General features: G+C 44.0%; 1 protein-coding gene and 1 long non-coding RNA gene across 5 annotated transcripts; both read right to left on the bottom strand.

Moving 5' to 3' along the window:
- Positions 1-34,096: 34,096 nt before the first annotated feature.
- Positions 34,097-120,450, bottom strand: nras (NRAS proto-oncogene, GTPase). Of its 4 annotated transcripts, none has more exons than XM_080210198.1 (6): positions 120,393-120,450; positions 81,452-81,586; positions 78,773-78,951; positions 70,108-70,267; positions 46,733-46,856; positions 34,097-39,328 (listed from the first exon to the last, which is right to left on the bottom strand). In XM_080210198.1, exons 2-5 carry the CDS (start codon positions 81,560-81,562, stop codon positions 46,737-46,739), a joined length of 570 nt encoding a protein of 189 aa, XP_080066324.1. In that variant the 5' UTR covers positions 81,563-81,586; positions 120,393-120,450; the 3' UTR covers positions 34,097-39,328; positions 46,733-46,736. The 4 variants fall into 4 exon arrangements, with proteins under 4 accessions (XP_080066324.1, XP_080066322.1, XP_080066321.1 ...); XM_080210196.1 differs by lacking the exon at positions 120,393-120,450 and adding an exon at positions 102,735-102,835; XM_080210195.1 differs by lacking the exon at positions 120,393-120,450 and adding an exon at positions 102,560-102,670.
- A 12,898-nt stretch (positions 120,451-133,348) lies between these two features.
- LOC145357083 (uncharacterized) lies at positions 133,349-140,596 on the bottom strand. Its single transcript, XR_013889246.1, has 3 exons — positions 140,497-140,596; positions 140,052-140,180; positions 133,349-133,887 (listed from the first exon to the last, which is right to left on the bottom strand). It is a non-coding gene; the product is annotated as an uncharacterized LOC145357083 (long non-coding RNA).
- Between the last annotated feature and the right edge of the window lie 3,583 nt (positions 140,597-144,179).

Below are 144,179 nucleotides of genomic sequence, written 5' to 3'. Positions count from 1 at the left end.
CTGGCCTGGGTATGCCTGTGTGTGTGTGTGTGTGTGTGTGTGTGTGTGTGTGTGTGTGTGTGTGTGTGTGTGTGTGTGTGTGTGCACGCGCGTGCTTTGAGAAAAGCAGCTGGATTGTAGGTGTGTGATACAGAAACAAAAGCAGGACAAAAGCCAAAATAGCCATTTTTTGCAGGAATATCTAAAAACTCTCTCTCCAACTGTTGAAGTTAACCAGCTAGCAAAAATAGAAAAAAGAACTGAAATCTCTGTATTAAACCACAGAACACCTGAACTGAACAATCAACTACCCACGTACAGAGAAGTCAACTAAACAGAATCAATTTGTAATAACCTCACGGGTCATCATCTATTCCTCACAAATCATGGACTGATTTGCGTAACTTTTTACATATATTTACTTACGACTAAACTCAGTTCTTACTTCTAATCTGTATGAATGTAGATAATGAGAATTACATTTCTCAGTATCTTTTTAATAATTAATAAACTTACTCTAACTTCATTCAAGATTGACTCTTTTTTTAAATTGCTACTGGGTCTGGAGAAGCTTTTTAAGGGAAAGGGAACCTTGTTAGATTAAACTTTGTTATCAGCAGAGGGTGAGTTGAATAAAGACATGGAATTAGTCATCCCTCCTCACCCAGGTTTGTAACAAATCGAAGGTATCCCGCCCGGAGGGGGACAAATTGAGGAGTCTCACCTGGATTAATAACTTTCAGGAAACGTCACTTGGGCCTGTTGTAACATCATTCACTACCCTGACTTGGAAATATCTCGCTTTTCCATCGCTGTTGCTGGGACAAAATCCTGGAACTCCCTCCCTGTGGGTTTACCTCAGGGACAGCAGCAGGTCAAGAAAGCAGCTCACTACCACCTTCTTGAGGGCAATTAGGGACGGTAAATAAATGCTGGTCTAGCCAGCGATGCCTACAACCCATCATTTTAAAAATGCTGTGCATAAACCCACACCAAATCATGAAAATGATTCTGCAATTATATTACAGATTTATCCGGATTATTGTGTTTGAGTATTTTGATCATCAGGACTTACTTGATGGAAACGATACAGAAATATTTAACTTCATGGAAAAAAGCAAACAGTTTTTATTGCCTGGCAGAACAACCCAAGGTTGTAAGTTAAGAAGGCAGCATGCTAATAGCTCAATGTCAACACCCAAAGACAAATCTGGAAGATAAAAGGACAAATAGTGGGAAGAGAACGATACGTGTCATATACTGACTGTCAGGACACATGGAGCTTTGCTCATGCCACCAGAGCCAGCTATAGACCAAGGTCAAATGGAGAAAATCTCCCCTTTGCTCACAGGATGGTGTCTCTGTTCTTCAGGGTGCCATTGACTAACACTGGAAAGATCATTTCCAGCAACTCCTCAAGCATGAATCCACAGCTGCTCCAGGCTATCTCCAGTGCCTTGTGTGGGTGAAGAACGGGGAGATCTGCGACAAGCAACCAAATGAATGAAAGACAACAATATGACAACCTGACATTCCAGCTGAGGCCTTCACAGCTGCTGGGCTTTGGTCACTTGGATGGCGACACATAAGAGTGCTAGAGAAATCCCACCAGCAATGACTCAACCACATCCTCCAAATTCAATGGGAGAATCAAACACTAATGTCCTTTTTGAAGTCAGTTCCACAAGCATTCAGGCAGAATCAAGCTACAATAGCTGGTCCCTGCCGGGTCCTGTTCTCTCAACTTTCAAATGGCCAACATTCTGGGGATAAAGGGAATGCTACAAAGACAGTCTGAGGCGGTCCATGAAATGTGGCAGCATTTACATTAATGACTGGGAAGGGATGCTACCAATTGCTCAAAATGGCGACAATTTGTCCATCACACTGCTTCACGCTTTGGGTCCAAGTGCCTTAGCAGACTGTGGCAGAAGAGGTGCAAATCCTGCTGTCTAGATCCCTCTACCTCATGGGATGTCCTGCCCCAGGTGCCCAAAGATAGATATGTGGGTCGAGAATGGCTTGCTTAATCGCTTGATGACCCATCAGAAACTCATGACCCAGAGCAGACATCATCCTTGAATCGAAGGACAGCTGATGGCTGCCATATTTATAACCTCAGGCCAAGTGACAAATTAGTATAGAGAAAATGATCATGATTAATAAGATTCCTCAGAAGAACAGTTGGAAACCCGAGTGCAGAAATCCGAATGTTCACTGAGTTTCGGCTTCTAATTATTATACCTGTCATGATGATAAAGAAAAACATCATTACGGACGGAGATGTTGGACTTTAAATAAGACCTGCAGATCTTAAAAAATGGAGCCAGGAATGGCTCAGGATGTAAACTTTGTCACTGGCTGAATTGCTGGGAGGGTGATACTCTGAGAGAAGATGGAACCCCACCCTGTTTTCAGACAAGATACTTATAAAGCATCCACTAACTAACTACCATCCCTGGCAGAAACACTGGGACATAACAGGAAATGATTATCACCTCCTCAAGAGAGATACTGAGTAATACCCAAACAGAATTGTAGATTCTGCCTTCCCAGGGATATACAAAAACTGGGGGCGATTCTCCCAAAAAAAATTCTAAGTGCTGAATTGGTGGGAAAAATGGTGTAATTCACAATTGTTTTCTCAGTGGGAGTTCAGACTCGAATCTCCCACTGTGCACTGCAGAGGTTACAATCGTGAATATCATTAAAAGCTCGGGGGGCGGGGCCTATTCACACCGGAGTCTGACAGTTCTGGAACTCTGCACACGCGCAGTGGCCCCAAACTGTCAGCCTGCCAATCGCTGGCTAGCCCGGGACCCCCGCAGTGCTGCCCCTTGCGACACCCCCATGGTCCCAATGTGGCCAGCAGAAGCTCCCCGGGCCAGCCCCATCTCCCCTCCCTCATCCCAGAGCACTGCAATCTCCAACTCCACCACCCCCCCGCCAGCCTCCCTGGCATACCACCCCCCCCCCACCCCCACTGACTCCCCCTCCCTAGGACACAGACCCTCCCCACAGGATACAGACGCCTTCCTGGGTGGCAGAACCCCCCTCCAGCAAATCACTCTCCCCAACTCGCCCAATCACTGGCCTCGCTCCAGTCTTGACCAATCCCAGTGCAGAGTGGCAGTGGGATGCCCCCACTCCACTGATCAGCCCAATGGGCTCTGCCCCTAAGCCCCACCCCCTTGCCTCTGCTCAATGCCAGGTTGGCAGTGCCAAGGTGCCCCTGAGCATGGTACTTTGCCCCTTGAGCAGTGCCAGGGTCACAGGCTGGCACTGCCAGGGTGCCCATGCCTTGGGGGGGCATAGCCCCCCCACCCCAATCTCTGGCGGGGGCCCGATTGCCCTCCCTTTACTCCAGCCAGGTCTGGGGTAAAAGTGGGGAGCTACTCTAAACCCCACCAGAGTGAAATACTCCTGGCGGGGTGAGAGATGCTATTGGGCCCAGTGAATTCAGACCCGGGCCTGATAATCATATTTAGAATACATGAAAAATAGATTTGAATGACTTACCTGGTCTTCCTGCTGATTTCCAGCTTGATCACGACTGTGCCTGACAGACAAGGGAATTAAGGGTTATGGGGAGAAAGCGGGAAAGTGGAACTGATCCACTTCAGATCAGCCATGATCTTATTGAATGGTGGGGCAGGCTCGAAGGGCTAGATGGCCTACTCCTGCTCCTATTTCTTATGTTCTTATGTGCCTGCTCTCCAGTTGTGGGAGATGGCATGCATTGGGAACGCATACGCAAATCCCGCAAAATGGCCAACACACGATTCTCCCAACCCGATGTGCCAAAAAACTAACACATCCTGATGGGAGAATTGGGTCCTGGGTTAAAAACCAGGTGAAAACTACCTGCGTGCACACGCGCACATGCGTATGTATATGTGTGTCTATGTGTGCACAGATGTTTGTTTGTGTGTGTGTGTGTATAAGGAACCTGTGCTGGGTGTGTGACACAGAAGCATAAAGCCAGTAAGCAGCACCTCAACAGGTATCTCTCTCTCTCTCTGACTGTGGAAGTCAGCCAGGTCAGCAAAGGACCATAGCAAAAAGAGGACTGGGAAGATTTCCTGCCAACCTGCAGAAGCCTCGAATCATAAAACCAACCAAAACGTCAACTCTACTGGAATCTTGCATCAAAATATTCATTCATCAAATCCTCATATGCCGAGGACTGTTCTTTACACTTTTTTCCCCTATATTTACTTACTTTGAACTCAATTCTTTTCTCTAATCTCTATATATATCTATGCATGTGTTTTATCATTTTCTTACTTGCAGTAATTAATAATCTCACTCCATCCTAACTCAGCAAAACATAACTATTGGATCTGGGAAAAAGGTGTCCATGAAAAGGAATCACTTTTATGTTAACATTGGTTGAACAATAAGAGGAGGTTGAATAAAGACGGAGTCAACTCACCCCTCTTCATCCGGCTTTGTAATAACTTGGGGTATCCCACCCAGACAATGGCAAATTGATGGGGTCTCACCCAGATCAATAACTCTGGGGAACCTCACCTTGGTTGGATTGTAACACAGTAAGAAGTCTGACAACACAGGTTAAAATTCAACAGGTTTATTTGTTGCAAAAGCCACTAGCTTTCGGAGCGCTCGCTGCTCCTTCGTCACGTGAGTGGGATTTCAGTTCACAAACAGGGCATATAAAGACACAAACTCAACTTACAACATAATGGTTGGATTGCGAGTCTTTACAGGTAATGAAGTCTTAACGGTACAGACAATGTTAATGGACAGAGGGTTAAGCACAGGTTAAAGAGATGTGTATTGTCTTCAGCCGGGACAGTTAGTGAGATTTTGCAAGCCCAGTCAAGTTGTGGGGGTTACAGACAGTGTGACATGAACCTAAGATTCCAGTTGAGTTCATCCTCATGTGTACAGAACTTGGCTATCAGTCTCTGCTCAGCAACTCTGCACTGTTGTGTATCGTGAAGGCCACCTTGGAGAACACTTACCCAAAGATCAGAAGCCAAATGCCCATGACTGCTGAAGTGTTCCCCAACAGAAAGAGAACACTCTTGCCCGATGATTGTCAAGCGGTGTTCATTCATCCGTTGTCGCAACATCTGCATGGTCTCCCCAATGTATCACGCCTCGGGACATCCTTTCCTGCAGCATTTCATGTAGATGATACTGGCCGAGTTGCAAGCATACCTGATGGATGGTATTCTCACGTGCGATGATGGAGTCTGTGTCGATGATCTAGTACATCTTGCAGAGGTTGCTGTGGCAGGGTTGTATGGTGTCATGGTCACTGTTCTCCGACAGAACTTCCTACAGAAACTCAGCACACATGGAGCAGTTGAACCAGGAGCATTCCTCATCACAATGGATGTCTCTGCACTTTACACCAGCATCCCCCACAATGATGGCATTACTGCTATTGCCTCAGTCCTCAACACCAACAATTGCCAATCTCCAGATGCAATTTTACAACGCATCTGCTCCATCCTGGACCACAATGTCTTCACCTTCAACAACCAGTTATTCATCCACACGGAACAGCCAGGGAGATAAAATTCACACTTCAATATGCCAACATCTTCATGCACAGGTTCGAACAAGACTTCTTCACCACACAGGACCTTCAACCGATGCTATACACTAGATACATCGATGACATTTTCTTCTTTTGGACTCATGGTGAACAATCGCTGAAATAACTATATGATAACATCAACAAGTTCCATTCCACCGTCAGACTCACCATGGACTATTCTCCAAAATCGCTTGCATTCTTGGACACACGCATCTCCATCAAGGATGGTCACCTCAGCACTTCACTTTACCACAAGTTCACGGATAACTTCACGATGCTCCATTTCTCCAGCTTCCACCCTAAACACGTTAAAGAAGCCATCCCCTACGGACAAGCCGTCCATATGAGGAGGATCGCCACAGACACCTCCAGATGCTGAAAGATGCCCTCATAAGAACAGGATATGGCGCTCGATTCATCAATCGACAGTTCGAACGCGCCACAGCGAAAAACCACACCTACCTCCTCAGAAGACAAACGCAGGACATGGCGGACAGAGTACCCTTCGTCGTCCAGTAATTCCCTGCAGCAGAGAAGCTACGACATCTTCTCCAGAGCCTTCAACGTATCATTGATGAAGACATACATCTCGCCAAGGCTATCCCTACACCCCCACTTCTTGCCTTCAAACAACCTCAAACAGACTATTGTCCACAACTACCCAACCTTCAGAACAGTGACCACAACACCACACAACCCTGTCACAGCAACCTCTGCAAGACGTGCCAGATCATCAACATGGATGCCATCATCTCACATGAGAACACCATCCACCAGATACATGGTACATACACCTGCAACTCGGCCAACGTTGTCATGATACCCTGCAGGAAAGGATGTCCCAAGGCATGGTACATTGGGGATACCATGCAGATGCTACAACAACGGATGAATGAACACCGCTCACCAGGCAAGAGTGTTCCCTTCCTGTTGGGGAACACTTCAGCGGTCATGGGCATTTGGCCTCATCTTCAGGTAAGCGTTCTCCAAGGCGGCCTTCACGATAAACAGCGCAGAGTCGCTGGACAGAGACTGATAGCCAAGTTTCACTCACATAAGGATGGCCTCAAGTGGGATCTTGGGTTCATGTCACACTATCTGTAACCACACCCCCTCCTCCAACTTGACTGGGCTTGCAAAATCTCACTAACTGTCCTGACTGAAGACAATAAACATCTCTTTAACCTGCGCTTAACCTTCTCTCCACTCACATTGTCTGTACCTTTAAGACTTGATTACCTGTAGACTCACATTCCAACCATTATTTTGTAAGTTGAGTTTGTGTCTTTATATGCCCTGTTTGTGAACTGAAATCCCACTCACCTGACGAAGGAGCAGTGAGCGCTCCGAAAGCTGGTGGCGTTTGCAACAAATAAACCTGTTGGATTTTAACCTGGGGCTGTGAGACTTCTTACTGTGTTTACCCCAGTCCAATGCCGGCATCTCCACATCATGGATTATAACACACCAGAGTTGTTGCTCTGAGCACGGACTGGTTGGGCTGAATAGACTGTTTCTGTGTCATATAAAAACAGCGCACTTAACTAACCCTTATATCCAAAGACACCCATGAACATGGCTTATTGTTTCAACAGTTATTGATGGTGAGGGGTTCCTTTGGTCAGTTAGTGATGGATTTAGGGAGGGCTGCTGAGAACACTTCACACCATTTAGTACAGGGATGACCTTACAGCTCAGAATGTGGGATTAGCAATAACGACAGTGGCAGTGGAGCGTACACCACCTTAATGAGAAAGCCAGGGTTGGCACGATGAACTCGCAGTCACAACCCTCAGCCCTTGCAGTGCAACACCGCCATCCAGCAGCTAAGTACCCTGGAGGGGCTGCTGCATGGAACAAAAATATGCAAAGTGGAATGAAATCTCCTCCGTCAGCCTCAGTGGAGCGAGGCAGTTAGATGTCATGCTGACTTCATCTGGGATGAAGCACAGGAGGGATGGGTGGACAGAGGGCTGAATGGCAGGTTTTTCGAAGGTGTGTGTGCTCACTTTGCTACGCCTGACCGCAACATTTTTAAAGACAGGAAAGGATAATTAAGCTGTGAAGTTACTGTGAAAATCCCCTAGTCGCCACATTCCGGTGTGGGTCCACTGAGGGAGAGTTTAGCATGGCCAGTGCACCTAACCAGCACATCTTTCAGACTGTGGGAGGAGCAGGAGCATCCGGAGGAAACTCACTCAAATACGGGGAGAACATTCAGACTCCGCACAGACAGTGACCCAAGCCAGGAATTGAATCAAAGTCCCTGGCACTGTAAGGTGGCACTGTTAACCAACAGTGCTACCACGTCCCCATTATCTTCAATCACATCGCTCTCCAAAAGTCTTTAAACCTTTGCAGTCTGTCTGTTCTTCTTTCAGACAACATTAAACCAAAGCTCCTTCTTCCCTCTCAGGTAGCCACAGCAATATTTGGAAGAGGAATGGGAAAGCTTTCCCTGGTGCCATTGATAATATTGATCCCTCATTGAAAAGTGCTACTATCTGGTCATTGCATGGCGTGGGATCTTGCTGTGCACAATTTGACTGTTGTTCTTCCTACAAGTCAAAAGCATTTCATTGGCTGTGAAGTGCTTTAGGATGACATGTGGTCATGACAGGCACTCTATAAATGCAAATTATTTTTGTTTCTTATTCCGTAACCACTTTAATCTTTGGATGGAATCATTTCCTTTACAAAGCTCAACTTCTTTTATGAACCCCCATGAATCTTGGAGTTGTCTACGTTCCGGGAGTGTCCTCTAAAAAGATGAATCTCCAGGTCATAGCACCGAGCAATCCAGGAAAAGAAAATCATAGCAACATTAAAAAGTTGGGCATCCTTTTTAAAGTTTCTTCGAACATTTCTGTTCACGATAAAAGTATTGGACATGGGGAACTGGGCTGTTTGCCTGACAGTCATGAACCATCCAATCATGTCATGGTGTTTCTGCACTTTTGGATTGGTTTGAAGGTTGGGGATGCCATGACGTTGCTCATACTGGGTGACCAGTGGCAGGAGTGCGGGGGCGGGACAGCTGGCAACAGGAGGTAATTTGTTAATGTCTCCAGGAATACATCCAACCAGAGTTGGCAACCTTACTGCTCCTTGACATTGAATCCATATCCACAGTGCCCGGTATAATCAACTCATCTCGTAACTTGCTGATATCAGCTCTCTCTAATTGGCCTGACTTGCTTAACCTTTAATTTGACCTTCTGGTCAAATTCCTGTTGCTCCTAGGAATCCAGCAGCTGTTTCACATGGTGACTGGGCTGGCACCTGCATAACCTCAACAGGTAACAGGTACACCAGAGGAAATCTGAGTCCAAAATTGATTTGCAAAGATCGCAGCCTCACACTGACGACATCCTAACTTCTATAAGGTTTTTTTATTTATCAGTGTCACAAGTAGGTTTACATTAACACTGCAATGAAGTTACTGTGGAAATCTCCAAGTCACCACACTCCAGCACCTCTTTGGGTACACTAAGGGAGAATTTAGCATGGCCAATGCACCTAACCAGCACGCCTTTCTGATTGAGGGGGGAAACCAGAGGAAACCCATGCAGGCATGGAGAGAACGTGCAGACTCCACACAGCTAGTCACCCAAGCTGGGAATCGAACCTGGATCCCTGGTGCTGAATGCTCCGGATTTCCTCTGGATGCTCCGGCTTCTTCCCACACTCCAAAGATCCAAAGATGTGTGGGTTAGGTTGATTGGCTATGCTAAATTGACCCTTAACATCGGAGGGGGACTAGCAGGGTAAACAGTTGGGATTACAGAGATAGGGCCTGGGTGGGATTATTCTCAGGGTAGGCTGGATGGGCCGAACGGCCTCCTTCACTGGAGGGATTCAATGTATTAGTAGGATATATATGAACAGGACATAAATGGGGATACAATGGAGACAATAGGAGTCTCAAGCTAAAGTTGGAAGTCCCTTGTAGAATACAGTTGACCAAGGTGACATATTTTCAGCATGGAGTATCAATGAACTGTTGTCCTAGTTCGGACAGAAATATGGCTGGCAGCCTAAATCCATTAAATTTGAAGGATAAAGCTGGAGAGAACACACTACTGGAGTTGCTTCCATGGGAATGAGGATCCAGGTGGAATTGGGGTGACTACTGTCAGAGCACCATGGGGGTGACACCATACTGTACGAAGATTCACTGGGGTTTCAGAGACATCAGGAAGGGGGCTGAAGGAAAATGAAAACAGGCTTTCTGTGATTGAGTCAGTTTAAAGCTGCAACAGATCGAGAACCGAGTGAGCACGTGTTCACTGATGCTTCACTGAGGGAGAGTCGTAGAGGTTTACAGCATGGAAACAGGCCCTTTGACCCAACTTGTCCATGTCATCCCCTTTTTTTTTAAAACTCCTAAGCTGGTCCCAATTGTTCATATTTAGCCCATATCCCTCTATACCCATCTTGCCCATGCAACTGTCTAAATGCTTTTTAAAAGACAAATTATACTCACCTCACCTACTACCTCTGGCAGCTTGTTCCAGACACTCACCACACTCTGCGTGAAAAAAATGCCCCTCTGAACCCTTTTGTATCTCTCCCCCTCACCTTAAACCTATGCTCTCTAGTTTTAGACTCCCCTTTCTTTGAGAAAATGTATTGACTATCTAGCTGATCTATGCCTCTCATTATTTTATAAACCTCTATAAGAGCACCCCTCAGCCTTCTACACGCCAGAGAAAAAAGTCCCAGTCTATCCATCCTCTCCTAATGATTCAAACCATCAAGTCCCAGTAACACACTAGTAAATCTCTTCTGCACACTTTAGTTTAATAATATCCTTTCTATAATAGGGTGACCAGAACTGTACACAGTATTTCAAGTGTGGCCTTACCGTGTCTTGTACAACTTCAACAAGATGTCCAAACTCTTGTATTCAATGTTCTGATCGACGAAACCAAGCATACTGAATGCCTTCCTCACCATTCTGCTTACCCGTGACACTACTTCCAAGGAGCTATGAATCTGTACCCCTAGACCTTTGTTCTGTAACTCTCTCCAATGCCCTACTGTTAACTGAGTAAGTCCTACCCTGGTTCAATCTACCAAAATGCATCACTTTGCATTTGTCTAAATTAAACTCCATCTGCCATTCTTCAGCTTACTGGCCCAACTGATCAAGATCCTGTTGTAATCTGAAATAACTTTCTTCACTGTCCACTATGCCACTAATCTTGGTGTCACCTGCAAACTTGCTAACCATGCCTCCTATATTCTCATACAAATTATTAATATAAATGACAGTGGACAAGGCACCAATCCCTGAGGCACACTGCTGGTCACAGGCCTCCAGTCTCCAGGTAAGTGTATCAAGGCGTTAAATAAAGGCATAAAGCCACCCAGTACTGCACCGGGTGGTCAGACTGACAAAATATTGGACAGTGTGATCCAGCTGTGGGGCAGAAAGGTGAAGGGGAAGTTGAAGGTCACCATGAGAACCAGAAGAGTGAAGAAATATAAATATGACCCAGCAGTCGTTTGGCCAGGAATCAGACAGTAACTGAATTCCTGGACTTCAATTCCAACCTCGGGTCACTGTCTGCGCAGAGTCAGCATGTTCTCCCCGTGTCTGCGTGGGTTTCCTCCGGGTACTCTGATTTTCTTCCACAGTCTGAAAGGCGTGCTGGTTAGGGTGCACTGGCCATGGTAAATTCTCCCTCAGTGTACCAAACAGATGCCTGAGTGTGGCGACTTTCGCAATGACTTTGTTGCAGTGTTAATGTAAGCCTACTTGTGACACTAATAAATAAATCTTAAATCTGCCTAGTCTTAAATCTTACCTAGTCTGACCTAGTAACTGTCCTCTGAAATAGCCCAGCAAGCCATTACATTCAACGGTGACTCTGGATGGGCAATAAATGCTGGCCCAGCCCACGTCCCACAACTAAATTTCTAAAAATTCCTGATTGTCTTCACTGCACTGATACCAGCCAAAACTTCAGCTATTGAGAATCTCAGTTCCCTCCCTAAACCCCTCTTTCTATTTCTCTCCTCCTTAAAAAGATATCTTAAAGTCTAACCTCTCTGACCAAGCTTTTTGTCTTCATGTCAATTTTCTTTGCTAATGCTCCTGTGACATGCCTCGGGACGTGTTACTACATTAAAAGCGCTACAGGTTTGTTGTTGCAACTTCTAAATCAGGACATTACAAAGTCGGTAACATCAACTTGCGATATGTATAAATGAATGGAATTAAAAATAGAAGATGCTGAAAATACCCAGGTCTTACTAACCCTTCACACGACCTGAAACATTAACTCTCTTTCTCTCCACAGATGCTGCCAGGCCTGCTGAGTGTTTCCAGCATTCTCTGTTTTTATTTGAGATTTCCCAGAATCTGCGGTATTTTGCTTTTGTAAATTGTGGGGGCGTAGAATTATGTGACCTGCGTCTACATGGGGCAACCCATGGCCCCATAAATGCATTTTGACACTTTCTGCTCTGGTTATCCCACTAACAAGGGGACCTCATTTTACCATAAAGAGGAACGCCAGCTCCTTCTAGTGGCTCATCGTAATACTACGAATGACAAGAAAATTAGCTTTATTATTCTACCACCTGCAGAACTATAGTAGTAGATTTTCAGTGACTTCCCTGTCCAGCCCACCACCAAACCCCAGCTACACTTCTGACCCTGATTTTCCTAGAGTTAAGACAGTGCTTCGGATAGGCACTAAGCCACTAATGCAACATAGGGCACCTGATTAAAGTGGGCCAGTGCAAACTTTAGGACAGCAATCAGCCTCTCCCAGTCTATTCAAACATTCAATGAGATCCTGGCTGATATGTCTCCAAACTGTACCTTAGCTTCATGTTCCTAAAAACCCTTAACCAGCCAAACTCGGCACCTCCCTCTGCAACTGAAACATGGACCACTTATCTTTGATGAGAATGTGGCAGACGGTTGGGAGAGATTCACGCAGGAATGCATCACCTCGTGCGGTGAAGCGCTGTCTGAAAAAACAAAAAAGGTAAAAGCCTATACTCTGCTGAACTGTGGTTGCAAATTGTTTAAATTCGATCTGGAAAAACATAAAAGAGGATCCCATAATTATCTTACAGAAATTCAAAGGAATAAGCTCTCCTCTTAAAAACATAACTTCAGACCAATGTAAATACATTCAAGGTCTGAGCAGAAAAATGTGCATTTGGACTGTTACTGACAAATGTGTTAGAAATTGGTTGAAAACGATGTACTTTGAAAACAGCCATGAAACAGAAGGACTCACTTTCCAGTCTGCTTTAGAAATGTGCATTTTACATCAGCAGACCAAGAGATGGAACAGGGAATTCAGGTGAGAAGCAACACGGTTTGGGAGGGAGACAGAAGTATGGGCAGTACAGACAGCGCTCTGCATCATTTGCAGCACCCAGCAGTCTGTATGTGCAACTGATGAACATCTGACACATTGCACGAAGATTTTCAGTGCGAGGGGGCACCCTGCGCCAACTGCAGCGACCAGCACACCCTCCAAACAGTGCACAATGTTTCATCTTTGGAAATCACAGAATCCCTACAGTGCAGAAGGAGGCCATTCAGCCCATCGAGTCTGCACTGACCGCAATCCCAGGCCCTATACCAGTAACCTCACATATTTATCCTGCTAATCCCCCTGACATTAGGGTCAATTTAGCATAGCCAATCAAGATGGTTGGTTCTGCTGCGGAGGGGAGGGGTAAAAAGCGTGCCAGTGCAATAGTAAGGGGAATAGACAGGCGTTTCTGTGGTTGCAAACAAGACTCCAGGATAGTATGTTGTCTCCCTGGTGCTCGGGTCAAGGATGTCTCAGAGTGGCTGCAGGGCATTCTGAAGGGGGAGGGCGAACAGCCAGAGGTAGTAGTATATGTTGATACAAACCATTTAGGTTAAAAAAAGATGAGGTCCTAAAAGCAGAATACAGGGAGCTACAAAGGAAGTTAAGAAATCAGACTTCAAAGGTAGTGATCTCAGGATTACTACCGGTTCCACGTGCTAGTCAGAGTAGAAATGACAGGACATATTGGTTAAATACGTGACTGAAGAGATGGTGTCACGGGAGAGTTTTAATTCCTGGGGCATTGGGACTGGTTTTGGGGGTGGTGGGACCTGTACAAATTAGATAGGTTATACCTGGGCAGGACTGGGACTGATGTCCTGGGGGAGTGATTACTAGAGTTGTTGGGGAGGGTTTAAACTAATATGCCAGGAGGATGGGAATTCACATAAGGAGTGCGAGGAGGGAGCAAGGACAAAAATGTAGGGAGAAGGTTCCAACTATATCAAAAATCAGAAAAGATGTTAAAAAGGAAGGAAAACTCAGGAGATGTTATTAATGGAAGTAAAACAGAAAGAAATCCCACAACACCAGCTTAAAGTCCAACAAGTTTATTTGTAGCAAACGTCCTAGTAAGCTCGTTGGACTTTAAGCTGGTGTTGCGGGGTTTCTTTCTGTTTTACCCCAGTCCAACGCCGGCATCTCCACATCATTAATGGAAGTGTCAGAATTCAAAAAGAAGGTACAAAAATTAGCATAAGAGCACTTTATCTGAATGCTCATAGCATTTGAAACAAGGTAAATGAGTTGATAGCACAAATCATTGCGAATGAATATGATTTGGTGGCCATTACAAAGACATGGTTGCAGGATGGTCATGACTAGGAGTTAAATATCCAACAGTATCAGACTGTTTGGAGGGACCGATAGGAAGGTAAGGGAGGTGGTGTAGCTCTGATATTTAAGGATGACATCAGGGCGTTAGTGAGAAATGAAATAGATTCTATGGAAAACAAAGGTTGAATCCATTTGGGTGGAAATTAGAAATAGTAAGGAGAAAAAGTCACTGGTAGGTGTATTCTATAGGCCACCAAATAATAATATCACGGTGAGGCGAGAAGTAAATAAAGAAATAACTGATGCATGTAAAAATGGTACAGCAATTATCATGGGGGGGTTTTAATCTACATATCAATTGGTCAAACCAGGTCGGTCAAGGCAGCCTTGAGGAGGAGTACATGGAATGTATCCATGATAGCTTCCTTGAATAGTATGTAGTGGAACCTGTGAGGGAACAAGCTATCCTAAATCTGGTTCTGTGTAATGAGACAGGAATAATTAACGATCTTACAGTTAAGGATCGTCTCATAAGAAGTGATCACAGTATGTGTGAATTTAAAATACAGATGGAGTGTGAGAAGGTAAAATCCAATATCAATGTCTTGGGCTTAAACAAAGCAGACTACAAAAGGATGAAGGAGGCAATGGGTAAGGTAAACTGGGAGTAAAAGTTTTATGGTGGGGTAATTGAGGAACAGTGGAGGACTTTCAAATGGGACAATTTTTCACAGTGCTCAGCAAAAATATGTACCAGTGATAAAAAAGGACTGTAGAAAAAGATAATCAGCCATGGATATCTAAGGAAGTAAAGGAGAGTATCAAATTGAAAGAAAATGCATACAAAGTGACAAAGATTAGAGGGAAGCTAGAGGATTGGGAAATCAACAGAAAGCCATGAAAAGAGCAATAAAGAAAAGTAAGATGGATTATGAGAGTAAACTAGCTCAGAGTATAAAAACAGATAGCAAAAATTTCTACATATATGTGAAATGAAACATGGCTAAAGTAAACATTGGTCTTTTAGAGGATGAAAACTGGAACTGGTAATAACTGGAAATGAGAAAATGGCTGAGGCATTGAACAGGTATTTTGCGTCGGTCTTCACAGTGGAAAACACAAATAACATGCCAAAAATTGATGACAGGAAGGCTATGGCAGGTGAGGACCTAGAAACTATTATGATGAAAGAGGTAGTGTTGGGTAAATTAATGGGGCTAAAGGTAAACAAGTCTCCTGGTCCTGATGGAATGCATCCCAGGGTATTAAAAAAGATGGCGGGGGAAATAGCAAATGCACTAGTAGTAATTTACCAAAATTCGCTGGACTCTGGGGTGGTTCCCGCAGGTTGGAAAACAGCAAATGTGATGCCACTGTTTTAAAAAGGAGGTAGACAAAAGATGGATAACCATAGGCCAGTTAGTTTAACTTCTGTAATTGGGAAAATGCTTGAATCTATCAAGGAAGAAATGGAACATCTGGATATAAATTGTCCCATTGGTAAGACACAGCATGGATTCACGAGGGGCAGGTCATGTCTGACTAATCTGGTGGAATTCTTTGAGAACATTACACATGAAGTTGACAATGGGAAACCTGTGGATGTGGTGTGTCTGGATTTCCAAAAGGCATTTAACAAGGCTGCACCAAAGACTGCTGTATAAGATAAAGGTGCACAGTGTTACGGGTAATGTATTAGCATGGATAGAGTATTGATTAACTAACAGAAAGCAAAGAGTGGGAGTAAATGGGTGTTTTTCTCGTTGGTGATCAGTGACTAATGGTATGCCTCAGGGATCAGAGTTGAGACCGCAATTGTTTACGATTTACATAATGATTTGAAATTGGGGACCAAGTGTAGTGTGTCAAAATTCACAGATGACACGAAGATGAGTGCAGAGCAAAGTGCGCGGAGGATGCTGAAAGTCTGCAAAGGGATACAGATAGTCTAAGTGAGTGGGCGAGAGTCTGGCAGATAGAGTACAATGTTGGTAAATGTGAGGTCATCCATTTTGGTTGGAATAACAGCGAAATGGACTATTATTTAAATAGTAAAAAATTGCAGCATGCTGCTGTGCAGAGGGACCTGGGTGTCCTTGTGCAAGAATCACAAGGAGTTGGTTTGCAGGTGCAGCAGATAATTAAGAAGGCAAATGGAACTTTGTCCTTCATTGCTAGAGAAATGGAGTTTAAAAACAGCAAGGCTATGTTACAGCTGTACAAGGTGCTGGTGAGGCCACACCTGGAATACTGTGCACAGTTTTGGTCTCCTTACTTGAGAAAGGATATACTGGCCCTGGAGTGGGTGCAGAGGAAATTCACTAGTTTGATTCCGGAGTTGAGAGGGTTGGCTTATGAGGAGAGACTGTGTAGACTGGGACTTTACGCATTGGAATTCAGAAGCATGAGGGAGATCTTATAGAAACATATAAGGTTATGAAGGGAATAGATAAGATGGAAGCAGGGAAGTTGTCTCCACTGGTGGGTGAAACTAGAAGTAGGGGGCATAGCCTCAAAACATGGGGAAGCAGATTTAGGACTGAGTTGAGGAGGAACTTCTTCACACAAAGGGTTGTGAATCTGTGGAATTCCCTGCCCAGTGAAGCAGTTGAGGCTACCTCATTGAATATTTTTAAGGAAAGGATTGAAAACTTTGAGTAGTAAAGGAATTACGGGTTATGGTGAGCAGGTGGGTAAGTGGAGCTGAGTCCACAAAAAGATCAACCATGATCTTATTGAATGGCAGACCAGGCTTGAGGGGGCAGGTGGCCTACTCCTGCTCCTAGTTCTTAAGTTCTTACCACTGTGCCACCATGCCAGTGGCAAGTGGTGACAAGTGGAATCACTTCACCAAATGCTGCAGATCCAAATGGCAGCAGTGTCTCTTCAATGCAAGCACTACCCTTGCTGGTGGCTCCTCCCAAGGACAGATGTGTAACTAGGGTCAGTGAGTTACAGTATCATCTGACTGAAATGACCAAGGCACCATCAACACAATCATCTGTGCCATATTGCGAAAGTGTGGAATCGGTCTCTCAACGGAGAAATTTTCACTACATTCATAATCTCAATTAATGCCGAGCTAAAATCGGCACAGGAGATAGTGCAACATTCTATCCAGAAGCAAACAGCGAGAAATACACTTGGAGGCAGTGCTAGATCCCAACCAACAGTCCAATCTCCTGGTGGACACTCAGCCGCCACCGAGGGCATGGCCACACTTGACTGTGCACAGGGAAACATCCACTCCCACACTGTGGCTCAAAATCTCAAGCTGCGACTCAGACTCCAGTGCTGCATCTCATTAGGGGTCATTCAATCTGGTCCAGATGTCCTCACTGTGCCTGAGATGACAGGGAACAGTGATATTTTTGACAGTCAGACAATCAGCAAGCTAACTGGTTGGGATGTGATTAGATGTCTTGGTCACACCAACAATGTGTGTGCAAAGAAGGATGCTGATTTCAATGAAGCAAAAGGTCTACCAATGAGCTGCATCGAGTGACAGAAATGGGCATAAATACCCCAGTGAGAGGCCACAGAATGGGATTTGGCAATGGTAATCACAGTGAACAAGGATGGTATGATCAGGATGTATATCGACCTTGTACATTTAAACAAACACTACTCAGGCCACATCACCCCATGGAGACAGGAGAACAGGTCATTTCAGACTTGCCACTAGCAAGGATATTTAGTGTCAGAGGAAAAATGTGGATTTTGGCAAATTCCACTGGCTTCCTCATAATTAATCACATTCATGTCTCCAGTAAGCAGATACTGTTTTCTCCAAACGCCATATAGTGTCTCTGCCAGCAGTGAGGTTTTTCAGTGCTGTATGAAACACCTCTTTGCAGACTGACCGTGTGACATCAGAGTCAATGACATTCTGATCTGGGGTTGTACTGCAGCTGAACTGACGAGCGTCTTCATCGTATCTGAAACAAAGTCAGGGATCTCAATTTGAAGCTTAACCCTGCAGAATGCCCATGCAGGTTCAATGGGTGCAGTATGTGGTGACCTGCTGACAGATGATGGTGTAAAACTTGATCCAGAGAAGACTGCAGCCATGGACAATTCAACATGGACATTCTGGTCGATAAGCACACTTTACAGCACTTCTTGGATGTGACAAACCAGCTCTCCATATTCATTCCTTGCTGTAGCGAAATCACTGGGTCACTCCGTCAACTCCTACATCAGGACACTGAACATTGCTGGCCACACAGTGTTGTTCAATAGACTCAAACAATCATTAATATGGTAAAACTGGTGGAGATGCCAACATCCAAGCTCCTGTCCTTCAGCATGGACTTGGTCAGCACGGTAGCACAGCGGTTAGCACTGCTGCTTCACAGCTCCAGGGACCTGGGTTCGATTCCCACCTCGGGTCACCGTCTGTGTGGAGTTTGCACATTCTCCTCGTGTCTGCGTGGGTTTCCTCCAGGTACTCCGGTTTCCTCCCACAGTCCAAAGATGAGCGGGCTAGGTTGATTGGCCATGCTAAAATTGCCCCTTAGTGTCCTGGGATGCTTAGGTTAGAGGGATTAGTGGGAAAAATGTGTAGGGATATGGGGGTAGGGAATGTGTAGGGATATGGGGGTGGGATTGTGGTCAGTGCAGACTGGATGGGCCGAAGGGCCTGTTTCTGCACTGTAGAGTTCTATGATTGATTCAATGGTCAGCATGCATACAAAATGGCGGACCAAAAGCTTTAGCCTTGAGGGCATTCACCGACAGAAACTTGGTATGCACAAATCAAAAAATAGCACCTTGCCCGGGTTTTTACATGTCAAAAATTCCATGAATTCACCTACTCTTGTCTGACAAATGTGGAAACTGCCCATCAACCCCACAAAACCATCCTGAAGAAGCCTTTTCATAGTGCATCTATATGACTGCAACATATGATGTTAATACTACAATACTGAAACACCAGTGCAATGTATAAAAGCAGCAAGCAACTCTACCTAGCCAATGCCCTCTCCAGAGCCTTCCTATCCACCACAGGCCAGACTGATTGTGAGGCAGACATCGACATCATGGAGATAAATGTATTTTCCTTCTGTTGTATCCAGGGAATTGAAGCAAAATGTCACATACACTCGACTGCATGGTGTCATCATACAAGACTGGCCAGAATTCTCTAGCGAGCTTTCTCTTGACCTCGGCATGATGTTTGCTTTAGAGAAGAATGAACTGTTCTATTGGTCTAATCCTGCAAAGTCAGCGATTTGTCATTCCAACTCCCAGTGGTACTACACCCAGCAAGTCCATCAAGGGCATCCCAGATTGGATACAACTATGGCCAGAGCTAAAGAGTCGCTGTATTGGCCCTCCATGCAATGTGACAAAGACGTCCACACTCTATGTCTTTTAGAATCAGGCCAAAAATTCATGCGCAGAATGCACAAGGCTATGACCAGTTAACAGCGGTCAACAGTAAGTCCCTAAAGCCCAACAGCTATGTGGTGGCCTCCAAGCACCGTCACCTCCTGTCAACCACCACCGGGAGCTGATTACTCAGATCGACCACATTTCCTGGACCTCAGGCCCCACACACCTCCCTCAAACCCAAAGCCGAAGCCATTGGAATCTTGCGTGGTTAGTCCAAGGCCTTCACACCGCATGAACAATGTGCCTTGCATGCCCACCACTAACAGGACAGTCCCACCGGCATCTGCTGGTATCTCTACACATTCCAGATGCTTGAACAGTCCAACATGCAGTCATGGCCAAACTGACCAAAGTCATTCTGTCCTTTTTACCTTTGCTATTCCATCATTTATCCTGAAAGAAGGGGGAGGAGTGCATATAATGGACATACAACAGGTTGTCTACTAGTTGTTCAAGCCAAGTTGGAGTTCTGTTGTTCAAGTGCACACAAACAGATGATGCTCTAACTGCAAGAGACAAATAGGTATTTCATTGTCTGTACAGACTGTTATATGCTTCTGTAAATGCACTGTTCTCTTCAGCACACATTTTGATGTACGTAGTTGTATATGTACACTGTTACATCTCAACGCTAGGGGCTAAACTAAATGGGGAGGATGTAGAGTGGGTTGTCATGTGGAGTGTCACGGGGGTGGAGCTTGGCAAGATTACCTGGGACCTCGGGCAGATTAGTTGTGTGAGAGTTTGCATGTTTAATTAATTAATCTGCTGTTTGTTCAAAGTCCCTTGTGCAGTCGTTGATTTAACGGACCATGCAGAACTACAAAACCACAATTTTTCTACCTCCATGGATCAAATAGCTTGACATCAAGGGAACAGACACCCATGTGCCCTGTGTCCCTACATTGTATGGCAACCTGTAGCATTGGGCTCTCATTATAATAGGTTTGCCTGTATTTGGATGGATAAACCATAAGCCTGCCACGACTATTTTTTGCAATTTTGTACTTTGCATTTTATTTCTGTTCTACATTTTAAAGTCATTTTGTATTTTCTCACTTGATATGCACTAATCTTAACCCAACTCTGATTGTGCCTTGAGTAATTCATCAATAATAATCATTAGTAAATTGTTCTTCTAGATCTTGTTTTCTCTCTGTACTGGCCAGCTTGGCTGTTTTTTAGGCTAAGTCTTTGTTTTGCACTTTCCCAAACTGGAATACTACAGTAAGTTTTTTCATATATTCAGAAGTGCCATTCCACAGCATTCCACATGGTGGTACAGTAGCACAGGGGTTAGCACTGCTGCCTCACAGCGCCAGGGATCCAGATTCAATTTCCAGCTTGGGTCACTGTCTGTGCAGAGTCTGCACATTCTCCCTGTGTCTGCGTGGGTTTCCTCTGGGTGCTCTGGTTTCCTCCCACACTCCAAAGGTGTGCAGGTTAGGTGGATTGGCCATGCTAAATTCTCCACCAGTGTACCTGAACAGGCATCAGAGTGTAGCAGCTAGAGGATTTTCACAGTAACTTCATTGCAGTATTAATGTGACACTAATAAGTAAACATTTTGTGACCCTTGGACTACTGATCAATAATCTTATCTGGTGTGGTAACCTGAAGCATTAGATGAAGATTAACTGGTGGACACAACATCTGATTAATAGTAGATGAAAAGACACCATCAAGAGCTAAGCAAACAACCTGAATATTGCAAGGTCTGCACAACCTTGTGGTTGCTGTGAGAAGAACACTAAGAGTGGTGATCTGTTTTGGGAAAGAATGTGAATGTGGCTTCCGAGACTAGAATGAAGCCAAAAATTCAGTTTAAAGGCACACTGATTCAGACACTTGGGACTGCAGCTGGGTGGAATAGTCAACTACCCAAGACAGGAAGAATGGGCAGAAACAAAATGATTGATGGCAGTGTTTACCCATTGGTTACTCAGCAATTTGGGAATGTATGTACCAAGAGGATGGTAACTTGTATACCAGTGTGGGGAAGCTGCCGTTGAACTGACCAAATTGGCTCTACTGCTTATGTACCAACAAACATCTTTTCTTCAGATATATACAAAGTGATTTTTTTTCTTTCAATAAAGTTATATTTCTATTCTCATAGACTGTACTCCACATATAATCAATTAGAATGGTCATACTATTAATATAATCAATAAAAGTCTATATTCAATAAAACTGTTATTTCAACACAATACTTGTCAGAATCACTCACGCCTGTTACATCCAGAGTACGGCTTCGAACTGAAATGGGAATCTGAAAGGGATTCTTGATCCATTCCAACAGAATATTGTCCAGAGATCCTGATGGAACAGGGCACCAGGCTGAATTTTCTTGGGCAACAGGCCCAGGTTGTACTGGTTTACCAATCTAGCCAAATTGGCCCAATAATTTCAAACAGGGGAAACCACAAAATAGAAAATTCAACTGGGTAAATTTGAAGTGGGTTTGTCAGAGGTTGAGAATGAATGCGAGATGGAATCACATTTTCTGATATAGGGCTCAGGGCTGGTGAAGGATCAAGACCCAAAATGGTTACACCAACCTATTTCTGTTTAAAAGAAAAGCTTGCTTCATCATAGCACCTTTAACGAAGGCAAACATTCCAAAGCACCCCACAACTGTCTGATAAAAATGGGTGCTGAGCCAAAGGAGCTGTTAAGAAGAGTTAGTAAAAGCTTGTTCATAAGTGAGGGCTTTAAGGAAGGTCCAAAATGAGAGGGACCCAATTCCAGAGCGGATGAATCTGGACATTCTCCAATACTCTGTTTGGCCAATTAGGATTTAGGGGTTCGCGAATTACAGGTCAGTAACTTGCCTGTGGTGCCACCACCATTTAAAAGTGCTAGGAAGCGAGCAGTAGTCTTCTTTGTAGCATCATTCAAAAAATCTTTCTTGGGATATGGGCACCAGCATTTATTTTCCAGAAAGAATGTAATTCATCAATTGGCATTTATTATCCATTTCTAATTGCCCTTGAGAAACTGCTGCTAATCCCAAACTTGGAGAATATCAACACCCACCCACGGAGACAAATTACTACTTCTAGCATTGTTATTTCAATAGTTGTTTGAAAACCTCCCTTCATTGAGTTTGAGCAAGTGTTTTGAGTGATGTTGAGCCACATTCAGAGTGACGTGCTCCATGGAAACAGTCCTAATCTCTTCATTTGGTGGAGGTCATTGACGCTTATTTGTAAAGGAGCAAAGCACAAAGTTTGATCCCTCATGTCAAAGGGATTGAATTACGAGCAGACTGGAGGAACTTGGCCTTTTAAACCTTTGAAAGAAAGCAGCTACAATTTCGGACAGCCTGAGAGATAGTAAACAGAATGGAAAAGGCAGGTCTGTAAAATTACATCAGACTAAAGAGACAAGGGCAAGAGATCACGGGAACATGTTCTAATAAAAAGTAAATTTAGGATCGTCAATAAGTTTGACACATTAGCAGCTGGAAAAGCAGAGGAGAAGTCCTGAAATCATTCAAACAGTAAGATGCCAACTGATGAATTACATTGTCTTCCTGGAGTTGAATGATTGTCCTCATGAATACTTAGTGGGGAGGCGGTGGCCTAGTGGTATTATCATGATAGCATTAATCCAGAAAGTTAGCAATTGCTCTGGGGACCTGGGTTCAAATCCTGCTATGGCTGATGGTGGAACTTGAATTCAATAAAAAAAATCTCGAATAAAGAATCTACTGATGACCATGAAACTTGCATCAATTGTCGGAAAAACCCACCTGGCTCACTAATATCCTTTAGAGAAGGAAATCTGCCGTCCTTACCTGATCTGGCCAACATGTGACTCCAGAGCCACAGCAATGCAGTTTACTCTCAACTGTCCCTCTGAAATAGCCTAGCAAAAAAGTTAAAGTTTATTTATGCATCACAAGTAGGCTTACATTCACACTACAATTAAGTTACTGTGAAAATCCCCTAGTCGCCACATTCCGGCGCCTGTTCAAGTACACGGAGGGAGAACTTAGCATGGCCAAAACACCTAACCTGCACATTTTTGAACTGTGGGAAGAAACTGGAGCACCTGGAGGAAACCCACATAGACACAGGGAGAAAGTGCAAATTTCACACAGTGACCCGAGGCCAGATTGAACCCGGGTCCCTGGGGCTCTATGCTCATAATGCAGAAGTGTAAGATTAAAAGGGTTACTTTCCCGCAAAGTATTTATTTTTAACAAAAGTCATAAGTAAGCTCACTTGCCAAGGTTTAGGTTATTTCATAGCAATGTGAATTCACTGATAACTAAAAGCATACTTTAGGTTCCAAATCATGTTACCTTGCATGAAATCATCCTATGACTAAGGGAAAATGTTGACCAGTATGACCATTAGCTAAGATGTGCCTTCTAGGGACCAATTCATAGAATTGAACAATTACACCAATAGGTTATCTTTCCTCCAGATGGGGGAACTTTATAAGAATGGCCTCCTTGCAAAGAAACACCTATTTACGAAGCAGTTTATCATACAGCCTCAAAATTTATTACATAGTAGAGGACAACACAGATTTAGATGTGTTTTACTAGCTGAGCAAATTTCACTTGGGGTTAAGGTGCTCTTACTTTAATCTTTGATGGATATGCTTCTTAAAATAAATTTGAACTTAAATAATCAAAAGTCCTTGTGGTTCCAGTTCTACTCTGGCCTTCTCCTGCAACTCCTTTTTCCGTTACCAATGTGCATATTGGTGGAGCTTCATGTTCTTGTCTGGACCTAGAATTTTGCTTCCAATTTCCACCCCTCACTTCACATGGTTCATCTTCCCTTCCCTTCCTTGGCCTGTCTTCATTTCTGGCTACAGACTGACCACCATTCATTATAAATGCACCAACTCCCATAGCCACTCTGACCCTGGCTCCTCCCAGCTGCTTCCTGTAAGGACTCTAACCTATTCTCCCAGTTTTTCCATCTCTGAAGCATCTGTTCTGATGATGTCACCTTTAAAAATAGCGCTTCTGACATCTACTTTTTTCATGAACTAAGGTTTCCCCTCACCTCTGATTGATAGCGCACTCAATTAAGTTTGACCCATTTCTCTTCCCTTCCCCAGAAGCATGATAGGATCCCTCTTGGCCTCACTTTCTAGCCCACTAACTTCCACTGCCTTATTCTCTGCATTTCCAGTATGTGAAACTCATCTTCACCTCAAACTCCCCTCCCCCCCACCCCCAGCATTCCACATTCTGCAGGGATTGGTCTCTCCATGATACCCTGATCCACTCCTGCATCACATCAACCCACTGCACCTTCTCCTGCAATCTCAGAGGGTACAACAGCTGCCTCTTTGCCTCCTCACCATTCAAGGCCCCAAACACTCCTATCAAATAAGGCAGTGCTCTTTTCAATTTGTCTATTGTATTCGCTGCTCCCAAAGCAGTCTCCTTTATAGTGGAGAGACTGAACACAGACAGGGTGGCTGCTTTACTGAACACCTTTGCTGAGTCTGCAAGCATGGCCATTTTAAACACAGCATCTTGCTCTCATGCCCGCAGATCCATCCTTAACCTGTTGCAATGTAGTCATGATGTGCAGATGCCGGCGTTGGACTGGGGTAAACACAGTAAGAAATCTGACAACACCAGGTTTAAGTCCAAGCGATTTATTTGATAGCAAACTCACAAGCTTTCAGGGTTTCTCCCTTCATCAGGTGAATGGAGAATTCTGGCCTCAGACAGAGCATATAACAGCACAGACAGTTTACAGATTACTGATTAGTACGCGAGTCTTTATAACTAACCTGCTATTCAAGTCTAAAGAGGCTGACAACATGAGTGGAAAGAGCATTAAGCACAGGTTAAAGAGATGTGTATTGTCTCCAGACAGTACAGTAAGTGAGGTTTTGCAAACCCAGGCAAGTCATGGGGCTTACAGATAGTGCGACATGAACCCAAGATCCCGATCGAGACCGTCCTCATGTGTGCGGAACTTGGCTGTCAGTTTCTGCTCAGCGACTCTGCACTGTCGTGTATCGTGAAGGCCGCCTTGGAGAACACTTACCCGAAGGTCAGAGACCAAATGCCCGTGACCGCTGAAGTGTTCGCCAACAGGAAGGGAACAGTTTTGCCTGGTGATTGTCGAGCGATGTTCATTCATCCGTTATCATAGCATCTGCATGGTCTCCCCAATGTACCACGCTTCAGGACATCCTTTCCTGCAGTGTATTAGGTAGACAACGTTGGCCGAGTTGCAAGAGTATGTACCGTGTACCTGGTGGATGGTGTTCTCACGTGTGATGATGTCATCCATGTCAATGATCCGGCATGTCTTGCAGAGGTTGCTGTGACAGGGTTGTGTGGTGTTGTGGTCACTGTTCTCCTGAAGGCTGGGTAGTTTGCTGCGGACAATGGTCTGTTTGAGGTTGTGGGGTTGTCTGAAGGCAAGAAGTGGGGGTGTGGGGATGGCTCTGGCGAGATGTTCGTCTTCATGAATGATATGTTGAAGACTCCGGAGAAGACGTCGTAGCTTCTCCGCTCCGGGGAAGTTCTGGACGACGAAGGGTACTCTGTCCACCATATCCCATGTTTGTCTTCTGAGGAGGTCGGTGCGGTTTTTCGCTGTGGCGCATCGGAAATGTCGATCGATGAGTCAAGCACCATATCCTGTTCTTAAGAGGGCATCTTTCAGTGTCTGGAGGTGTCTGTCACAATCCTCCTCATCTGAGCAGATCCTGTGTATACGGAGGGCTTGTCTGTAGGGGATGGCTTCTTTAACGTATTTAGGGTGGAAGCTGGAGAAGTGGAGCATTGTAAGGTTATCTGTGGGCTTGTGGTACAGTGAGGTGCCGAGGCAACAGTCCTTGATGGAGATGAGTGTGTCCAAGAATGCAAATGATTCTGGAGAATAGTCCATGGTGAGTCTGATGGTGGGGAGGAACTTGTTGATATCATCATATAGTTGTTTCAGTGATTGTTCACCATGAGTCCAAAGGGAGAAAATGCCATCGATGTATCTAGTGTATAGCATTGGTTGAAGGTCCTGTACGGTGAAGAAATCTTGTTTGAGCCTGTGCGTGAAGATGTTGGCATATTGAGGTGCGAATTTGGTCCCCATGGCTGTTCTGTGTGTCTGGATGAAAAACTGGTTGTTGAAGGTGAAGACATTGTGGTCCAGGATAAAGCAGATGAGTTGTAAAATTGCATCTGGAAACTGGCAGTTGTCGGCGTTGAGTACTGAGGCAGTCACAGCAATGCCATCGTCATGGAGCATGTTGGTGTAGAGCACCAAGACAAGCCCTCCGTATACACAGGATCTGCTCAGATGAGGAGGATCGTGACAGACACCTCCAGACACTGGAAGATGCCCTCATAAGAACAGGATATGGCGCTTGACTCATCGATCGACAATTCCGATGCGCCACAGCGAAAAACCGTACCGACCTCCTCAGAAGACAAACACGGGACACGGTGGACAGAGTGCCCTTCGTCGTCCAGTACTTCCCCGGAGCGGAGAAGCTACAACATCTTCTCCGGAGTCTTCAACATATCATTGATGGAGATGAACATCTCGCCAGAGCCATCCCCACACCCCCCACGTTTTGCCTTCAGACAACCGCACCACCTCAAACAGACCATTGTTCGCAGCAAACTACCCAGCCTTCAGGAGAACAGTGACCACAACACCACACAACCCTGCCACAGCACCTCTGCAAGACATGCCGGATCACTCACATGGATGACATCATCACACGTAAGAATACCATCCACCAGGTACACGGTACATACTCTTGCAACTAATATGCTTCAGGAAAGGATGTCTCGAAGCATGGTACATTAGGGAGACCATGCAGACGGTATGACAACGGACGAATGAACATCGCTCAACAATCACCAGGCAAGACTGTTCCCTTCCTGTTGGCAAACACTTCAGTAGTCATGGGCATTCAGCCTCTGACCTTCGGGTAAGTGTTCTCCAAGGCGGCCTTCACGACACACGACAGCGCAGTTGCTGAGCAGAGGCCGATAGCCAAGTTCCACACACACGAGGATGGTCTCAACAAGGATGAGGAGAGGCTGAATAAACTGGGCTTGTACTCGTTAGAGTTTAGAAGAATGAGAGGAGATCTCATTGAGACGTATAAGATGATGAATGGGATGGATAGGATAGAGGTGGAAAGACTCTTCCCGCTCAAAAAAGACAATAGGACTAGGGGGCACAGCCTCAAGATAAAAGGGGGGCGGTTTAGAACGGAGTTGAGGAGGAACTTCTTCACTCAAAGGGTGGTGAATCTCTGGAATTCTCTGCCTGTTGAAGTGGTGGAGGCTGCCTCGCTAAATATTTTTAAGACGCGGGTTGATGGGTTTTTGATAGGAGAGGGGATTAAGGGTTATGGGGAGAGGGCGGGAAAGTGGAACTGAGCAGCGACAGATCAGCCATGATCTTATTGAATGGCGGGGCAGGCTCGAAGGGCTGGATGGCCTACTCCTGCTCCTATTTCTTATGTTCTTATGTTCTTATCTATAACCCCCATGACTTGCCTGGGTTTGCAAAACCTCACTTACTGTACTGTCTGGAGACAATACACATCTCTTTAACCTGTGCTTAATACTCTTTCCACTCACGTTGTTGGCCTCTTTAAGACTTGAATAGCAGGTTAGTTGTAAAGACTCGCATTCTAATCAGTAATCTGTAAACTGTCTGTGCTGTTATATGCTCTGTCTGAGGCCAGAACTTTCCAGTCACCTGATGAAGGGAGAAACCCCGAAAGCTTGCGAGTTTACTATCAAATAAATCGGTTGGACTTAACCTGGTGTTGTCAGATTTCTTACTGTTGCAATGTTCCAGTGAAGCCCAATGCCAGCTGGAGGAGGAGCATCTCACTTTCCAATTAGGCACATTACAGTCCTCAGGATTCAATTTTGAGTTCAACAATCTTAGACTGTGACTTTTCCCCTCAATTTTAACCCCTTTTCGAAAAAAAACTCATACATGTTTGGCCTCAATTCAAATAACTCCCCTTCCACAGCAAGTCATCTGTCTTTTGGTCTTAAAGTTATTATATTTTGTTGCAATCTCTTACAGCTAGTTTAATGTCTAACATGTGTCTCCCTCTTTCTAGTTCTGACAGAGCCAAACTGACTCAAAACATTAATTTTGCTTTCTCTCCTCACAGATTCTGCCAGACCAGTTTTCCCAGCATCCTGTGTTCCTGAATTAAAACTTTAAAAACTTGGATTCTCTAGTAGAAATAAGATTCAGCTGTTTCTCTTTTCCTTAATCTAATGTCTTTATAATATTTATATTGTCTGTTTTCTGTACCAATAAAACCCAACTCCATACTCCCATTGCTGGGGAAGTACATAACAGCGTTCACCCCGATCCCTTATATCTGGAGAAATTTGCAATTTGGCTGTAACTTGAAAAATTAAAAACTACCAGGAGATAACTGTGACTGACTCTTCCTTTGAGACAGTTCTGCAGATCCTGTTAAGTTTCTTTGGATTCTAGCTTTCTGAACCTGAAGTTGAAAGGGGTTAATCAGGAGGTGTACATGATCAAGAGTAGCCCTAAAAAGGGGCGACGATTGTAAGACACTATAAATAAAGCAAACTGCTGTATATTGGATGTTCAGTTTCTTGAACATTGCTGCAGTGGAACCCCTCAAATACATAAGGAATTGCAAACCTCGTTTCAGCCTTTTAAATGGCAGAGGAACCATTCACCACAATATAATCTGTTCTTTAGGGCGGCACACTGCTTAGCACTACTGTTTCACAGCGTGAGGGAGCCAGATTCAGTTCCGGCCTTGGATCACTGTCTGTGTGGAGTTTGCACATTCTGCCCACATCTGCATGGGTGCTCCAGTTTCCATAGAATCCCTACAGAAGGAGGCTATTGGCCCAATGAGTCTGTACCGACCACAATCTCACCCAGGCCCTATTCCCATAACCCTACACATTTTACTCTGCTAATCCCCTGACATTAAGGTCAATTTAGCATGGCCAATCCACCTACCTCACATACCTTTAGATGGTAGGAGGAAACCGGAGTACCCAGAAGAAGTCCATGCAGACACAAAGTGTGAACTCCACACAGTGACCCAAGGCCAGAATTGAACCTGAGACCTGTGAGGCAGGTTTCCTCCCACACTCCAAAGATTAGGGTTAGGTTGAATGGTCATGCTAGGGTGCAGATGGGGGCACAGATTGGTTGGTAGGACGGCTGAGGAACAGTGGAGGACCTTTAAGGAGATCTTTCTCGGTACTCAGCAGAAATATATTCCAATGGTAAAGAAGGACTGTAGGAGAAGGGATAACCAGCCGTGGTTATCGAAGGAAATAAAGGAGAGTATTAAAAGCTGATGCGTTCAGAGTGGCTAAAAATAGTAGGCAATTAGAAGATTGGGAAAGATTTAAAAATCAAAGAATGACTAAGAAGGTGATAAAGAAAGATACAGTATGAAGCTAAACTAGCACTAAATATAAAAAAAGACAATAAAAGGTTTTACAAATATATAAAGAGGAGGAGGCCGGCTAGAGTGAATGTTGGACCCTTGGAGGATGAGAGTGGGGATTTAGCGGTGGGCGATGAGGAAATGGCTGAGGCTTCAAATAAGTTTTTGCCTATGTCTTCACGGAGGAGCACACGAATAGTTTGCCGGATATTAAAGGTAGAAGGATGGTAGGAGATGAGGGCATAAATGCGATTACTATCACTAGAGAGGTAGTGCTCGATAGACTAATGGGACTGAAGGTGGACAAGTCCCCAGGACCGGATGGAATGCATCCCAGGGTTTTGAAAGACATGGCAGAGGTGATAGTGGATGCCTTGGTAATTATTTATCAAAATTTGCTGGGCTCCGGGGAAGTGCCGGAAGATTGGAAAATGGCTAATGTTACGCCGCTGTTTAAAAAAGGTAGCAGACAAAAGGCAGGGAATTATAGGCTGGTTAGTTTAATGCCTGTAGTTGGAAAAATGCTAGAATCCGTCATCAAAGAAGAAATAGCAAGGTGCCTAGAAAAGAATGGTTTGATCGAGCAGACGCAGCACGGATTCGTTAAGGGGAAGTCGTGTTTGACGAATTTATTGGATTTCTATGAGGATGTGACTAGTGCGGTAGACAGAGGGGAACCAGTGGATGTGGTGTTTTTAGATTTCCAAAAGGCATTTGATAATGTGCCTCACAAAAGGTTGCTACAGAAGGTTAGGGTGCATGGAGTTGGGGGTAAGGTGTTAGCATGGATAGAGGATTGGCTGTCTAACAGGAAGCAGAGAGTTGGTATCAATGGGTGCTATTCTGGTTGGCAGTTGGTGACTAGTGGAGTGCCGCAGGGATTGGTGCTGGGGCCTCAACTGTTTACCATTTATATAGATGACCTGGAGGAGGAGGCTGAGTGTAGAGTGACGAAATTTGCTGATGACAGAAAATGAGCGGAAAAGCAAATTGCGTGGAGGGTGTGGAAAGTCTGGAGAGAGATCTGGATAGGCTGAGCAAGTGGGCGAGGACCTGGCAGATGGAGTATAATGTTAGCAAGTGTGAGGTTATCCACTTTGGCAGAAATAATAGTAGGAAAGATTATTATTTCAAAGGCGAAAAGCTGCAGCATGCTACGGTGCAGAGGGACCTGGGGGTCCTTGAGCACGAGTCACAAAAACCCAGTCTGCAGGTGATCAAGAAGGCAAATGGAATGTTGGCCTTTATAGCGAAGGGGATAGAATATAAAAGCAGGGAGGTCTTGCTGCAACTGTACAGAGTACTAGTGAGGCTGTAGCTGGAGTACCGTGTGCAGTTTTGGTCGCCGCACTTGCGGAAGGATATATTGGCCTTGGAGGGAGTGCAGAGGAGGTTCACTAAGCTGATACCGGAGATGAGGGGGTTGGCCTATGAAGAGAGACTAAATAGATTGGGTCTGTACTCGTTGGAGTTTAGAAGAGTGAGGGGGGGATCTTAGAGATGTATAAGGGGATGGATAGGGTAGAGGTAGAGAGATTCTTCCCGCTTAGAAAGGATAGCAGGACTAGAGGACACAGCTTCAAGATAAGGGGGGGGGGGGGCTGCAGTTTAGACCAGAGTTGAGGAGGGACTTCTTCACTCAAAGGGTGGTGAATCTCTGGAATTCTCTGCCCGTTGAAGTGGTGGAGGCTACCTCGCTAAATATATTTAAGTCACGGGTACATAGGTTTCTGATAGGGGAATTAAGGTTTACGGGGAGAAAGCAGGAAAGTGGAACTGATCCACTTCGGATCAGCCATGATCTTATTGAATGGCGGGGCAGGCTCGAAGGGCTATATGGCCTACTCCTGCTCCTATTCCTTACGTTCTTATGCTAAATTGATCCTTAGTATCAGGTGGATCAGCAGGGTAAATGCATGGGGTTGTGGGGATCGGGCCTGGGTGCGATTGTTGTCAGTGCAGGCTTGATGGGCCAGATGGCCTCCTTCTGCACTGTAGGGATTCTATGATTTGTGTTCCCCCCAGTCTCCTGTTGCACAGTGTCTTGACTAGCATCTACCATTCTCCTTACAGTCCTTTACCCCACTGGATGACTGAGGATGCAAAGATTAAACAGTAAAAGGAGGCTTATAAAAACTACCAGGCTTATAACAAAGAACAAAGCAGAACAAAAAACAGAAAAATACAAGCAGAGCACGAGAATAAAAGGGAAAGCAAAAGTATTTTACAAACATAATAAAAAAGTAGTGAAAGGCCCACAGCAGGTAATAAAGATCTTCCAATGAATGCAAAAGGCACGGCTGAGTATTTTGCATGATTTGATGAAACAGCGCCTGCCAATGTAATATTAGAGATACTGGGAAAATAGGAAGCATAAAACAGGTACTTAAAAGGTAGTAGGTAGAACTAAGGATACAACATTTGTTGAGGAAAGTAAAAGTGCAGACAGCAGAGAGTCTGCCATGATCTTTAATTGTCTTTTATACTAGAGCAGTGCAAGATGAGCACATGTTGTAACCCCATTCAGGAAAGGGGAGCAGGATAAAACTAGCAATCAGAATTACAATATTGTAGCATTTCAAAATTTCAAAGGTTAGAAATACATGTACAAAGGGTATCTTGCAATGTTTCTTGTTTTCACGTTGCATGCTTTTGTGTTCTGTTTGTAAACACTTGCAAACAGACAGTGATGAATCTGATCTGCAGCAGTACCAAGGTAAAGAAGGGCTATGGAAAACAGGGTCTTGTTTATGCTGTGACATTGGTTTTATTCAAAATGGCTGCTTATTTGGCAAATCAGCAGCTACGAAGGTCTCAAGTCTCTAGAATGAAAAAGTACCTTACTGGCCCTTCTTGTGTACACTTGATTTAGTTGGGCAAATTAACTGAAGTGAACACTACTGTCCACAATAATCTTAGATAGACACAAACGGTGTTAATTTTGGAAGAGGAATTTCTGAACCTAAAATTAGTTTTAAAAACAGAAAACGATTATCTTATTTGCTCCAAAATGTGGAGGTTATAATGAATTTTCAAAAACATGCTGGAAATAAAATTGACAGTCTTTCATTTCTACAGTGCCTTTTGTGACGACACAATGTCTCAAAATGCTTTATGAGCAATGAAGCACTTTTGGAGTGTAGTCACTGATGCTAGTGTAGGGAACACAGTTGTCAGTTCCCACAATAGCAACATAACAACAACCAGATTACCTGATTTTGTGCTGTTGATTGAGTGATGAATATTGGTTAGGATATTGGCCCCAATTATTCACTGACTCTTCAAAGTATTGCCAGGATCTATTATGCCAGCTGAGAGAGCAGACAACTCTGCTTGGGGGTGGCACGGTAGCACAGTGGTTAGCACTGCTGCTTCACAGCTCCAGGGTCCTGCGTTCGATTCCCGGATCTGGTTACTGTCTGTGTGGAGTTTGCACATTATCCTTGTGTCTGCATGTGTTTCGTCCGGGTACTCCGGTTTCCTCCCACAGTCCAAAGATATGCGGGTTAGGTTGATTGGTCATGCTAAGAAATTGCCCCTTAGTATCCAGGGATGCGTAGGTTAGTGGGATTAATGGGTATAACATGTAGGGATATGGGGGTAGGGCCTGGGTGGGATTGTGTTCGGTGCAGACTCGATGGGCCGAAGGGCCTCTTTCTGCACTGTAGGGTTCTATGATCTATGAACATCCTAGATGAACGTCTCATCTGAATGGCAGCACTTCCAACATTGCATCACACCCTCGGTACTGCACTAGAGTGTCAGCTTTGACTTTTGTGGTCCAATCCTGGAGTGGGGCTTGTAACTTGACTTAGGCTAAAGTGTACCAACAGAACCATGGCTGACTTGACAACTCAAGCTGTGATCAACCATCTGTCTGTTCGCCGTCAGATTTCTCGCTTGGCAAAGTTAGTAGTTCTAGAAGAGAAGCATCTTGTAAACAGTTACAGAACTAGAAATGATCCAGTAAGTTGAAAACAAATTAGAAGAGAAGTTGATAGGAGTTTACAAAATATATTGGCTTTTCAAAACTGGATTTCTTTGTGCCATAATTGAAATAAATCAACATACGGTGGCAAAAATCTAGACAACCATCATCTATAGAATAAGTTCTCTTTTATTGTCTCACTGCATTGAATACACAAAATGGCTCATGGTGAATGTTCCTGCATGCAGGAAAAACATGACCGTGGAAATCAAAGGTCACCAGTGCTTTGTATATTTTCTTTTCCTTTTGTCCCAGAGCTCGGTCAGAGAAATTCCTTTCATTTACAGAAAGTTCCCCAGTTTAAAAGACAATCTTATTTACAAAAAAAACTCAATGTCTTCATGGGGAGAAAGCAGTTGTATCATGCAAAAATATACTTTCAGCTAGCCATTTTCACAATCATAAATGCAAACCAGCACTTGAGTTAACAAGACACACTTCGGAGTTACCAAAAAAGAAATCGCAGTATGTACATAGTTAAGGGAACACTCAAATATTTCCTTTCATTACTCAGAATATTGCCAAATTTTAAAACCATGATGTGTGAAACAAAAAAAACGGAAATATTTCAATTTGGCCCGGTTTATTAGAAACTCCAACTTACAATTCCTAAATTTTCTTATATGGGACAAAGAGAAGAGAATGTCACTCTAGTGAGCAACCTGTGCAGTTATTATAAAGGTACAACAATGAAGTAATTTTGACTTCAATATAATGAGTGTAAAATCTGGATTATCAGCAATATGCTAGTTTAATGCAATCCAGATTTTAATGGCTTACTTGCAGTGGACACTAAAAAAAACGGTTAATTTTGCTTTGAATCTTTTCTAACATTACCATTGGAACTGAACCAAATTGTCAACTTTATCCAGCCCAAGAGATCACATATTCATTGCTATTGTAGATTAACACAGGTTGGTATTAACGATAATTAGTGCAACATTCACTGTATTACAAGAGTCTTATTATCCTATATTCTATATATCCAAATATGAATACAATACTCTTTTAGTATTGGTTTGTTAATACAAGAAAATAGTACGCTAACTGCTGCATATATCAGAACATAACTTTGGTTTGCTTGCAAGTTTCACTCAAGTTTGAAAGTGTGTTAAGATTCAGACACACTTTCAGGATTATGTTATACACTCCACAATTCTACATAATTCAAAGCTGGATTTTGTTAAAAAAGCTACAATTTGTGCAATTTGAGTGTTCCCAAATAAACAATGCCTTTCTGCGAAAACCACAGAAACATTTTATGTTACAGTGTGTTTTTGTCATTCAATTTGTTACGCTAACTTTTACCTGAATCTCTTCAATACGCCCAGCATGCTCATTTGGTGCAATGCATCACAGAAATGTAATTCCCACAAAGAAAATCCCATGATAAACTGAGCCTACTGGACATGCTCAGCAGATCTGAAAAAAAGTTCCATTTCATTATGTACAAATCTGAGGGAGACAGCACCTTTTTTTGAAGGTGAGAGCAGTTGAATGGGGTGATGGAAGGAGAGGGGTGGTTTAGAACAACAGATCCCATTCTACCCAAGAACTTAATACAGTAACATAAGAAAATAATGGCATCAAATTGTCTAATAGAAATATTGCTTGTTTATCAAAAACATATTAAAATCTTCGGCCCCAAAAATTTGAGATGTCTACAAAAAGGAATTGAGAGAATAGCACAGCTCTGGCAGTATTGAACAATGATTGCAAATACAATATCAAAACAGGGTAGAACATTCAACTTTTCATTTCTACTAATTAACCATAGTTTTAGTACATAACATTTGTTATGTGAACTTGTGAATACAAAGACAGATTTGTCAAGAAATGCAACTATGCAATGGGTAGAAAACACTGTTTGCATCTGCAAAGAATATTCAGTACTGAAAGTATTAGTAACTCTTAAAAACCGAGATGTAAAAAAAATGCTGTCTCTCAGAATCTTAATACGATTGTAATCAATGGTTATAAATGAATCAGTCTGAATCCACAGCGAATGCTTTGATAAATGCAAAACAAAAGCCCTGCCACTGTACATATGTTAATACTCTAATTACATCAGAACATGTTAGCAACCTCAACAGGTTGATTTGGACCACTGAAAACTGGAAATGCATGTTAACATTAAATAGAATCATTCTCAACTGCATTTATTACCAATACGTTTACACAGTGAAAAGTTCAAAATGACTTTCAAGTAAACTTATGGAATTTAAAAGTAAAGGTAACAATTTACTAGTGTCCTGTTGGAGAGGGTTATATCACATATAGCACTTTATAGACGCTATTTGTGGGATTTTATGCAAGATATAATTTTTGAAGCTGGTTGGAGGAGGTTCAGAGCAGACATACCAGGTTCCTTCAGTACTTCGGTACCTCAGTTCTGTTAGAATCTCCCAGTGACACGGGGTGGGAATAATTACACTCCTGCCATGCAGTAACAGTACAGAGAAGCAAAACTAGTATGGAACTTCTGACCCATTAGCTTGCAACCTGTTTAATTAGCCTATTAACAATGATTTGACACTGGCCACACATCTTGTTAATTCCAATTCCAGAGCTCCCTTAATCTGTAAAGCATAACTGGCTGCGCTCTTCAACTAGGCTACTATAACTGGACTTTCAGAAAGAAGGAAAAAATGCCCCAGTTTGCTAACAAGAAATCACAGCTATAAACATCACATGGAACAGTCCACTGAATTCCTAAACATTTGGGAAGAGGGCACAGGCTGTGGCCAGGGCTTAATTTTTTGGGGGTGGGGGTGGTGGTCAGATTAAAATGAAAAATACAGCTAGAAAATCAAACATTCTCTTCTTAAGCCTATGTTAAGGCTTAGTATCATGTGGAGAAGTTATATTAGAACAAAAAAATTGAATTCCTAGGTCAAGATGTGATCATGCAATCACACCTCAGCAAAGCAAAATCTAAGTAAGTCTGTTTGAGGTGAAAGGCTAACAGTGGTTATCAATATGTGCAAAGATGAATATCAGGTTTAAGTTGCCAATATTTATCAAAATCACCAAAATATGCCACAGCAGTCATGATCTGATAGGCAGAACAGGCGCAAGGTGTAGAATAGTTAACTTCTGTTCCTTTGCTGCAAGTTACAGGACAAGTAATTTCAAAACTGTGAAAATAAGGTTAAATTTTGATTTCTGGAGCTTCCTAATGTTGAACAGCATAACCCCTCCGTAGAACCTGCTGTTTCCAAAAACTACCTGCTATATTGAGTTGTGCTGACATGAGCTGGTAACACAGACACTAAAAAAAAGGACAGGCTATAAACAAAACATCACAATATGGCAAAATTTTCCTTTTAGAAATGAAAGGTCAATCATTTTAGGTTTGGGAAGTGTATTATAGGCTACAATGCATTGAAGGGTAGGTGCATGGTATAACAGAAAAGTAAGTCCAAGGATATTAGAAACTTCTTATTGGCACGTCTTATGCTCGTCTTTGCACATTATATTAGTCTGGTGTTTGCTCTTCACTGCTGGGATGCTCAATGTGATCCAACTTCATGCAGCAGTATAGGCTGCTTTGGAGTTGGTCAGATATTTTTTATATTGGTGCATCTAATTTGAAACATTTTCCCCAAACTGCCTCATATCATATCTATATACACATTTTAAAAATGTTATTCCTTTCTCAATTACAAAGCCAATCTGCAGAGCAGACAGGGCAAGCCCTTAATTCATCTCCTTGCTTCCTCCAAAAACCAATTTAAATTGCATCCAATTCATGGTGTCCACAAAAGAGACATACTAGATACAAGCTGACAAGAACAGGCATTACACCTGATTCTGCATATGATCAAAGTCAAAAGGATGTATTACAATAGTTTATTTAAAGATACAAACTCCATTAGCTGCTAAACCAGATTTTCAAGCAAATGGTATTTCCAACCAAACATTATTTTAAATGTTCTGGCTGCAGAGCAGAGTTTAAAACATGTGTTAGATCTGAAATATGGTTAATTGGCTACTTTTAACTATGAAATGAAATCCAAGGCTCAAATTTTGTTTTAAATTTGCTATAAAGCTTCTGCATAGGGGTAGTGCTTGGCTAGTGCTTCCAGTTTATGAACAATGAACATTAAGTCATATCACCAGAGCAGTATTCTTATATGCCCAAAAAGGTTCCCCATGTTTGCAGGGGTAATTATGCTTGGCAATATAAGGAATAGCTATAATGTTAACCAAAACAACCATTCCTAGATCAGGTAAGGCACAAGGGAAAATAAAGCACACAGGTCCCTCTCCTTCCTTGCCTATTAATATTCTTAAGCGATCTTGGCCTTAAGCCCTGTAGTGAAAATGGGTTAAAACTATACTGAACTTAACTGAGCTAAGGGCTGATCAAAGACAATGCAATTAGGGGCCAGCCACAAAAATACTCTGTAACGGTGGTCAGATTTTTAAAAAACTCAATATCCTAAAACTTAAGAACCAAGCCATAGATTCAGGTACTGCAAAGCTTCCCATTTATTCTGAATGAATCCCAGTCCACTGTGATTTTTCCAACAGGTGATACTTGCTCTCTGACAACTGGAAGGCTTACAAAGACAGAAATTCTGTATAAACTTTAAGTCAGGATCACAGACACCTAACCGTTTAGCAAGGGAGATAACATACATTAAGAACGTGCCCTACATATTCTGCATGGTGCAAACACTTTCCAGCATAGTAGATGTGGTCATCTATCCATTGACCTGCTGTAATAGGTAACTGTGGCTACATTTCAACAAAATTGCACTTGTTGGTTTCACAGCTGCACTCTTTTACTAATTTGGTATCCCTTCTTTAATGCTTGGTGTGAACGTCCAAATAAACTGTCCCTATAAATGCCATGCAGATCTCTATATGCCTACAATACTCTTATCTTTCAGGTCAAGTAAAAGAATACAAAAAAAATTTTTGATTACACATTTGAAATCTGTTTGGCAGAAGTAGACAGTTCAAGTTAGCCCAAAGATTCAAAGCAACAAGAATTTCTGTTGTTGCAGTAAATAGGCACTTCATTTTTTTTTTAAATCATCTCAGCAGACTAGTATGTATTACTATCCGATCATTACCCCAAACATAATTTGGTTAGTGTACTATAAAAATGAAATCCAGTAAATTTAGTGTAATGTACAGAAATATGAGCAAGTAAGTGCATCTGTACCTAGTAAACCTATTCTACATCTCAACACATTTTTATAAAAAAAAGGGGCAGGTATGGTCTGCAATTTCACACTGAAGGACATTTTATCTTTTTCTTTTTCCCATCTTTGCTCAGATTTTGTTTGCGTACTTTTCACAGAGTGCTACGTAGAAGGCATCCAATATATCCTGCAGGAAAATAACAAATCATGCATTTTAAACAGTGATCCAAACATTTCAATAAGCCATTTGCAACTTAACAGCAAAATTGAAAAAAATGTTATGAGACAGATTGAAAGTAATACTTAGTCATTTATAGCACAAAAGGGGGGCATCCGGCCCACTGAGTCCATGCTACCTCCTTGTGGAGCAATCCAATCAGTCCCACTCTTCTGCTCTGGCACTGTAGCCCTACAAATTTATTTCCTTCCAAGTACCCATCCAATTTCTTTCTGAAATCATTGATTGTTTCCACATCCACCACCTCCAGTTCCAGATCATTACCACTCAGTGCAAAAAAAGTTCTTACTCACATTCCCCCTACATCTCTTGCCCAAAGTCTTAATTGTGTCCTAGTCCTTGTACAATCAGGTAATGATGGGCAGGATGTGACAAGTGGTGTGCCACAGGGTTCAGTGCTGGGACCTCAACTTTTTACAATTTATATAGATGACTTGGATGAAGGGACTGAAAGTATTGTTGCTAAATTTGCTGATGACAGTAAGGTAGATAGGAATGCAAATCGTGAAGAGGCTGTAAGGAAGCTACAAAGGGACACAACAAGTTGACTGGGCAAAACTCTAGCAAATGGGGCGTAATGTCAGATGTGGGCAAATGTGAAATTGTCCATTTTGACAGGAGGAATAAAAAGAATATTATCTAAATGGTGAGAGATGGGAAAGCTCTCAGATGCACAGGGATCTGGTGTCCTAGTGCATGAATCACAAGAGGCTGGTGCACAGGTACAGCAAGTAATTAGGAAAGGTGATAGAATGTCATTAATTGAGAGGGGAATTGTTCAGCATCATTCGCGACTCCTCAAATACTGAAGGAGCCTATGTTCAAATGCAACAAATGGACAATATAACAGCTTGGGTAGACAAGTGGCAAATAACATTTGCGCCACATAAATACCAGGCAATGATCATCACCAATAAGAGACACTAACCATCGGCCCTTGATATTCAATGCTGTAACCATCACTGAATCCCCCGCTGTCAACATCCTTGGGGTTACCATTGATCAGAAACTCAACTGGACTCACCCCATAAACACAATGGCTACAAGAGCAGATCAGAGGTTAGGAATACTGTGGCAAGTAACTCACCACCTGACTCCCCAAAGCCTATCCACCATCTACAAGGCACATGTCAGGAGTGTGGTAGAATACTTCCCATTTGCCTAGGTGGGTGCAGCTCCAACAAAAGAATTTAAACACCATCGAGGACAAATCAGCCCGCTTGACTGGCACCACATCTACAAACATTCAATCCCTCCACCACCGAAGCCCAGTAACAGCAGTGTGTACCATCTACAAGATGCACTGCAGCAATTCACCAAAGATCCTTAGATGGCACCTTCCAAACCACTTCCACCTAGGACAAGGGCAGCAGATAAATGGGAAGAACACTACCTCCAAGTTCCCCTCCAAGCCTCTCATTATCCTGACTTGGAAATATATCGCCATTCCTTCAGTCAGTGGGTCAAAATCCTGGAATTCCTTCCTTAACAGCATTGTGGGTCAACCCACAGAACATGAACTGCAGCGATTCAATGTGACACAATGCAGATGTTATGACAACTGATGAATGAACACTGCTTGACAATCACCAGACAAGAGTGTTCTCTCCCTGTTGAGGAACACTTCAGCAGTAACAGGTATTCAGCCTCTGGCCTTCACATAAACATTCTCCAAAGTAGCCTTCACGACACACAACAACGCAGAGTTGCTGAGCAGAAACCGATAGCCAAGTTCCGCACATGAGGACAGCCTCAACCGGGATCTTGGGTTCATGTCACAGTATCTGTAACCCCCATGACTTGGCTGGGCTTGCAAAATATCACTAACTATCCTGGCTGGAGACTAAACACATCTCTTTAACCTGTGCTTAACCCTTTCTCCACTCACACTGTCTGTACCTTTAAGACTTGGTTACCTGTAAAGACTCGCATTCCAAGCATTATTTTGTAAATTGAGTTTGTGTCTTTATATGCCCGTTTATGAACAGAACTCCCACTCAGGAGGGGGTTGAGTGTAGGGTAACAATGTTTGCTGACAACACGAAGATGAGCAGAAAAGCGAATTGCATGGAGGACGCGGAAAGTCTGCAGAGAGATTTGGATAGGCTGAGTGAGTGGGCGAGGACCTGGCAGATGGAGTATAATGTCGGCAAATGTGAGGTTATCCACTTTGGTAAATAGTAGGATAGAATATTATTTAATTGGTGAGAAGTTGCAGCATGCTACTGTGCAGAGGGACCTGTGGGTCCTTGTGCACGAATCGCAAAAACTCAGTCTGCAGGTGCAGCAGGTGATCAAGAAGGCAAATGGAGTGTTGGCCTTTATCGCGAGGGGGATAGAATATAAAAGCAGGGAGGTCTTGCGGCAACTGTACAAGGCACTGGTGAGGCCGCAACTGGAGTACTGTGTGCAATTTTGGTCCCCTTATGTGCGAAAGGATATATTGGCTTTAGAGGGAGTACAGAGAAGGTTCACCAGGCTGGTACCGGAGATGAGGGAGTTAGCTTATGAGGAGAGATTGAGTAGCTTGGGCCTGTACTTGCTGGAGTTTAGAAGGCTGAGGGGGGATCTGATAGAGACATATAAGATAATGAAAGGGCTAGATAGGGTAGAGGTAGAGAGATTCTTTCCACTTAGTAAAGAAACCAGAACTAAAGGGCACAGCCTCAAAATATGGGGAGGGCAGTTTAGAACAAAGTTGAGGAGGAACTTCTCTCAAAAGGGTGGTGAATCTCTGGAATTCTCTGCCCATTGAAGTGGTGGAGGCTACCTCGTTGAAATATTCAAGTCACGGATAGATAGATTTCTGATCGATAAGGGAATTAAGAGTTATGGGGAGCAGGCCGGTAAGTGGAACTGATCTTATTGAATGGCGGGGCAGGCTCGAAGGGCTAGATGGCCTACTCCTGCTCCTATTTCTTATGTTCATCCACCACTTGTCTACCCATTCATAGCCTACACATGTCCTGTTACAGGCAATTCGTATTATCCTTACTGTTGACTACTCTAAGTTTGGTACCTTAAGCAAATTATGAAATTTTACTCCATACTCTAAGGTTCAAAACATAACAAAAAAAAATTGGTCCTAGTACTGAAGAACACCCCTCCAACGTAAAAAAAACAACCATTTACTTGCTGCTTTCTGCCCTTAAGCCAATTTTTTAAATCCAATTGTACATTGGTCCAACTTTTCCTCAAGCCTCAATTCTGTTAACTAGCCTTTTAGGTTGTATCTTGTCAAACATTTAAAAAAATTCATAGTCACAGCATTCCTTTTAAAAACCTGTCACTTCATAAAAAATTAGATTATTCAAGTACAATCTGCCTTTTACAAATCAGAGTTGGCTCCACTTAATTAATTCAAACCTTTCCTTTACCTTGGCACCAGGGAGATAACAAACATGAGGGACTCACGGTGACGGTCACAGAAACGCTGTCTGTCCTCCTGACTGTGGAATTTCCTATAAAAATGCATTTCTATGCTTTACTGTCCCCTCCTTATCCATTGACACCATGGTCTGGGATGCACTCCATTCGAGTATTGCCAACCCCTGCCGTCACCAATATCGAGTACTTGTTTCAGAGTGATTCATCCAAAAATTCCTATACTACTTGCCTCTTCCTATTTTCCAAATTGTCACCCACCTACATACTGATCTCCCACTGCCTGCAGGGTGACCCCCACCTGGAATGTACAATCCAAGAAACACTCACCCTCCCAGTTGCTCTGCAGTGGTTCCAGCTACCTGCAATTTCGGAAAACCTGAGCTCAAACTAGAGCCCTAAAGACACTTACCATACCAAGATATGAGAAGTGTCCTGAAGCTGCTATGTCTTGCTTACACATTGTTCACACTCTGCACCTTCTTCCAGGTTATAGTAACAAAAACAAATTAGGGTACAAGTCTTTCCATTTCTTCAATGATTCACAACAAGCCCACAACACTTTGCTCTACCATATACAAACATACAAAATAAAAACAGGAGGCGGCCATTTGGCCCTTTGAGCCTGTTCCTCTATTTGATAAGATCATGGCTGTTCTGTTTGTGTTTCAAGTTCTACATCCCCATCTACCCGCAATAACCTTTGATTCCCTTGCCTACAAGAATCTATACCTCCTTCTTAAAAATATTCAATGATCCACCACCTTTTACTTAGCAGGTTTACTTTGATTTCCTTTCTTCTTCATGAGGAGGTACCTGACTTGGATCCAGTACCTCTCAAAAATAATGTGACTGAAATCAGCCCAACCCAGCCACGATGGAGGGTGAGGAAACTGAACATATGCCTCAAACAACTGCAGTTAGTAAAAACCCCATCAAAAGTTTAAATGAGCCTCCACTCACTGCTTGCTTTTAAAATGGGTCAAACAGCTTTGAATTCAACCTCAATTTACCATGTTTTTTTCATACAATCCACCTAGTGTGATATTTACCAGATTTAATGCTGTTATAGTGCACTAAAAATCATTAACTGTGCAATGATCATCAATACTGAATCGTCGAAATGTGATTCATCAATTTAAAAAGGGAGACAGAACAAGGTGGGGAAACTACAGACCAATTTGCTTAACATCTGCGATAGGGAAGGTAAGGAAATTTACATTCTCAAGATGAAATATATGTTTCACAAGGATTAGTGTTAGGAACACCATTGTTCACAATTTACATAATAAGTGCGTGCGTGCACACATGCACGGTGGTGGTGGTCAGACGTGTGGGTAATATCCCATGCGAGGACCAGTCTCGCTGAAGTTAGGACTTTTTCTAGCCTTTTCATAGTATCTATTTGCATAATATTGACAGAACTATCTGAAATTAATTTGTATCGCTTTGCCAGATGGTTCCCAGCACAGTGCAATTGTCCAAGGGAAGCTGGCACTTTATTACCACACTGGCTACATTATGCCCACTGGCATAACCAACTGTAAAGTTATGGCCAGTGTATTTGGATTTCCAAAAGCCATTCAACATAGTATCACATAAAAGGTTACTACACAAAATGATCATGGTAATTTTGGGAAGATGTATGAGCATGGATAAGGGATCAGCTAAAGAACAAGAGACAAAGTTTGCATCCGTTATTTTCAGGATGACAAACTAACTAATGGGAATGTCACAGGGATCGGTTCTAGGGCCTCAACTGTTTCTGATCTCTATTAATGTTTTGGATGAAGGGACTGAACATATTGGCACCAAATTTGCTGTGAAACAAAGATAGGTAGGGAAGTAAATTGAGGGGAGGAATTAAAGAGTCTGCAAAGGGAAATAGATAGATTAAATGAGTGAACTAAAATTTGGCATATGGAGTATAATGTAAGAAAATGTGACGTCCACTTTTTGAGGAAGAATAGAAAATCAGATTATTTAAGTAGTGAGAGTGTGCGTGCTGCAGGACAGAGAAATCTTGGGTTTCCTTGTATTTGAATCACCAGAGTCAGGATGCAGGTACAGCGAGTAAGGAAGGCAAATTGAATGTTGGCCTTTACTGCATATATAGACAAAAGTAGTGAAGTCTTGCAACAACTGTACAGGCAGAGGTGAGATCACACCTATAGTAGTATGCACAGTTTTGGTTATCTTGCTGGCAGTTCAGAAAAGGTTCGCAAGACAATGCTTCATCCCAGGAATCGGTTTAATGAGGAAAGACTGGGTAAGTTGGCCCTATACTCATGGCAGTTTTGAAGAATGAGATGATATTACTGAAACATTTGATCCTGAGGGGGCTTGACAGGGTAAAGGGACAGAAGTGAAATAGTCATATTGTCTCCGGACTAGTAATCCAGAGAACCAGAGCAATGCTCTGAACCAAGATTCAAATTCCACCATGGCATATGGTGAAATCTGAATTCAACAAAAATCTGGGAGAAAATTCTAATGATGACCATAAAAACCTACCTGGTTCACTAATATTTTTCAGGGAAGGGAATCTGTCATTCATACCTGGTCTAGCCTGTATGTGATTCCAGAGCCACAGCAATGTGGTTGACTTGTAAATACCCTTCGGGATGGGCAATAAATGCTGGCCAGCAATGCGCACATCCCATGAATGAATTTTAAAAAATGTTTCTTATTGTTGGGGAATCTAGAATTGGGGCAAAGCTTCAAAATTTACTACCTAATGTCTACTATTTAAGACAGAGATGAGACTTTCTCTGAGGGTCACTAGTGTTCGAAATTCTCCTCCTCAGTGAGTAGAGACTGGGTGACTGAATAAATTCAAGTTACACAGATTTTTGATGAACAAGGGAGTTAAGGTTATGGATAGGCGGGCAGGAAAGTGGTGCTCAGGCAGCAATAAGAACAGCCATGCAATGGGGGGGAACGGCTCCTATTTCTTATGTAATTCTGAAAGAAAGAAAAGCAAAGCACTGGGGTTATTTCTAGAGGGAGAACAGAACACTAGAGAAGTTATGCTAATGTTATGAAACAGTGGTTAGACTAACAGATTACACCAGAATGATGCCAGAACTGACATGTTATACCCCCTCAGGAAATGCTGTGCAGGCTGGGGCTCCTTTTTCTAGAAAAGAGGAGAGTGGGGGACGAACTGATAGAGGCCTTTCATTGAGGGGAGAGGGGTTGGAATATAGGAACGTTATAGAAGATTAGAACTCAACTCCATAAATAAGATAGTTACCAATAAATCCAACATTGCATTCAGGAGAAACTTGCCTATTAAGAGAGTAATTAGAACATGGAACCCGCTAACACAAAAAGTACTGAGACAACATCACAGGTGTAGTTAAGGTAAAGTTAGATGAAGGATATGTTGCTGGGGTTAGATGAAGAAGCATTGAAGGAAGTTAACATGGAGCATAAACATCAGCATGGTTCTGCACGGCGAATGAACTCTTTATGTTCTGTAAGTCCTATGTAACAGGAATGTAATGCAACAATGCCTTTTGTTATCTCTCAGCCCTCCTTTTCCTTGGTTCTACACTCATTTTAAAAAAGATTCCTCTAACATATTCCCAGAAAGGTTGCCATTCTGAAATATTAACAATTGTCTTTCTTTGCAAATGCTGTCTGACCTGAAAAATGGTTTACCTGGTGTGTTACAAAAGCAGTCAGCCAAACTGCTTTAGAAATGCACGCAAGGTGAAATTCAAGCCAGTGCTTTAATTGCAGGAGTTTCGAGATCAATCTGTGCTGTCAGCTTACTATTTTCCATACATACCTCCAATGTAATAGTAATGTAGCTTATTTAGCAATTAATCAAATATGGAGCATCTCTTGATGGGGCTGTAGAAAAGGCCAGCCAACACGGATAATACTTTGCTGTTCTGGATGAAGGAAAAAAGCGTTTTTAGAACAAAATTCTTAAGCTAAAGAGAGATGAGTATTACTTACCTAATTACATAATTATGCATTTTAACCCCAAGCAACCTTGGTTTCTATCATCTTGACTGTTGAGTTTTATCATTCTGTACTGCCGAATCTCTCGTACCAGTGTGTAAAATGCATCCTCAACTCCCTATATTGGAAAAGAAAAAATTCCTTACAGTATTTTTTAAAAGGTAAATAAAAGGAAAAGCATGTAAATATATTTCCCAAACATCAACATTGTTAGTCAGATTTATTAGCATAATTTTTTTGATTCCAATCAATAGAAATATTTGTATATTAGTTATAACACAGCAGTGGCTTTTTAATCAATGGGTTGCATCATGTTTCCTCAACTCTTGGGACAATATGCAGGATGAGAAGTAAAAGTTTGAAAAGGTTTAATTTAAATTATAACCCAGTTTACCATTTTAGTTCCCTAATGCTTCATTTGGATAATTTCTTATGGACCTGACAAATGCCGATAAAATTTTCATTCCAGCCAAGCATTTTTTCTAAAGAACATTTGTCAAGGCTCTACTGATGCTCCAGGTCATAAAATTATCACTTAAAGTGCCCACATTTTAAGCAGGTAATTCTTTACAGTTAAACAGCACTAACACATTATAGTCAATTACCAAGCCAATCACAAATGTGCTGGGCTCTTCGGCCATTCATAGGTGCTGTGAGTAGTTCACACCTCGTGAGGGTACAATAACATATTCAAGTTAATTATTCTTAACAATATCAGGTTTAAAAAGTAAACACATCTAAAGTTCAAAATAGCTGGCAGATAACCTCTGCTGCATTACAGCCACCAGAATCTATCAAAATCCATTTTAACTGGACTGAAAACTTCTTGAAAAGCTTTGAAACACTATTTTGAAATTTCAGATTAATCATAAGAGACTGAACGTTAGTTACAGTTGGAGGGGATCATTGGCATCAACATGCCTGAGTTTGGAGGCAGACAGAGAAGGAGAATTTTAAAAAAGTCCACCTAATCATTATCCAATTACCCTTGCTGGCAGAGTGAACAATACATAAACTTCTGAGAACGAGATCTGGCAGTTCAGCTGAACAGCCAGCACATTGTCATTGTTGGTTGTTCATCAATTTGAGTTTGACATCTTATCACGGTTGCAAGTTTGTGCCATTGGTCTTCATTTGACTAAACAGGCTGCAAATCTTTGGGTACCAGGGGCAATGCTCGCCATAAGATAGTGGAATAAAGAGAGTGCAGAAGTTGCTTTCCTTTTTTTCCTCTTCTGGCACTCTGCCTCATCTTTTGGACTCAAAAGCATGACACAGCTTAATAAGACAAGCTGTTGCCGTTTTGAATAATTGGTAGCAAGACCCTCCCAGTCTTTAATTTCAGTGCTTCATGGAGATATTCAGATTGTCTTGTAGCATTTTCTTTCCCTCCCAGAACACTGCCCTTTGAATATTGGGAAAACATGACTGGGTAGGGGAGACACTTTTCAGCCATCCAGACACAATGTCCATTCCATTATAGCTAATTCTGCAGCAGCCCTGCCTGCATACTTATACAGCTGGCTTCGTGACAGACACTAGTGTTCATTCAATGGTCCTCCCACTGAATTTGGAAGCATTGCAGATAGAATTTCCCTAGTGCTTTTTATCATGTAGCCAATACATAGTCCAAGTCCCAATATAATACCCAGTACGGGAGTGTGCTCTGTGTACAGCCTTTTACTGACTTGCAGAAGTCTTTATTGGTAAACAGTCACTGCTTTCATTTATAGAAGATTGAGATGGCACTGCTGATCCAGTATTGCATCGTTGGATGACCTTCTGAGGGGAGGAGCAAAGCATGGAAGTGATCAACATATTCCAAAGCAACTGCTTCAACATATATGGGTGGTGGAATATTTGACGTACAGGTCTGGGTTATGAGTTTTCTTTTGGCAACACTGAAGAATAGCCAAGTCTCCTGAATGCAGAATTAAAAAGATCAAGAGCACTTACAAATCTGTTACACTATGGGTAACAGATCTACAAACTGCAGATTATGTAATGCCTATGATGGTCAGTCTAGTTTTTGCATAGAGGTGGGAGAAATTAGAGGTTTCCATCTAGATAGTGTAGATTAGTCACACCAGAGGACAGCTGATCTTAGGAATGATGAAAACCAATTATTGAGTTGATTATAAAAAGTATGGTGGCTATCACACAGCCTTGCTCAATACTGGACTAGATTTTGAATGGGATTCTTTTCAGGTCTTCGATTCAAGTTGCAGGTAAAGCAACATAAAGCACTTGCAGGGTTGTGATGAGGTTTCTTGGACATCCAGGTCTCTGGAGGACAACCCACAGAGCCTTGCTATTTACTGAGTCAAATGCTTTAGTCGGGTCGATAAATGCAATGAAGGGCTCATGGCGTTGTCTGGCAATAAAGATCATGTCAAAGGTTCCTCTGGAAGGTCAAAAGTCACATGGGCAATAATTAACACAAATGTATTTTTTTAAAAAGTAAAGGCTTTTACAAGTACATAAAAAGAGTGGCGACAGTGAGAGTCAGCCCTTTAGAGTGTGAGACTGAGGAACTAACAATAGGAAAGAAAACGGCAGGGACTTTCAACAAGTATTTTGTATCTGTCTTCCCTACGAGGGAGCGAGTTATCTTAGATCTGGTACTGTGTAATGAGGCAGGTAGAATTAGGGATCTTCTTGTGAGGGATCCACTTGGGATGAGTGATCATAGTATGGTTGAATTTCTGATGCAGATGGAGGATGAGAAAGTAAGGTCCCAAAGCTGCGTCCTCTGTTTGAACAAAGGGGAGGAGGATAAGATGAGGGAAGAATTGGCAAATGTAGATTGGGGGCGCAGAGTGGTTGGTAGGACAGCTGAGGAACAGTGAAGGATTTTTAAGGAGATCTTTTTCGGTACTCAGCAGAAATATATTCCGATGGTAAAGGAGAACTGTAAGAAAAGGGATAACCAGCCATGGTTATCAAAGGAAATAAAGGAGAGTATTAAATTATAAGCTGATGCGTTCAGAGCAGCTAAAACTAGTGGGCAATTAGAAGATTGGGAAAGATTTAAAAAACAACAAAGAATGACTAAGAAAGCGATAAAGAAAGGAAAGATAGAGTATGAAGCTAAACTAGTTCTAAATATAAAAAATGATAGTAAAAGTTTTTACAAATATATAAAGAGGAGACTGGCTAGAGTGAATGTTGGACCCTCGGTGGACGAGAGGGGGGATTTAGCAGTGGGTAACAAGGAAATGCTGAGGCTTTAAGTAAGTTTTTTGTGTCAGTCTTCATGGAGGAGGACACAAATAGCTTGCCGAATATTAAAGATTGAAGGATGGCAGGAGATGAGGTCCTTAATGCAATTACTGTCACTAGAGAGGTAGTGCTTGATAGACTAATGGGACTGAAGGTAGACAAGTCCCTGGTACCAGATGGAATGCGTCCCAGGGTTCTGAAAGAAATGGCAGAGGTGATAGCAGACGCCTTAGTAATTATTTATCAAAATTCACTGGACTCTGGGGAAGTGCCGGAAAATTGGAAAACGGCTAATGTTACGCCACTGTTTAAAAAAGGTAGCAGACAAAAGGCAGGGAATTATAGGCCGGTTAGCTTAACGTCTGTAGTCGGAAAAATGCTAGAATCTGTCATCAAAGAGGAAATAGCAAGACACCTAGAAAAGAACGGTTTGATCAAGCAGAGGCAGCACAGATTCATGAAGGGGAAGTCATGTTTAACAAATTTATTGGATTTCTATGAGGATATGACTGGTGCAGTTAACAGAGGGGAACCGGTGAATGTGGTGTTTTTAGATTTCCAGAAGGCGTTCGATAAGGTGCCTCACAAAAGGTTGCTGCAGAAGGTTAGGGTGCACTGAGTTGGGGTAAGGTGTTAGCATGGATTGAGGATTGGTTATTTAACAGGAAGCAGAGAGTTGGAATTAATGGGTGCTTTTCTGGTTGGCAGTGACTAGTGGAGTGCCGCAGGGATCGGCGCTGAGGCCTCAACTGTTTACCATTTACATAGACGATCTGGAGGAGGGGGCTTGAGTGTAGAGTAACAAAATTTGCTGATGACACGAAGATGAGTGGAAAAGCAAATTGCGTGGAAGGCGCGGAAAGTCTGCAGAGGGGTCTGGATAGGCTGAGTGAGTGGGCGAGGACCTGGCAGATGGAGTATAATGTTAGCAAACGTGAGGTTATCCACTTTGGAAGAAATAATAGTAGGAGGAATTATTATTTAAAGGGTGAAAAGCTGCAGCATGTTACCGTGCAGAGACCTTGTGCACGAATCGCAAAAACTCAGTCTGCAGGTGCAGCAGGTGATCAAGTAGGCGAATGGAATGTTGGCCTTTATAGCGAGGGGGATAGAATATAAAAGCAGGGAGGTCTTGCTGCAATTGTACAAGGCAACTGGTGAGGCCGCAGCTGGAATACTGTGTGCAGTTTTGGTCCCCGTATTTGCAAAAGGATATATTGGCCTTGGAGGGAGTACAGAGAAGGTTCACCAGGCTGATACCAAAGATGAGGGGGTTAGCTTATGAAGAGAGATTGAATAGACTGGGTCTGTATTCGTTAGAGTTTAGAAGGCTGAGGGAGGATCTTATAGAGACGTACAAGATAATGAAGGGGCTAGATAGGGTAGAGGTAGAGAGATTCTTTCCGCTTAGAAAGGATAGCAGAACTAGAGGGCACAGCCTCAAAATAAGGGGAGGACAGTTTAGAACGGAGTTGAGGAGGAACTTCTTCACTCAAAGGGTGGTGAATCTCTGGAATTCTCTGCCCATTGAAGTGGTGGAGGCTACCTCGTTGAATATATTTAAGTCACAGGTAGATAGATTTCTGATAGACAGGGGAATTAAGGGTTATGGGGAGAAAGCGGGAACGTGGAACTGATTCACTTCAGATCAGCCATGATCTTATTGAATTGCGGGACAGGCTCGAAAGGCTAGATGGCCTACTCCTGCTCCTATTTCTTATGTTACGTTATGTTCTTATGTTCTCAGTAGGAGACTCAAAGCATCCCAAAGATAGTAAAAAAAATCAAGAGACAAAAGTGAGGAATTTAAAGCAATCACTATTTTGAGATAATATGTAACAGGACAATCAAGGACTTAACAGCTGGCACCCTAAGGTCTTAAAATGATGGCTGCAGAGATGTGGATGCATCGGTTGTAATCTTTGTAAAATTCCCTAGATTCTGAAAAGGTCCCAGCAGATTGGAAAGTCACAAATATAACACCTCTATTCAAGAGGTGAGACGCAAAGCAGTGGCCACTTAACATTTACAATTGGAAAAATACCTAATCCATTATTAAAGAGGCAACAGCAAGATATTAACAAAATCATAATACTATCAGGCACAGTCAACATTGTTTTATGAAAGGGAAATGCTGTTTGACAAGTTTATTAGATTCTTTGAGGATGTATCAAGTAGGGTGCATAAAGGGGAACCAGCAGATATAGTGGCAGGCTCGAAGGGCTAGATGGCCGACTCCTGCTCCTATTTCTTATGTTCTTATGTGTGCTCAGATGATGTATAAAAGGCATTGAATGACGTGTCACACAAAAGCTTATATTGTTAGTTACTAGGGGATAGCACTAACTCTAAGCTAAGACATTGAAAAATCCAACTGAGAAATACACAGCACAGGGAGAAGTCAGCACCTTCCACAAGGTGACAGAAAATTGACACAGAGGAAAAAAAAATTTCTGCCAAAAATGAAGGAAATTCTAGCCTGCTGGAGTTCACATACTACCAGGCAAGTATCAGTTTGCTCTGTTTACTCATAATAAAGAAATTCCAGGCATGTACAGACTGATCCAGTCTACAGAATAATCAAGACAACACAAGCGGGTTTGTGTTGTATTAAATTTGCTGGTCAGAAATATCTGGTAAAGAATCTATAGATTGAGAAACAGGTTTTTATTTAGTAGTGGAAAATCTGTTAAGAGGGGAGAAAGTGGTTTTGTGATTTTCAATCTAGATTTTAATTGAGTGGCCTGGGGGAGGCAAAGAATTTCATTTGAGAGTCTTGCAAAGGAGTGTATGTTACATCCAGCAAGGGGGCAAGTGCAAGGAGGAGTACGTCTAGGGAATCATTGATAACATCAAACTTTAATGAGGAAGCATTACAAAGTTGAGAAAGAATGATCTTTTACAGAACTAATTTGGCCTTACGGTTATTTCTGCAGTGTCATACTTGGGATGTATGGGAGATGCTTGTGAGGGTCAGTATCCTTGATCCTTACCTAGTTACACAATCACATCAAAAGATGTGGGTAGGCGAGATCGGTGTCACACAACTCTCCAACTCTCATTTACAACTCCAAATAGTTTTTTTGTGCATACTGGCGGTTATGCCGCAGGATCCCAGTTATGAAAAACTAAATGAGGGACCTCATCAGGTTCTTTGGTGCGGTATCAGAATGTAACCCTTTATAATGTGCATGAAGACTGGGATGGCAGAAGATCCTAAAAAGATAGGACAATAGCTCAGAAGGCAGAGACCAGCAAGCTGTGTGACAAATCCAAAGGCTCAATCACGACACTTGGTAAGGCAATGTGGACAGACACCTGTGAAGAGCTTGGTAACTTACACAGTGCAAGCCCCATAATTAGTCATGGAAAGTCATAATCAAAGACTAGGAGATACAGAAAAGGTTAGGGCCCCTGCAACCAATTCTGTTGTAAAAAGTGACAGAGGACGAGAAGCCCTCATCCAATGAAGTAAACAACAAATCTATGAAAAAGGTGACTGAAACTCACAACAGATGTCCAGCTTCTCGGCCCATTATAATCAAAGGAAGAGATAGCTTCTTGAGAATAGGAACACAATATAAGAATGTTATATTAGGCAGGAAAGCTTGATCACTGCATACAGGTAATGAATAGGTACTACACTGACTTATTAGAACTTGCAATAGTAAGATGGTTAGAATCTGGTCAGATAGAAAAGAATCATGTGCTTTACTTCTCAGGAGGCGAGAAGCATAGAAATAGAGCAGGAATCCTAGAAAACATTAAGATACAAGAGATCAGTTTTAGGTCACTGGCCAATCTCAGAAAGAGTGATTAAGGTTGAAAAAAGCCTTTTGATCTTGCTATCATAGAAGTTTATGTCTGACACAAGAGCACAGTGAGCAGGAAATAGAGGTGTTTTATGGTGACATCCTGAAGTGTCACAATCACGTTAAATCGATTGATGTGGTAATCGTAGCTGCCAACTTAAATATTAAAATTAGTGAAGGAATATTAGCAACATATCTTGGTCAACATAGCCTCAGATCAAGAAATGAATGAGGAGAGACACTGACACAATTCTGTCAAAAAAAAATGATTGAATCGTGGCAAACACTTTTAAGCAACCAAAAAGATGACTGTGCACTTGAAGGTGAAGGTGAAGGTGAAGGTATAGAAATCAAATAAACATACTGGTGAAAAAAGTTTAGAAACGCTATAAAGAATATTCATACGTATCCAGATATAAATTCACAAATTGTTGTAACTGAAAACACCAAAAAAGAAAAAGATGTTCAACCGATCAGTTCTTGGCATGACAGATGAGAATACCAGAGAGGCAAGAAACAGACAGCAAATTGAACAAAATAAAAATATATAACATGCCACAAAGGAACTACTGCCAAAACAGAAAAGAGAGAGAGAGACACACACAAGGAACAGAAGTTCTATGAATGTGGGGTTTCCTGTCCTGCCATTTAAGAGTTGTCTTGGAATACATGCCTATTAACTGTGCCTACCTCGCAGCCATTTCATATGCCAATGAGCATGAATTGGCTATAGGGTGGAATTTTCTCCTCTCATTTGGGAAAAAAAATCCTGTCTCAGAGAGCTGCTCAATCCGATTGGGAGGTATGCGTGTGCATGTGCGTTTACGCGCAGGGACAGAGGTGGCCTCAGAGGTAAAATGGATCTTCTGATGGAAGCATCCCCTTCACACTCAAGCCCTACATTCAATTATTTTCAGATTTTCTCCTGCCTGGAAAATTCTCCAGCCAGCCTAAAAATTGAGGTTCAATGGGAAACAACCCTAAAAAGTCAATAATTGGCTACTATAGGGCTCAACTGGTGGGCAGCCTGTTTGAGACCTCCCCTTCCCAGCATAAATTTGCTGAGAGTTGGGAGCGGGTGGCAATCCAGTGGCAAGCCCATCCATGCTATTTCATGCATACCACCCACCTACAAAACCACTGGCGGGAGAGTGTAAAATTCAGGCCAAGATGTGGATGACACATGAATACTAGCAACGATGATAAAAAAAAGGGGAAAAAAAGGAAACACACCCAAGTATGATGAAATTGAAAAGGATAGAAAAGATGTATGTCATCAGGTTAGAAAGAACTGGTATAACGAGATGTGTTTGAAGTAATGTAACTGGAAAGAAATCACAAATTGAGAGTTATGCGTCAGAAGGTGAAATTTTTGATAACTAGAAGGAAAGGAACTGAAAGGTGTACATCGAAGACAAAGCTGACAAAATATTATTCGAGATAGAGGTTTACAGCAAGGAAACAGGCCCTACGGCCCAACTTGTCCATGCCGCCTTTCTTTTAAAAGTCCAATTAAGCTAATCCTAATTGCCAGGGTTTGGCCCATATCCCTCTATACCCATCTTACCCATGAAACTATCTAAATGCTTTTTACAAGACAAAATTGTACCCATCTCTACTACTACCTCTGGCAGCTTGTTCCAGACACTCACCATCCTTTCTGTGAAAAAATTGCCCCTCTGGGCAACTGTTTGATAGTCTGCAGAACCAAAAAGATGGCCAGAAGATATATGTGAATTATACGATGATCCAAATCGAGGGAGTCCTCAAAATATAGAGAGACATAGAGGCAAAACATTACAATATCAGAGGTAAAGACTGCTTTGAAATTGATGAGCACAGCTCATAAAGCTTTAGGCATAGATGAAATAACAACAGAAGTCTAAAAGCCCTTGGAGAAACAGAATTAGAAAGGATAACATAAATCTGTGAAGAAATATATGCCAAAGAATACATTCCAAGTGACTTGAGAGATTCATTATTTGTCAAATAACCTAAGAAGCTAAAAGCAATAAGTACAATCATTTTAGAACTACAAACTTAATGAGGCCAGCTCATTAAAAAGATCCTGAAAACATTAACAAAGAAATAACACATTTGAAGCAGAAATTGGTGAAATACAATCTGGGTTTAGACCTGGAGGGACAAGGGAAAATTTAATGCAAGGACAATCTTTGATAACTATCTAGAATCGTAGAATCGTCACGGTGCAGATGGAGGCCATTTAGCCCATCGAGCCTGTATGGACAACAACTCCATCCAGGCGTTATCCCTGTAGCCTCACGTATTTACCCTGTTAATCCCCTTGACACTAAGAGGCAACTTAGCATGGCCAATCAACTTAATCGGCACATCTTTGGAGTGTGGGAGAAAACCGGAGCATCACACAGACACGGGGAGGACATGCAAACTCCACACAAAGACATTAACTTAAGGCTGGAATTCAGCCCGGGTTGAGACGCAGCAGTGATAACCACTGCACCATCGTGCAGCCCACCTAGATTTAAAATAAACAAGAACATTTACAAATACTTCATGGTCTATGGAAAAGTGTTCATCATTGTTCATCACCAAAGATTAATAGACATGTTGCTGAAGTGTGACACTGAAAGTACAGCAATGAGATTTAGCCAGGGTCTACAGTAGGTTCAAATAGAACACATCAGGAGAGAGACAATTAGACCATAAGAGACAGGAGAACAGTTAGGCCACTTGGCCCAACGAGTCTGCTCCGCCATTCAATTATGACTGATATTTTCTCATCCCCATTCTACTACCTTTTTCCCATAACCCCTGGACCCCTTATTAATCAAGAACCTATCTATCTCTGTCTTAAAGACACTCAATGACCTGGGCTCCACAGCCTTCTGCGACAAAGAGTTCCACAGATTCACCACTATCTGGCTGAAGAAATTCCTCTTCAACTCTGTTTTAAAGGATCATCCCTTTAGCCTGAGGCTGTGCCCTCTGGTTCTAGATTTTCCTACTATTGGAAATATCGTCTCCATGCCCACTCTATCCAGGCATCTCAGTATCCTGCAAGTTTCAATAAAATCCCTCCCGTCATCCTTCAACAATTTCTTCATTCCAGGAACCATTCTTGTGAACCTCCTCTGGACCCTTTCCAAGATTAGCATATCCTTCCTTAGATTTGGGACCCAAAACTGCTCACAATACTCCAAGTACTCCAATACTCTTAAGGATAATATCAGGGCAGTAGTAAGGGAAGATACGGGCTCCAAAGAGCAAAGCGTGGAATCGTTGTGGGTGGAGATAAGGAATAGTAAGGGGAGGAAGACACTGGTGGGTGTAGTCTATAGGCCCCCAAATAATAACTTTGAGGTGGGGCAGGCGATAAACAAGCAAATAATTGATGCGTGCAGAAATGGTACGGCGATAATTATGGGGGATTTTAATCTGCATATTGATTGATGACCCAAGTCGGACGTGGTGGGCTTGAGGAAGAGTTCTTGGAATGCTGTCGGGATAGCTTCCTTGAACAGTATGTGACAGAACCTACGAGGGAGCGAGCTATCTTAGAACTGGTGTTGTGTAATGAGGCAGGTAGAATTAGGGATCTTCTTGTGAGGGATCCACTTGGGACGAGTGATCATAGTATGGTTGAATTTCTGATGCAGATGGAGGATGAGAAAGTAGGGTCCCGAACCTGTGTCCTCTGTCTAAACAGAGGAGTGTATGATAGGATGACAGCAGAATTGGCAAATGTAGATTGGGGGCGCAGATTGGTTAGTAGGACGGCTGAGGAACAGTGGAGGATTTTTAAGGAGATCTTTTTCGGTACTCAGCAGAAATGTGTTCCAATGGTAAAGAAGGACTGTAGGAGAAGGGATAACCAGCCGTGGTTATCTAAGGAAATAAAAGAGAGTATTAAATTAAAAGCTGAAGCGTTCAGAGTGGCTAAAAATAGTGGGTGATTAGAAGATTGGGAAAGAATTAAAAATCAACAAAGAATGACTAAGAAGGTGATAAAGAAAGGAAAGATAGAGTACGAAGCTAAACTAGCACTAAATATAAAAAATGACAGTAAAAGATTTTACAAATATATAAGGAGGAGGAGGCTGGCTAGAGTGAACGTTGGACCCTTGGAGGATGAGAGTGGGGATTTAGCGGTGGGCGATGAGGAAATGGCTGAGGCTTTAAATAAGTTTTTTGCCGCGGTCTTCACGGAGGAGGACACGAATAGTTTGTTGGATATTAAAGGTAGAAGGATAGTAGGAGTTGAGGGCCTGAATGCGATTACTATCACTAGAGAGGTAGTGCTTGAAAGACTAATGGGACTGAAGGTGGACAAGTCCCCAGGACCGGATGGAATGCATCCCAGGGTTCTGAAAGAAATGGCAGAGGTGATAGTGGATGCCTTAGTAATTATTTATCAGAATTCGCTGGACTCCGGGGAAGTGCCGAAGATTGGAAAACGGTTAATGTTACGCCGCTGTTTAGAAAGTGCTAAAATCCGTCATCAAAGAAGAAATAGCAAGGCACCTAGAAAATAGTTTGATCGAGCAGACGCAGCACGGATTCGTTAAGGGGAAGTCGTGTTTGACCAATTTATTGGGTTTCTATGAGGATGTGACTAGTGCGGTAGACAGAGGGAAACCGGTGGATGTGGTGTTTTTAGATTTCCAAAAGGCATTTGATAAGGTACCTCACAATAGGTTGCTACAGAAGGATAGGGTGCACCGAGTTAGGGGTAAGGTGTTAGCGTGGATACAGGATTGGCTGTCTAATGGGAAGCAGAGAGTTGGTATCAATGGGTGCTATTCTGGTGGGCGGTTGGTGACTAGTGGAGTGCCGCAGGGATCGGTGCTGGGGCCTCAACTATTTACCATTTATATAGATGATCTGGAGGAGGGGCTGAGTGTAGAGTGACGAAATTTGCTGATGACACGAAAATGAGTGGAAATGCAAATTGTGTGGAGGGTGTGGAAAGTCTGGAGAGAGATCTGGGTAGGCTGAGCGAGTGGGCGAGCACCTGGCCAATGGAGTACAATGTTAGCAAGTATGAGGTTATCCACTTTGGCAGAAATAATAGTAGGAGAGATTATCATTTAAAAGGCGAAAAACTGCAGCATGCTACAGTGCAGAGGGACCTGGGGGCCCTTGTGCACGAGTCGCAAAAACCCAGTCTGCAGGTGCAGCAGGTGATCAAGAAGGTGAATGGAATGTTGGCCTTTATAGCGAAGGGGATAGAATATAATAGTAGGGAGGTCTTGCTGCAACTGTAGAGGGTGCTGGTGAGGCCGCAGCTGGAGTACTGTGTGCAGTTTTGGTCGCCGCACTTGCGGAAGGATATATTGGCCTTGGAGGGAGTGCAGAGGAGGTTCACTAGGCTGATACCGGAGATGAGGGGGTTGGCCTATGAAGAGAGACTAAATAGACTGGGTCTGTACTCGTTGAAGTTTAGAAGGATGAGGGAGGGATCTTATAGAGACGTATAAGATAATGAAGGGGATGGATAGGGTTGAGGAGGGACTTCTTCACTCAAAGGGTGGTCAGTGCCTGGAATTCTCTGCCCGTTGAAGTGGTGGAGGCTACCTCGCTAAATATATTTAAGTCACGGATAGATAGGTTTTTGAGACAGGGGAATTAAGGGTTATGGGGAGAAAGCGGGAAAGTGCAACTGATCCACTTCAGATCAGCCATGATCTTATTGAATGGTGGGGCAGGCTCGAAGGGCTAGATGGCCTACTCCTGCTCCTATTTCTTATGTTCTTAAATGGGGTCAGACCAAAGGCTTATCCAGCCTCAGAAGCACATCCCTGTTGTTGTAGTCTAGCCCTCTCGACATGAATGCTAACACTGCATTTGCCTTAACTGCTGACTGGATCTACACATAAACCTTCAGAGAATCTGGAACAAGGACTCCCAAGTTCCTTTGTGCTTCTGATTTCCTGAGCATTTCCCCATTTAGAAAATAGTCTATGCCTCCATTCCTCCTTCCAAAGTGCATAACCTCACACTTCTCCACATTGTATTCCATCTGCCATTTCTTTGCCCACTCTCCTAACCTGTCGAAGTCCTTCTGCAGCCCCCTGCTTCCTCAATACTACCTGTCCCTCTACATATCTTTGTATCATCTGCAAACTTAGCACCAGTTCCTTCTTCCAAATCATTAATGTATATTGTGAAAAGTTGTGGCCCCCGCGCCAACCCGAGGCATACCACTAGTCCCCTGCTGCCACCCTGAAAAAGACCTCTTTAGCCCCACTCTCTTCCTTCTGCCAGTCAGCCCTTCCTCTATCCATGCCAGGATTTTACCCTTAACACCATGGGCTTATTTAACAATCTCTATGCAGCACCTTGAGAAAAGCCTTCTGGAAATCTAAATAATTCAAGTCCATTGGTTCTCCTTTACTTAACTTCTAATTTGAAACACATCTAATTAGTGTGTTTCAAATGAAATGAGGAGTACTACAAAGCTGTGCACTTTCACACACAATTATTCATTCAATCTGTACTCAGAACAAGTATTCAGACTATTAGATGTACTTCCAAGGATAAGTAGAGGCAAGAGCATAAACGTTTGGTACCCTAATGGCACATCACTCCTTGTGGAATCTGAAGAGGTTCTATAAAACATTGATCACGTGAAATTTAGGAGTTTAGAACATGGATTGTAAACACTGTTGGGGAGAAAATCTTAGATTAGGGAAAATTTCAAATAATTAGGGATTTAAGTCACTAATAAAATGCTAGCAATAAGTGAAATTACCTCAGATCAGACTAACAGTTTAACAAAGAAACTGCCTGCTTAAAGGCACGTGAGAATGAGATTTGAACAAGTATTTCTAATTTAGACATGTATTTTGGTATTTTATAAAGTAATCGTGCACTTTAGCCAAGAGCAGGCTGCTGTAAGGGATGACGGGATGAAGCCTTAGCAAACAGGACCACTTTCTGAGGAATGAATGAAACTTCAGAATGCGCAAATTCTTATCAGTGAAAGTTGCTAGCAGTTCTCAGGGCCACTTATGAGCAAAGTACAAAGAAAATTACAGCACAGCAACTGGCCCTTCGGCCCTCCAAGCCTGCACCGACCATGCTGCCCAACTGAACTAAAAGCACCTACCCTTCCAGGGACCAAATCACTCTATTACCATCCTATTCATGTATTTGTCAAGATGCCTTTTAAAACTCACTATTGCATCTGCTTCCACTACCTACCCCGGCAGCGAGTTCTGGGCACCCACCACCCTCTGTGTAAAAAAACTTGCCGCGTACATCTCCTTTAAGTCTTGCCCCTCGCACCTTAAATCTATGCCTCCTAGTAATTGACTCTTCCACCCTGGGAAAAAGCTTTGACTATCCACTCTCCATGTCCTTCATAATCTTGCAGACTTCTATCAGAAGATCCCCTCAACCTCCGTCGTTCCAGTGAGAACAAACCAAGTTTCTCCAATCTCTCCTCATAGCTAATGCCCTCCATACCAGGCAACATTCTGGTAAATCTTTTCTGTACCCTCTCCAAAGCCTCCACATCCTTCTGGTAGAGTGGCAACCAGAATTGAACACTATATTCCAAGTGTGGCCTAACTAAGGTTCTATAAAGCTGTAACATGACTTGCCAATTTTTAAACTCAATGCCCTGGCCAATGAAGGCAAGCATGCCCTACGGCTTCTTGACTACCTTCTCCACCTGCGTTGCCACTTTCAGTTACCTGTGTACCTGTACACCCAGATCCCTCTGCCTATCAATACTGTCAAGGGTTCTGCCATTTACTGTATATTTCCTATATTTATTAAACCTTCCAAAATGCATTACCTCACATTTGTACGAATTAAACTCCATCTACCATCTCTCCGCCCAAGCCTCCAACTGATCTATGTCCTGCAGTATCCTGTGATGGTCCTCATCACTATCTGCAAATCCACAAACCTTTACATCATCCACAAACTTACTAATCAAACCAGTTACATTTTCTTCCAAATCATTTATATATATTACAAACAGCAAAGGTCACAGCACCGATCCTGAGGAACGCCACTTGTCATAGCCCTCCATTCAGAAACACACCCTTACGCTGCTACCTTCTGTCTTCTATGACCAAGCAAGTTCTGTATCACCTTGCCAGCTCATCTCTGATCCCTTGCAACTTCATCTTCTGCACCAGTCTGCCATGAAGGACCATGTCAAAGGCCTTACTGAAGTCCACGTAGACAACATTCACTGCAGTACCCTGATCAATCATCTTCGTCACTTCCTTGAAAAAACTCGATCAAGTTAGTGAGGTATGACCTCCCCTTTACAAAACCATGTTGCCTCTCACTAATACGTCCACTTATTTCCAAGTGGGAGTAAATCCTGTCTCAAAGAATCCTCTCCACTAATTTCCCTATCACTGATGTAAAGTTCACTGGCCTGTAATGACCTAGATTATTCTTGATACCCTTCTTAAACAACGAAACAACAATGGCTATTCTCCAATCCTCTGGGACCTCCCCTGTATCCAGTGATGATATAAAGATTTCTCTCAAGGCCCCAGCAGTTTCCTCTCTTGCCTCTCTCAGTATTTTGGGGTATATCCCATCAGGCCCTGGGAATTTGTCTACCTCAAATGTTTCTCAAAAACCCGAATACCACCTCCTTTTTGATCTCAACATGACTCAAACTATCTATACACCCTTTCCCAGATTCATCATCCATCAAGTCCTTCTCTTTGGCGAATACTGACGCAAAGTACTCACTTAATACCTCACCCATTTCCTCTGGCTCCATGCCTAGATTCCCTCCCCTTTCCTTGAGTGGGCCAACCCTCTTGCTCTTTATATATGTATAAAAAGCCTTGGAATTTTCCTTAATCCTGCTGGCCAATGATTTTTCATGACCCCTTTTATCCCTATGAATAGAGTTTGTCACATTATCCAGATAAGACAGGTCCCGTCCCAGACATGAGAATATACGTCTGTCTTGTTGGGCCAGTGACACAACAGGAGTTGGTGGGAACCTTAACTTTGACTTTTGTAGCTTAGCATCAGAAGTTACTAGGCAACAGAGGAAAAAGCATCAGCAATAGATGATGGAAGCATCCGGATTCTACGGACTAATGAAATCCCATGATATCAGAGGGTAGAATGCAATTGGCTAAAGAATGTGACAAATGTTATTAATGATTGATTTATATTGAAGATGATTTGATCACAACTAGTGAAAGGCAGGAGAATTTGATATGAAAAATGTATAATTGATCAATCTGTACATTGTAACCTCAGAGTTATATTGGAAAGCTCAAAGCCTTCTCTGTACAGAGGTATTGGACTGACCAATGTTATCTCCCCTTTCGATCACTGATTAATAAAAATGTCTTTAAACTGACTTTCGTGAGTCTTTGTATTGGCAATACCTAGCCTCCAGAGAACACTGCAACAAACACCAAATTGACAAAACAATGGTTGTCTAAAGGAATACATTAGAAGAAACTAAACTGAAGATTGAATTTGACGGTGTCACACCAGAACAAGTAAATAAGTTTGTCTATTTAGGATAACTGATAACAGAAGATGGCAAATGTAACATAGAAGTCAGGAGGAAACAGCTGGCACCTTGTAACAAGGTAAAAACTCATAATCCACTTTACTGTAAGCCTCAGAAACCTGGGCAAATGAAGATCTGTGCAAGAAAATAGAGGCTTTTGAAATGTAGATGCTAAGGCATTTGCTAGAAATGCCTTATACAAACCATAAGATAAATGAAGAGATACTTGAAATTTCAACAGCAAAAACTATTTCTTAAAAAAAAAGCACTGACAAAAGAAACTGACAGTATTCTGACCACCTGATCAGAGCTGAAAACTACGGCGATCTTTTCCAAAGGGTAGAGAGCAGCAGAACAACTGGTTAACCTAGGCGTAGTCAAATGATAAATGTCAGAGTAGTTGCTGACAAGCCACACTGCATGCGAGGATGGTACAAGATGAAAAAGCATGGCATGTCATCACAGCAGATCTCCTGGCAGCAGTAGCTATTTGTTTAATGAAAACTGAGCAATACAAATGCAATCTTCCAAATTGTACACACTGGATTGAGGAACACTTGCATTTTACACAATTTGCATTGTGGCACTGGCATTCAGAACTATATTTTTTGCCACTCTGAATGCAAAAAAGGAGAGCTAGGTTAAGATTTCAGCCAGAAAAAAACATTCTCTAACGTAAGTGTTGGTGGTGATTTAACCTGAGGATCACTATACCTCAGGCGAGGGGCAAGGTTGAGAAGACAGGCCTTCGTGAATAATCTCAGCCAGTATGGGCACTGAACCCATGCTCCACATCACAAACCAGATGTCCAGCTAACTTGAGCAGACCGATCCCCAACTCATGCACCAGCAGCTGAACACTGCCAATGTACACTATAAGAAACGTGCATGTTCAGATGCTGAGTAAGGACACGGTTTGGTTCAGAGATCATAATCAATCAAATAAGCTCAGTCGCATCCATCATCTTTGCTCAAGCATGAAAGAGAAACCAAAATGCATACTCTGGACATAAAATGCATCTGCTTGCTTCTGTAAGGAACCTGAAGAAGTGTGAAAAATGTCCAACCCAAATTTTGGAATTAGGAATTACATGTTGATATAAAGAACAATACAGCACAGGAACAGGCCCCATGGCCCACCAAGCCTGCACTGATTGCTAATCCTTATTTAGTCCCATTACTTATTGCCCATACCTGGTTTCTATCCATCTGTTCGCCTCCTGTTCATGAGTCTATCAAGATGTGCCTTGAAAGTTGCTAATGTGCCTGCTTCCACCACCTCCACTGACAGTGCATTCCAGGCACCTATCGCTATCTGTGTGAAAAACTTTTCCTGTAGTCTCCCCTAAGCTTAGCCCCTCCCACTTTGAACCGGCACCCTCATGTAGTTGACCTTTTCACCCTGGGAAAAAGCCTCTTTCTATGCCTCTCAATTTTGCCACAATATTCAGTACCGTTCACAACTCCTCATACTGCAGCAGTCCGTGCTTGCATGCAGGTATAATATTCAGGCTGGGGCTGTTACACAAATGTCAAGCAATGATAATTTCTAGTGAGAGAATCCAACTATCCCCCCATGGCATTCAACAACATTACCATTTCTGAATCTCCTGCCAAAAAAATCCTGAGGGTTACCAGAAACCTAACTGGACCAGCCATACAAATACTGTGCTTAGATGAGGCCAGAGGCTGAAAATTCTGCAGTGAGTAATTCTAACTCCCCAATGCCTGTCAACTATTTACAATGTGGAGATGCCGGCGTTGGACCGGCGTAAACACAGTAAGTCGTCTCACAACACCAGGTTAAAGTCCAACAGGTTTATTTGGTAGCAAGCTTCACTAGCTTTCGGAGCGCTGCTCCTTCATCAGCTGAGTGGGGAATTCTGATCACAAACAGGGCATATAAAGGCACGCATTCAGTTTACAGAATACTGATTAGAATGCAGGTCTTTACAGCTAATCAAGTCTTAAAGGTGCAGACAATGTGAGTGGAGATAGCATTAAGCATAGGTTAAAGAGATGTGTATTGTCTCCAGACAGGACAGTAAGTAAGCATTCAGCCTCTGATCTTCAGGTAAGCGTTCTCCAAGGCACCCTTCATGACACATGACAGTGCAGAGTCGCTGAGCAGAGACTGATAGCCAAGTTCCGCACACGAGGGCGGCCTCAACCGGGATCTTGGGTTCATATCACACTATTTGTAACCCCCATGACTGTAACCCCCATGACTTGCAACATCTCACCTATTGTCCTGTCCGGAGACAATACACATCTCTTTAACCTATGCATAATGCTATCTCCATTCACATTGCCTGCACCTTTAAGACTTGATTACTGTAAAGACTCGCATTCTAATCAGTATTCTGTAAACTGAGTGTATGCCTTTATATGCCCCTTTTGTGATCAGAACTCCACACTCACCTGACAAAGGCGCAGTGCTCCAAAAATTAGTGGCATTTGCTACCAAATAAATTTGTTGGACTTTAACCTGGTGTTGTGAGACTTCTAAACTACTTACAAGGCAGAAGTCAGGAATCATTTGCCTGGAAGAGTACAACTCTAATACTCAAAAACTTCAAAACCATCCGGGAATAATCAACCCACTTGATCGACACTCCTTCTACCAGATTAAATGTTCTCCCTGACCATCAGTGGAGTGTGCACCATTTTCAAGACACATTGAAGTAGTTCATGAAGCCTTCTTTGACAGTAAAACTGCAAAAGCTATCATCTAGAAGGATAAGGATGGCACTTACACGGGAGCAGCACAACCTAAACATTCTTCTGCAAACTGCACACGAACCAGACTTGAACGATAATTGCTGTTCCCTGACTGGCACTGGGTTGAAATCCTGGAAAACTCTTCTCAACAGGACTATTGGTGTACTCACAACATGACCTGGAGCATTTTAATAAGACAGCTCACACTACCTTCACTGGGGCAATTAGGAATGGACAATAAATTCTGGCCTTGTCAGCAATGAAGTAAAATCAAAATCTATTCCTGCATAATCACAACTAGATTCCTTAAAGATTAATGTTTGGAAAATTTCTCTGCCTCAGCTATGTGGAAATCTTGAGTGGTATTATCCTCAGGGACAGCCTGACCTTTCGATCATCTCTCAACTCATCTGCCTTCTAGATGTCAAGAGTAGCTTTATCGCAACATGCAGTTTATTCTTCTACCCAAGAGCAGCTTTGGAATGCTCTATCACAATCAAAAAGCCACATAAACACAAATTCTTGTTATATATGGAATTCAAAAGTAGGTGGAGAGCAGGTTCTCCTTATCCAACAATTAAAAAGCTACCATATCACATGTGTACGGGAGTTTTGGTTGAAACCATGATTCAAGGACAGTGACAGCTTAGATCAGTGTCTCGGATTCACTGTTATGGATGTGCCAGCAGGTCCAGAGCCACCAGCATTTCAAAAGGTTTTTCACAGGATGTGAATCCCAACAGTTAGCAGTTTTAGACACTCCAAAAAGAAATACATCATCCTGCTAATAGGAAATACTTTGGGGTGGATGATGGTACCAATCAGGGAAGACATACATATGCCTGCCAAGGTGGCAGACAGCCAAGTAGTATCTTCAAAAGAGAAACAATGATATAGTTGGCAACCATTTTATGGAAGCAGGAGGCAGTATCTATCTAGCAACCTGAAGCATAGAATCCAGCTAGCAGCCTAGAAGCAAGCTTGCAGAGTATCTTTAGGGAGGCAGTTAAAATCCATATCTCTGCTGAACCAAGGGGAGATGTTCCCCAGAATAATTACTCAACAGTATACAGTGTGGCAACAATATACTGGCCTTTACTCATAGATTTGTTGGATTGGATGCCATTTGGGAGGAGAGGTTCTTGTAAACATACTATAGATCAGAAGGGAATTCTTACATAAAACTGTGTGGGTATGTTTAGTAGTCTTGTACATAACTGTTTTGGATTGTTATAGTCATCTTTGTGTATTGTGCTTTCTTTTTATTGTAAGAAATAGTCTTTAGCAAGTGCTTTACAACAGCTGGGCTGGTTACTGTTCTCACTGGGTAATGCATGTGGCCCCTTTTGGTTTCAACCAAAACTCCCATACATATGTGATGCAGTAGCTTTTTAATTGTTGGTAAGAAGAACTTGCCCTCCACCTGCTTTTGAATTCCATATACAAGAAGAATTACAGCATTCCTGAAAACTAAACTATACACCACCATGAAGCAGTGTTTCCAAGTTGAGATACCCTCGCAGTTATTAGCCTGGTTCATGACATTCATATTTGTCAATCAGGTCAAGGAGAAAGAGGGCTTTCTGTCAACAATTCCCCACCCCCCTCCTTCCCCCCAACAATTCTCTACATATCACCATGAGTGAAATCTGGGCTGGTGGTCAAATAGCATGCCAATGAACAAAAGTAGTGTGGAGAAATCCTCATAAAAAATTAATACAGGTCTTACATTAGTGGTTTTTTTCAATCTACTGGGTCATTTCTGGAATCTAGGGACATCAAGAATTAAAATTAATACACTGCCATCAATACTGCCACCTCTTTTAAGACCGAAGAATGCAGACCACCAGGTCCAGCAGACCCATCAGCCTCTAGTCCCTTTAATTTTTGAGTTATTTTAAATGATATGCTTTGTATGTCTTCTACAGTGATGACAGATACAAATAATGGTTCAAAGCAATCAGGATTTAATCTATTCAGCCCAATTCATTCCAGCTGTCAAACATAACCTTGATGTTGACATCTGCACAGTTTACAAAACAGCCATTAGGGGCTTGACAGGCTGAATAGTCTCCTTCCATGTTATGAATCATAGAATGCCCACAGTGTAGAAGAAAACCATTCAGCCCATTGAGTCTGAACCAACAACATAAGAACATAAGAAATAGGAGCAGGAGTAGGCCATCTAGCCCTTCGAGCCTGCCCCGCCATTCAATAAGATCATGGCTGATCTGTCGCTGCTCAGTTCCACTTTCCCGCCCTCTCCCCATAACCCTTAATCCCCTCTCTTATCAAAAATCCATCAACCCGCGTCTTAAAAATACTTAGCGAGGCAGCCTCCACCACTTCAACGGGCAGAGAATTCCAGAGATTCACCACCCTTTGAGTGAAGAAGTTCCTCCTCAACTCCGTTCTAAACCGCCCCCCTTTTATCTTGAGGCTGTGCCCCCTAGTCCTACTGTCTTTTTTGAGCGGGAAGAGTCTCTCCACCTCTATCCTATCCATCCCATTCATCATCTTATATGTCTCAATGAGATCTCCCCTCATTCTTCTAAACTCCAACGAGTACAAACCTAGTTTATTCAGCCTCTCCTCATAGCTCAAACCCGGTATCAGCCTAGTAAACCTCCTCTGTACTCCCTCCAAGGCCAAAATATCTTTGCGCAGGTGCGGCGCCCAAAACTGCACACAGTACTCCAGCTGCGGCCTCACCAATGTCCTATACAGCTGCAGCAAGACCTCCCTACTTTTATATTCAATCCCCCTCGCTATGAAGGCCAGCATCCCATTCGCCTTCCTGACCACCTGCTGCACCTGCAAGCTGGGTTTTTGCGACTCATGCACAAGGACCCCGAGGTCCCTCTGCACCGCCGCCTGCTGCAGTTTTTCGCCCCGTAAGTAATAGTCCTTCCTACCATTCTTCCTACCAAAGTGGACCACCTCACACTTGCCAACATTAAATTCCATTTGCCATTTCCTGGCCCATTCGCCCAGCCTATCTAGATCCTTCTGCAGACTCTCCACACCCTCCGCACAATTTGCCGTTCCCCCAATCTTGGTGTCATCAGCAAATTTCGACACCCTACACTCGGTTCCCTCCTCCAGATCATCTATATAAATGGTAAAAAGCTGAGGCCCCAGCACCGACCCCTGGGGCACTCCACTAGTCACCATCCACCAATCCGAATAGCACCCGTTGACCCCCACTCTCTGCCTCCTATTTGACAACCAATCCTCTATCCACGCTAACACCCTACCCCCAACTCCATGTCCCTCGGCCTTCTGCAATAACCTCTTGTGAGGTACTTTGTCAAACGCCTTCTGAAAATCTAGAAAGACCACATCCACCGGCTCTCCTCTATCCACCGCCCTAGACACATCCTCATAGAACTCCAGTAAATTTGTCAGACACGACTTCCCTTTAATGAAACCGTGCTGCGTCTGCTCTATCAAGCAATTCCCTTCAAGATGCCTCGCAATTTCCTCCTTAATGACAGATTCTAACATTTTACCTACCACAGACGTTAAACTAACCAGCCTATAATTCTGCCTTTTGCCTGGCACCCTTCTTAAACAACGGCGTAACATTAGCCGTTTTCCAATCATCTGGCACTTCCCCGGAATCCAGCGACGTCTGGAAAATAACCACCAAGGCATCCACTATCACCTCCGCTATTTCTTTCAGAACCCTCGGATGCATTCCATCCGGTCCTGGGGACTTGTCCACAATCAGCCCCTCCAGTCTGTCGAGCACCGCCTCTCTAGTAACAACAATCCTACCTAGGCCCTATCCTGGTAACCCCACATATTTACCCCGCTAATCCCTCTAACCTAAGCATCCTGGGACACTAAGGGGCAATTTAGCACCTAATCGGCACATCTTGGGACTATGGAAGGGAACCGGAGCACCCGGAGGAAATCGACGTAGATGAGGGAAGAATGTGCAAACTTCACAAATATGGACCCAAGCCGGGAATCAAACTCAGGTCCCTGGAGCAGTGATGTTAACCAATGTGCCACCACGCTATTCAATTCTATCATTTCAATTCTTGGTGAAGAATCAAATGCTGCAAACCAACATTTTTGTATCAGAGTTCTTCTAACACTTCCACATATCTTACCTGTCGTGTTTTTGCTGAGGTTTCTATGAAAGGTATTCCATAACTCCTAGCTAGCTCCTGTGCTTGCTTTGTGTCCACTGTCCGGGCAGGCAAATCACATTTGTTCCCCACCAACACCATGGGGACATCTTCAGAATCCTTTACTCGTTTAATTTGTTCTCTGAAAGAGAAGCATTTTCATGTTGTGAAACCACACACAGGAATTTAAAAGGCACAAGAAACAATTCTCATCCATGGCTAAATAATAAAACACAACTGGTCCATCACAATAGATGCTGAATTCTGCTCTGTTGAATTTGACTGTTTATTGTTCAAATGCTGGACAACATGAACTAGCACAAAACCCATTAGATTGCACAACTCAGTACAAATAATTTAGTGATGTGTTTCACTCAGTTGCATCATTGACTCAGTTCTGCCCATCTCCAGTACATTGTTAAACATTAAACTAGGAATGGTTCTCACAGGATAAATTATTTCTACAGCACAGAGTGCAATCATACCCAGACATGCTAATGCATACCATGCTGTGAACAAGTTCCATTTAAATGCCTGATCCAACACTTTACCACATTCCATGTTCCCAGGAAGTACAACACACACATGCACAAATAATGATTGAAGCAGGTTGATGACAGAAAAATGCACGTGCAGTCACTACATAATCACAGCAGCCAAACTGTGTTTATTTTTTCCTTCCCAAAAAGCATGCCCTTCTTTATGCAATCATTTAAACAAGTTATTATTACTTTCCACAGCAGGCCTGTAGTTCTTGTTGAAGTGGTTGTTGCAGCACAATCATATATAAAAAAATAAAGCAAGGGATAGATTAGGAAACATGACAAAAGCTTGGTCAAAGAGATGGGGAGAAACTACACAGCAGGGAGCTATACTTCAGTGCACTGGATGGATAGGCCATAACAGCTGAAGGTTCTACAATAAAACACTAGCAAATATCAAGCAGCAGAATGTAGGCAAGGGAAAGGCAGTGAAGGATGCAGTAGTGAAACTCACCAATTACAAAGGTGACTTTGCCCAGACCACGGCCAATACTCTGGGCAGAAACATAGAATCCTACAGTGCAGGAGGCAGCCATTTGGCCCATTGAGTCTGCATTGACCACAATCCCATCTAGTCCCTATCCCTATAACCCCATGCACTTATCCCTACACTAAGGGGCAATTTAGTATGGCTAATCCACCTAACCTGCACATCTTTGGACTGTGGGAGGAAACTGGAGCACCCGGAGGAAACTCATGCAGACACAGAGAGAATGTGCAAACTCCACAGACAGTGAATCCAGATCTCTGACACTGTGAAACAGCAGTGCTAACCTGTATGCCACCATGCTGCCAGATCTGGAAACTAGATTTAAGTCTTTCTAGTGTGATGGGAGAGATGAACTCAAAGCTGGTGACAATGAGAACTGAGTACTTGAAAAAGAAAGGGCAGACATAAGGAAACAGTTAGAGATGGTTTAAAAGTGATTTTATAAATTAGAGAGTGATAAAAATAGTCTTAATGGTTAAGGGAAGAAAGCCTGTAAAGAGGGAGCCTGTAACAGTATATAGTGTATTATGCCAAGTAGAGTAGTTGAGGATTTGAGTTGGGGAAAGATCAAGAATGCAGGAAGTAGGGCTCTTGAAACTAGTGCTGGACTAGGTGAAAGTGGTTATAAAAATAAAGGGCCAAGTTTAAGGATATCAGGGGTGGTAGTGAGGAAGGAGGAGTAGCTCTTTTCCCCTGTGGACTAAGTTGTAATAACGCTGAGGCGCAATTCCACAGATATATCCTAATCCTTTCAATGACATGCATACAAGTCTGGCAGAGTCAGCACCACACCACATGTTTCACTAGGTTCAACTGACCACATTGTGAAATCACAAGGTTTTGCCTTTCTCAGAACAACTGATTTATCTAATAAAACCAAAATAGTGCGGATGCCAGAAATCTGAAATAAAAATAAAAATGCTGGATAAACTCAGCAGGTTAGACAGCATCTGTGGAGAGAGAAACAGAATTAACATCGAGTCCACAGGCTCTTCCACAGGACTGAAGAGGGACAGAAATGTAATAAATTATATACATGGAGAGGGGGTTGGAGGAGATGAGGCAGAATAGAAGATCTTGGATAGGCCGGAGCTAAGGAGAGGCCGACAAAATCATCACAGACACAAGATAAATGCCCTCCGTGTCTTTTGTCACTGTAAGATGGTGATTCCTATACAGGATGCTACTGTACACCCTCCACTACCGTCTCCTTGCCCGTCGCCCAATACACTTGGGCAGGTCCTGTTGTGGTCCAGTGGCGGAAGTTCCCAGTAGAGGTCCCGCTACGGAGGGATCCTTCCCCACTATCTTGGGGATCTGGGGTGGATGGTGGTGCATGCAGCAGTTCCGTACAATCGAAGGTTACACCAGTTCACAGGTTGCCAAAAGACATGCCATTTTTGCAACCTTTTAGAATCCATGAGCCATGTCTACGTTGAACGTCATAGGCTGCATGTTCTTTTCAGTTACCTAAAAAACCTTCTGTTGATGTTTTGTTTACACTTTGGTCCACTCTCCTGATCTAAGGACACCTGGTGTGGAAGGGGGCAGGAAAGACGGAGGACCACCTTGTGAACCTTCCACTGAGCCTGGCTAAATTTGTAATAGTAAGGAGTCTCACAACACCAGGTTAAAGTCCAACATGTTTATCTGATAGTAAACCCACATTGTGTGCCTTTATATGCTGTGAGGCCAGAACTCTCCACTCACCCGACGAAGGGGCAAACCCCAAAAGCTTGTGGGTTTACTATCAAATAAACTTGTTGGACTTTGACCTAGGATTGAGGGACTTCTTACTGTGTTTTCCCCAGTCCAACGCCAGCATCTCCACATCATAAATTTGCCATAAACAAGTCCAGGCCAACAGGGTCGTCCAACCCAACTGTCTGCCCCTATACAGCAGCTACATTCTCCGGGGATACCCAGCTGCAAGACAGCATGCAGTGTCGGAGGCTGTCGGCTGTTGAGGCCTGCCCGTGCCCACTGGGCACCGCAGGGATTGGGGTGCATTATTAACCCCTTTAATCACATTTTAGTTTGATATTTTAAGTTTCATTTCTAATTTCTCTTTTGTTTCGGGTACTTCCCTTCTTTTTTGGGGACCATCCCTTTTGATTTGATCCCCAGTTAATTTAGTCTCATTTAATTGATTAAAAAAATTAACAATATTTACCGAGTTATCCCTCATTTAATTGCTTTGCCAAAAAGATTAACAGAATGTCTATTTGTCCCTCAGTTGATTTGATTTAGTTTAATTGTTTCACCAAAAAAGATTGACACAAATTAAAGGGGTGCCCCTCTTGTCCTCAATGTTCACCCCACCAGCCCCTGTATTCCAAGGATCCTCCGCCATTTCCACTAACATTATGCCACCACTAAACATATTCTCTGCACTCCACCGCTACCCTCCCCAACCACACCCGCCATGACACCCCCAACCTCAACCCTTCACCCCTTCTCAACATCCCATGCAATCACAGAAGGTGCTATATCTGCCCTTTTGCCCCCTCCCTCCTCGTTGCCTAAGAGCACAGACACTCCTTTCAGGTGAAGCAGCATTTCACTTTGCACCTCCTTCAATTTGGTTTATTGTATTTGTTGTTTGCTCTGCAGCTTCCTCTACACTGGGGAGATTAAACACAGACTAGGTAACTGCTTTGTGAAGTGGTTTCACTCTGTTCGTAGGCATGACCCTGACCTTCTGGTCACTTGCATTTCCACTCAGCATTTTGTGCTCGTGTCCAGCTTTGACCTGCTGCGACATTCCAGCGACGCCCAAGGCAAACTGGGAGAACAACACTTCATCTTCCAATTTGGCACATGATGGACTTCTAAGCTCAACATTACATTCAACAACTTTAAACTATGAACCAGCACACACGTACGCACACACTGCCCTTTGCTGTCAGTTTTGCTTTCACTGAGTACTAACCCATTAAGACATTCTGCTAACTTACCTTTATGCCACTGTTAGCACTTCTTCAGTCCTTAATGTCTCCATAAATACCCCCATGCCTCATGTACATGACAATTTATCCTTAGTTCCTGTCATGGGTTTGCCTGGTAACATCAGGACCCAGAATTAACATAGGGACTGATAGGATGTAATCTATCCAGCAACAGAGGAGATTTTGCCTGGTGACAACGGTAGCCACCATTCAAAGGGACAACGAGATGCATCATTTTCCCAGTAACGAGATTAGCAGGCATCTAGATAAGACCAGATGTAAATAGCTCTATCATCAGGAAGCAGTTAACCCATGTGACTGAGAGATCAGTGGAGGCATACAGATGCTAATTTTCAAGATTCAAGGAACGAGAGAGATACAGACTAACTATTACACATAGAAAGAACCAAAACGAGAACCAGCGCATAACTGCCAATTCTTGCAGAAGCAGACAGATCAGTTTAATATCTAACAGGAAGGCCAGTTTAACAGTAAGCCCAGTTTAACAGCAAGCCAGCTTACAGCAGAGGCCAAAGTCTTAGAGCCAAGCTAGTGCAGAAATCTTCACAAAGGCAGCTTCAATATTTTCGCTGGACCAGGCAAAGATGCTTCCAGAATTGGGTCATCTTGGCATTGTGTGGTAACTAAAGCTGGATTTGACTTATAGATTTATTTGAGGTGGATATTGCTTGGAGAATGAGGAGTTCAGGTATCGTAGACATAATTTGGATAAAACGGTAATTTCTAAATAGAAGTGTGTGTATGTTTATTACTTCCGGTGTATACTTGTCTTACAGTCAAAAAGTAAAAAGATGCATACATGAGGTCCAGGCACCTAAAAACAGATGTAGCATTTGAAGAACATAAGGCAAGTAAAAAAGCGCTCAAACCGAGAGTTAGGAGGACAAAAAGGTCACAAAATGTCCTTAGCAGACAGAATTAAGGAGAATCCCAAGGCATTTTATTCATATATTAGGAACAAGAGGGTAGCTAGCGAAAGAGTTGGTCCACTAAAGGATAAAAGAGGGAAATTCTGTGTAGAACCAAAGGAAGTGGGTGAGATCCTTAATGAGTACTTTCATTGGTATTCATAAAAGAGAAGGGACACGTTGATATGGTGTCTCGGAGGGATGTGCAAACTCTTTAGAACAGGTCATCATTACGAGGAAGGAAGCGTTAGGTGAATTAAAAAGCATTATGATAGACAAATCCCCAGGGCCAGATGGCATCTATCCCAGATTACTGAGGGAGATAAGAGATGAAACTGCTGGGCCTTTAACAGAAATCTTTGTTTCTTCGTTGGCCACTGGTGGCAGAAGATTGAAGGATAGCCAATGTTTTCTCATTATTTAAGAAGGATAGTAAGGATAACTGACTAATTATAGGCCAGTGAACTTGACATCAGTGATAGTGAAATTGTTGGACAAGATTCTTCAGAATAGGATCTATTCACATTTGCAATTGAATGGTCTTGTTAGTGACGGACAACAGATGGTAATGTTGAGGGGGGTCATGACTCACTAATTTAATGGAGTTTTTTGAGGTGGTGATAAAAATAATTGATGAGGGAAGGGCTGTGGATGTTGTCTACATAGACTTTAGTAAAGAATTTGGCAAGGTCACTCATGGCAGGCTGGAGCAAAAGACTGAATCTCATAGGATCAAGGGTGAACTAGCTAGATGGATTCAGAACTGGCTTAGCCATAGAAAACTAAGGAATAGGTATTTTTCTGAATGGAGGTTTGCAAGGATCAGTGCTAGGACCTCTGCTTTGGTAATAGATATAAGTGACTTGGAAGAAAACATAGCTGGTCTGATTAGCAAGTTTGTGGATGATACTAAGATTGGCAGAGTTGTGGATAACAATGAAGATTGTCAAAGAATACAGCAGGATATAGATGGGCTGGAAAATTGGGTAGAGGAATTTAATCCGGACAAATGCAAGATGATGCATTTTTGGCAGACCCAATTCAGGTTGGAGCTATAAAATAAATGACAGAACCATCAGGAGCATAGACACACAGATCTGAGAGTACAGGTCCACAGATCTTTAAAAGTGACTACACAGATGGGAAAAAATGGTGAAGGGAAAAAATGGTGAAGAAAAAATATGGCTTGCTTGCCTTCTTGGACAGAACATCAAGTATAAAAGTTGGTAAATTATGCTACAGTTGTACAAAACTTTGGTTAGGCCACATTTGGAATACTGTGTCCAATTCTGGACACCACACTACCAGATGGACATGGAGGCTTTAGAGAGAGTACAGAAAAGGTTTACCAGGTCTTGTCTGGTATGGAGAGTATTAGCTATGAGGAGAGATTGAATAAAATGGGATTGCTCACCCTGGAATGACAGGAGGCTGAGGGGCAATCTGATAGAAGTTTTAAAAATTATGAAAGGTATCGATAGAGTGAACAGTTGAAAGCTTTTTCCCAAGGCAGAAATGACAATTACAATGGGGCATTCAAGATAAGGGGGGGGGAGGTTCAGTGGAGATGTGTGGGGGAAGTTTTTGTACAGAGGGTGGTGGGGGCCTGGAACGCACTGCCAAGTGAGGTGAATGAGTCAGTTATGTCAGCCAAATTTAAGACTTATCTTGATATGACATATGAACAAATGGGGAATAGAGGGGTATAAACAGTTGGTCTAGATAGGTAAACATGATCACCGCAGGCTTGGAGGGCCGAAGGCCTGTTCCTGTGCTGTACTGTTCTTTGTTCTATAGCATTACAGTCCTGCTGTGTATTTGTCTTTTCTTTAATTTAATAAATAGTCTAGAGAAATTGTTACACTATGACTGGACTTGCTTTTTTCCCTCATAGGTGATTTCACATGATTCCTCATATCGTTCCAGAACAAAACTATATACTACTACAACCGGACTCTCACGTTGAGGTGCCCTTGCAGATATCAGCATGGTTCATAACATTCCAATCTATCTATTCTTGACCACCTATTCTGTAGCTTCACCTCCACTTATCTCTCCAACTATATAACACATTACACTTTGACCCCTCTTCAGTTCTGTAGAACAGTCATATGGACCTGAAATGTAAACACTGTTTCTCTCTCCAAAGATACTTTGGGGCCTGCTGACTTTATCCAGCATTTTCTGTTTTTATTTAAGTGAATTATCTAAGTCGATTGTTAATGATAGGAGTGGAATGAAGACTATCCTTGTCCTCTCATCTAAAGGAGGTGGGGCACGGTCTGGCAATGGAAAAGGTACTAGATCAAAAAACACCAGAGCACTTATTTTTATTCAGATTTAGCTTTTGATTTCTTGTATCAAAGAAATCTTTTGCTCCATACACAGAAACTTGATCAGAGAAAATGCTACTCGCGGTCTTGAGCCAATGATTACTCTTTATACAGTAAGTGCTTACACTCTCTAAAATCAAATATTCGTATTGTATTTAATCAACCCTGCATTTATCCTTCATCAACCGACCTAATTTTGTCTTGAATGCTGCCTCAACCACTAACCTTGGAAGTGGGTTCCATTGCCTCACAATGCCCTTTTGTTCTTGGTTCTAAATCAACGACCTTTAGTCCAAACCTCCTGAGCTAGTCTGTTTCCATTTATCTTTAACGTACTAATGAAAAAGCCTCCTTTCCTTCTTCCTACCTCCCCCCACTCCCATCCACGTCTTTCCTAATTGTACCTTGTCATAATCCACAACAGACTTCCTCTATAGCTAAGCTTATTACACACCTAGTACGCTGAGGCCTCAAGATATCATTCAGGGTTGTCATTACATTTTGGCTTTTGTATGCCATACCTGATAAAAAGATTAGGATTTTTTTTCTAAATAGCATTATAATCCTAAGGTACTATTTTTAATGTCCCGTGAACCTAAATCCTCAAACCCTTCTACTCTTCAACACTGAACTTACTTTGATTCAGAACAAAATTTCTATTGTTTCTCTTTAAGTTGCATCTCTGGATTTATAATAATAAATTCAACTGCCACTTTTTTGTTCATTCCTTGGCAGCATCCAATGTGTCAATGTATACGTTGTTCTTCTAAAGTGTTAACCATAGATCACAATTTTACCATGTACATCCCAGGCCTATACCTGAATATAGACAGCTAATAGAAAGGCCCCAGAATTGAGCCTTTTGTGTTTTCACTAACTATTTTGACCCAGTAAAACACTGCTCTTGACCCTTATTCTCTGCTTTCTCCTAACTAAACTTTGTTTTTGTTTCCCCTTAATTCACCCCCTCTCAATTCCCCCTAATAATGTCCCTTGAGGTATCTCAAAGGTTTTCTTAAAGTCCATGTACACTGCCTTCCACTGCAATTGCACATCTACCACATCTACCATTTCTACACATCCACATTCAATAGAATTTTGAAATACCAGTTATATAGACATGGAAATTACCTTGCTCTTTACAATGTTAGGATGTATCAAATTAAGCTCTGGGACCTCAATCTTCTTTAACATCATAAATGTTTATTCCTCCCAATACATTATTACTCACTTTACTCCTTAAAATCAAAGATTCATGAGGCAGGTTTTCCGTGGCATTGGAATTTGGTAGATCTTTGAGTTAAGTAGCAATTTAAAACTGAAGTAAATTCACATGTCCCTGGCTAGCAATATCTTATAAAAGAACAAAAATGGAGGAGAAATGAACAAGTGACTCTGCACCCACCTGTACAAGTGAACATCTGCAAATGATTTATTATTGTTTATGGCAAATACACAGAGGAAACCTTCTCCTGTCCTCATGTACTGATCCCTCATTGCACTATATTCTTCTTGACCTGCTGTGTCCAGAATGTCTAATAAACACGTTTCGCCATCAATCACCACCTGCTTCCTATAGGAGTCCTGAGAGGAGAAAAATAACATAATTTACTTTAAAATAATTTCATTAATTTTAATAGTCACGTACAATGAAAGTTTAACTGTATAATTTGAGAACACTGCTTTAGGTTCCAAAGTTGTATTTTTGAAGTTGTGTGATGAAATAATTAGCAAAGATAACTGAACATGAAAGCACACTGAAAGGACAGGATGATATACAGAGAAGACAAACAGAATACAAAAATAAACCCAATGGCTTTTACTGAGGAGTCCATCAGCAAAAGAATAGTGGGTAACTTTCCCTGCAGTATTTTGTAGAAACCTTTGAACACAGAACCCTACAGTGCAGAAACAGGCCCCTCAGCCCATCAAGTCTGCACCAACCACAATCCCACCCAGGCCCTATCCCCATATCCCTACACATTTACCCTCTAACCTACACATCCCAGGACACTAAGGGGCAATTTTAGCATGGCCAATCAACCTAACCCACACATCTTTGGACTATGGGAGGAAACCAGAGGACCTGGAGAAAACTCACACAGACACGAGGAGAATGTGCAAACTCCACACAGACAGTGACCCAAGCCAGGAATCGAACCCAGGTCCCCAGAACTGTGAAGTAGCAGTGCTAACCATTGTGCTACCGTGCCGCCCACGAACTTGGACTAAATGTTGTAGTGGCTGGAATCCTCTTTTTGTGATATTTCATGGAAATATTATTTATTCAAATCAGTCCATGGAAACATTGTGGTCTCTCTTTTGAAATTATTTCTTATATATCCAACAAGGATATACGTAGTACTAGACAATGAACTGTTAGGGTCCTGGATGAGAACCTCTGGATTATGTTAGGACACCAGACAACACCCACAATTTTTCTGTTTCAGCATAAACATCAAGGATAATATGCCCTGATTCAAGACTGACAAATTAGGAACTTTTATAGAAAAATATACTTTATTTAATAACACAGTTTAACTATAACTCTAACAAATGAAACAACTATTAGCAGTTGAACAATAGTAAAAAAAAGAAAAGAAACAACTAATTTCTAACTTATCATTGTTTCAAGTTCCAAATAAGCAACATTTTTCTTATAGGCTTAAAAACCACTTTAAATACAGTTAGCAACCATAAATATACTTGCTCTGAGTGTAAACTGCCTTGAAGCTTTCAGAGAGATTTTGTGGAGAGACAGCAACTTGTCTTCAAAACAAACCTTAGCCAGAACTGAAAGCTGTTATTCTCTGCCAAATACCTAGCTCATCCCATTAACCACACTATCGCATGACCCTGTCTATCAAGCTAATCATAAGTCCCAGGGGAAATCTACCATTTATAAACATAAATACATTAGCATTCTAAGTAAACACTACATGGCTAAAAAGATTATCCTGCTCTCCCAACATCAGAGCTACATTCCCTCTAGACATACCAACTGCCTGTAGAATAAAAGCTGAATTTTAAAATATTCTTAAATATAAAATATATCAATAGCTCGCTATCATCACATCTGGCTCAAGCAATGACCAGAAGCCAAAAGAACATTTAAGGGTCAACAATCTCAAGGCTGGTTGTAAAATCAGTCGAATTAAAAATAATATTGAATACAAATAGCCAAATTAAAGAGTTAGCCAAATAGCTCAAATGAATTGTAAAGAAAAAGTGACCTTTAAACAGCGGACTTGTATTTAATGATAATAACAGAAAATGCTGTGAATACTTGGGCAGGCAGCATTTATGGAGACAAGTTAATGTTTCAAGTCAATGACATTTCACCGGAACTGGAAAAAGCTAGACATGCGACATGTTTTAAGCTACTTGTGGGACCTTGCTGAGTGAGCATCAGCTGACATTTTGCCCACGTACAATGGTGACTTATAGCATATAGTGCTGTTGAAGTCTAATTCATTAATTTTGGGAAAAACAGAATTCAATCGGCGCACAGAAAACCTCCCAAAACATCAATGGGACAATGGCAAGGTAATTGGTTTTAGTGATGCATTGGAATATAAATATTGGCCAGGTCATCCAGGGAGAATTCTACACTCCTCTTCAAATTAGTGCCATGGGGTCTTTTAAAACCATTCAAGAGATAAAACTTGGTGTCTCACCCGAGAGACAACCCCATCAAAAGTACCTCAGTAGCATAGAAGCAACAGCCGAGATTTTTGTGCTGAGGTTTCTGGAGTTGGATTTACCTCACAACCTTCTAACAGAGATAAGATTACTACCAAGGAGCTAAGACTGAACTTAAAAGGGACAATAAGATCTTAGACTTGAGATTGAATGCAAAAGCAAGGTGGTAATAATGGATTTGAACAGTGTTTACAGTTGGGGTAGGGGATGTTTTTGTTATCAGTAATAGAAAAAATACTTGTGTTTTAAAAATGAGCAAATTGCTTTTGAAAGAATTGAAAAACTAGGATTTTTTGACTAAAGCAAATAATACAGCATAATTACAAATGGCCCGAGTTACTTTAAGCATACCTGACATTCTCGCAGGATTGATCCCACTTACCTCAATTGTTGGATCATATTCATCCACAAAGTGGTTCTGAATCAACTGGATAGTTAAGGCACTCTTTCCTACACCACCAGCTCCTACCACTACCAGTTTGTATTCCGTCATTTCCTGTTTCCCTCAGTGGTCAATCTGAAAGTTGTAAAAGAAAAGAGTTGTATTAGACCGAGTTATCAGTAATAAGTTTCAGTAATAAGTTTCAGTAAACTAAGGGTGGATTTTTCAAATTTTTCTACAAGGTCCATTGGAACTATGACAAACTCAGAGCAGAGCAACTGTATTTGTTGTTTCTCCAACTGAGAGTATGTCTACAGAATAACTTGAGCTATGCGCTAGTATTAAGTTTTTTGTGTTGACTGCCCTGTTACCACGTGCATTGCTGCTGAGAAATTTGAGGTGGTGAATTAAAACTGAAATCACACAACTATAATGATTTAAGTAGTATTTTTCCTGCAACACAATGATCAAGTTAAATGCAACTGCATTTTTTTATGAGGTCAGCCAATTGCAATTTCTGCAACATGAAGCAGATTGTATCATTTTTAAAATATTAGACCAGGAAACATTTCGCTGGGCCAATTATGCCCTTAGACCTGACTTGGTTTAATTCAATCCATCCATCAGTATAATTTTCCATGCATCGTCAAACAGTTACAATGAAAATCAAAAGAAACATTTGAAACAAATTCCTTAAAAAGTTTTTTTTTAAGAAGTGCCCAGATTTTAATGTCATTATCACATCTTAATACATACTCTCAAAATTAGTACAGAAAATTAATACCAGGTAGCTTAAGAATAAAAATGTATAAGAAACAAGATTAGACCATGTGACCTCTCGAGAATGCTCTACCATTCAAAAAAATCATGGCTGATCTTCTATCTTTAGGCCTGCTCCCCCTATAACTTGATTCCTGAGCATCACAACTCTCTAGGGTAGAGAATTCCAAAGATTCGCAATACTCTCCAAGTGAAGAAATTTCACATCTCAGTCCTAAATGATCAACCCCTTATCCTAAGTCTGGATCTGTTTCATTTTCTCCAGTCATGGGAGACAACCTCTTACTGTTTACCCTGTCATGCACTTAAAAATCAATGAGGTCACCTCTCATTCTAAACTTCATAAGACTTTTTGAAAAATATGCTTTACTCATAAAATATCTGAAGGAACAGTACAAACATTTATAGTCATACTCATATAGCACAGAAACAAGCCCTTCAGCCCACCATCAAATACCAATCTAAACTAATCCCATTTACTAGCACTTGGTCCACAGTCTATTATGCCTTGGCGATTTTAGGGCTCACCCAGATGCTTCTTAAACATTGCCTGCCTCACCATCCTCTTAAGACAGCGTGTTCTATATTTCCACAACCTTCTGGGTGAAAACTGTTTCCCTCAGATACCCTCTAAACCAGTTACTCCTCACCTTAAGCCTTTGCCCTCCGGCCTTTGACACCTCTGTCATGAGGGAAAGATTTTTACAATCTCCCTCATAATTTTGTATACCTCTATCAGATCCCCTCTCAGCTGCCTCTGCTCCAAGGAAAACAAATCCAGCCTATTCAGTCTCTCATCATAACTTTTCATCCTATGCAATATCCTGGTGAATCTCCTCTGCACATTCTCCAATGCATTCATGTCCTTCCGATATGTGGTGACCAAAGCAACACACATTAATCCATGTTGGACTAGCCACTGTCTTATCAAGATGTACCAACATCTCCCTGCTCCTGTTTCTATGCCCCAAGTAATGAAGGCAAGCATCCCTATGCCTTCTTTACCACCCTATCTACCTGTGCTGGCACCTTCAGGGACCTGTGGACTTATACATCAAGTTCCTTTTGCTCCTCAATACTTCCTTGGAACCTACCAATTGCAAAATGCATTAACTTATGTGCAAAGTTGACTGAAGTCCTCACAAAACTGAAAACAGCCAAGGGGTGTGGGGAGTTGGTGAAGTGAGAAGAGGAAGGTGGCAAATAACCAATGAATACTGTTCCCTGCAACTGGCCCACACAAATTAGACACGAGCTAGTTTGCAAATGATAGATTCATAAGGAACTTCAAACGTTGATTTGAAAAGCATTCCAACAGAAAATATATTTACCCCATTTCTGCCATAAAGCCTACCTAACATACTAAAACATTGTTAGCCCTAATCACAATTCAGTCTGGATCAGTGATAGTAAGAGCAAAAAGGAAAACTCACATAAGAGAGGAATAATATAAGAGAATGTGAGAAGTAAGAAAGGACTTGCATTTCTATATTTAATTACAACCTCAGGACATCCCAAAAAGCTTCACAACCAATGAGGTATTTAAGTGTACTCACTGTTATAGTATTGTAGGGAAACTTGGTAGCCAATTTCTACATAGTAAAATCTCACAAACAGCAATGAGACATGTCCACCTTACAGTTTGTTTTTAAAAATTTGATGCTGGTTGTAGGACAGACATAGGCCAGAACAACAGGAGAATTCTTCATCGAATGGTCTGTGATGTTGAAGGATCTGACGAGGTCTCAGTTTAACATCTTGCCCAAAAAACAAAAGACCCTTCCAGGAAGTGAATTAAAGGTACAAATGAAAGAAATATCTGCTCCCAACTAATAATCGTCAGCAAGTAGAGCACATACAAGCTGTTACCCATAACTCACTCTTAGATTTTCTCCCCATGCCTGTAGTGACAAGTCTGGTTTGATCTCTACAAACTTCCCAAAAGAGTACAGGTATGATCAAGAACTTTGTGTGCGCGTGTGTATACAAGCCCTCAGACAGATACAAACTCAGTCCCCTACAATGCCAACTAATTTAATTCCACTCATCATTATGGCAACTCAAGTTAGTTAATCTACTGCTAACATATCCTTCCTAAAGCACATAATTCCTTCAAGAAGTGCATTCTAAAGAAACCTGCAACTACAATGTACATATCATTTCAAAATAGCCACATCAGAAAGTCTGTAATATTCAAGTGCTTTGTGGTGCTTCAATACAACAAAAGATCACAGACATCTCAAAATGGTCATTACTGAAGAATTTACTTAGCTTCTTGCATGGAACAATCAAGTCACCCCAGGAACTAACCTTCCAAGTGCTGTCTACAAAGCAAGTATAACCCTTCTTGGATACGGTGGTCCTAAATGCACACAATACTTCACGCGTGGCCTTACCAAAGTCCTATATAACTGTAGCAAGATTTCCTTATTCTTACACTCTAATCCCTTTGTAATAAAGGCCAACATGCCATTTGCTTTCCTAATTGTTTGCTGCACCTGCATGCTAACTTATCCATGTATAAGTACATCCAGTTTCTCTGAATATTGACACTTAAATTTCAAATTAATGCTATATTTACCACAACACCTGCACTCTTGCCTCTCACCAACTCCACAGACTAGAAAATGGCCTTTGACATGTTAAAAATTATTTTTGAATAAAAAGCAAAAAAGTTGTTCTACACAAACAACAAGGGAGCTTCTCTGAATACTGCCTTTGACAATACATATTGAATAGAAAAACTGACAGCAGAAAGTTCAACTGTGCTTTTCATTTAGAGCTATATGCATTTTACATTAGAGGCTATCTGGGGTGCTATATGTGTTTATATTTGCACTTAGCACAAAAAAACAAAAACAAGGATTTTTTAACCTGATCTACTGTTTAAAAAAATAGAAGTCAAAGTTTAATTTATTTAGCAGAAGACAGCAACTAAATTAAGTAGTGTGGTTACCAGACCAAAACTAATAGCAGTGGTTTCTGGGGAGTTATTTATTTCTTTTTTTTTTGTGGGACATGAGCATTGTTGCTGAGGCCAGCATTTATTCCCCATCTCCAATTGCACTTGAACTAAGTGGCTTGCCATTTGAAAGGGCAGTTAAGAGTCAATAACTTTGCTTTGGATCTGCAGTCACACATAGGCCAAGTCAAAAACAGCAGATTTCCTTCCCTATTGGGCAGTGAACTAGACAGGTTTTTATAACAATTGACAAGTTTCATGGTCATCATTACAGAGAATAGCTTAATATTCCAGGTTTATAAATTGAATTTCAATTCCACCAGCTGCCATGGTGGGATCTGAGTCTGTTTACCCCAGAGCATTAGTCTGGGCCCATGGGCTGTTAATGTCATGACATAATGTTGTGTTTGGGGATGGGGAGAAATATTCCAGGTATAATTATTTTGAAAATAATGCCTGCAGACAAAACTTGCACTGGAACTTCTTAATGCCACTGCAGAAAATCTTGAACTCTTGTGGCCCTTGTAGTGTTTCACAGCTTGACCACAATTCACAGTAGCATGAAAGACGATTCAAGAACACTGATTATCTATCCATTTTGATTTTCTGAGGTCACCTAAACCTCTCAACTGAATTACTGCCTTATAATTTACAGGGTGGCACAGTGATTAGCACTGCTGCCTCACAATGCCAGGGACCCAGGTTTGATTCCTGGCTTGGATCACCGACTGTGCAGAACCTGCCTGTTCTCCCCGTGTTTGCATGGGTTCCCTCCAGGTGTTGCAGTTTCCTCCCACAGTCCAAAAGATATGCTGATTAGGTGTACTGGTCATGCTAAATTCTCCCTCAGTATACCTGAGCAGGTGCTGGAGCGCGGCAACTAGACTTTCACAGTAACTTCACTGCAGTGTTAATGTAAGTCTACTTGACACACTAATAAATAAAAGGTTAAAAAACATTACTTTTCAACATTTCAATTATCTTCCAAATGCCCAGAGCAGCCAGAAAACTATTCACTATTGAGATGAACACGTATGGATAGCACTATCTAAAACAACCAAAATACAGGAGATCCTTTAACATTCAAAGCCCATAACCAAGTTCTTCAGGTTACAGGAATTGTACAACATGTGGTTTTCTGCAAAGATCAGGCAGAATATTCAGCTGTGTTGATTGGTGGATTTTTAAAAGGGAACATGTAATGTGCTATCAAAAATGCAAATGTGTGTTCATTTTGAACAGGCAAAGAACCACCAGCCCAGATCATATCCTCCATCATATCCTTATCAACATGCTAAAGGAAATGCTAACACAAAAGATGGTTGGTTGTATGTCTCCTTCTATACAGACATCACAAGAAGTGTGACTCACTCAGAAAAGATAACTGATCCTGTAGCACTCAACTCCAATGAAATTCTCCTGAATATAATCTTCCCAGTTCTCTAAATTGACCTTTCATTCAAGTATGTTTTTTATTAATTGCTAAAAAATTACTTCATAAATAACATCAATAAACAAACCAGCACTCAATCTTTTATTTTAAAAAAAGAAACAGGGATATACCATTTCCTAGAACACTACTACTGTTCAGGACAGTAAATGGCCATTAAATAAACACTTCTCCTAATTCCAATTCTAATCTCTGTCAAATGAAGTCTACTGAACTATGGCAGAAACAGGCATAATCTTTAAGCTATGTAACCCATAATCAAAAGCTTCCCAGTAACACATTTCTTCTGTCTATATCAACTTCCATGTTAACAAAAAGCACCGATGAAGACCAGAAGAGCAAATGAGGAACGTGCGAACAGGAACCCAACCCTTCAACTCCACTTGTGGTAGACCACAAGAGCTGATGCAAAGCATGAACTCCACTCTTCCCTGATTGTATGCATGGAAACTAGGCTATGCAATTTAAGGTGCCACATTTCTGACCATTAACAACTGAAAGCACATCATTACTCCTGCTTCTCCCTGCACTCCCCACTCCAAGTAAAAGATGAAAAACTATGTAATATGTACCTTATTGTATGGCTTAAAGCGTCTTAAAATATAGCAAAGCTTCGCAATAAAATGCATCTAACAAATGCGTATTTATATTGTCTTTTTATATATTTTTGAATCATCCTTTGCGGAATAATCTCTCTTTGCTATCATCTCAAAATTCCTGAGATCTTGTTTCACCACCGACCCCAGACACCAATTCCTGTTGAGACAAAGTGGCAGTGAAGAGAAATATCAGTGATATCAAATAAAATGACACTCAGTCACAAATGGAGATTAGAACAGATGACAGCATTTTTCCTATCTTATTTTGCTCTCCTCCTGTCCTGACTTAGATTAAAGCTCCACAACTTTTGGTCACTTTCTTATAATCATCCATCCAGCTGTTTTTCATATGTGAGCACCAGAGTTTTGGTAAGCTATTCACCTATAGAACATCATACCTGCATCTGAACCTGCCCTTACCACACACTCATCAGCAAGGATTCATAGAAAGTGGTCAGGCATTGAAGCAGTGGTAGATGATCTCCTACTAAGGATCTAAATGCAGTGGCTTGACTTCCACTCAACACAAAATTCCTCAGAATACTGTCCAGGTCCAACCATCTTCAGCTGCTTCATCAATGATAAGTGCAGAAGTCAGGATATTCACTGATGGCCACACAATGTTCAGTTTTATTTGCGACTCCTCAGATACTGAAGCAGTCCCATGTCCAAATGTAGCAAGACCTGGACACTATCCAGTCTTGGACTAACAAGTGAAAATAACTTCCATGTCACACAAGTGCCAGGCAATGACCATCCCCAAAAGGAGAAAATCTAACCAACGCCCCTTGACATTCAATGGCATTACCGCTGCTGAATTCCCGCACAAGTAACTTTTTTGGGGTTACCATGAACCAGAAACTGAAGTGGACTAGCCACATAAATATTGTGGCTACCAGAGCCAGTCAAAGGCTGGGAATCCTGCAGTGAGTCATTGAACCCCTGATCCCAAAGACTGCCCACCATCTACAAGGCACAAAGCAGCCATTTGAGCAAAGACCTAGCACAGGCACAACGTCTGAACGTATAAAACGATGTCTCGTGCTTACCAAGCAAGTTAAAAGGTAAGAGAGACATTTGAACTACAAGTCAGGAGTGCAATGGAATACTCCCCACTTGCCTGGATGAGTGCAGCTCCAACGACACTCAAGGAGCTTGACACCAGAGGAAAAATCAGTCCCCTTGATTGCTACTATTTGCACAAACATTCAATCCTGCTATTACTAATATAGTGGCAACATTGTGTACCATCTATAAGATGCACAGCAGGAACTCACCAAGGTTCCTTGGGCAGCACCTTTAAAACCCACAACCATTGCCATCTAGAAGGACAAGAGAAGCAGATACCTGGGAACACAACCACAAGGATCCTTCCAAGTCACTCATCATCCTGACTTAGAAATGTAATTGCCTTTCCTTTACCGTCGCTGGGCTAAAATCCTGGAAAACTCTCCCTAACAGCACTCAGGGTATACCTACACTTCAGAGATTACAGCAGTTCAAGAAATTAGCTCACCACCACCTTTTCAAGGGCATCTAGAGGTGGACTAAATGCTGATCTAGTCAGCAATGCCCACATTCCATAAATGATTTTTTTAAAATGAGCTAACTGGGCACAGTTGTGTCTGCAGTCTCTGTCTTGATCCATTACACTCTGCCTTTTATAACTAAAGCAATACAGAACTGTACTTTTTTGTTAGCTTATTTAACCCAAAGTTAACAGAATTTCTTTGACATAAAATTTTAAAAACTGGACTGTCAGGCTCCAACTCTTTTCCAGCAGAGTTACACCCCAAGTGGTCTTAACAAATGGCTTGCAGGGCATCAGTGATATGCCCTCAAGAGCCCCTCCCTAAATCAATTAGGGAAATCAGTGACCCATCACAGAAAGAAAATCATAAATGGACAACATCCCTTTAAAATACTTTATCACATTACAACTACAGTCCCCCATGTGGCCAGTTCCCACTCCCAGCAATTTCAAAGGTGTCACTATCCTGAAGCATCAGTTCATTTTATCCCTGTAAATTTCCTGACAAATTCTCCTGCAAGTTCTGTGATTGCAAAATAACAGCATAATGTATAGCGGGAACTTCTCAGAAGGGTACTTACAATCCTACAATGCAAGTACGTAATCCTCTCTTTTATAGACCATATTCTATGTATACCATGGAACATAAGAACATAAGAAATAGGAGCATAAGAACATAAGAACATAAGAAATAGGAGCAGGAGTAGGCCATCTAGCCCTTCGAGCCTGCCCCGCCATTCAATAAGATCATGGCTGATCTGTCGTGGCTCAGTTCCACTTTCCCGCCCTCTCCCCATAACCCTTAATCCCTTCTCTTATCAAAAACCCATCAACCCGCTTCTTAAAAATATTTAGCGAGGCAGCCTCCACCACTTCAACGGGCAGAGAATTCCAGAGATTCACCACCCTTTGAGTGAAGAAGTTCCTCCTCAACTCCGTTCTAAACCGCCTCCCCTTTATCTTGAGGCTGTGCCCCCTAGTCCTACTGTCTTTTTTGAGCGGGAAGAGTCTCTCCACCTCTATCCTATCCATCCCATTCATCATCTTATACGTCTCAATGAGATCTCCCCTCATTCTTCTAAACTCTAACGAGTACAAGCCTAGTTTATTCAGCCTCTCCTCATAGCTCAATCCCCTCAACTCCGGTATCAGCCAGGAGTAGGCCATCCAGCCCTTCGAGCCTGCCCCGCCATTCAATAAGATCATGGCTGATCTGTCGCTGCTCAGTTCCACTTTCCGGCCCTCTCCCCATAACCCTGACAAAATAGAGATGAGGAGGGATAAAGACCCCCGTCATTCAGATAAATTGGCCAAATTAATCATCTTGCAGGTCAGCCAAAGTATTTAGTGTGGGCATGTAAGTTACTCCTCAATATCCTTGCAAAGGTCATCTATGGATTACTGTTTCAAGAATGACTGAGAAGCAGCCAAAGAATTGGTGAAGCTCCCCCTCAATTCAGTCCAATGACCGAATGTAAAGTACAACTCAGAGAAAACACCTTGACATTTGCAAATACAAGAAATAGTCTAAAACAGCTGGTATGAATTAAAAGAAAAAAGTTTCACAAATTCAAATTTTCTGAAATAACAGCTTAGGTGAAGTAATGCAGCAGAAATGTCAGACTCTCATTTACTGACTACAGCTCAGCCTTCAATACTATTACAAAACTCACCTCCAAACTCCATGGCTTAAGGCTCGGCTCTTTCCTCTGCAACCGGATCTTAGACTTCCTAACCCACAGACCATAATCAGTAAGGACAGGCAACAACACTCCCTCCATGATCATCCTCAACACTAGTGCCCCATAAGACTGTGCCCTCAGCCTTTGCTGCCAGACTTCTGAATGTTACATTCTGCACCTTCCCCTTTCCTTCTCTATGCACAACATGCTTTGTCTGTATAGCATGCAAGAAACAATACCTTTCACTGTACACGTGACAATAAATCAAATCAGAATTGGTTCCATTATACTTTCAAATGACACTTGTTAAAGTACCTCATTCAGGTGCATTCTATAAAAATAGACTACAAGAGGGAAAATCTACTTGAGCTCACCTTCGCCTATCTATCTGCCACAGAAGCATCTTGCCCGTGACAGTATTTGTAGGACTCACCATTGCACTCAGTCTCCAGGGAGATGGTCCTATTTTTACACTGACCTCACCATCCATCATGTTGTGTAGCACCACATCCGTGCGAAATGGATCAAATAGCTCAAAACTGGATATTCATTGGCTACAACACAGGACTAGTAATTCCAAACTCTGCAAGTAGTTTGCAACTGACAGAGTTAACACAACCAATGGATCACATCAAGCCTCTGCTGTCCTGCCACATCCAGTCTTGAATGGCAGCAATTATACAACTAACTGGAAGCAGCTCCACAAATGTCTCCATGCTCAATAATGGGGGAAGTCTAGTTCATCACTGCAAAAGACAAGGCTGTATCATTTACAACAATTTTCAGTCAGGAGTATCAAATGGATGATCCACCTCAGTCTCCTCTTGCAGTACCCAGCATCAGTAATGCCAGTTTTCAGCCAATTCACCACATGATGTCACAAGATATAGCAAAAGTTGCCCTGAGAACATCTGGCAACAGTACTAAAGACTTGTGCTCTAGAATTAGCCATGCCTCTAGCAGAGTTGTTCCAGTACGGCTACAACATTGCCATTTAACTGAGAATGTGGAAAATTACCCAGGTCCTTCCTATCCAGCAAAAGTAAGACACCTCTAATTCAGCCAATTATCAACTCATTAGGCTATTCTTGATCATCAACAAAGTAATGGAAGGTGTCACTGACAGTATTTACACAGCAAGTTTGCTCACCAATGCTCAGTGTGGGTTCTGCTATGCCACTTAGCTCCTGACCTCATTACAGCCTTGGTCCAAACATGGATTGGACTATATTTGTAAAAAGGCTAGTGATGAGATGAGAAAACACACCTTGATATAAAGTATGCTAATAAGCAGCCTTGGCAAAACTGAAGTCAATGGGAATCGGAGAAAAACACTGGTTGAAGTCATATCTATCAGCCTTCTGATGGATTGTATCAAACAACATGCCCTAGCTGCTGATCAAAGGGCAAAGTATGGACTGTATCCAACAAGTTTGTGCTTGCAAAACTCAAAACATAAGTGTTCAACATTAGATATGATTCTGCAATTGGACAACATCTCGCTAAATAATCCTCAGGTGTGCTAAGAATTATGCTGACAACGAATTTAAGATCATCAGTCAGACTCAGAGGGCCCTGTTCTTTGCTAACAGAAAGAACATGTACACGTACTGTACCTAATTCAGCTAAACAAAATAAGTGACAGTAATTTACTGGTTCATTCCTCAGGGAAAGGTCTTGTCCACTCGGAGTCAAGCTGCCTGGTTTAAATTTCGAACAATGCTTGGCAGTTATCTGTCATTCACCATCAACTGGTGCATTCGCCATGAGAGTCCATTGCCAACCAATCTGCATTCTCTTTTCATACAGTATAAATTGTCATTTCCCCCTTATATTGGTAATCTAGTGAAGCGTCCTGATGAATGCAAGATAAAAAGCTTCAATGTCTCTTTTGTCAGAAATACTCAAATTCTGTACTACAAACAACTATTTGTATACCTAAAAGATATATTTTAATTCTGCTAGATTTGATTGGATTAATAAACACAGATAACTTGCTCTGGTTGTCAAAACTAAAAGCGGGATGACAATTTGAAATCATCAGTAAAAACGAGAGAGGACACATTTTTCCATCAAATTACTGAGAGCACGGAATATTTTTCCAGGGAGTAGCTGAGGCCAATGCATCACTTGAAGGATGGGTGAACAAATATTTGAAGTAAGGAAGTTACAGGACCACAGAGCGAGATGAAAGCGGCCATTTGAGCAAAGACCTAGCACAGGCACAACGTCTGAATGTATAAAATGATGTCTCGTGCTTACCAAGCAAGTTAAAAGGTAAGAGACATTTGAACTACAAAACAAGCCACAATCTCCATAACAGCTACTGTAATTTATAAAGGATAGAATGGAATCAGAATTTCTTGACAAAGGAAACTCATTTTTTTCTAAATACCATGATTGTCATGCCACTTTGCCACAGGCATAATAGTTTGCTCTGTATTAGAGTTTGAAACTGTCAGAAACCAATTACTTTGAACAGGTGACAACTTTACAACAGGAATTTGACTTGCTTTAGTTCTAGATTTCTCAGTGGCAGCCAGGTATATTTAACACGGTACGTACCTGCTTAATGGCTACCCGAGCACTATGTTTATAAGAAATATTCACAAACCTCAAGAATGGATATATATGCATCACATACCAGACAGATTGTGCTGATGCGTGGGAATTATGAAAGCATGGAGCTAAAGAAAAACTGAATGAGACCACCCAAAATCATCAGCTAGGACTTTGAATAACAAACTTAAGATAGCTTCAGTAACACTGCTAAATGAGAATGTAAAAGGAGACAGCTATGTGGCCAGCAGTCTCAGTATATGAATTATTTACAGTAATGTCACTATTTCAAACCATTTGTCATAGAGAAATTTCATCTCCAAGCAGTGTCCTGATTTTTTGGGGCATAAGGAAATACTCAAATTTTAATAATGCCCCTTTTCTGACCCTGATTAATATTAGTTGTTAAAGACCACAGCAGATTCATAAACCTATGTTGAGGTGCAACACTGAATATTTTAAAACTAGAACTATTACTATCCTTTGTTTAGTGGGTCTCAGAAAAACAATACTATACCAGAGGCCAATTCCGAAGGACGTAACTGACTTCAATCCCAGTATTTATTCAATTCAATGACTTCTCTAACATCTTGACATGGTACAACCCAACCTGTCATGAACTGAGCCCCATAAAATGCATCAAGAAATAATTAAATGCCAGATAACTACTAGGATCCACTACATGCTGGACTCCCATTCTCAGTTGCACACTGTGGAAGGATGCCAAAAGGCCAGAGGATTCCCTGCATGGAGGGAGTGAAAAAAAAGTCAGCATTTATACAAGACTTTCATTTATGCAGTGCTTTTCACAGACACTTTGCATCTCAAAACACTTCTTGTCAATGAAATGCTCCTAAAAAGTTAATCACTGTTGTAATTGATCACTCATCACCACTCAGCAATTTGAGGCCAGAAAGTCTTGTCCGTAAGGACCTTGATTAAGAAGGGATAATGCTCTGATGCAGCGTCAGAAATGGAAACAGTCAGTTGACGATGATGGGTTTGCTATTTTCCTTTGAGGTATACAAGAATTACTATTTTAAAGAAAATGTCAAGATTAAGCTTGCATGTAGCACAAAATTGCCAAATGCAACACCTGTTCACAAAGATAATTTTAGACAAGTGCTTCTGGCTGAGTGAAGCAAAAATCACCGGAGATCAGCTCGATTTCCACTCTGTAACTCCAGCTGGGAACGGGCACGTCTGGATATTGTTGAGACAGGAACGGGTGTGACTATATCACTTCTATCAACCAATGGAGACTAAGAACCCCATCAAACCTCACATTAGTGACCGGAAAGGGGCTATAGGTGAATGTCACTGCCCTTGGCATCAAGGTAACACGGGATGGAGTTGGCATGAAGGAGGCCTAGTAAAACTGAAGTCAATGGAAATGCCTGGGGAGGTGGCGGAGGGAAGACTCTCCAATAGTTGAATTAAACCTTGCAAAAAGGAAGATGGTTGTGATCAACACACCCTCTAATTTCTTTAGAGTATGTGAGTAACCCTTTGAATTTTTTTTGCACAGATGCACACTTCAGTAATTTAAAGAGGTTGACTTGTGTGTGGCCTTCTCAGATTGCTGTGCACTTAGAGGGACATGGATTGTGGTCAATGGAGGCCAACCATCTCATTCCTCACAGTAATCATAGAAAAATCACAGAACCCTACAGTGCAGAAACAGGCCCTTCGGCCCATCGAGTCTGCACTGACCACAATCCCACCCAGGCCCTTTCTCCATATCCCTACACATTTACCTGCTAATCCCTCTAACCTACACATCCCAGGACACTAAGGGGCAATTTTAGTTAATTAAATTAAAATTAATTAATTAAATTAAATTAATTAAATTAAAATTAAATTTAAATTAAAACAAAATCGACCCATGTTGGACGTGGGGGGCTCGAGGAAGAGTTCTTGGAATGCTGCCAGGATAGTTTCCTCGAACAGTGTGTGTTGGAGCCGACGAGGGAGCGAGCTATCTTGGATCTGGTGCTATGTAATGAGGCGGGTAGAATTAGGGACCTTGTGGTGAAGGATCCTCTTGGCAAGTGTGAGGTGGTCCACTTTGGTAGGAAGAATGGTAGGAAGGACTATTACTTACGGGGCGAAAAACTGCAGCAGGCGACGGTGCAGAGGGACCTCGGGGTCCTTGTGCATGAGTCGCAAAAACCCAGCTTGCAGGTGCAGCAGGTGGTCAGGAAGGCGAATGGGATGCTGGCCTTCATAGCGAGGGGGATTGAATATAAAAGTAGGGAGGTCTTGCTGCAGCTGTATAGGGCATTGGTGAGGCCGCAGCTGGAGTACTGTGTGCAGTTTTGGGCGCCGCACCTGCGCAAAGATATTTTGGCCTTGGAGGGAGTGCAGAGGAGGTTTACTAGGCTGATACCAGAGTTGAGGGGGTTGAGCTATGAGGAGAGGCTGAATAAACTGGGCTTGTACTCGTTAGAGTTTAGAAGAATGAGGGGAGATCTCATTGAGACGTATAAGATGATGAATGGGATGGATAGGATAGAGGTGGAAAGACTCTTCCCGCTCAAAAAAGACAGTAGGACTAGGGCGCACAGCCTCAAGATAAAAGGGGGGCGGTTTAGAACGGAGTTGAGGAGGAACTTCTTCACTCAAAGGGTGGTGAATCTCTGGAATTCTCTGCCCGTTGAAGTGGTGGAGGCTGCCTCGCTAAATATTTTTAAGACGCGGGTTGATGGTTTTTTGATAGGAGAGGGGATTAAGGGTTATGGGGAGAGGGCGGGAAAGTGGAACTGAGCAGCGACAGATCAGCCATGATCTTATTGAATGGCGGGGCAGGCTCGAGGGGCTGGATGGCCTACTCCTGCTCCTATTTCTTATGTTCTTAGCATGGCCAATCAACCTAACCTGCATATCTTTGGACTGTGGGAGGAAACTGGAGCACCGGGAGGAAACCCGAGCACCGGGAGGAAACCCACGCAGACACGAGGAGAATGTGCAAACTCCACACAGACAGTGACCAGAGCCAGGAATCAAACCCAGGTCCCTGGAGCTGTGAAGCAGCAGTGCTAACCACTGTGCTAGCATGCCGCCCCCAAATGCCCAAAGCTAAACCATCTTCATCTGCTTGACCAATTTTCAGGCAATTTCTGTGCTGGCATATACATCATCTATTGTGTATGGAGAATATTTGTGCAAGGAACTGGATATACCTCTTCACTTTACTTTTGTAGATCTCACTAAAGTATCGGATACATTAGCAGGACAAGCTCATTGGTCTTGTCTGTTCTTTCCATGATAACAAATGCTACTATACAACTATACAACATCACTGCTGACAGTTTCAGGATGAAGAACAGAATCAAACAGGGCTGTAACATCTCCATACTGATCATACTTAACAACAACCTTGCTGGAAATCAGTAGTAAATTCTAGTAAAATTGGTCAACGATCTGATGATGCAAAACTTGCTCCATGTATAGGGAAAACAGCCACCACCTTTGGTCAACTTTTGAAAAGTGCATGGAATGACACGGAGCTGATTCACAACAACAATGGGAGTGTTATCATGTCCACTATAGGCCTGCCAGCGTGGAAAATGCACCGTACATCTGAATACATGCAATCTGCAAATAGACGGAGTATTTTAAGCAGGACCCTAGTGAATGATGCTAAGGATCAAGATGCCCCTATAGCTGTTGCAATTGCCTGTGTCATCTTTGGTTTTGTATTAATATAATGATTGTGTTATGCATGCCTTGTCTGATGGAGAGAAGGTGTGGCAGTAGGTGGAACCTTTCGTGCTTTAAAATGTTTAACTAGAATTCCATCCAACTATCAAGAAAGTTCAGCGACTTTCATCTTCGCTTCTTGCAACATACATCTCATGCAAGGGCAAAATGATAAATGCAAAAGTTCAAGGCAGTGAGGATATCAAAGAACCTTCACAAGAATCAATTAGGTGTTAGCAATAAATGCCGGTCTTACTAATAAGCTTTCCATCAAAATATAAAAAAGAATATATCTTTGAAGGCTCACACTCCACCTCCCAGGTTATCCCGCTCCCTGGACATTTGTCCTAATCATGATCACATTTCCTAATATAACACAATTCGTATATTTGCGTATTTCTCACCTCAGGCTTCAAAGCCCAACTAAACTATGATTGTAGAATGGAATGTGTATCTCTCAAATCTGCACTCCACACTCCAAGTCTCAACTCATTCCTTCACACCTTTCACAACCTCTCCCTTTTACCCTACCAGAGACTGCATTCTCCAAATCTTCTTCAAATGTCAACAAGCCATCACTACCCCATTCATTCATTTCCTATACTCAAACACACCGTACTATACAACTAACCAAGCACCTACACCCTATTCACCAACTGCATACATAGCTAGCTCCAACTGATCCTCACATCCAAAACCCTCCAGCTCCCTGTCACTTCTAAGTCCATCACCCTCACTGAGAACAACCTCCACCTTCGCTTTCCTCCCCTCCCTATTTTCCCTTTGCCTTACATCCCAATTCATCCCTTCATTCCTCCCTATACATATCCCAGTCCACCCTCAAGCAACCTTACCCCCTCACCACTTTTCTCCACCCCTCTGTACTCCATCCCCCCCACCCCAGTCACTTCCATCCCTTCTCTCCTCCCTACACGTCCCAGTCCACCCTCAAGCCACATTGCTCCCTCACCACTTCTTCCACCCTGCCAAACTCCAGCCTTACATCCCATCCCCACAAAACCTCCCCAACTCACTCACTACCCTACCAACACTCCCACTCCTTCTACATTTGTCGCCTTCTCTCGCCGCACCTCACTGCCACCTCTCCCGCTCACTCACTGGGCTCTCCACCTCAGCTCAGTCAGCGGGTCCCACCTCTCCAGATCAGTCACTGCCCCCTCACCCCCTATTCACTCACCGGACTCTCCCAACCCTGCTCACTCACCGGACTCCCCGTCCCTCCTGCTCACTCACCGGATCCCCCACCTCTCCTGCTAACTCACTGGGATCACCGTCCCACTCACCAGGTACTCTCTCTCTCACACTCACTCAACCGACACTGTCTCTTGCTCACTCACTCACTCTCTCTTGCACCGGGCTCTTGCTCCCCACTGCTCTCGCACCGGGCCCTCTCTCTCTCTCTCTCTCTCTCTCCCCTGCTTACACTCCCTTGCACCGGCTCTAGCTCTCCTCCGCTCTCATGCTGGGCTCCTGCTTATCCCGTCAAGCTGTTGCTCTCCCCCAACCCCACTCCAGCGCTAGGCTCCCGCGCTCAACCCCGCTCCTGTGCCGGTCTCTCATGCTCCTACACCGGACTCCCGCTCATCCCCACCAGACTCTCGTTCTACCCCGCATCGCACCGGGCTTCAGGACTCAGCCACACCGGGCTCCAGCTCTTCCCCGCTCTTGTGCCAGGCTCTCAATCTCCCCGCTGCTCCCGTGCCGGGTTCCCGCTCATCCCTGCCAGGCTCTCGTCTCCCCCCGGTCTCGGGCTGCGCCCTCCTCCTGCGCTCTCCCTCACAAGCCCACCGGACGCACGCGCTCTCGCTCACACGCAAGCCGGGCTCACGCCTGCCCGCCGGGCTCTCTCTCTCCCTCACTCGCTCGCCGGGCTCTCTCTCTCCCTCGCTCACTCGCCCGCCCGCCGGGCTCTCTCTCTCCCTCGCTCACTCGCCCGCCCGCCGGGCTCTCTCTCTCCCTCGCTCACTCGCCCGCCCGCCGGGCTCTCTCTCTCCCTCGCTCACTCGCCCGCCCGCCGGGCTCGCTCTCTCCCTCGCTCACTCGCCCGCCCGCCGGGCTCTCTCTCACCCTCGCTCACTCGCCCGCCCGCCGGGCTCTCTCTCTCCCTCGCTCACTCGCCCGCCCGCCGGGCTCTCTCTCTCCCTCGCTCACTCGCCCGCCCGCCGGGCTCTCTCTCTCCCTCGCTCACTCGCCCGCCCGCCGGGCTCTCCCGCTCCCTCGCCCGCCCGCCGGGCTCTCCCGCTCCCTCGCTCACTCGCCCGCCCGCCGGGCTCTCCCGCTCCCTCTCCCTCGCTCACTCGCCCGCCCGCCGGGCTCTCCCGCTCCCTCTCCCCCGCCCGCCGGGCGCTCCCTCCCCCTCGCCCCCTCCCGCCGGGCGCTCCCTCCCCCTCGCCCCCTCCCGCCGGGCGCTCCCTCCCCCTCGCCCCCTCCCGCCGGGCGCTCCCTCCCTCCCCCTCGCCCCCTCCCGCCGGGCGCTCCCTCCCTCCCCCTCGCCCTCCCGCCGGGCGCTCCCTCCCTCCCCCTCGCCCTCCCGCCGGGCGCTCCCTCCCTCCCCCTCGCCCTCCCGCCGGGCGCTCCCTCCCTCCCCCTCGCCCTCCCGCCGGGCGCTCCCTCCCTCCCCCTCGCCCTCCCGCCGGGCGCTCCCTCCCTCCCCCTCGCCCTCCCGCCGGGCGCTCCCTCCCTCCCCCTCGCCCTCCCGCCGGGCGCTCCCTCCCTCCCCCTCGCCCTCCCGCCGGGCGCTCCCTCCCTCCCCCTCGCCCTCCCGCCGGGCGCTCCCTCCCTCCCCCTCGCCCTCCCGCCGGGCGCTCCCTCCCTCCCCCTCGCCCTCCCGCCGGGCGCTCCCTCCCTCCCCCTCGCCCTCCCGCCGGGCGCTCCCTCCCTCCCCCTCGCCCTCCCGCCGGGCGCTCCCTCCCTCCCCCTCGCCCTCCCGCCGGGCGCTCCCTCCCTCCCCCTCGCCCTCCCGCCGGGCGCTCCCTCCCTCCCCCTCGCCCTCCCGCCGGGCGCTCCCTCCCTCCCCCTCGCCCTCCCGCCGGGCGCTCCCTCCCTCCCCCTCGCCCTCCCGCCGGGCGCTCCCTCCCTCCCCCTCGCCCTCCCGCCGGGCGCTCCCTCCCTCCCCCTCGCCCTCCCGCCGGGCGCTCCCTCCCTCCCCCTCGCCCTCCCGCCGGGCGCTCCCTCCCTCCCCCTCGCCCTCCCGCCGGGCGCTCCCTCCCTCCCCCTCGCCCTCCCGCCGGGCGCTCCCTCCCTCCCCCTCGCCCTCCCGCCGGGCGCTCCCTCCCTCCCCCTCGCCCTCCCGCCGGGCGCTCCCTCCCTCCCCCTCGCCCTCCCGCCGGGCGCTCCCTCCCTCCCCCTCGCCCTCCCGCCGGGCGCTCCCTCCCTCCCCCTCGCCCTCCCGCCGGGCGCTCCCTCCCTCCCCCTCGCCCTCCCGCCGGGCGCTCCCTCCCTCCCCCTCGCCCTCCCGCCGGGCGCTCCCTCCCTCCCCCTCGCCCTCCCGCCGGGCGCTCCCTCCCTCCCCCTCGCCCTCCCGCCGGGCGCTCCCTCCCTCCCCCTCGCCCTCCCGCCGGGCGCTCCCTCCCTCCCCCTCGCCCTCCCGCCGGGCGCTCCCTCCCTCCCCCTCGCCCTCCCGCCGGGCGCTCCCTCCCTCCCCCTCGCCCTCCCGCCGGGCGCTCCCTCCCTCCCCCTCGCCCTCCCGCCGGGCGCTCCCTCCCTCCCCCTCGCCCTCCCGCCGGGCGCTCCCTCCCTCCCCCTCGCCCGCCCGCCGGGCGCTCCCTCTCTCTCACGCTCGCTCGCCGGGCGCTCACTCACTCACCGGGCACTCTCTCTCTCACTCACCGGCCACACTCTCTCTCTCTCTCACTCACCGGGCACTCTCTCTCTCACTCACCGGGCACACTCTCCCTCTCTCTCCCTCACCGGGCACTCTCTCCCTCTCTCTCCCTCACCGGGCACTCTCTCCCTCTCTCTCCCTCACCGGGCACTCTCTCCCTCTCTCTCCCTCACCGGGCACTCTCTCCCTCACCGGGCACTCTCTCCCTCTCTCTCCCTCACCGGGCACTCTCTCCCTCACCGGGCACTCTCTCCCTCACCGGGCACTCTCTCCCTCACCGGGCACTCTCTCCCTCTCTCCCTCACTCACCGGGCACTCTCTCCCTCACTCACCGGGCACTCTCTCCCTCACTCACCGGGCACTCTCTCCCTCACTCACCGGGCACTCTCTCCCTCACTCACCGGGCACTCTCTCCCTCACTCACTCACCGGGCACTCTCTCCCTCACCAGGCACTCTCTCCCTCTCTCCCTCACTCACCGGGCACTCTCTCCCTCACTCACCGGGCACTCTCTCCCTCACTCACCGGGCACTCTCTCCCTCACTCACCGGGCACTCTCTCCCTCACTCACCGGGCACTCTCTCCCTCACTCACCGGGCACTCTCTCCCTCACTCACCGGGCACTCTCTCCCTCACTCACCGGGCACTCTCTCCCTCACTCACCGGGCACTCTCTCCCTCACTCACCGGGCACTCTCTCCCTCTCTCACTCACTCACCGGGCACTCTCTCCCTCTCTCACTCACTCACCGGGCACACTCTCCCTCTCTCACTCACTCACCGGGCACTCTCTCCCTCTCTCACTCACCGGGCACTCTCTCCCTCTCTCACTCACTCACCGGGCACTCTCTCCCTCTCTCACTCACTCACCGGGCACTCTCTCCCTCTCTCACTCACTCACCGGGCACTCTCTCCCTCTCTCACTCACTCACCGGGCACTCTCTCCCTCTCTCACTCACTCACCGGGCACTCTCTCCCTCTCTCACTCACTCACCGGGCACTCTCTCCCTCTCTCACTCACTCACCGGGCACTCTCTCCCTCTCTCACTCACTCACCGGGCACTCTCTCCCTCTCTCACCGGGCACTCTCTCCCTCTCTCACCGGGCACTCTCTCCCTCTCTCACTCACTCACCGGGCACTCTCTCCCTCTCTCACTCACTCACCGGGCACTCTCTCCCTCACCAGGCACTCTCTCCCTCTCTCCCTCACCGGGCACTCTCTCCCTCTCTCACTCACCGGGCACTCTCTCCCTCTCTCACTCACCGGGCACTCTCTCCCTCACCGGGCACTCTCTCCCTCACCGGGCACTCTCTCCCTCTCTCACTCACTCACCGGGCACTCTCTCCCTCACCGGGCACTCTCTCCCTCTCTCCCTCACCGGGCACTCTCTCCCTCTCTCCCTCACCGGGCACTCTCTCCCTCACCGGGCACTCTCTCCCTCACTCTCTCACTCACCGGGCACTCTCTCCCTCCCTCACTCACTCACCGGGCACTCTCTCCCTCACCGGGCACTCTCTCCCTCTCTCACTCACCGGGCACTCTCTCCCTCTCTCACTCACCGGGCACTCTCTCCCTCACCGGGCACTCTCTCCCTCTCTCACTCACCGGGCACTCTCTCCCTCTCTCCCTCACCGGGCACTCTCTCCCTCACCGGGCACTCTCTCCCTCACCGGGCACTCTCTCCCTCTCTCACTCACCGGGCACTCTCTCCCTCACCGGGCACTCTCTCCCTCACCGGGCACTCTCTCCCTCTCTCACTCACCGGGCACTCTCTCCCTCACCGGGCACTCTCTCCCTCTCTCACTCACCGGGCACTCTCTCTCTCTCTCACTCACCGGGCTCTCTCCCTCTCACCGGGCTCTCTCTCTCTCTCACTCTCACCGGGCTCTCTCTCTCACTCACCGGGCACTCTCTCTCTCTCTCTCTCACTCTCTCTCACCGGGCACTCTCTCTCTCTCACTCACTCTCTCACTCACCGGGCTCTCTCACTCACTCACTCACCGGGCTCTCGCTCTCCGGCCCCGCTCCGGGCTCGGGCGGTGGGCTGGGGCGCTGCGCATGCGCGCTCCCCGCTGCACTAACGGCTCCCGCTCGCGCCTCCGCCCCGGGGACAGCCCTCGCCGTCAGGGCCCCACCACACCGGGGCATGGCACCACCCCTGTTACCCGATCCTTACCACCCAGCCGGGGTCTACTGTGCCGCTTTTAATGTTAATACAGCCGCCGCCCTCGAGGCCGAAAGTATTATTTTTGTTTCAGGCGGAGCAGGTACCTCATTCTGTGGGTCCTTGCAGTGCGCATGTGCGATGGCCGCAGTCCTTCTGGGACCTGTAGTCTTTGGGCTGGAGGCCTGCATGGTGACGTCACCCTGCTCATGGAGTTATAAATAGCCCATATAAAAGCAGGGAGTGACTGAGCAAGGAAGTGTCAGTGTTCAATAGCAGCAGTAGTAGCAACAGGCCTAGTTCCATAACATGGGAGATAGTGCAAATTTCATACAGCAGATCAATAACAATAACACTCCACATCATAGAAATTAATCATTTAGGATGATACAATGGTTAGTACTGCTGCCTCACAGCACCAGGAAGCTAGGTTCAATTCCAGCATTGAGTCACTGTGTGGATGTGTGAAATATGCACTTTCTCCCTGTATCTGCATGGGTTTCCTCCAGGTGCTGTGCTTTCTCCCCACATCAAAGATGTGCGGTTAAGTTAATTAGCCTTGCTGAATTGCCCCTTGGTTTCTGGGTAAATATGTGGGGTTACAGGAATTAGAGCCTGGATGGGTTTGTTCCTGATGGGCCAAATGGCCTTCTTAATAGCACGTAGGTGGTACAATGGTTAGCACTGCCGCCTCTACAGTGCCAGGGACCTATGTTGAATTCCAGCCTTGGGTGACTATCTGTATGGTGTTTGGACTCGCTGTGTCTGAGTGAGTTTTCTCCCACAGTCTCCCCATTTGTGTGTGGTTTCCTCCCACAGTCTGAAAGACATGCTGGTTAGGTGCATTGGCTGTGCTAAATTCTCTCTCAGTGTACCTGAATTGATGCCGGAGTGTGGCAACTAGGGAGTTTTCACAGCAACTTCAGTGTTAATGTGAGCCTACTTACGACACTAATAAACTTTAAACTAATTTACCCCTTAGTTTCAGGATAAATATGTGGGGTTAAAGGAATAGGGTTGTATTGTTGATGCAGGATCAATGGGCTGAATGGCCTCATTCTGCACTGTAGAGATTCTATGATCTTAGCTGATCATGTGTGTTTGGAATTAATTGGCACTGGGGGCGTAAAGCATCTGAAACCACAGATGTGCCTCCAACAAATAAAATGACACTGTCCTGAAGTGACTGATGTTAAATGATACACATTAATCTCAGGATACAAATAATTTGTTCTCACCCTCTTGAATTTCGTTCCCAAATTTCTGAAGTGGTCTTCTATTTTGTGCCTTAGAACTTTCTCCCAGGCATTCATTTTTCTCACCCAAAGCCTTTAATTGAATTTTCAGCCACAGGAATCTATTATTGTGTGTTCTATATATAAATGATACAAATGTCGCCTTTTAATTGCTCCCTGTGTGGTGGGCAGGGTGGGGAGAATTCACCAATTACTGGATGTAAAGGTGTGTTTTGTGATTAATTCATAGTAATTATGTAAGTTTCTCTTTACAGTCTATTTTGTTTTACCCACCTACTGGGTCACAGCCAAAGTTGCTATGTCCCTTCTGCAGGATAAGTCGATAGAAGCAACTTGCAGAATAAATGGCTGAATGCCTTGCAGTCAGTTTGAATTCAGCCAGCTGTGTAGTTTGGTTAGGTTTAAAGTAAAATCTGCTTTGACATTTGCTATGGGTGACACATGGTCTCGAATAGAAAAATAAAACTTCTCCATGTCAGGTTGGCTGACATTGAGCATAGATTGCAACCTGCATTTCATGTAGCATGATGGGGCAATCCCCCAGATTACTCCCAGCTACTGAGATAGCCCCACCTTACATGGAGACTCTGTAAAACCACACCACAGTCTGAGGATTCAAGGTATACCATTTAGGACAGAGGTGTGGAGACATTTCTCCACCCAAAGAGTAGTGAACCTGTGGAATTCAAGAGGGGGCTGGATATAGCACATGGGGCGAATGGGATCAAAAGTTATGGGGAAAAAGTAGGATTAGGCTATTGAGTTGGATGATCAGCCATTATCGTAATGAATAGCGGAGCAGGCTCAAAAGGATAGCGGAGCAGGCTCAAAAGGTCAAATGGCCTCTTCCTGCTCCTATATTTTAATGTTTCTACATGTAATCAGAATTATGGTGTCTGGTTATTTTAATACTATATGCCTTCAGTGGTCCCAAGTTTTTGAATATTGTGGGAAAGAGACATGTTGCCAAAGCTTTTTTTATCTTTCACCCATTCGGACAAATGCAAGAGCACCAAATTTCAAATGATCACAGCGATTTATACAATTTATATTATAGCTGACTCTAATGGGCTGAGGCATTACCATGGACAATACAGCGGGGAATCTTGTTTATATCTGTGCCAAGGAGCAGAGACAGCTTATCGTTATTTTTCTCTCTTTTGCTTCTTCATTATCCCCCATTACCACTCTTGTTAACTCTGCACCACCGACTATTTTGCCATTTGAATCATAGAATTCCTACAATACAGAAGGAAGCTGTTCAGTCCATCGAGTCTGCACTGTCAACAATCTCACCCTATCCCCGTAACCCCACATATTTCCTTAAAAGAGGACCCTGCTAATTCCCCCGAAACTAGGGTCAATTTAGTATGGCCAATCAACCTAACCCGCACAACTTTGACTATGGGAGGAAACCAGAGTACCTGGAGAAAACCCACGCAGACACAGGGAGAATGTGCAAACTCCACACAGGTCGTGGCCCAAGCCCGGAATTGAATCCGAGTCCCTAGTGCTGGGAGGCAGCAATGCTAACCACTGTGCCACCATGCTGCCCCATAATCTTTTGCCGCCCTCACCAATTTCACCTGATTGAAACCTGCTATGTTTCTAATTGTTGTTACGACCATAGGTGTGGTCCCCCACAAGTTGTTGATCCAGGTGAGACCTCTCAATTCGCTACTGTCTGGGTAGGAGACCCCAAATTGTTACAAACCCGAATGAGAAGGGATGACTAATTCTGTCTACGTTTGTATTCAACCCACCATCTGCTGGTAGCAACAAGGGTTTAATCTAACCAGGTTTCCTTCCCTCCAATACCTTTTTACATAAATAGTTATGTTTTAAAAGGAGCCAATTTAACCAGAATTTCTTGAGTTAAGATAGATGAAATGTATTAACTACTAAGGATAGATGATAAAACACTTCATAGAATCCCTACAGTACAGAAGGAGGCCATTCAGCCCATTGAGTCCGTGCTGACCAGATCCCACTCAGGCCCTATTCCCATAACACTACACATTTACCCCGCTAATCCCCCTGACACTAGGGTCAATTTAGCATGGCCAATCAACCTAACCCACACATCTTTGCATCTACATTCATATGGATTACAAGTAAGAATTGAGTTCAATAGTAAATAAATGTAAATAAACGTACATTGAGTTGCATGGAGTAGGTGGTGAAGCATTGCGTCCATTACACATTGATTCCACTATAGTTGAGTCCACTATGGATGCTGGCAAATCTGCTGAGTTTTTCTAGCACCCTCTATTCTTGTTTCATACTCTAGCACCCACGATATTTTGTTGAGTTCTGTTGGTGAGTAGTCGATGCTTTGATTCAGATATTTTATGGTTTGGTAGAGAGATTTCAGTTCTTTATTTTTCCAGCTGCGATCCTTTATTTGGCTTCCAAAGTCAGGGAGAGAGTTTTAGATATTCCTGCAAAAGATGGTTATTTTTGCAGGGGTCCTGCTTTGGTTACTGTATCACAATCCTTCAGTGTGGAAAACTTTTCTCAAAGCACAAACACATGGGGATTTTCACAGTAACTTCACTGCAGTGTTAATGTAAGCCCACTTGTGACACTAATAAATGAAGTTTAAAACTATACTGATTGACAGACTGGCAGAGCACGCATAAGAGGTAGGTAGCAGCCAGCTCTCTTTTAATCCCTTCTTTGTATATTGCAAGAAGAAACCGGAATATGTGAATCCATTTGGGCAATTACACCCAGGGTCTTTGAGATGAGACAGTTGTTATGTAATCAGTCTCTGGCTGCTTTTGGAAGTACCTTGTCTGGAAACACAGGGAGGGATTTCATTGTCCCTTGGAGAAACACCCTGCAGCCATTCCTGTCAGTGCCTGACTGTACATTTTTTGCTATTTTTGGGGTTTGAGTCCATTTTAAAGTATAAAATTGGGTCATTTTAAAATCCACCATTTCTGTGTATAATTCCATTTTTTCTTCCTCCATCACCATAACATCATTCTCAATTCTGATGAAACATTATCGACGTGTAAAGTTAAGTCTGTTTCTCCCTCCACAGGTGCTGCCCGATATGCTGTGTTTTTACAACATTTTCAGTTTTTAATTCAGATTTCCAGTGTCTGGAGTAGTTTGTTTTCGCCTTTGAAAGAGCACTTGTGCTTCTAGTCCTGTTCTTTTGTCTGTAATTCTGTGATTTCCACGTCCTCAAGTATCTGCCCAACTCCTACTTAATATCTTTCTCTACATTCTTCACTCTCCTTTCCTTCTCTATGTAAGGTATGCTTTGTCTGTGTAGCGCGCGAGAAACAGTACTTTTCACTGTAGGTCAATAACATGACCACAATACATCAAATCAAATCAATATTATTTATGGAACCAGTTTACATCACTTTTACAGGCAGAGTGTTGCAAACCCCAACAACTCTGAGTGAAAAATGAATCTCCTCAGCTCCTTTCTAGCCCTTTTACCAATCCTCTCAAATCTATGACATCATGTTGCTAACTCATTCATGAAGTTGTTCTTCTGTCATCTGCAATAAATATGGAATTGAAAGCTAGTCTCAATAATGGTGATCATAAAACTATCATCAAATGTCATAAGAATGCACTGCTTCATTAATGTCATTTAGGGAAGAAAATCTGCTGTCCTTACCTAGTCTGACCACATGTAATGCCAGACCCACAGCAATGCATTGAATGTTTAACTGCCCTCTTAAACAGTCCTATCAAATTTCTTATGATAGTCACAGGGGATCGTCAATAGATCTCACTGTGGGCCTGTAGCCCAGTCCATCACCCAAACCAGCTCTGTCTACCCTTCCCACTGCCTCGGAAAAGCAACCAGCATAATCAAGGACCCCATGCGCTCCAGATATTCTCTCTTCCACCTTCTTCCATTGGGAAAAAGATACTACAGTCTAAAAACACATACCAACCAATTCAGGTACAGCTTCTTCTCTGCTGCCATCAGACTTTTGAATGGTCCTATCATATATTAAGCTGATCTTTCTCTTCACTCTATCTGTAACTGCAACACTACATTCTGCACCCTCTCTTTTCTTTCTCCCCTATGTACTCTATGACCAGTATGTTTTGCCTGTATAGCTCACAATAAACAATACTTTTCACTGTATCCTAATACGTGTGACAATAATAAATCAAATCAAATCAAATTAAGCGAGTGGAGATTTGCTCAGCGGGGGTTTAAAAACAGCTGATTGACTCAGGCTGGCAGTCAAAGGACTCTGAGTCTTCACCTGTACACTGTACCTGCGACAGTTCCTGATAAAGGCATGGCCTTCACTAATGGTGATTTCCAGAACTTCATCTCTAATAGTTGGAATGGTCCCAGATGGGTCCCAGGATGATTATGGAGAAACCAGTACCAGCATCTTACAAGGCCAAAGTTCAGGGCAAAACCTTAAAAAAACACTTAAACCATCTCAGGTGTCCTTGCCCAAGTTGTCCACAGCACTGGCCATGGAGATAGCCACTGCCAGTGCCAGTCCTCAGCTTGAAGCTGCCTCTGGCTTGAAGCGGAACCTGAAGTGGAACTTAATTCAGTAACTTTACGATGGTCCCGCCGACAAATGTTCGGTTTACACCGTTGACCCAGCCCTGCCTTCAACAGACCTCCACCTGAGGGCCAAGTACTGAAAATGACATCCACTTAGCAGAGCAACTGGAAGAAACATGGGCCTATCTGGGGGGAGGGATGTTATGACCACGAAGATGATAGGGGATCAGCAATAGATTTGCCCATGGGCTTTGCGTAGTATGACCTGCCTAACTGAGTGAGCGGAGGCTCGACCAACGCAAAGCAGCCAGCAGGGGTTTTAAGCCCGTAACATTACCTAGACCAGAATTGTAGGTCCTGAACTGAAGACTACCTGACTGGAAGCCACAGGAGTGGCCTTTTCCATTGGTGCACAATAAAGGATGTTGGTGATGGAAACAGGAATGTGGCTGAATTCCTCCAGCAACCCAATACAAGGCAGCTAGCTGTAAATCTGACTCCTTCTTCAGATGTTGCCACATTCACTCCCGACATGGAGAAATTTGCTCAGTTGCAAACTATCATGCTTCACATTCATCACCACTGGGCTTCTCGGAATACAAGGTGCTGATTTCTGATACCATGTCTGACCACTTCCTCCTCTCAACCATAACCTACATTTTTCTGCCTTCCCTCATTCCTGCATACTGCTCCATTCCCCAACTCCTTTCCTAAGTTCCTTTCTGTGTTCCAGCATCCTCATCTCTGACCAACTGTTCAACACAACAGCAACATTGGGATAAAGCCACTAAACTGCCTGCTCGCCTCATTCAAGAACAGCTTGGTTAGCACAGTGGTTAGCACTGCTGCCTCACAGTGCCAGGGACCCAGGGCAGCCTGGTGGCACAGTGGTTAGCACTGTTGCCTCGCAGTGCCAGTGACCTGGGTTTGATTCCAGCCTTGGGTCACTGTCTATGTGGATGTTGCATGTTCTTCCTGTTTCTGCGTGGGTTTGCTGTGGCTGCTCTGGTTTCCTCCCACACTCCAAAGATGTGTATGGATTGGCCATGCTAAATTGCCTCACAGTGTTGAGAAATTTTAGGTTAGTGGGATCAGTTGTGGTAAATGCGTTGGGTTACGGGGATGGGGAGGTGGGCCTGAAGACGCTGTTTCAGAGAGTTGGTGCAGACTTGATGGCTGAATGGCCTTCTTCTTCACTTTAGAGATTCCATGATTCTATGATCCACAGCTTTATTCCCAACAAATCAATCAATCATTGACATCTCTTGTTGACGAGGGTGGGTGAAAATGTGACTGCATCTGGCACACAAATGACCTGGGGATCATTTGCCTTATTTACTCAACCAAGCAAACTATCAGCCTGCCTTGATCCCCAAGCTAAATGCAAGGACTCTTCCATTCTCTTTCTCTGGATGACTAGTAGTCCTATTCCTACCCCCTCCCTCCACCCTCCAGTCACACTGTTCTTTCTCCTCTTCCCCACAATTCTGATGTCCCTCCCAGTCACCTTAAATGCTGTCCTCCTCCTCCCCCCACCACAAACTTCCACTTTTTTGCCCATTAACATTGCAATTTACCAAAAATATTCACAATTACCTATTGCTGTATATGCTGATTGGGATTGGAAAGTTCTGGCTGATGTCTTTGTGCTGAGACTACAAGCCGAGACCCTGCCTTCTCATTCAGATGGGTTATTTTGAAGAAGGATGGTTGCTCACAGATAACCTGGCCAACATTCATCCCTCAAGCAACATCTAAAACAAATTATGTGGTCACTATCTCATTGCTTCTTGTGGGACCTTGCTGTTTGCAAATTGGCTGCCACATCTCCTCCATTACAATATTGACCACAAAGTGCTTAAATGGAAAGATACTTTGGGATGCCCTGGGGTTATGAGCGGCACGACAGAAATGTAAAGTATTTCTTTTCCTTCATCACAATATGCTTCTTCTGCTCCACAAAGGACAGCTGGAATATTAGGTCTATTTCAATACAGAATCTGAATGTAATTTAACCACAAGTGCGAGCTGTGTGATGTGTGGTAAGGTTAGTCCAAATGAGGAAGGGGAACTGGACCAAGCAGCTGAGACAAGTTTTTTTTCATTTACAGGTTGTGGGCATCGCTGGCTAGGCCAGCATTTATTGCCCATCCTTAGTTGGCCTTCAGAAGGTGGTGTTTAGAGGGGTAGTTCCAATGAACTCACACAGGAAGCAAGCCACAATACGGTTTATTAATGAACTGTACTCCTTGTACTCCAGCCCTCCACTAGTTATAGGGGTGGATTCCTGTGCAGGTCACCCCACACCCTGGGTCACCTGACCCATACTCTTACAGGAGCTACACCCCGCATACACAATTGAGGTGAGTTGCCTTCTTGAACTGCTGCTGTCCCTGAGGTGCAGCTAGATCCACAGTGATGTTAGAGAGAGAACAATATTTCCCTCAGAATGCGAGTGTTGTGACCTTTAACATTCGGTCTTGGTTTGCCCTCTGTTCTGGTTAGTCTAATAACTGATCTGTATCAAGGTGCAAACTTCCTCAAAACAATGTCCACATCATTTAAAACCCATTGTCATGAGCGTTAAAGAGTAATATTACTGTGATGTGTAGGTCACCTCACCCTTATTAATATATCCTGGGGGCTAATCTTACTTTGAAAATTTAGCAGTAGTAGGTCAGTTGTCTGTAATACACACAACTCAATTTTTCTTTATTTGAAAGGAATTTTGGCCATTTTGTATAATTGGTGGCTAATGAATTTATCAAAAATTAAAATGATTCCCCTTATCTCTGAAATATTGAAACATAGAAGATAGGAGCAGGAGGAGGCCTCTTGGCCCTTCGAGCCTGCTCCACCATTCATTATGATCATGGTTGATCGTCCAACTCAATAACCTAATCCTGCTTTCTCCCCATAACCTTTGACTCCATTCACCCCAAGCACTATATCTAGCTGTCTCTTGAGATGGGCTATTCTCATTACAGCCCTATACTGAGTTGCCATTTGTTGACCAGAAAGACCTTCCCCAGGTATCTGACAGCCCTGGAACACTCTGTGAACATGATTCAGGAACAGGGAAAATGTAATTTAGCACAAGAAGGCCTTCCCTCTTTAATAAATAAACCGCACCTACCATGATTCATAAGGCATCATTCAACCTAATGCTATAATTCACACCATAATTATGGTATTCTACATTTTGCAAATCTATCTTCCTGTGGTTATAGGGTAGAGATGGTGGTGTAATGGTAACATCATTGAACTTGTAATTCAGAGGCCCATGTTATGGGGACATGGGTTCGTATCCTTGGCAACTGGCAGAATTTAAATTCAATTGCTAATCTGGAATTGTAAAGTTAGTCTCAGAATTGTTGACCATGGAACCATTTTCAATTATTGTAAAACCCCAATGGTTCACTTCAGGGAAGAAATCTGCTATATTTATCTGGTCTAGCCTACATGTGACTCCAGAGGTCAAAGCAATGTTAATTCTTAACTACCCCTCTGAAATCATGTGGCAAGGCTCTTGTTTCAAGGGCAATTAAAGATGAGCAACAGATGTTGGTCTTGCCAGCGATGCTCATATCCTGTGAAAGAATCAATAAAAAAAACTCATGGAATTTTTAAAAACTGTATTTTAAGTTGACATTGCAAAATGGATTCAAGCTACCAGCCAAATTTATAAATCAGAATGTGTTTATTACTCAAGACAACAAAAAAAATCTATAGTTATGGCTCTCTGCGGTCACATTGAGGTGGTAATTGTTAGCTCTCTTCTACTCTGTTTCATTTATCCATATTGGAAGTGTTTTCTTCTTTGACTCAACATCTCAGGTATAAAGTTTACATTTAAACCCTCACATTTAGGGATCGTCCAACACTGGAGTTCTGCATGGAACCAACCCTAACACAAGCAGACACCTTTAGCAAAAGTGACAAGAAATGCTCGAATCATTTGAAGTGTCCTATAGGAACATTTAGATAGAGAAATCTAGACCAGGGACAATGAATGAGGCTTCCAGAGGAGAACCTCAAACCATAGCAATTTGACTGATCTTTTTAAAGACATTGCCAGATTATTGGATGAATGAACCCAGTAGATATTGGCCAGAATTCTCTGGCTATTCACAACCCACCGCTGCTGCCAGCGAGAAAGGGGAATTTGGCACTCAGCCAAATCTCATTCACTGCAATGGGACCGGAGAATCCCAGCCACAGCCAGGGTGGGAGAATCTGGCCCAATCCGGGCTTTTGGAAAATGTTTGATAAGGGACTTCTCTACAAGATAGAATCTTGCAGAATTAGTGGTAATCTGAGAACTGCTGGATATTGGTAGGAACAAAATTATTACCAATGGGTTTGGATCTGCTGGAAGATGGGTTCCCAGTGGTGCTTTGCCCTGAGTAGCAGACTTTCACATTGTGTGCACATTGTAAATAGTAGTGAAGAAACTAATGGGTCATTTGATAGATTCAAAAGTCTTTCATAAAGGTGTTATATTCATAGAATCCTGACAGCACAGAAGGAGGTCATTCGACCCATTGACTCTGCACCAACCATAATCGTACCCAGGCCCTATTCCCATAACCCGACATATTTACTCTGCTAATGCCCCTGACACTAGGGGCAATTTAGCATGGCCAATCAACCTAACCCACACATCTTTGGACTGTGAAAGGAAAGCAAAGCACTCAAAGGAAACCCACGCAGACAAGGGGAGAACAGAATCACAGAATCCTATGGTGCAGAAGAGTCCCTTCGTCCCATCAAGTCTGCACCTATTCTTGAAAGGCCCTGATCTACCCACCTGATCCCACGTGCCAGTATTTGGCCCATAACCTTGAATGTTATGGCGTGCCAAGTACTCATCCACGTACTTTCTAAAGGATGTGAGGCATCCCGCCTCCACCACCCTCCCAGGCAGTGCGTTCCAGACTGTCACCACCCTCTGAGTAAAAAGGATTTTCCTCAAATGTCCCCTAAACTTCCCATCCCTCACTTTTAACCCGTGTCCCCTTGTAACTGACCCTTTAACTAAGGGGAACAGCTGCTCCCTATCCAGCCTGTCCATGCCCCTCATAATCTTGAACATCTCAATCAGGTCATCCCTCAGTCTTCTCTACTCCAGAGAAAACAACCCACGCCTATCCAACCTCTCTTTATAGCTTAAATTTTCCATCTCAGGCAACATCCTGGTGCATCTCCTCTTCATCCCCTCAAGTGCGTTCATGTCCTTCCTATAACGTGGTGACCAGAACTGCACATAGTACCCCAACTATGGCCTCACCAAAGTTCTATACAACTCCATCATGACCTCTCTCTGCTTCTGTTGTCTGTACCCTGATTGATAAAGCACCAAATGCTCTTTTCACCACCCTATTAAACTGCCTTCCCGCCTTCAGAAACCCATGGACAAAGATGTGCAGATTAGGTGGATTGGTTATCCTAGATTGGCCCTTAGTGCTTCAACATGTGTAGGTTAGGTTGATTAGCCATGGTAAGTGCCCAGAGTTATGGGGATAGGGGAAATGGAGAGTTGGGCCTAGCTAAGATGCTCTGTTGGAGAGTTGGTGCAGGTTTGATGGGCTGAATGGCCTCATTCTGCTCTGTAGGGATCCTGTGAATCTATGAAAAACGTGTGCAAATTCCACACAGACAGTGGCCCGAGGCTGGAATTGAACCCGGATCGCTGGCACTGTGAGGCAGCAGTGTTAACCACGGTGCCAGTGTTATGCTGCACTATTGGCCAGAATTTTATTGGCACGCCTGCCACAGGAATCGGAGGAGGTGAGGGATGGACCATAGAAAGGTCCGTTTGGAGGATTTTAGGGTTTTGGGACAAGTGAGGCTGTAAAATTCCGCCCATCGTGTATATGCAGAAATGTTTGTTTCTGTCCATTTTGAGTAACATACATACATACCAGCCAATGTTGGAAGGAGAGGTTTTACTGTTTTGTGCATTGGCTATTGAATTGAAGCTTGTTTTCATAGATATCCACATTTTACGCGCCTTTTGACTGGAATTCTTAAACACAACAATAGTCGTTGGCACCAGCTCAGTGGTACTGAGTAGATTTTGTATATAGATTGATTGATAAGAAGTCACTGCAAGCAGAAATCACAAGAACAAAGTCCACCCTGGATATGCAGACAGTGACGTTGATATGGTTTTACTCTGGGCCTACCAAATGGAAAGAGACATGCACTATAATCAGATAAACCAGTGAGGTGCCAGTCAAATGATTAACTGGACAGCCGGAGAGGGATTGATAGTAAAATATAACCTTGCTAAACAAATAAAGTTAGACAGAGAGGCAGATTCAGATGGTTGATGGTACTAAATCAAACCCATTGGCAAACAAAGACACGGAGACTGGGCTAGATTGTGCATAGTCATGCTTAATAAATATAGCAGCTCACTTCAGAGGATAGCCAGACAGATCTATTTGCAGAGGGTAGGGCAGAAAGAACCCTATTGGATAATACCTTCTGGAGGGGTCCTCGAGGCTCACAGAAAATGGCAAAACCATGAACGCTGGAAACTTGAAATTAAATGAGAATGTTCTAGAACTGCACAGGAAATGTAGTTCAGCACCCATAAAGTCAAAATCACTCAACTGGCACATTGCCTGTGAGCTCTCTGCATAGATTGGGTTGAGATATCTTGCAGCAATAACTCTTAAAATGGGCATCGCTGGCTGGCCAGCATTTATTGCCCGTCCCTCGTTGCCCAAGGGAAGTTGAGACCCACGTTGCTGTAGCTCTGGAGTCACATGTAGGCCAGCCCGGGTAAGGACAGCAGATTTCCTCCCCTAATGGACATTAGTGAACCAGATGGGTTTTGCGACAATCAACAGTGGTTTCATTGTCATCAGTAGATTCTTAATTCAGGGTTTTTTTTTATTGAATTCAAATTCCACCATCTGCCATGATGGGATTTGAACCCAGGTCCCCAGGCCATAAATATTAAGATATTTCACTGAGTCACAGAATCTCTACAGTGCAGAAGGAGGCAATTTGGCCCATTGAAGCTGCAGCAATAACAATCCCACCCTTGACACTTGGGTTGCAGAGGAAGTTAAGAGGGGATTGCATAGAAATGTTTGAAAACACGAAGACAAAACAAATAAAGAGAAGTTATCTTCAGTACATGAAATATTGATAACCAGAGGCCACAACTTTAAGGTGATTTACAAAAGGACCTGTAGTGACATGAGGATAGAAGCAAAATACTGCGGATGCTGGAAATTTGAAACGAAAACACAACATTCCAGAAAACACACAGCAGGTTTGGCAGCATCAGTGGAGGGAGAAACAGATGCTGGAATTTTACTGCCAAGCCCGTCCCAGAATCGGGGTGGGCGAGACTCAGAGGACAGCATTCTCCCTTGGCCTTGGCCGGGATCTTACAAGCCTCAGGCCGGCGAGGCAGTAAAATTCCGGCAAGAGTTAATGTTTTGAGTCCAATTTGACACTTCCTTGAAACTGACATGAGGATAAATGTTTTATGAAATGAGTGACAATTTGGGATACAATGTCTGACAGGGTTGGTGGAAACAGATTCGAATGGAAATTGTATAAATGCTTAAAAGCAAAACACTGCAGGTTATGGGGAAACAGTTAGAGAGTGGAACTATGGATTTCCTTTCAAAAGAGCTGGCAGAGATTGGATGGGCTGAATGGACTGTTGTTCTTTTGGGCCTTTCAAGATCAAACAAATAGTCAAAGGAAGTGATTAACATTGCAACTGCTCTTTATTGCTGGAGCAGTTGAATTAATAAGAAACCATGGATTCTGCAATCCCTTAATGCACTGGCTTGTGGAGTACAACAAGGCAGACAAAACATAAAACACATAACATATTCCTCCCCTCTTATTGGAAATATCATTTTACAGGACATTTTATGAATTAGGGAAAGAGGGTAGACTGCTTAAAAAATAATACACGGGGTTCACCTCAGGAGGTCTTCTCTCCCAATGTGGGTTACACAGCAGCCAGCCAGCCAGCCAGGAACACACCTGGCCATCGAGGCTGAAGGACTGGCCAACCGAGTGAGAGGTCAGCAGTCAGGAGGTGCGAGGGCCAGGCAGGCGCCAGCATGGTTTGTAGGGAACAGTGGAGTGACTCAATCAGGAGCTGGGGCTAAGAGTGAGGAGGGCTGGGCAACTAGACCAACAAGGGTAAGGACACAGGCCAGACCCGATAGCCAACAGCAGTCAGTGAGCCGCTAGAACACCGGCGAGCTTAGATCATTGAGGAGGGCAGTGGCAGGGGGTGACTCGATCCCCACGTCAGAGCTGAGGAGCTCTGGGTCAAAGCCGTACCATAGCCAAGCAGCCTGAGCCAATAGTGAGGCAAGATCTTCTAGGTGAGCAGGGGTAACCTGACCTCCAGGGTTGAGGCAGGCCAACAAGCCTGGTCTTTCTGAAAATTCCTATTCGGTTAAATCAAGACAGACCAATCAATATGAAGCAACACTAATGCCCGAATTTTACCGTCCCGCCTGGCACGGGAATTGGAGCAGGTGAGGGGCAGACAATGGAAACGTCCGTTGATATCAGGTGAGATTTTGTAGTTTCAGGATGAGCGAGGCTACAAAATCCTGCCCTATGAATCTGGCAGTAAAGATCACAGGAAGTCGAAGGCAATGCTAGGATGAAGCTAGGCAAAAGACAGTTTGGCACTTTATATTGTGAAATATTGAGCAATGCCCAAAACTGCTCTACATCCTCAAAATTGACATGCACCAATAGGTTTGGTGACTTGTCTGATGACTTCAACCTGCCTATTTCTGGATGCAACACATCGCCTGAAAAAATGTGAAGAGGAAGTGGACTCTGAAATATAGAATGGAATGACAAGATACTGCTCAAGCTCATTCATCTGCAGCTGCAGTGAGGAAGAAACCCTCAGAGATGAGGAGCTTGTCTTCTGAAGAGAGATTGGGCAGTTTAGGCCTACATTTCTGAGAAATTAGAAGAATGAAAGGTGATCTAATTGAGGTGTACAAGATGATAAAAGGGATTGACAAAGTAGTCATGGAGAGGATGATTCCTCTTGTGGGGCAAACTAGAATAAGAGGTCATAGTTTTAGGATAAGGAACGGCAGATGTAAAACAGAGATGAGGAGAAATTGCTTCTCTCAGAGGGTGGTGAGTCTGTGGAATTCACTATCCCAGAGTGCAGTGGGTGTCAGGACTTTGAGAAAATATAGGAAAGAGGTGGACAGATTTTTAATTAGTAATGGGTTGAAGGGTTAAGGTGAATGGGCAGGGAAGAGGAGTGGAGATGGGATGAGATACAGAGAAACTGTCTGCAATGTTTAAACAATCAGTGTGGCTATTTCACTTTGTTGGTATAAACCTGAAGGATATTATTACAGGATTATTGCTGCATGTCATGTTTCATAAACTGTCACTGTCACAGTGGGGACAATGTAAGTTTACAGTTTGATTGACAGCTCCAAATGATGTGGCATGAGTTGGCATGAATGGGGGCATGGAGAATGCGTGGGGGGGGTGAGTGGGAGGGCTGTTTTTTGCTCTAGTCACTTTTTGATATCTTCAACAAAGTATCGGGGAATCTATGCAGACATTGTGCTTAACCCGCCTCTGTACCCAGCAACCTCCAAACTCTTTGTAGAGTTGTCCACTGTCGACTGACTAACTGAGAACATGATAACACAGCTACTAAAAAGGTCACATGGCAGGAGTGCGGGAGTTATTCCTGGGAGTGCGGGCAGAGTGTAAGTGTTGAAGAAGTTACTGAGCTAGTGAATACACTGCTCTTTGTTGAAAATCTGTGCTGTCAGTGATTCAGGAATCCAACACATTTACATAGTGTCATACATTGGCAATGCGGCAGAAGAACTTCGCTGCATCGACCCAATTGTCTTTGATTAAAAATAGTAGATAGTTGGGAAAAGTTTCAGAAGGAGTGGCATATAAACTGCATTGACGGAAAAGTTGAAAAATATACAGGTTTATACTTTATGAAACATAGCCATCCAGGGGCAGTCAAAATATTTGAGTTGTTTGTTTTCCAGATGGAAAAAAAGGAAACTGAAGTAATCCTTAAAAAGTTTGAGAAAATCTATCTTCTGGTGAAAAAACAAATCCTTGATAGATACAAGTTCAATTCAACAAACCAAAGAGCAGATGAATCAATCTGGTCTTATATATTCTCCCTGAAACCATTGGCAAAGAGAAATACATTTGGAACTCTTATTGAGGAGCGAATCAGGGACCGAATAGTTTGTGGAATTCATAACAGTTTAGCTCACAAGCAGCTACTGTGTGAGAAAGATCTAATGTTACAAGCAGCCATTAATATCTATATATTCAACACAATCAGAGAAAAGCAGAAATTTTAGGCAGGAAACAGTAGTATTGGCAGTAAGTGGTGCACCCTGCTTCAACTGCAGTTACAAGCATCCTCCAAATAGTTTCTTTTGTATATGATAAAAGATGCAACAAATGTGGTAAATGGAATTACGCTTCTCAGAGGGCCTCACGGTGGCACAGTGGTTAGCACTGCTGCCTCTCAGTGTCATGGTCCCAGGTTCGATTCCCAGCTTGGTCACTGTCCGTGCGGAGTCTGCATGTTCTCCATTTGTCTGCATGGGTTTCCTCCGGGTGCCGCAGCTTCCTCCCACAGTCTGAAAGACGTGCTGGTTAGGTGCATTGGCCATGCTAAATTCTCCCTCAGTGTACCCAAACAGGCACAGAAGTTTAGCGACTAGGGATTTTCACAGTAACTTCATTACAGTGTTAATGCCTACTTGTGACGCTAATAAATAAATAAGTGCTGTGGATTGAAACCACAGCAGCCCTCCTCTGTATCAGCAACATGGCAGCTGGTCCGTCCTCCAGGGGTTGGAGTGTCAGTAAAGTGAATGTATTGGAGCTCAACCAATGCACCAAAGCCACAGAGCCTCCAACAATGTTATAGCATGAGAGTGTCGACACCGTCACAGTAAAGGGTGAGATCTTCACCACCCTCAACATCATTTGCAGTAACACAACAATGAAAGTCTTCCCTCCACTGGAGGGAAGTGAAACATATTATCCAGCTGAATAGACCCATATTCAGTACCAGACCCAGCACGTGGGCAGACCTGATGGCTTGTGGTGGATGAACCATCCACACCGAAGGTGTAGCTACCCTCCACTGCACACAGGACAATTTTAAGTTTTATATGGTTGACCAGAATGTATAGCCATGACTAGATCTTTGGGACAGCATTATATTGGGGTTCATTCAATGTGGTCCAGGAGCACATGTTCTACAACAATAGGCTCCAGAGATAACGGCATACAAAGACCTTTTGTACTGCGACATTACTGGTAAGCTACCTGTTGTTTACCACAAGAGACTAGAAGATTCAATCCATCAACAGTCCGAGAAGGGTACCATATCGGTGAAGCAGAAAGTAATTAATGAGTTGCATTGGATGACAACACAAGGTATCATCATTCCTACAGACATAGAATGGGTTTCAGCAATAGTGGCTGCCATAAAGAAAGATAGCACAGTCAGGATTACATTGACCCAATCCACTTAAACAAGGTAATGCTCAGACCTCATCACCTTATGCAGAGAGTGGAACAGGAGATAGTTGATATGCCCAATGCCATGATGTTCAACATTCTCAATACTAAATGTTCACTCTGACATATCCTGTTAGATGAGGAATCCTCAGAACTGACCGCATTCATGTCTCCGGTAGGCATTTTCTCAAGTGGCAGCCAGCGTAATGTCACTCGGGTGGAACCAGGACTCACGGTCACTTCCAGTTCTGCCTATCAAGCATGCATGTCAAGCATTAAATTCTACCCAAAGTGTGCAGCCTAGTTACCAACAAGTTTAGTACAGAAAGCAGGCCCACAAGGATTAACACTTACCTTGTACCAGTAGCCAGACAGAATAACTTTGCTGGGGCCCACTGGGGGTTAATGAGAAGTGTTGTGTCAGCCTTAGCCTTGAGTTAGTCTGGAACAGGAATCAGTTACAACACATGTGGAATCAGTGAGCTTCTTGCTCGTGCTGACTCGTTTCTGTAATTGGAGTCCTTGTTGCTAAATTCCAGCACGCTATGGAATGGGGTGAGGGAAGTTTGTGTTTTTCCACAGGCAGTCTTGCATCAGATTCCCAACATCTGTATTTCTTGCAATCTTTTTGGCCTTCAAACTTGACTATTCCAACGCTTTTATGGTCAGATTCAACCAGCACCTTCTGCTAAATTCAACTAATCCAAAATTCTGCTGCCCATATCCTATATTCAAGCCCCAGTCAACTATCATACCTGTGTTCAATGAAGTATTTTGGCTCCCAGTCCACCAAGGAACTGACTGTAGTTCTCATCCTTTTGTTGAAATTGTTCCATTTCTCACCTAATATCCTCCTGCCATCACAGCTCTCCAAGACCACACCTCCTCCGTCCCCACCATCTCCCCCAACCCTTTCCTCACCTCAACAGTATAAATCTTCCTATTGAATTCAGCTCTGACAAAGAATCATTCTGACTCGAAACATTGGCTCTATCTATCTTCACAGATGGGAGGTGATGGCCTGGTGGTATTACCACTAGACTATTAATTCAGAAACTCAATGACTATTCTGGGGACCCAGATTCAAATCCCGCCATTCACCAGATGGTGGAATTTGAATTCAATAAAAGAATCTGGAATGAACAACCTGGGGGCAGCACGGTGGCACAGTGGTTAGCACTGCTGCCTTCCAGCCCCAGGGATCCGGGTTCCATTCCCAGCTTGGGTGACTGTCTGTGTCAAGTTTGCATGTTTTCCCCATGGGATTCTTCTGGGTGCTCCAGTTTCCTCCCATAGTCTGAAAGACGTGCTGGTTAGGTGCATTGGCCATGCTAAATTCTCCCTCAGTGTACCAGGATGGGTGCCAGAGTGTGGTGATTAAGGGATTTTCATAGTCACTTCATTGCAGTGTTAACACTTGTCGCTAATAAATAAACTTTAAACTTTGCTAATGACCATGAAACCATTGTTGATTGTCGAAAAACCCATCTGGTTCACTAGTGTCCTTCAAGAGAGGAAATTTGCCATCCTTACTTGGTCTGGCCTACATGTGACTCCAGGGCCACAGCAATGTGGTTGACGCTCAACTGGCCAGCCAGTGGTGTCCATGTCCCACGAGTGAACAATAAAAAAGATGCTGTCAGACCTGCTGAGAGTTTCCAAGATGTTTCGTTTCTAACGATTACGGGTGCTGTACATCAGTGAATCTTTCACCAACATGTCCCGGGTTCTCACTCTCTGACAAGGCTAAAAGGCAAGAGATGGCAGAACCAGGGTGGGACAGGATGGGGGAGGGACAGGCATGTACCAAGACTGAAGTTCCAATATATGCTTTGTTGCTTTGATAAGCTGAACTGAAAACACTGGTGATTTAATCAATAATCACTCTTCAGTATCATAATGGCCGGAGGTTAATGAAAATTAAAACCTATTTATTTTAAAATTCTGAGAACTTGCCCAGTTTCCTCTTTCGCTGAATGGATGGATCTGTGCGGAACACTAGGGTTAAGGCAGCAGTTGAAGGCCTTGCCTTTTAGACGCTTGGTTAATACCCAGTGTTGCGAGCAGAGATATTTTTAAAAAAGGCCAAGGGAGAGTTAACTTGGAGAGTTCGATTTAGAGAGAATGAAAACTGAGAGAATGAGAGAGCTGGGCTGGGCTAGGAGACGGAAGTTAACACTGACACCGGGTGGAATTTTTTTACTGGGGCAGGGCTGGAAAATGAGGCGAGTCATCCAAAATTCCATCGACTGTGACAGAACTGGAAAATCCTGCCAATGGAAGGAGCCATAAAATTCCATCCACGGTCTTAATGGAAATTTGGAGATCTTGAGGAAACAATGAGGTGAATTCCAATGGGATGGTGGAGGGGCTTCCGAATTGCTCCTAATAACTTTGGAGGGGGTTAGTCTAGGAAAGAAATAGTAAATGCCAATATTTTTCCCAGGATTTCTGCCTCAGTGGTGATGTGGAAATGGGAAAATGAATGCCCAACATCCTCCCCTCTCAGACTCACCAAGCTAGTCTGCTTCCATCGCAGTGATCCCTCTCCACATTGCAACCCCCCTCAGCAACTGGTAGCAGACCCCCACCTGGAATTAAACTCACTGCTCAGGATTGAACCCTCTGTACAGTATCACAAGAAATAGAAGCAGGAGTGGGCCACCAGGCCCTTCAAGCCTGCCCCACCATTCAATATGTTCACAGCCTCAACTCCTTTCCTGTGCCATTTCCCCATACCCTTCTATTCCTTGATCTATCAGATATTAATCTTCCTACAATCTGAATACTTCTAATGATCCAACCGCCACCAGCCTTTGGGGCAGAGAATTCCAGAGATTCACCACCCTCTTTGAGAAGAAATTTCTACACATCTCAATATTAAATGATCGACCATTTATCTTAAGAGTTTGAGAGTCTGCCAGTAGTGAAAACTTCTCACCATCCATCCTGTCAAACCTCCTCAGGATCTTATGTTTGAATAAAGTCACCCCTGCACTCTTCTAAACTCCAAGCAATACAGACCTGGGCTATTTACTCTCTCTTGGTGGAACAACATCTCAACCCAGGAATTAGCCCGATGAATCTCCTTTGGACTGCCTCCAATGTTACTATATTCTTTTTTCGGTAAGGGTACTAAACAGTACACAGTATTCCAGGTGAGGCCTCACCAACACCCTGCACAATTGCAACAAAAGCTCCATTTTTTTTTTAACTCCAACCCCTTTGCAATAAAGGACAAAATGCTGTTTCCTTCTTAACTACTTGTTGGACTTGCCCGCTAGCTTTTTATGATTCATGCACTAGAACACTAGATTTCTCCACGCTTCACTCACCTGCAGCCTCTCTCCATTTAGATAATAATCTGCCTTTTGATTCCTCCTACAGAAGTTCATGACCTCACACTTCCCCACATTAAACTCCATTTGCCGGATTTTTGCCCAGTCACCCAATCCATCTATAACCCTGTTGCAGAATCACAATATTCTCATCACAACCTGCCCTTCCATCTATCTTTGTATCATCGGCAAATTTGGAAACCTTACATTCTGTTCCTTTCTCCAGGTTATTAATGTAAATGAATAATGAACAATTATGGGCCAAGGACTGATCCCTGCAGTACTGCGCTAGTTACATATTTCTACTCTGAAAATGACCCATTCATTCCAACTCTCAGTTTTCTATGTGACAGCCAGCTCCCAATCCATAACATCACACACTTCCTCCAATTCTCTGGGTTTTTACTTTATGCACCGGCCTCTTATAGGGCACATTTTCAACTGTCTTTTGGTAATCTAAATACACTACATTTACAGGTTCCCCTCTAGGTAGTCTCCCTGTTACACCCTCGAAGAATTTGAGTACATTTGTCAAACATGATTTACCTTTCATAAGACCATGTTGACTATACTCAAGTTTTCCTAAATGATTAGCTATTTCCCCTTTGATTATTGACTCCAGCATCTTGCCAATAATAAATGTTAAGCTATCTGGGCCTATAGTTCACTGCTTTCTGTCTTTCTCCCTTTTTTGGACAAGGGAGTTACATTGGCTGTTTTCCAATCTTCTGGTACCCACCTGGAACCTAGTGTGTTACAAAAAATTTCAACCAATGGGTCTAATTATCTCTGTAGCCACTTCCATTAAAGCCCTAGTGTTCAGTTCATCGGGTCCTGGTGACTTGTCTGCCTTGAGTTTCTCTAATGATCTATCCCTTGTGATTGGGATTTTTGTAAGTTCTGCCATGTTATTTGAAATCGGTCCACCCCTGATATGTTATTTGATATTTGCAATGTCCTCCAGGGTGAAGACTGATGCAAAAAATGTATTTAGCATATCCGCTATTTCTTTGTTTGCTGTTATCAATTCACCAGCCTTGTTCAGTAGAGGTCCCACATTTACCTTAGCCGCCAGCTTCCTCTTTACGTATCCACAGAATCTCTTACTGTTTGTTTTTATGCTGCATGCAAGTCTGCTTTCAAAATTCATTTTCTCTCTTCTTATGAGCTTTTTAGTATTTTGCTGCTAGACCCTAATAGTCCTCTGGTCTACCACTATCCCTTGCCATTTTGTATCAATCCTTCTTACCCCGATCTACTGAAAAGCTGGGGATCTCCTTTCTGCCCCCCTCCTCACACTCTATAAGAATTCTCCCATATATTTACTGGCCCCTCTCTCCAAATTCCAACATTGTCCCTTCCTCCCTCCTCTCTGCACCCTGACAGTGTCTGGTGGGTGCTCAGATCTTCTCACCAGCCTGACTCTCAATCTCTGCCCGGTCATCAGAAAACAAAGTGAGAGAATAAAGATTAAAGTCAGCTGGATCTCTGAGACAGAACCCTACACTTTCCCAGTCAATATCTTGTCCAATGCAGACAGGAAATAATTTGTTGTTTTGATTTCAGGGCACCAGTAGGTGGTGCTCACTGTCCAAAGTTGCCGATTGTTAACCACTGGTGAAAGCTGATGATGAGTAAATGGCAAAGAAAGCTTCAAACAGAGACAGAGCAGTCCCATTCTATTGCAGCTCACATTACCAACAAATTCATCTTGGGCTCTCCAGAGGTTTTAAAAGAATAATTGAAGTTAAACAAAATTCCTGGACAATATTTCATTACCCTTGTGTGCCCACAGACTTGCTACTGCTCATTGAGGTCTGTATAGGTGTAAACATAACCCCATCCTGTTTGATTCTGCCAGCAGGCCTCAGCTCTGTCCCCTGTTTCTCCAAGATCCGTGCTGCTCTTGTTCCCCTCGTTTCTGCAATGGCTTCCAAAGGCAGTCGCGTTTAGTTGGGGCCCAGCTCACAGCGTCCAGCGGTTCAAGTGCTTCACAATTCAGCATCAGCAGTCATGGCAGTGAGTTGCTCAACTGAGAGGGGCATCGCAACAAATCCAATTTCCTCTCCAACCAATATCTATACAAAGATATACAGCACACATGCAAAGAACACACGCGCAAAGAACACACACACACATACACACATGTGCACACACACACACACACACACACACACACAGACAGCACACATACACAGAACACACACACATGCATATAGCATGCACACATGCAGATAGCACACACATGCATATAGTACACACGCACGCACACACATACATACGCACACACATGGGAGGCACTTGTTGCGGATTTACAGTTGATGGGGCCCGTGCTCATCTTCATTTTCAAGGGCCCCTCCCCCCTCACCCCCCACACCAACAACACACCCCCCCCAGGACCTGAAAGCCAAAGCCAAGAAAATACAGAAATTGATCAGCGCTTCTTCACTTGTAAAAGCATGAGTAATTACCTTGTTGAAATCTAGGTTTATCATCTGTCTAACCAGATGGGTTACCCACCTGACGAAGGAACAACATGTTCCGAAAGCTTGGGGCGTTTGCTACACATAACTTTGTTGGACTTTAAGCTGGTGCGAGATTTCTTTCTGTTATAACCGAGAGCTGCAGTGGATAATGATCCAATGATGCACACCCCAGTGTAGTTCCCCTTCAAAACCCAAATGATGAAGAATGCTACTGCAAGGAGCAATGACAATAAGTGTGAAAGGTCTGAGGCTGACTGTGTGGATGTTCCTCAGCAAGTCTGTACAGATCACTGAGAGTATCTATGAGTGCTGTGTCTATATACTTGCCTGCCCAGCTTTGAGGGGGGCTCCAAGACATGGTATAGGTCCCAATGGATTGTCAATTCCATCTCATTTCCCTCATTCCTGAAATCCTTCCCCACCCCAGACTGGCACCCATCACCCCAACTTTCCCAGCTGAAAAAGGTAGGGGTGGGACTCACCTATGGTGCCATAGCTGTAGACACTCACTGCCTGGAATCATGCTTAAAGGATACCCATCTGGGCTGGGTATAGGCTGGTGACCATCGAACAGAAAAATAGAGAACTCAGGGGCTGAAGGAGGACCACCCCTCCCCTTCACTCCACTATTGGACAAACTTCAAATTTACTTCTCTGCAAACAGTAACATGGAAACCCCATGGCATCCATTCTGGAAAACTCACTCTGAATCAGAAATACATGCAGTGCAAACTAGGGGGTCATGGCCTCAAAATAAGGGGGAGCAGATTTAGGACTGAGTTGAGGTGGAACTTCTTCACACAAAGAGCTGTGAATCTATGGAATTCCCTGTCCAGTGAAGCAGTTGAGGCTACTTTTTTGAATATTTTTAAGGCAAGGGTAGACAGATTCTTGAACAGTAAAGGAATTAAGGGTTATGGTGAGTGGGTGAGTAAGTGGGACTGAATCCACAAAAAGATCAGCCATGATCTTATTGAATGGCAGAGCAGGCTCAAGGAGCCACATGGCCTACTCCTGCTCCTAGTTTCTTCTCAGTCATTCGTTGGACATGGGTATTGCTGGCTGGCCAGCATTTATTGCCCATCCCTAATTACCTTTTAGAAGGTGGTGGTGAACTGCCTTCTTGAAGCACTGCAGTCCATGTGCTGTGGGTTGACCCACAATGCCAGTAGGGAGGGAATTCCAGGATTTTGACCCAGCGACTGTGAAGGAACAGCAATATATTTCCCCGTCAGGATGGTGAGTGGTTTGGAGGGGAATTTGCAGGTGGTGGTGTTTCATTGTATCTTATGAATTCTGAATCCTTTCCTAGTTTTTCTTCGAACTATGGTCAAAGAGTGTAAATATTGAGATAATATTTTGGCCCAGAAACAGTACAGTAAAAAAAACTTGTGAATTTTTAAAATGTCTGTGAAATCTGTAATTGCCTTTTAAAGAATGTTTGAAAATGATTTTTAGGAGTTTGCGACAATTGGAAAGGGATTAATTGGAATTTCTTTGAATAATATGGAGGTCCAGTGACCTAGAGAGTCTTTGACATGGAAGCAGTACTAACAGGAAGAAAGATAAGGTTCAGAAGCAAGACAGAGACAAAGAGGAGCTGTGGCATGGGAGGAACAGAGAAATCACATTTACAAGGAGCTGTGTATGTACGCAATGCAGTTAAGAAGGACAAAAACCTGAAGAGGAGATTAAAACAGAGATTGTGAATTTGGGCATGGTTAAGTTTCAGTTTTGCTAAGTACAAGAGTTTAGCACATAAAGTGTTATTGTGCGACTGAACTCAGTAACACACACACACGCACACACACACAGATGTGAGAGAACACATGACCCCTCACCTAGGGATTACCGTAGTGTTGGACAGAGCTGAGTATAGAAGCAAGCATGGAGACAGATCCTAGTTTGGACTTTATTGTACCTATGCATATAATTTCCAATAGTTATAAATGCTTACTGTTGAACTACCTACAACCATGAATACCTTAATAAAACTTACTAAACTATGTCCAACACATGGGAGCGGAGAATGAAATAGCCCAAAACCTTATAGAGACTGAAGAACAAAATTAAAATTCTGGAGAATGGAAGGAAAAATCAAAGAAAGATGCTGACCTGAAGAAACGGTCCAGAAGTGAAGGTGCAGAAAAACTCCAAAGAAAGGCTTGGAAGCTGAAAGCAGAAATTAATTTCCTTGCTTCAACAGAAGACTCCACTGAGTCAGTTTCAATAGCCAGAATGTGCAGAGTCAGCAGACATAGCAGGGTGAGCTCAATATTTAAAATTCCTGGACAAAACAGTGTTCAGAAATTGCCATTTAAATTGTGTTTACAGAAATTAGGTTTTTTAAATTTGGTGCCTGAACACATAGTAGCCGAGTTCGCTCTGAACTTAGGAAAAAAATAACTAATTAAAAGTTAACCACAACGGAATAGGGCAGCTTTAAACACCCCAGCGAAAGCTGGAATTCAACACTTCCAAAACCCGAGAACATTGCTCCAAAGAGGGAAACATTCTACCTGTCGATCCAAACAGCTATTGTGATAAAAATGTAAAAGCTGAGATCACGAATGCCATTACTGAAGAAGCCTGTCAAAACAAACAAGCACATAACTAACATTTATATCCTCTGACACTATTCTTGAAGCTGAAGACAATTGGAAGATGGTTAACATGCCTATAATTTCCACTTTTAATTCCCTCGGTATACTTGGATGTATCCCATCCAGACCAAGTGACCGGCTCCCTGTAAGTATCCAGAGTTCTGAAAATCATCTTGCTTACCATATGAACCCATCTCATTCACTAATGTCCTTTAGGGAAGGAAATCTGCTATCCTTACTTGGTCTGGCCTACATGGGCCTCCAGAGCCACAGCAATGTGACTCTCAACTGCCCTCCAAAGGCAACTAGGGATGGGCAATAAATGCTGGTCAACCAGCGATGCCCATATCCCACGAATGAATTAAAAAAAACTTTGATTTTTGGTAAAGACCGGTGCAAAGGACTTGTTTTGCCCTTCTGTTATGCCCTCTACCACAGCCAATATTTCTCCAATATTGTTTCCAATTGACCAACCATTCCTCTGACAAGACTTTTTCTGTAGATATGCAGATAAGAACATACCAAATGAAATAGAAGCAGGAGTAGACCTCATTGGCCATCAAGCCTGCTCTGTTGTTCAATACAAGCATGGCTAATATTAAGCTTCTGATCCACTTCTCCACCGTTGCTCCCCATATCTCTTCATTCCGCAAGAGACCATAATCTATCTCTCTTCAAATTGAATCAACAATGCTGCATCCACAACCCTCTGGTGTAGAAAATTCCAAAGATTCACAGCCCTCTGAATGAATAAAATTCTTCCCCATCCCTGTCCTAAATGACCAGGTCCTTATCCCAGACTGCTCTTCGCCAGAATCTTCCAACTGTTCATGCCAGTGGGATTTTCCTACCCTGCTACAGGGAACAGAGATTTGGCTTGTTTCCAAATTCTCTGTCTTCAATGCAGTGGGAGCATGGCGTGATTGTGCCCCCTATGGTCTCAATTCCCCAACCAGGGAAACTCTTGAATGTTTCAGTTAGATCACCTCTATTCTTCTAAACTCAAGGAAATCTTGACCCAATTTACTCAGCCTGTCATCATGGAACAACCCTCCCCTCATCCCAGAGAACAATCTAATGGATCCTTGTTGAACCATCTCCAATGCAAGTACAACCTCCCTTAAATATGCAAACCAAAACTACAGACAGTTCTTCAGATGTGATCTCACCAAAGACTTCATGGAAATCATAGAAAGCCTAAAGTACAGAAAGAGGCCAATCGGCCCATTGAGTCTGCACTGACAATTCCACCTAGGCCTTATCCCTGTAACCCCTCATATTTACCTTGCTAATCCCTCTAACCTAGGCATCCTGGAACACTAAGGGGCAATTTAGCACTCACCCCTGCACATCTTTGGACTGCGGGAGGAAACTGGAACACCCAGAGGAAACTGACACAAACACAGGGAGAACGTGTGAACTCCACGCAAACAAAGACCCAAGCCGGGAATCGAACCCAGGTCTCTGGAACTGTGAGGCAGCAGTGCTAACCACTGTGCCACTGTGCTGTCCCTAAACAATCCTGTACAATTGCAGCAAGGCTTCTTTACATCTGGTCCCTTGCAGTAAAGGCCAACGTGCTATTTGCCTACCTAATTTCTTGCTGCAGCTGCTTGCTAAATGTCTGTGTTCCTTCTGTGGAATACTCTCAAGTTCCTCTGAACATCAACATTTACAAGTTTCAAGCACTTTAAAAATATTTTAGAAGACCTTTTGATTCTTTTTCATGTTAACCATCAATCTATTGACCTACTGTCTCTTTGCTTCTCTCATTTCACTCCTCCTGTGAACTTGCTGTAATCAGTTTAATTCTCCCTTTTATTATCCAGCTGGCATATCGCACATCCCCTTTTTCAGCTTCATTCCGTTCTCTAACGCCTTTATCATTCACCCAACAAGACCCGACTTTGTTTTTAAACTGTGCCCCCTTTAAAGGGTGTCCATCACTCAGTTACAGTAATGCTTTTGGCTCCTATTTACAGAAGCAGATCCCTTCTTAGAAAAAGTGCCCTTTTCCAGTTAAGTATATATTTTAAATTTAGATAGCTCCTTGTTCTTTTCCATAATGATTCCAAACAAAAGAGAAACCAAAATTGTTCACGGTATTCCAAGTGTGGTTTAATCGGAATTTGATACAAGGTGAATATAGTGCCTTTATTTTTCAATTCAATCCCTTTAGTCCTCTGTTTTTGTTATATAGCCTTATTGACCTGTACTTTGTGATGTATACCCCAGATCCCTATTCTCCTTTACTCTATTCTTACTCTCAGACTGTGGCAACAGGGAGATTTTCACAGTAATTCCATTGCAGTGTTAATGTAAACCGACCCGTGACACTCATAAATAAACTTTATTGTCCAACCAAGATAACGGATGGGATCTTACAAGGTCACCATGCTGGTCAATCAGTGAGACGAACCAATAAGATAGGGCGAGAAGCGAAAAATTGGGTTTGTGTCCAGTTTCCTGCCTCTTACAATCTCACTGGCACTGTTTTGCCAGCGAAATCAGCCTCGTGTCCAGGAAGATTGCAAGGCTGATTTCAATATTAATAACATGATTTACATGTCATTAACAAGTCCCTGATGCTATCTTCCAGGCTCACTTACCTTAAACCCCTTGCTGTCGAGATCACCGGTGAGAATCACAGATGGTCCCCGCCAACAAGGGCCAAACAGGACGGCTTCACCGGGGGCGGGGGGGGGGACTGTGAAACCTCCTGGATGGTCGGAGGCAGTGCCAGGCTCATGTGGCAGTGCCAGCCTGGCATTGCTAGCCTGGCACCCTGGCACTGCTCACAGGGCACACTAGCATTGCTAAGATGGCTGGACCTGAGGGAGAGGAGCCTGAGAAAGGGTGGAAATTGACAGGGGGAACCTCCATTGCCGGAATGGAGGGAGGCAGGAAGGAAGAACCTTGCGGGGCGGGGTTTGACTGGCTGGGGCGATGGTTGGGGAAGAGGTTCACCGGCATGGACAATGATCAGGGAGGTGGCAGGTGATTGGGAGGGTAACCATGTTGGGGTAGCAATTGCAGAGGGGAGCGATATGCGATGCCTAGTGCAGTAATTGGAGGGGTATGACCTCTGGGGGATGGGGTTTAATTGGGGGGGGGGGGTGCAGTGTCTGTGGGAGGTGGGGAGGAGCGACAGGTGATCTCTCAATATACTGGGAGATTGGGGCACCTGCGCAATGGTGCCCCAAGGGCTCAGCAGCCGGCTTCATAGGTGAGGTGAGGCTTCACCCCTACCTCCCCCCACCCCGTCCTCCACTGGTGAGAATTGCATGACAGCTTCTGTTTTACCTCGCCGAAAAACAGCAAGAAAACTGACTTTCACACCCATTTGACACTTTATTAATCCACTTTATTAATCCTACATAAGTGCAACACCTCACAATGATCTATATTGAAATTAATTTGCTGGTTACAGGCCCATGTGTGGATTTATCTCATCATGGAAATATGTGGAGTTTAATACCTTCAATATCTGAGTCAGTTCTTTATCCTGAATGATGTATCTGTGTTTCAGGTAATACAAATTTAGTTTAGGCCTCAGACAAGGTTCAGGGGAGGTTTGCCAGGATATTATCTGGAATGAGAGTCTTCAGTTATGGAAAGTTAGGACTGTCCTCTTGGGAACAGAGATGAGGTGAACTGAATGTTGTCAGGATCTGCAATGTTCTTCTTAATAAATCTCATACTTGTGCCTTCACTACAGCTGCCTGTTTCCAACTCTCCATCATCACACTACTCCTATATCCCATCTCAGCTCACCTTCTGCTGAAATTCTCAATCATTTGTTACCTCTCGTATCAACAATGCACCCCTGTGTCCCACACATTCTACCCTGTGTAACCTTGAAGTCATGGAAAAGTCTGTTGTCTATGTTTTAACTTACACCAGATCCCACTCCCCTATTGCTCCTGTGCTCATTTCCCAGTCAAACAATACCTTGAATTCTAATTCAAAAACAAATTTCAAATCCCCCCAGGCCTTACCCCTTATCATGTCCTCAAGCCCCATGACATCCAAGGTATTTTCACCCTGATTCTGGCTTCTTTCGCATTCCCAGTATTAAATTAGAACGTAGAACGTAGAACAGCGCAGTACAGGCCCTTCGACCCTCGATGTTATGCCGACCAGTGAAACCAATCTAATGACCCTCTAACCTAAACTATTCCAATGTTATCCATATGCCTATCCACTGACCATTTGAATGCCCTTAAAGTTGGTGAGTCCACTGCTGCTGCAGGCAGGGCATTCCACGCCCTTACTACCCTCTGAGTAAAGAACTTACCTCTGACATCTGTCCTGTATTTATCATCCCTCAATTTAAAGCTATGTCCCCTCTGTTTGTGTGCAGCCTTGTGTTCAGTTGTCAAGGCCCTAAGGCTCCCTACACCTCTCTGCCTCTCCAGCTCTCTTTCCTCCTTTTACACACTACATCTTTGACCAGGATTTTGATTGTGCGATATTTTCTATGGGTTGAAATCATACAGTGTCTTATAATCCTCTTTCGGATCAGCTTGGGATGTTTAATTAGATTAAAGGTGCAATCTAAAGATAAGTTTTTGTTGTAAAAGGACAATGGAAGCTGAATCCCAGAAATCATTTTGGAAGGGGTTTGAGCAGAAACTTAAGAGTGAGAAATTTGCAGCACTAGGAATAAAAAAATGAAACATTAAACTAAGTGGGACTGCTCTTTCAAAGAGCCAGCACAGCTTGGATGGGCTGAACGATCTATTTCTGTGTTGCAAGCTTCTCCTATTCCATGAATTTAAACAGTCTTAGTTGTAATCTAAGCAAATATGGTTTGACAGAACTGGTATTAAATTGGCCAGTGCAACTCAAAGAGACCACATTTTGATTGGTTTGGTCTGTTACACCAGTGCAACAGAGGTGCTGAAATTGGGCTGAAGCGCGTTGCTGGGGCAGTGATGAGGGAGCGCTAACCCTGTAATGTCAGATCTGATCGTGTTTGATGCCAACAGTGAGTGCTCTTAAGTTTGAAAGTGTTCCCAAGCGTTAGTGTACTTCCTCTTTACAATCTCATAAAGTATCCTCTCCAAAAGGAAAACAAAAGCTGGTTTCGCCTGGATGTGGTTTAATGTATGGCTCATTTGAAATTTTTGATGGAGCAACAGGTTCTTTAGATGTTATGAATTAATGAATCTGCAATCAAATGTTTTTTGTGGTTTTCCGGTTGGATTTTCACTGGCAGCTTCTCGGAAGCGTCTCTCCAGTAATCGTAGCGGACGTGTAGATCTGTTGACATCTTTGCACGGTGCCTCAATGCCAGACATTAAAGGAAGATGGTTGCAGCAGCCATGCAACGACGAGGGTCAATGCAACTGAGGTGAGTATCTTCTGGAAGTTTTGGAGGATACAAGACATCCCTGATGAAGAAGAAAGCTGTTCCATCCTGGAAAAATAAAGAAAGATTTGCATTTCCATGAGACCATTCCTGACCTCAGGATATTTCAGAATGCGTTACAGCCAATGAGGTGAAGACACTGTTATAATGTAAACATAGCAGGGGCAGCACGGTGTTTAGCACTGCTGCCTCACAGCATCAGGGACCTGGGTTCAATTCCAGACTCAGGTGACTGGCTGTGTGCAGTTTGTACAGTTTCTCTATGTCTGCATGTGTTTCCCCCGGTGCTCCGGTTTCCTTTCACACTCCAAAGATGTGCAGCTTAGGAGGATTGACCATGCTAAATTGCCCCTTAGTGTCCAAAAATGTGCAGGTTAAGTAAATTAGCCATACTAATCCCTACTCTCTACTTCCTGTTAGGCAACTAACCCTCTATTCATGCCAGTATGTCACCCGATACTTTTGATATGGTGCCTTGCCATGTGCCTTCTGGAAATCAAAGTATAGCACATCTACAGGTTCCCCTTTATCTACATTGCTTGTCACTTCCTCAAAGAACTCTAATAAATGAATCAAACACGATTTCCCTTTCACCAAACAGTGTTGACTGCTTGATCAAATTAAGATTTGATTAAGATCTATAACATCATTAATAATAGATTCCAGCAATTTCCCTATGTTGGATGTTACACTCACAGGTCTGTGGTTTCCTATGTCTGCCTCCTTCCGTTCTTCACTACAGAAATCACATTCACTATTTTCCCACCTGCACTACTTTACTGTTTCCTCTTGACTGTCTGGTGGTCATCCGTGCCCTCTCTTCTTTGGTCACCCTCAAACTGTGGGGTGACCAAATCGATAACTGTGCTGTTCATGAAGTTCTTAATCTTTTAGATGGGCATCAGTGATGCCAGGTGCTGCTCAAGTTCTGAAGTCCAAAGGCTAAACTACTAGAGCTGGGAACATTTCTTGTGCATATGGTTATCTTGGATGGAGGAAGCATCCTGAAGTTCCCACGTGGAACGGGATGTGCACTCCAGTGATCAGAGCTGTCTTGCTATTCCTCTAACTAATATATAATGAAATTTTAAAAAAGAAAGATTCACCAAGTACTCACTTCTCTTATACCAATAGTACTTAAATTTAGGGAGATTATGAAATGTTTTACTTAACTTTTACCTAAAAAGTATTTCTTTTTTAAGTTTCCCAGTTCCTTATACAACTCAAATTTATAGCTAGGGAAACAAAACTAGAGTTCATCAGCCAGTTAACTCACTGCCTTCCTGTGATGCTGCCATTTGATTTTTTTCTGTCATTTATTCAAACTCTAGCACAACCTGGTCAGCTGCTGGCTATTGCCTCTTCGAGTAAGCAGCAGAAAATGTTTGCGCCTGGGACACTCCCCTCAAGACCCTCTGCAGCAAAGTCCCAAGCAGCACAGTAGCACAGTGGTTAGCACTGCTGCCTCACAGCACCAGGGGCCCCATTCGATTACCGACTTGGGTCACTGTCTGTGCAGAGTCTGCACATTCTCCCTGTGTCTGTGTGGGTTTCCTCCGGGTGCTCCAGCTTCCTCCCACAAAGACATGCTGGTTAGGTGCACTGGCCATGCTAAATTCTCCCTCAGTGTACCTGAACAGGCGCTGGAGTTTGGCAACTAGGGGATTTTCATAGTAACTTCATTGCAGTGTTAATGTAGGCCTTACTTGTGACACCAATAAATAAATAAAATTTGTAAATAAATTAAATAAAATTGGCTCCAGCAACCAGCCATAAAGCTAGGGTTGATTTCAGATATCCAACCAGTGGACCCCCCCCCCATTTAATCCTTATCAATTTTAATGTTACCAAGGCTCCTTGATGCCTCATTCAGTCGCTGCCTTGATGTCACTTTCACCTCACCTTGTGAATTCAGTTCTTCCACCCATGTATGGACCAAGGCTGTAATGAGGAACGGCAGAACCCAAATTGAGCACCAGTGAGCAAGATACAGCTATGTACTTGACAGCACTGTCCATCACTTTGTTGATGTTGGAAAGTGCACTGATGGGATGATAATTGTAGTAAGAAGTCTCACAACACCAGGTTAAAGTCCAATATTTGGCCAGATTGGATTGTTCTGCTTAATGTTAGACGGGGCCAATTATTTTAGACAGGGGCAAGTATCGTCGACCTGGGCAATTTTCCACATTTTTGGGTAGATGCCAGAGTTGTAGCTTTAGAAGAGCAGCTTGGCTGGAGGCCAGGTTAGTCCCGGAGCACAAGGATTCAGTACGATATCTGGGATGTCGCCAAGCCCCAGAACGTTTGCTCTGAAGCTTCGCTCTCAGGCATTTCTTCATATCATGTGGAATGAATTGACTTGACTGAACACTGAGATGCTGGGGACCTCAGGAAGAAGCCGGGAAGCTCAGGAAGGAGCCAGAGACCTCAGGAAGAAGCCGGGAAGCTCAGGAAGGAGCCAGAGACCTCAGGAAGGAGCCGGGAAGCTCAGGAAGGAGCCGGGGACCTCAGGAAGGAGCCGGGAACCTCAGGAAGGAGCTGGGGACCTCAGGAAGGAGCCAGAGACCTCAGGAAGGATCTGGGGACCTCAGGAAGGAGCTGGGGACCTCAGGAAGAAGCTGGGAACCTCAGGAAGGAGCTGGGAACCTCAGGAAAGAGCTGAGAACTTCAGGAAGGAGCTGGAGACCTCAGGAAGGAGCTCCAGACTTCAGGAAGGAGCTGGGGACCTCAGGAATGATCTGGGGACCTCAGGAAGGAGCCGGGGACCTCAGGAAGGAGCTGAGAACTTCAGGAAGGAGCTGGAGACCTCAGGAAGGAGCTCCAGACTTCAGGAAGGAGCTGGGAACCTCAGGAAGAAGCTGGGAACCTCAGGAAGGAGCTGAGAACTTCAGGAAGGAGCTGGAGACCTCAGGAAGGAACTCCAGACTTCAGGAAGGAGCTGGGGACCTCAGGAAGGAGCCGGGGACCTCAGGAAGGATCTGGGGACCTCAGGAAGGAGCCAGGGACCTCAGGAAGGAGCTGACAACCTCAAGAAGGAGCCAGGAGCCTCAGGAAGGAAACGGGGACCTCAGAAAGGAGCTGGAGACCTCAGGAAAGAGCCCCAGACTTCAGGAAGGAGCTGGGGACCTCAGGAAGGAGCCCCGGACCTCAGGAAGGATCTGGGGACCTCAGGAAGGAGCTCCGGACCTCAGGAAGGATCTGGAGACCTCAGGAAGGAGCCCCGGACCTCAGGAAGGAGCTGGGGACCTCAGGAAGGATCTGGGGACCTCAGGAAGGAGCCCCGGACCTCAGGAAGGAGCTGGGGACCTCAGGAAGGAGCCCCGGACCTCAGGAAGGAGCCGGGGACCTCAGGAAGGATCTGGGGACCTCAGGAAGGAGCTGGGGACCTCAGGAAGAAGCCCTGGACCTCAGGAAGGAGCCGGGGACCTCAGGAAGGATCTGGGGACCTCAGGAAGGATCTGGGGACCTCAGGAAGGAGCCGGGAGCCTCAGGAAGGAAACGGGAACCTCAGAAAGAAGCCAGGGACCTCAAGAAGAAGCCGGGGACCTCAAGAAGGAGCCGGGGACCTCAGGAAGGAGCCGGGATGAAATATCTTCTGGCTGAAAATGTTTGTGAATGCTTCAAATCTGCACTGATGGGTTCAGAACTGTCATCACTGGGAATGGGGATTAATTATCCTGCACCATTCACTGGACATGGCTGCAGAGCTTTTATCTGATCAGTTCGATGTGGGAACACTTAGCAGCACACTATAAACAGAGCTTCCATTCTTTAAAATGCAGACTTCCTTCTACACACTCCTCGCTGATCCTCACATCCAACCCTTTGTAAACCCAAAATCATCCAAAATCCTGCTGCCCCTAATTCACACCTAGTCCTGTTTCCCTATCACCCGTGTACTCACTGACCTACATTAGCCCCCCGAGGCAAGCAATGCCTCGGGTTATAAAATTCTATCCCTATCTCTGTGATCTTCTCCAGCCAGTCCAAGATATCTGCGTTTCTCCAATTCAGGCTCCTTATAAATTCTCAATCTGAATTGCTCCTTCAGTGGGAGCCATGCCTGCAGTGTCCAGGCTCCTAACTCCGCACTTCCCTCCCTGCACCTCGCCACCTCAATACATCCCTCTCCTCCTTGAAGACACTCCTACCTCTTTGTCAAAGGTTTTGATCATCTGATCTAATCTCTCTTGATGTAGCTTGGTGTTATATTGGTGAAGAGCCCTGGGACATTATAATGTTAAAGGTGCTATATAAATACAAGTTGTTGTTTCCTTCCCCGTCTGGAGTTACAGCTCTGAAGCAGGTTGAACACCCCACTTGATTGTTTTTGCTGATTTTGGTTGGGTCTGCTCACCTCCACCATCCTTCACGTGTGATCCACACGCAGGGTCCCTTTAAATAATGAAGCAGATGGTGAGGGTCATCAATGTGTTCCCTCACTCCCATTGGTCAGGAAACCAGAAAGAAAATGCAAGTACACCGGCTGTGTTAAAACATGGCTGACAAAAGTCACTGATGAGCTGCCAGTTTACACCACGGTGAGCACAGCTGAAAGTTAAAATTCAGCCCAACGTAGGAAGGTAGGAGCAGCAGGAGGCCATTCAGCCCTTTCAGATTGCTCTGCTACTCATTATGATCATGGCTGATCATTCAACTCAATCGCCTGATCCACCTTCCCCCCATATCCTTTGATCCCCTTCGCTTCAAGTGCTATATCTAACCGCTGCTTAAAAACATTCAATGTTTTGGCCTCAACTACTTTCTGTGGCAGTGAATTCCACAGGCTCACCTCTCTCTGGGTGAAGAAATTTTTCCTCATTCTCATCCTAAAAGGTTCACTCAGACTGTGACCCCTGGTTCTGGACACCCCTGCCATCAGGAACATCCTTCTTGCAGCTACCCTGTCTAGTCCTGTTATAATTATATAGGTTTTTATGAGATTCCCCCATCATTCTTCTGAATACAGTGAATATAATCCTAAGCGACTCAATCTCTCCTGATACATCAGTCACCCTGCGGGGGAGAGGGGGGCTCACAGAGGCAGCTGAGAGGTTGATCCAATCAGTATGATCTGGAAGCCGGCAGTTAAAGGGCAATGCATGATCCAGTACAGCAGTCAGCATTTCTCTTAGTAAATGAAGGGTTTTGAGGTGAATGTAGAATATTGCCCTACTTACCGAATGGCCAGAAACAAATTTAACTGTTCCCCAGAAAACGTGTGTGACACCTTAATGGAACATTGCCCAGCCATCAGGTACAATTGAAAATCAATGCACACATAACTGCATCCAGAGAAGGTCATTTTTTTTCTTTCATTACAAGGCTCTGAGTGCAAGACTTGTGCCAGCCATGTCCATCATTGCGGTCTTGTGGACCGGACAATAAATAAAATGTTAATTTTCCAATTCTGGCATCCTAATTTGTAGCAAGTCCTGGTCAACTATCACTTCTGAGTTCACTGACCTCCAAACATCTCTTGTACTTGTGTTCAAATCCTTTCTTGGCCCTCAATCCTCCCTGCTTGGCCATTTCCTCCAGCTCTCTAACCCCTCTGAGAACTCTGCATTGCTGCAATCCTGGTCTCCTGTGCCCCACCAATGGCAATCAATGCTTTCAATTGCCCTCGTATTTCCTCCTCTATAAACCTGCCCACCCCTGATATCCTCTTGTGACTCTTTGTAAAACCTACCACCTGCTCCTAATAGCTCCACGTGTGACTTGATATTGTTTGTTGTTAGATTACGCTTGTACGAAGTAGCTTTGGGTGTTTTAAAGACTCTATGTAAATGCAAGTTTTTGTTGAAACCAAACACTCTGGCACCCGGCCTTAGCAAAGCTGACACTTTTACATAGACATTACTGTTAGTTGTGTTGGGATTTGACCGTCCGGAGTTGGCAATGCCCATGCCCCGCTGACAAAAAGCAAACAGTCTTCCAAAAAACACAAAATATAATCCCGCAGCAGAAGGGTGCATTGCTAGGCATTGAAAATGGGAACAAAGTGTGCTGGAAAAGCATAGAAAGAGCAGGAACATCCGAAGATGAGAGAGGATTATCAAACGGCCCCATTCATTAAAACGTTGTCATCCAGCTGCTGATTCACTTCCTTCATTATCTCCGTTACTTCTGGATGTCCGGCATTCCTGGTTTTCACCTAAGCTTTGTCGGGAACTGGGTTTGAGGTTGCCTCAGGCTGTGTTACTCACATCAACGAGTGCTCACTCGCTGTATCTGAAGAACATTCATCTCCACCCTCAGTTTCACTCTCTGATTCTGGGGACTCACTGTTCAATGGTTCATTCTCTGTTATAATACATTTTTCTTTCTGGATTTGCCTGAGGGTAGAAAATAGAAAGAGGAGATTGTCAACTGATTTGCTCCTAACCAGTACCAAATATCCCAACAAAACCCTAACACCTAAGGGTTAACATTCCAGGTCTGGAGTGACCTGGGCCTGTGAAACTGTCTTGATGCAACTGAAGATCAGAGGTCCAAAATGGCAAATCTTTCCAGGAAGGAAAAGTGACATTGTGACACTGGATAATTGTGCACCCCCCCTTTCATAAACATTGGCATGGATGACCAGTGCCTTGCTCACATCATCTGAGGAATACACTATTCCTGCCTTGCTTGGGACGGGCCCGGGTCTACCTTGTGCAGGGGCATGCTGGTTTATCTGGTAAGAAAATAGCTTCTCCTGATCCAGCTTTCCGTTTTTCTATTTCTTCCCAGTTCCACTTGTATCCAGATCTAGGGAATTGAAAACAACACGTTAAGTTAGAATTTAATGTTGGCAGTATTAGTAGAAAAATAGTTATCCAAAAGGAACAGGACAAATCTAACTTGACCAGCTAACATTCCATCAGTCAACTCTCGATCATCAGCAAAGTGACACACTTCTGTTCATGGACCCTCAGTTTCGGGTCTGCCAGGGTCACTCAGCTCCTAACTCCATTACAGCCTTTGTTCAAACATCAACAAAGGAGCCGAACTCAAGAGATGAGGTGAGGGGAACAAGTCTTGCCATCAATGCAGCATTTGACTTGAGTGTGGCATCAAGTGTGGGACATAGTTTTAAATTGAGGGGTGGTAATTATAGGACGGATGTCAGAGGTAGGTTCTTTACTCAGAGGGTAGTAAGGGCGTGGAATGCCCTGCCTGCAGCAGTTGTGGACTCGCCAACTTTAAGGGCGTTCAAATGGTCAGTGGATAGACATATGGATAACATTGAATAGTTTAGGTTAGAGGGTCATTAGATTGGTTCCACTGGTCGGCGCAACATCGAGGGCCAAAGGGCCTGTACTGCGCTGGGATGTTCTATGTTCTACGTTCAAGGAACCCTAGCAAAACTGGAATCAGTGGGAATCGGGGGGAAAATTATTTGCTGGTTGGAAATATCAATAACACAAGGTAAAGTAAGCTGGTGAAGGTTGGAGATCAACCATCTCAGTCCCAGGATATTGCTGCAAGAGACTCTCAGGGTAGTGTCCTAGGCCTGACCTTCAGCTGCTTCATCAATGACCTTCCCTCCACCATAAGGTTAGAAGTGGGGATGTGCACACAATGTTCAGCACTATTCGTGACTCCTCAAATTTTGAAGCAGTCCACGCCCATACGTAGCAAGACCTGAACAATATCCAGGCTTGGGCTGGCAAGTGACAAGTAATAGTCACATCACAACAGTGCCAGGTAACAATCATCACCAACGAGGGAAAAGCCAACCAACTCCCCGTGACGTTCAATCCTCCATGATCAACAGTTACCATTGACCAGACACTGAAGTGGACTGGCTTCTGTGGTGAGTAACTCACCTCCTAGTTCCCCAAAGCCTGTCCATCACATGTAAGGAACAAGTTAGGAGTGTAATCAAATACTCTCCAGTTGATTGGATGAGTGCAGCTTCAAAAACATTCAAGAAACTTGGCATCGTGCAGGACAAAGCAGCCCACTGGATTGGCACCCCATCCACCAGCTTAAACATTCCCTCCCTCTGCCACCAGCACAGTGCCCATATTCAACTGGGGCACTGGGGGGGTCCCTGCTACGTCGACTGGTGGGAAATCCAGCCACTGGAAAAGCCATGTTTGTGCAATGAGTTCAGTCCATTAAATGAATTAGAGACAGAGCCACGCTTGCCCCAAAATTGGAAAATTCTGCCGAAGGTTAACGAACCTTTCCATGGTCCACCCTCTGACTATTATGATTTCTGTCACAAGCGGAATGGGAAAATTCATCTCATAGGGCAGGATTTTCCAGCCTCGCTGTCTCCAAAACCAAAATATCTTGCCCAAGGTCAACAGATCTTTGCATGGTCTGCCCCTGTGTGCTATGATTTCCATGGCAGACGGGACTGGAAAATTCCCCCTACAAAATCTAACCTGTACACCACAGCAGTTATTAGAACATAGAACATAGAACATTACAGCGCAGAACAGGCCCTTCGGCCCACGATGTTGCGCCGACCAGCTTTTTAAAAAAAACAACACTAACCCACTAATCTAAACCAATCCCATTTCGTCCATAAACCTATCCACAGATCTCTTAAACGCCCCCAAACTAGGCGCATTTACAACTGCAGCTGGCAGGGCATTCCAGTCCCTCACCACCCTCTGGGTAAAGAACCTACCCCTGGCATCAGTCCTATAACTACCCCCCCTTAATTTAAAGCCGTGCCCCCTCGTGCTAGCTTTCTCCATCCTAGGAAAAAGGCTATCACTATCCACCCTGTCTAAACCTCTAATCATCTTATATGTTTCAATAAGGTCCCCTCTTAGCCGCCTTCTTTCCAGCGAAAACAACCCCAAATCTCTCAGTCTCTCCTCATAGGATCTCCCCTCCATACCAGGCAACATCCTGGTAAACCTCCTCTGCACCCTCTCCAAAGCCTCTACATCCTTCCTGTAATGTGGGGACCAGAACTGCACACAATACTCCAAGTGCGGCCGCACCAGAGTTGTGTACAGTTGCATCATGACGCTGCGACTCCTAAATTCAATCCCCCTACCAATAAACGCCAAGACACCGTACGCCTTCTTAACAACCTTATCTACTTGATTCCCAACTTTCAGGGATCTATGTACACATACACCTAGATCCCTCTGCTCCTCCACACTATTCAAAGTCCTCCTGTTAGCCCTATACTCAACACATCTGTTATTCCTACCGAAATGAATTACCTCACACTTCTCCACATTAAACTCCATCCGCCACCTCGCGGCCCAGCTCTGCAACCTTTCTAAGTCACCCTGCAAACTATGACACCCTTCCTCACAATCTACCACACCTCCGACTTTGGTGTCATCAGCAAACTTACTAATCCACCCAACTATACCCTCATCCAGATCATTAATAAAAATTACAAACAGCAGTGGCCCCAAAACAGATCCCTGAGGCACACCACTCGTAACCGAACTCCATGATGAATATTTACCATCAACCACCACCCTCTGTCTCCTATCTGCTAGCCAATTCCTGATCCAATTACCTAGATCACCCCCAATCCCATACATCTGCATTTTCTGCAGAAGCCTACCATGGTGAACCTTATCAAACGCCTTACTAAAATCCATATACACCACGTCAACTGCCTTACCCCTATCCACCTCTTTGGTCACTTTCTCAAAGAACTCGATAAGGTTAGTAAGGCACGACCTACCTGCTACAAAACCATGCTGACTGTCTCTAATCAATTCATTACTCTCCAAATAACTATAAATCCTGTCTCTAATAATCCTTTCCAAAACCTTACCCACCATAGAAGTAAGACTCACCGGTCTATAATTCCCAGGGAAGTCTCTGCTCCCCTTCTTAAACAATGGGACAACATTTGCTGTCCTCCAATCTTCCGGTACTATACCAGAGACCAACGACGACCTGAAGATCAGAGCCAGAGGCTCCGCAATCACCTCTCTTGCCTCCCAGAGAATCCTAGGGTAAATCCCATCCGGACCAGGAGACTTATCTATTTTCAAACCCTCTAGAATATCCAGCACATCCCCCGTATCAATTGCAATACTATCTATTTTACACCCCTGCACCCCAGTGTCCTCCTCAGCTACATTCATGTCCCCTTGCGTGAACACCGAAGAGAAATATTGGTTCAACGCCTCTCCAATCTCCTCCGGTTCCACACACAACTTCCCTCTACTGTCTGTAACTGGCCCTCAATTATGTTAACAAGCTCCAACGTGACCTGAATCCCCTTGGTATAGGACATGAGGGGAGAGAAAGAGATTGGCACTGAAACAAACCATTAGGATATCAGTTGTACTGTGGATCAATGTGTACAGAATATGAAAGCTATAGGAAGCAACAAGGATTGTGACTGGCTTTGT

Source organism: Carcharhinus amblyrhynchos, chromosome 22 (assembly GCF_965287045.1).
Source record: "Carcharhinus amblyrhynchos chromosome 22, sCarAmb.v2.hapA, whole genome shotgun sequence".
Lineage (NCBI taxonomy): Eukaryota > Metazoa > Chordata > Chondrichthyes > Carcharhiniformes > Carcharhinidae > Carcharhinus > Carcharhinus amblyrhynchos.
Note: the sequence above shows the minus strand (reverse complement) of the source record. Positions and strands in the feature narration are given on the sequence as shown.

Excerpts from the sequence above, each read along its gene's own strand:
- nras (XM_080210198.1), bottom strand. The coding sequence starts at position 81,562 with ATGACGGAATACAAACTGGTAGTGGTAGGAGCTGGTGGTGTAGGAAAG. Across the intron at positions 78,952-81,451 it reads AATATGATCCAACAATTGAG|GACTCCTATAGGAAGCAGGT; the intron begins GTAAGTGGGATC and ends TTCTCCTCTCAG. Across the intron at positions 46,857-70,107 it reads CCTCAGCAAAAACACGACAG|GGAGTTGAGGATGCATTTTA; the intron begins GTAAGATATGTG and ends TTTCCAATATAG.